The 112,501-nt window shown below is 40.2% G+C and overlaps 1 protein-coding gene across 2 annotated transcripts; it reads left to right on the top strand.

Annotated features, from left to right (window-relative positions):
* The first annotated feature begins 33,158 nt into the window (after positions 1-33,158).
* Positions 33,159-97,449, top strand: SEPTIN7 (septin 7). 2 transcript variants are annotated; one of them, XM_076330858.1, is made up of 13 exons: positions 33,159-33,261; positions 68,630-68,736; positions 75,066-75,166; positions 75,758-75,892; positions 78,913-79,030; positions 80,889-80,981; positions 82,206-82,302; positions 84,398-84,449; positions 85,366-85,491; positions 90,842-90,862; positions 93,577-93,712; positions 95,740-95,879; positions 96,426-97,449. In XM_076330858.1, the coding sequence occupies exons 1-13, from the start codon at positions 33,252-33,254 to the stop codon at positions 96,463-96,465; spliced, it is 1,176 nt and encodes a 391-aa protein (XP_076186973.1). In that variant the 5' UTR covers positions 33,159-33,251; the 3' UTR covers positions 96,466-97,449. The 2 variants fall into 2 exon arrangements, with proteins under 2 accessions (XP_076186973.1, XP_076186974.1); XM_076330859.1 differs by lacking the exon at positions 90,842-90,862.
* The last annotated feature ends 15,052 nt before the right edge of the window (positions 97,450-112,501 follow it).

Raw genomic sequence — 112,501 nt, forward strand, 5'->3', positions numbered from 1 at the left:
CCGGGGCCAGTTTCCGCCATTCTGAGGCTCCTTCTTCCCAGCAGCTTCCCCGCTGGCTGGCAACCAGGCTGTGCCCCCCGCTCAGTTCGGATCTCAACATTAAGCATGACCTGCCACAGAGGCTCATAACAACTGTACAGGGGAAAAAATTATCTTAAATTTGGACTGGGTATGCTCAAGGCAGACAAAATCATTGGGGAGGTTAGCCGCTAAAATTGTAAAGGTTTCTGTTGAACATGTGTGAGCTGCAAACTTTCAAAGGCCTCTCTGCCTGAGCTAACTGTGGCTGAATTTGCTGAAGGAGCGTAAAAGAGAGAGCCCTTTCAGAAGGACCGCTTCTCCCTCCTCCCCCCACACCTCCTGACTGCAAAGGCCAAATCCTCACTCCAAACCCCTCTGACCGGAGCAAGATACACGTTTCACTTTTATCCTGTATCTGAAAAATACAGCCACGTGTACGTAGGTGTACCTAGTACAGCCAGATGGGTCTGAATGTCTCAGTTCTAGGAGCTGAACTCAGAAGTTATAACCGGCTGGAAACAGGGCTTTGTAATGAGATGTGCAGACAACTTTAATAATACCTGGAGCCACCAGCCTCACCTACAATAACTGATTTCATTTGGAGAAATCTATACAAAAACTGTTTTGGTGAAGCCTACAGTAAACAGGCTTTTGTTTTATCCTCCTCCTCCCCATGTTAATTGTGACAGATACAGCCTGACATCATTGTAATCTGGGAACCAGATAGTTAGGAATTGCAGCCACACCTGCACCTAGCTTTCATCTGACTTCTTTTTGCTCTTTGATCTTTTTAGCTGGCTAATTAAGAAGCTTGAATCAGTACCCTGCCGAAATAGGTTGTGCCTTTTTCTGTACCTGTGACCCTCAGAAAGAGCATCCAGTGTACTCATGTTCAGTAAGAAACGTATTACTTGTGAGTCTTTCAGCTCTGTTCATTTAGGTGACCATATAAATGTGTGCTGTGTTCTACTATGGACCCTTCTCTTTTTGCGTTTCCTATTTTAAGATGAATTGAAGGGGAAAAAATACAAGCCATTTTGCAAAGGAAGCAAATGCACTCCTCCCTAAAGTCTAAATGAATGGCCTTTTAAGGTGACTGCTGAATTAAATTCCTGAATGATGACATCAACAGGCATGAGAAGGTTCTTATTTCCGAAAAAGAAAAAAGCTGCAGGGGAAAAAAAAAACACCCAGTAGTGTGATTGCAGGGCTGAGAGCTCAATAGGAGCTGTTTACACTGACTCAATAAAGATACTTTACTCAGCTTTGGTAGTAATGCAGCTTCACAGGCTGAAAGGAAACAGGGATACACATATTCTGAGCCTGCTAAGCTTCTCTAATGTAAGACATGTGCATTTAGTTGAAGTCCTGAAATACCTCACTAAGAAGAAAGATGATCGAAACCCCAAGCACATCTTTCTGTTTATCATACATTACATATTTCTGACATACTTTAAGCAGTACTGTGTGCAGCCAGCATCGGTCTTTATATGTATAAGATGCCTGTAAGGTATGCAGCTAAAACCCGGTTTCTGTGAAGACCTAAAATACCCTTAAGACAGAGTAAAAATAATCTCATTAGGGGAACGGGGCACGTCTGGACATTCTCAGGGTAGAAGCTCTACCCGAGTACAGCCTGTCACTCTACCCTTGCAGGGGGAAATCACAGTGAATCAAACCGCCATGAAACACAGAAATGAAACAATCATCTCCCTGTAATCTTGAAAAAAAGAGCCAGAGACCTCCACGAAAGCTGTAAATTCCCTAGAGCTCAGGAGGTCACTAGTGGTTGATTAACACTAGCTAAGCACTTTTCTGTCATTTTTTCACAGGGATATTGCAGAAAGACAAGAACACAATGGACATGAAATCTAGTTCCAGGTTTTTTCCTCTCCTTATACCTGCTGCCCCAGCGTAACTCCAAAATCTGTGTCTCCACCAGGCTTTCCTCCATAACGTCTTCTGTTGGGACTTCCCTTGTGGCTGGAGTGTCGATAGCAGTATGAGCTGTAGGGCAGGAGAGGTACTGTTAGGTGTTGGTATTTTTTTTATTACTACATCAACCAGACTTCCTTTAAGTAAGGTTAGACCACGCAGTGATAAGACACTGATGTCATCTTAATTGTTCTCAGTGTTGCTACAGGCAATGGTGCTACACCAGAGATAACTGAATATTAGGGGAGGGTGGCTATTTTAGACAAGCCTACATCTGCAGGAAGGAAGGGAATGCGACACCTCTGTAGGGATTTAGTTTTAAGATACATGAAGCAGAAAGCAGTGATTTTCCTTTTTTGAACGTAATTCCTCCTGCTATCACAGATTTACAGGTGGTAAATTAATTGCTTGGACAGTTCAAATAGGGAATGAAGCGGGAGCTGAATGATGGCTTGAAGATCTTCTGTAGTTTAGTCACTTCAGTGGACTAGAAGGATGCTAGGGCCAGATTATCACAACAGGCAGGGGAATACTGCAGCCAAAGCTACTTTCTGTGTCATAATCTGGAGCTAACCCTGAACTGGATGTCTCAGCAGGGGATGTGACAGCACTACACTCTTTTAAGTTCTTCTGTCTTCTTTGCTCTCTATCCACTAAAAGAGTGAATTCTGAGTTTTGGACCCTACATAAATTTTATCCATAGCAACCACAACACTTCCCTCAGATTTGCTAAAACGCGAGTCTTTAATTTAGAACAAGGAAGATGGATCTTTCCCCTGATATTCTACTTCTGAAATTTAGAAGTCAGCATCTTTGTTAGCATCAGGGCTTCCTGATGGCCCATCCCATCTTAGAGCCTCCAAACTCTGGCTTAGCAACCCATGACCTTTGCTAGGAATCACTGGGAAAGCACTGAAGTAAAATTGTTGAGTGATGACTCACTCTACCACAGTTTGGTTGCTTTATCATTTTCTAATGCTGCTGATGGGAAGATATTTTCTATTGTGAGAGGCTTGTTTTCCTGCTCCATAGGAACAATTATCCATACGGATTTCCTGAGGAGCGACTCCTTCTTAGAGGGTGTGAGATTTCTTGTGTCTTAGCTCCTGGAAAGGCTAATTTAATTACCCATCACCCAGTTACTTATTACCTTCCTGTTCCCTCTCGCCTTTTCAACACCTTCTTTAATGCAGAGGGCTCCTCATAGGACACAGGCACTGGGAAACAGGGTGTGATTAATGAAAAGCCTTGATAAATCAGCAGTGGAGGAGGAAACACATAGGACCGGGCTAGAGCCATCAGGGGCCGCGTGTGGATGACAGCGTGGTGGATTGCACGTGGAAGGGAGCAATGCTGTGGGTTCAGTCCTGGCTCTGCTGGCCTTCGGTCTGAACTCCAGCTTGGAACGGCCACGGCCGATGACGAGGGTCACAGCAGAGGACTTCTTTCTTCTCCGATGAAAAACAGCACTTGGGGCTTCTTGAGAAAGCAAAGGCAGAACAGCGGTCAAGGTTTATCTGCTTGGGCAAAAGGCCCAAAGCCACTACATTCTTCTCCTTTTATTTACAGCCCTCGGCGAGGACTCCTCTCCTCCGATAATCACAGATTGTAATGTTTCATGGCAAGCATAGCTGGCTGGTTTGGGTGGCTTACAGGCAGAGCTGTACCTGTTAGACTAGATGCTAAGAGAAAAGACGTGTTCTGACAGATACAGGGAGATCATCTAATCAGTGATGGATGGCGTGGCCAAAAGAGTTTGTTAAGACCATCCTGTGTGACCTCCTGCATTGACCATCCATTGATTCCTGGTTGGGTGACAGAAGATCTTTTAAGATGATACCAAACCTATAGAAATGACTCTGATCTGATGGTGAGTATGGGTAAATATATGTGTGTGCCTTGAGGTTGGCGGGGTCGAAGAGATGTCAGTCACACTGCATAGCTCGCTATTGTCCCTTTCTCTGCTCCCAGGAGGCCGGGAGAAGCAGCTGTATTGCAGGGATGCCAACCGTCAGCAAAATACAGCAATTGTTTTATGAGTTTAATGCTCTTTATCTCCTAATTTATTTACCAGGGGCATGTGTAATGCTCAGTGAAAGCCAGTTTGCTGAGGAGAAAAGTCTTAAAAACACCCTTCCATTTGCTAATGTGTTATGTCTTAATAAATAAAAGTGTTGTGTTTTAAAAAATTAAAGCTTTATTAAAAAAAAAAACCAACAAAAACTGAGGGTGGCGAGGGAAGGGACAGACAGGCAAACTCTAGAATAGTGAAATACCTCCTCGGCTCACGCTGAGAGAAGACAGCAGCAGGTAAATGGGAAAGCAGGTCAGCCAGGTCTCGTCTTCTTTTTCTAATTACTTGCCCCAGCAAGGATGGGGACCCCATTGCCCTGGGAGCGTACGGTCCCTGCACCAAAGGCTCACGTGCTGAAGGGCGGCGAATGGTCACTTTGTGCAACCGTATCTGAAGGAGTTCAATCTGATCTCCACGCAAATGCGAGACAAGCTGCTGGCCTGGTGTTTGCTAGCTCAGGTACTGCTATCTCCTTCGTGTTTACGTACAGATATCTGTGATGGCTGGGACCCCACAGCGAGCGCTGCCAACATCTGTACCAAGTGGAATTAATTGCAGGATAGAGGCCCGCTGTGGAGCAGATAAGAGACATCTAGAAAAGCGATGGAGGCCAGACAGCATTAGATAAATGGTGGTGAGAAAGCCCGCATTAATAGCACTAATGTAGCTGTGTTTCCTGAAAAGAGAGCAAGAAATTCCCTAGTGTAGACATACTTCTTGTTGGCCAAAAAGCATTCTGAATTCCTCAACAATCAGGCAGGAAGTGGTAAAATCCATCAGACAAAATGACCAATATGTTATTTTTTCCAATATCAAAAATATATTTTAGGTCATAACTATTAGAGAAAAACATTTTGTGGCCAATCAGATTTATTTTTTCAGCCATACTAAATTTGTCGGTGATGTACAGCAAATGGAATTTATGTACACAAAAACGTGTTTTAAGAACTTTGTTTCAGTCCAGATCAGCACTTTACCTTGTAGGTGCATTATTCATAAGCACTCACTGCTCTTTCAAAAATTTGCACAAATAGAAATTATGTTTTACTATTTTTCCAGTCAAGTAGTCAGAGAGAAAAGCAGAATTGTAATTACCGTGGGTTTTGTGCTGCCTGTAAACAGCTGGAGTTTTTATCACAAACTGACAAAAAACATATAAGGTAATTTCTGATTTAATTTTGTCACCTTGTGCGATTACTTTTCTTTAGTTTCCTCCATGACTGAAGTCAAAGCGTTGACTCTGTATCACAACAGGTCTACAGTCTCGTACCTAGCTTGCTTTTGGTTGGCCGTTCTGAGAACCTCCTACCAAGATTTCCTGTTGTCTCCATTTCAGAGGAGCTCTGTCTTTTCTCTGATGAGTGGAAGTTAGTAAGACCCACCTGGTGCTGCTGCCTGAGTTCAGTCAGCAGAGTGACACTGCGATTCCTTCCAGCTTCTTTGCTTGTAGATAAAGAGGAAGAAGGATGCTAGCTTAGTAACTTCTCTCCATTGTGCCCCAGAGGTTAGGCACCTTGCCATATTCAGATGTTATCAAAAGTGGAATAATTTTATAAATAAACTGTGAATTAACAGCAGTATGGATAAATGTATGCTTTGGTTCAAGACTGATGTATTCCATTCTTTGAGAACATTCTCTAAATAAACGGAATGTTTTCATTTTGTACTTCGTTATGATTTATCACATTGTGGTTTATTTAAGCCTTTCAATGCTCTCTCTTCCACTTGCTGAACTTCAGATATGGAATTAAAATACCCTTGACTGCACAGTCTTTTCTCTGTGTTCGAAGGAGAAGCCATGTAGCTATCACAATGGATTAAGACGTCCTACATTAAAAACCTGTGTCACTTCTGCAACTGTGTGCATGTATGCAGCAAGACATCAGTAGCTAATGGGTCCATCTAAGACACTAAGTTGAATGGACACTTTTTTCATAGCTGTGGTAATTATGAATACTCTGAAAAAGGCTTCTTTTCCAATTGTAGCCCAAGAAAATCGAATACTGTTCTCTTGCAAAAAATGCTGTGCAAGTGTTCAGCCATCTTATTCCATTACATGCCATTACAAAAACCAGCAACTTGTTTATTCTTTGGAAGTTACATGCACATACAGTAGATCTTTTGAAGGTCCGTAAATGCTGCTTTAGCCTGCTTTCTGTCAAAGGCATGGCCTCAAGCTAAGAACCTTCTCCATTTATCTGCTACGGACAGCCCATAGCACTAATAGATCCGCACTAATAGATCCATAATCATAAAAATTCGATGATCCCCAATTCTTTCCTATAGAATTACAAGAGCCACCTTTGCTCTCTGGACTCAGCCACAACAGAGTTGCGGGGTGATCCTCCCATCCACAGGGAAAGGGTTTCTTTTGGGGGACATCTCCCAAAACATCAGGACCAAAGTCTCAAATGTGCCCAAACCAACTTTTTCTAGAACTAGGGTTTTCCAGGAAAGAATATTAATGGTGTTGAGGTATATTCACAATAAACACCTTCTACTGTTACCAAACATATCAACTTCCATTTGGTATTTAGTTATGCCTTAAACCATTTATTTACTGTCTAGTTATGATTCATATAACTATATATTGCTGCCAAGTGAATTCCATTACCATGGGGGTATTTGCAGACATTTTAAATAGTTGAGATAAATACAGTAAACTAGAAAAACACCAAGAAATTAATTGATATAAAATGGGAGATCACTGGCTTGCAAACTGGAATTAAATAAACTGAATTTTTAGACCAACTAGTCAACACAACAGTAACTGCATGAGTCACGTAATAATACACTACAGGTAGAACAATACTATGATTCTTTTTGCAATAAAAGTAGTCAAAACACTTTTTAAAGAAGGACAACATAGGCAAATATTTGCTTTCTACACAACTGAACCCTCTTTCAGTAACGTTCAATTCTTCAGATAGATATTTCAAAGAAATATCTGTAACCAAGTGTCATGTCCAATAGACTATTTCTATCGCAGAGTCTTTGGTGAAGATGAGTAATATCTGAAAACGGGCATGGGCATTACAAATACTCGTGTATTCATAAAGCATGAAGTCATGCAACTAGGCTTTCCATGTATAAAAAAAAGTGGCTTTATGTAGCATATTATATAACAGAGGTGTTTCCATGCACTCTGTAGAGCACAAGATTAACTATCAAAAAGTGCTATCAATGTATAACCAAACAGTACCCGCTTCACATATATTCAACCAGAGGTTTTAAACACAGTTTTAACAGAACATTGGGCATTACATTAGACTGTTAGGAAAAAAGAGAAGAAGAAATGTTGGCAAGGAGCTTAGGAACATCCCGGGTAGGAAGAGTCCACACTGCTAGTTAGTCCAAGAAGGACATTTAATGACCCCATGATCCAGAAGTGGGAAAAAACTGTTGTTTCATAAAACATAATCATGATATTATGCAAATAACTAATTTTTCTACACTAACACAGATTATGTATTTTGCTTTAAAATGTATACACTGAAAGAACTGAGCCTGAAGTTTGGCTCTGTAACTAGCACATAATTTCTTCAAAAACTGTCTAATACTAACTTCTGTTATTACAACAATACAAGAACTTTTCTTATCTGGAAGACCAAGGATATGTCTTGGGTTATGCTAATGGATCTACTCTGAAACAAGCTCTTGAAATATTCTTGGCTTATATAGTGGATTCATCATCAAAAAGACCATTATCTTCCATTATGAATCCCAAACGTCTACGTAACAGATTCTTTCAGAACTGTGGTCTATTTCTAGTATTGCTCAGTCATCATAGCAAAATCACTAAGTACTGTTCTCCTTATGTAAAAAAGAAGTTCAGCATGATGTAATTCAGAATACAAATATGAAAAAGTAATCTGAATTAAGTTGCAGCATTTTCCTTGATCTACGTTTCAGTTTTTAATTTTTTCCACATTATGCACCTACAATTTAATTAACTGGATTGAACTCTAATGTGTTTTGTGTATTTCTATACTGTTACATTCATATTTTAGCTGTTTGTGGTTTTCTTAGAAAACATAGTTTTGAGAATTTTTTTGATAATAGACAGATTTGACTGTAGGAGATTGTATAACCCTTAAAACCAATTGCAAAATTCCCACTGTCATCAGTGGCCGTAGGTTTCAGTCAGTTCCTTGTGTAACAGACACCAATCCTTACATATGGCTTAAGAAAAAGTTGGTTTTGCTTTTTACTTATTGATAAGTGTTTAATATCACCTTTTGTTGCACGGGATGAGTAGCTCTGTTGGATTAACTGGAGCTACACACATCGGTGTGTTCAGCTTAATGGCTGCTGCTAGATAAACTATCACCAAAGCCCAAAAGACAGGTACAAATAAGCCATCCTCTGACAAAAGCAGGAGATAAAGCCAAGCAGTGAACTGTAAAGATTGTAGTCATTGATTCTAGCCCAAGGGTTCAACAACTGTTTTTAGGCTGGAACCTAAAGATCAAAAGCACACTGAATATCTGAAATTGAGAAGTGCAATTGAATAGCTGAAAAGTGACTTTCAGGAAGTGTAGGGTGGATGTTTTGGTGCCAAGGCACCAATAATTTTGTTCAAAGCAGCTGGTCAGAAGAACAGGAAGGATGGTCTGACTACCTTGGGCGAGTTACATGTGTATGCGTGGTAGATTAGACAGGTGTGGAGGTTCAAGTCCTCCTCTCTGTGAAGTGCTGAGCTCCTGATGGTCACGATAAGCAATTCATTTTGCTTGATCGATTCATTTAAGTGCCAAGTGCAGCCTCAAAGGGTGGATCTGGTCGTGTGCAGGTCAGAAGAGTAGGTGCAGTGGTGGGCTCGGGACCTGCCTACCCAGAGGGAGCAGGGTCCAGGCTGGTCTGACTTGCAGTACGAAGGGAGAGACTCATCGCTTTGGGAAGAGTTTGGAGAGTGCTCCAGATTGTAGGTAGCCCAGTAACTGTGTCAGAAGTGAGAGTCACATTTTCACAGGTAAAAGAAACAGAATAAAGTGACAAAGTGATTAAAATACCAGTAGGTAACACAATCTGCAACACTTTGCTTCAGTTGTTCAACATTTGTACCCAAGGCCTTGATGTGGCATACTGCTGCCTCAAGTCTACTGTCAACTACTAGACATAGTTTGCAAGGACAAAGCCCGATGCAGTGTTCCTAGGGTGATGTAGATGTCCTTTAATCAAAAGGGGACAACTGAAAAATACAAAGCCGGACTGCTGGGACCGCAGTGGCACAGGGTACACAGTACTTCCTTCCTATCAGAACCCATCATTGACTTTACTTTTGTAGAAACAATGTTCCGATATGAGTAAAGAGGATAAAGAGCTGACTACTGTACATACAGAATTCATCTATTTTCATCCTGTAATATTTTACTATTATTTATTCTATAATATTTTATTTCTGGAATGAAAAAAAAACCTGTCTAGCATTTACATTTTAAGCTCATTAATTTATTTTAAGAAAAATTATTTTTCTTTTGGAGGGCATAACTCCTTTCCTTAAATTAAAAAAAAAAGTAATAAAATGCCACATTGCATTACATGTCTAAGTATTTTTTTTCCTAATGTAATATGCAAAGTATGACGGCAGTGCTACGCTAGGAAGCACTTGCTAATGTAAACAGGCAGTAAGCCCAACTCTCTGAAGGCCTTGCTCTTGCAGCGGTGGCAGTATGAGCAGACCCTTTATGCCCGCCGGACTCTGCTCAGACACAATAATTCATCAGTACACGTTCGGCTGCAGCACTGGGTATTAATGATTACACATCTGGGTATACAGAAAGCCTCTTAAGGATTTACCGAGACCTGACCAACCCCAGTGGGGTTTACTTATTAACATATAAACAAACGGAGAACTGGAATTACAGGACGCACGCCGTGCATAATTGCCTTGCTCCTGGTCATCTGAGCAGTTGCTGCTGGTGCCTGCAAGCGGAGGGGTGTAAGGGCGGGAGGGGTGTTTGCTTAAGGCTCCAACTCCCTGGCGTAGGAAATACATCTTACGATCTGTCAGCTCACCAGCTTGCATCTGTGAATTTTGTACAAACAATGTATTAGATGGTGCATTTTTCAAATAGTTTAACATTACTGGAAATCTGCTGTGTTTCCCATGCCGCAAGTCCTTCACAAGGATGAAGGAAACTACCATGAAGGTTGTACCTCACCTCACTTAAGGAAGTAATCGTTATTGGTATGAGTACATGACTAAGGGTTAGGCTGCCTTCCTGCTTCTACGGATCTATATTCCCCGCTACACAACTGTAACTGCACAAAGCAACCATTTTCTACCTTAAACAATAAGTGCATGTGTGTGCCTCTCACAAGGATCACATCATTGGGTCGTAATCTATCAAAGCCTCTTTCTTTAGATAATTGAAGTAATGGATGTATACCAGGACGATACAGTAAACACACTACAAAACAAGAGATGCTGTATTTTTCCCATAGCAATTGTTCAATAGAAGCCTGTGTTCATAACTTTTACAGCATTTTATAAGCATTTGCTTATGAATATAGCTCTTTCTTATTGTTGCAGAGCATTTTTTAAACAGCAAATGGCAAGACTTGAAAGGGGGCCAAGAGGTATACATTTTATCTTGCTTATTCCTATTTACATGTTCATAGGATAATGTTGTAGGTGGCAGCCAAAGACAACAGCCATGATGGCGGTGACAACGATAGTTAGGATAGTTGGTTACCGTGCTGCTTGTGAGTTTGCAAGGGTTTTCTTTTTCGTGACAGCCCTCCTCTGAATACAGAAAAGTGACGCAAATACAGGCCTGATTCTGGAAACCTTTATTCAGAGAAGCGGCCCTACTGACTTGGTATGTCTCAAAATAGGAAAGGGTTGATGGACAAGACATCAGGGCCCAATTAGACGTGACACCAGATGCCTCATACTATTGTTAGCATTTGTATTACCATTGTGTTGGGCCGTTTCTTGTGCTAGCAAACAAAGCAAAACGGCAGCATTTACAAAAAGATCATCCAATGTAAAGGGCAACAGATGTCAAAGAGGCAACAAAGTCCAAGGACAGGAGACGTTACTGGTCAGCACGACAAGCAGCGGTCAAAGAGCGGTCAAGATGCTGGTAGGCATTACTGCAAAGCTAAGATTTAAGGATGGGTTTGAAGGAGGATACTGTGCTTATTATTCACTGCTGAGCATCCTCAGCCTCCTATCTTGCAAGAGCTAGATTGTTTACAGGAGTGGGAGTTTAGGACTTCGCCCAGTTGGTATAATGAAACTGGTTGTTTTGGCAAGCGATCGCTTGGTATGCAAAGATCTGTTACGTTTGCACTGCAGCTCAAAAGGATGCTGCATGCATTGGGCCGACTGAGCAAGTGCGATTCAGTCTGGAGATGCACCACGTGCCCTACAAACCCAGGAGGTATTGGAGTTGCCGTGCAGGAGCAAGTCAACAGGGTACAAGCGCAGTAATTCCACCACATCCCATGCTGGAGCTAATGCTATGTGCAAATTCACCTAGTGAGTCACGTCTGCTTGCATTAAAAAAAAACCAAAATAGTCTTCATATGTCTCACTGGCAAGAAGACACTGAAACTGGCTAGGCTGGTTGGGAACCAACCTGGCGGCAACCCTAGTTAGCAGATTTTGTAAATAAGGTGAGTGGGTTTTGTTTCTGTATCTGAAGACAAGAAGGACACAGATGGGTTCTGAGTTATGGCAGGTAGTGTTCTACATTTAAGTTTGCAAAGCTTTTTATTAATTTCACAAAAAGCAGTCACAAAAATGTATCTTCTTTCAAAAGAATCAAATAAATAGAATCTAAAGAGTCTTGAAATTTACTTGTCGAGTTCAGTTTTTTAAAGTTTAATGACAGATTTAGTGAAGTCTTTTCCTTTTGAAGGACGAACAGCAGATCGCTACAGGAACGGAAAAGTTTGGATTTATTATATTGTACACAGAACACAGTATTCTTCAAACCTCAGGGACCCATTTGCATTTGCTTTATTTCTTCTCAAAATGAACACAATTTTGCAGAATCTTCCTAACCCTGTAAATTACCGTATGAAAAGAGACACCCCCCCCCCCGCTATTCACAACACAGAAAAATGGGACATTAACCTCACAAAAAACCCACTGGCTTGCATCTTGCTTCCTCATTAAGCCTGTGCCAGTTTTGCAGTAGATTTCAAAGGTGCAAGCTCACTTTTGTTTTTCCAATGATCAATCCACGAAGTGATGTCTTACTTAGAAGGAAATTACTTAAAAAGCATCATGCCCTTTTTGAAGATATCCCCATCAGTTACATACTATTTTCTCAACATTGCATATCTGAAGACCAAGATAAATGGTTTTGAGCAATTTGAAGCCCTTGCTACAAGAGAGAAGACAAGTATTATTCATATTGTTTGTTTTCCCACAATGTATTTTTATGGGAGAGCTGCGGGGACCATATTTTGTATTCAGTGAGCAACTTCTGTGGTGTAAAATGTCTCTTTTTGGTATTCAAATAACCACGAAAGCAATGTAGCTATATCTCATTGCCATGGACAATACCACCTAAACCAACCAGAATGAAAAAAAAGGTTATTTCTTACCTCATCCATTGTGAAAGACACAGATTTATGAGAAAACATTTGGCAGTCCTGTGACCAACGATAATAAAAATCTCTTTCCCTTGGGCATCCGAGAACCACAGTATATTGTAACACTTCCAGTTCTTAAATAGCGCTGAACCACATTGTGCAGGGCTGCATACCTTTCTGAAGAGATGATGCGTTTTCCTTCTTGTCGTAAAAAGTATTTGTTTATCAATCAAATGCACCCAAAAAAGGAAAGTCAGACATCAGACAAGAAAGAATTAGATGGAAATCGGTGAGAAATAAGGATAATCTTAGCGTCTTCATTGTTGCTCCTGTCTGCCTTGCTACGACTCTACCTACAGAAATACTGCATTATTGAAAGTTTCCCTTTTGCTGCTGAAATGAAAATTGCTATTTTCATCCTTCTAGTACCAGGACATGCTCTTAAAATGTACTCTTAATAACAGCAGAAACAAATTATATCATAGGCACAACAAATTTATATATTTTTCCCTTTTTGCCAAGTACCTTTCCCTACTAGAGAAGTGTACTGTGCCTTGTGTGAAAGAAAAGGCAAGGAACGGACCATACAATCCGTAACACAAAATAAAGTATGTTAGGTTTCCACTCACACATCATAAATACAGGTCTCCAGTATTTCAGTTTGGGCATAAAATATCCCAGAGTTTAGAAAGCTCCAAAGATACCTGTCCCAAACATAAAAAGGAAATACAGTGTTGAGAGCTGTATTGGAAAAGGAAGGGCAAAAGACATTTTTCTGCCTCTCTTGGAGTCCATCCTTTTCCAGTGTCACTTCTTTGCTGCAGCAGGCGTTTACCCCGACTCGTAGCAGCGTTTCAGAGGAGCCAATTCAGGGTCTCGGGGATGTCCTAGACCAGCCCAAGGGGTAGGGCTTGTCAGTGTGATTCCCAGGGCGTACGAGCACCCCTTTGGCCTCCTGGAAGGATCGTACCTGGTGCCTGCCAACAGCCGTGTTCAAATTGTATTGTATATTTTAAAAAAAAGGTTCTCATTCATTTTGGGGGACCTGGGCACCAAATTACCCCTTGCTGACGGCAAGAAAGGCCAGGCTTCGGGCCCGTTTGCGGGCCTGACGGTGGAGAAACGACCGGCTCGCCAGCGCCTTCACCTCCCCGCCGCAGCGGCCGCTCGGCAGAGCCCGCACCTGCCGGAGAAGTCCGGCCACAAAGCCTCCGGGCGCCCGGCAGGGAGAAGGGCTCGGTCCCCCGCGCCCCGGCAGGGGCGGGCCGGCGTGTTGGCCGCTGGGGCCGGCAGCCGCGGCGGTAAGCGGCTCCGTGAATGAGGCGGCGGTTATGAATGGGACCCAAACGCCTCATTCGGGGGCGGGCACGTCGGAGCCGCGGCGGGGGGGAGAGCCCGGCGCCAACCCGCCGCGGCGGGGCCCCCTCAGCCGAGCGGGCGGGCGGAGTGGCTGCGGGAGGGCGTAGCGGGAAAGCGGAGGCACGGACGCCTGACCGCCCACCGCAGTGCTGCAGCCCGAGCGCTGCCCGGGGATAAGGGCGGCTGGCGGGCCAGCGCCCCCGGCCTAAAGGCGCCCCAGGGGCTGCCGCTGGGCCCCCAGCCCCCCTGCCCATCCCCGGGTCCCCCGCTCCCGCCAGCCTCTTGCACGCCAACTGCGTGAGCGGGCGGGCGGAGGGAGCGTAAGGCGCCGTAGCGCTCATTGGGCTCCGCAAGGCGCGTAAGGACTAGCGACGCTCCGAGAATAGCCCGGAGAAAGGAGGGGGCGTTGTAACCGCCTCGCCCAGCCCGTCAAAGTCGGCGGCCATCTTTATTTCGGGCAAACCCCCGCGGCCGCCGTGGAGCTTTCGCGCTCCTGAGCGTGCCCGGTTTCAAAATGGCCGCCGAGCGGTCCCTTTTTTCTCTGACAGGGAGCGGGAGGAAATAACAGTCAGCTCCCGGGCTGGGAGGGGCGGGGGTAGAGACGTGGGGGCCGCGGCGAAGCATCACGCCGAGCCGGAAGCCGCCGCTGCGTGCTCGGGGAGGCGGGCAAGGAGCGAGCGTGTGAGGAGCGGGGCGGAGGTGGCGAGGGAGGAGGAGGAGCAGCAGCAGGCGCAGGCGGCGGCGAGGGGAGCGTAGCCGCGCCGAGCCGCTAAGTCCGTCTGTCCGGCCGGCCGCCAGAGCGGGCGCGCGTGGGCGCTGTGCGGAAGGGCCGCGGCCCCTCGGCGGAATCGGCGTAGGGGGCGTTGGAGAATCGCCGCGGCGGCCGCCGGGTTGGCTGGCGGGAGGCGCGCGGGGAGGAGGGGGCGGCCCGGTTGGTGCCGCCGCGGCTGAGGGAGGGAGGGCGGGCAGCCAGCCGGAGCCCAGCGTCAGCAGCGGTAGCGACACCACCGCCACCGGCCAGCGCCATGGGTGAGTCTCCAGCCCGGGGCCGAGGCGCGGGGGGGCCGTGACAGTCCGAGGCGGGAGCCTGCGGCCGCGGGGTCTCCATGATGGGTGGGCTGGGAGGCAGCACGAGGGGGGGGGCAGCGGGCACCGCCGAGACCCCCATCCCGGCGGCGGGGACCGACTGCCGGGCGGCGCGGAGCAGCGGCCCCGCCGCAGGGCCCCCCGTCCCTCTCGCCCCCTCCCGCCTTCCTCCTCCTCAGATGCGGCTCCAGCCCCCCTCGCCGCCGCCTTCGTCCCCCCCCCCCCACCCCTCCGCAGTCACTTCCTGCCTCGCCGAAATTGTATAATGCCTGCGCGGAGCTGGGGAGCCAGGCGGCGAAAATGCCGGAGATATTTCTTCTCCCTCCCTTTCTCCCCTTCCCCCCCATCCCTCCTCCCCTTTTCTCCTTTTGCGCCCAAATTTGGGAGGGAGGAATTTGCTGCAGGAATTAAAGCAGCCTTCAAATATGCGGGAGAGGAGCGGGTGGGACTGAAATCACGGCGCCGGGAGGACGAGGAGGAGGAGGAGGAAGAAGAGGAGGAGGAAGGGGGCGCCTGTGCGCGGGTGGGTGCATGTGTGGCAGCGGGAGAGGGCCGAAGGCAGCGCGGCGTGCTTGCCCGCCAGCCGCCTATCCGCCTCTGTAGCTTTTTTTTTTTTGTTTTTCCCCCCCTCCTCCTTAGAGCTTTTTTGGAGGGCTTTATGCCGCTCGGGTCTGGCTTTTATTTGCCGCCCGCCGGTGCGTGCGCGGGGCCGGTCGCCGCCTCCGCGGGGCGCCCGGTCCGCGCCCGGCCGCGCTGCACCGCCGCCCCGGCCGGCTCCTGCCCCTGCAGCGGCGGCGGGCCAGCACCAGGGCCTCGGCCGGTCGTTTTTAAAACAAAACAAAAAAATAACAAAAATTAGAATTTACGAACAGCCCCCCCGGAAATCTGTGTGAAATGCTTTATGAGCGGTTTCTGTGTGATCCCCTCGTTGAGCCAACCAGTCCTGCAAAATAAATTGGAGGATGGTTTAGTGTTTCAGGAGGGTGACTGGGAGAAGGCGCGATTAAATATGAAAACTTTAATGGGCCAACTTAAGGGAAAGCAGCTAAACTTATTTTAGCATGAAGTTATTGACTTCACGCTGAACCAGTTATGTGCAAATGTAATTCTGTGAAAGACAACGTTCAGGAATCTTCTGCGTGCAGTTTGTGTGCCGCCTCCTGTGGATGAAAAATCAGTGAACAGAAGACTGTCAGAAGTACCCATTCACTGAATGTTTTTGCTTGGCCGTAAGAATCTCCCTCCGATTGACAGTGGCTTTAGGTTATGTTCAGTGAAAGAAATATTTCCATATGTAGAAATACTTATCTATATTAATATTGGGACCAAAAAAGTGTCAGCTTGTGTGAATATGCAGGCTCAGCTCCCTTGAAAGTTAGATGGGCCACTGCTGCATATGTCGGCTAAAAGGTAGACCATATCTTCTTATGCAAGATTTTTTTGTAGTAGTAGCTTTTCAGTGCTGAGTGAAAACTTAATTTCTGACTGGAACTTTCATTGAGATATCAAACTAGTATTACTGTAAAGTATTTCTCCTTTCTAATTCTGTCTAAATATATTTTAAAGTTCTTCCCTGTGGAAACATTAGGAAATTGGGGAGGATGTATTTTTGTGTAGTGTTTAACATCTTACACTTGATACCTGCTTAGTTTGTAATGTTTGTGTCGTGTTTGCTCTGTGAGATTACTAGCATCTTTGGCTGGTGACTTGTGAATGTAAAAGCATTATTTTGTCCTGGCTTCAGGTGACTGCATTTTTTTTTTTTTTAAGCTGATACATGAATAACAAAAAACAATAAATAGAAATTTTACTTAGGAGAGCAGGTTTCAAAAAGCCATTGCTTTAAAGGTCAATTACTGCCTTGTCTGTGTTGAAACCTGAATTGAAATGCAAGAACATCACCTGTACTGTGTTTGCTACTGTGGAAGAAAGGGTTGCTACTTAGTCATTCTGAAATTGAAGCAAGTGCACCCAGAACTGTGCATATCAGTCTGTGTGCTGATAATAACTCACAGCACTTCCTTCAGTTTACCCACAAGGACAAGCGACTAGTCTCAGTTAAAATGGTGCTTCAGATGTATACTCAGTGTGACAAACAAATGTGTTTGTGTGTATATGGATAAAAACTTGATTGTTTATCTTACGCAGAAATAAAGGACCAGATTTGTCTTCTTTTTAAGCTAAAATACTATAGACTTTGCTTTATTTTTGCATAAAAATGTCTAAATGTGCACAGTAGAACTCTTTTCTTTTTTTCTTTAACTGGCTGGTAACTTAGTGTTAATTTCATTACTCTCTTCCATGGGTCATGCACATATTTCTTGTACTTTAATTTCTTCAGTTCTAGTAGTTCAATGCTGCTGTGGTGGTGGTTTTAATACTATCTTAAAATACATACTAAGACAACAAATAGTTATAAAATACAATGGCTACAGATTCAAAACCTCATTTTAAACACAAAGTCAGTGAAGGAAAACCTGCCTCAGAGAAGGTGTAGGAGAGAGATTTCTACTCAGAACTGTAGTGTGACATACATTTTTAGCTTTAATTTACTGTCAGACTGTTCACTTAACCTGTCTAGACCAGAGATGTGTATGTATGAGTGACATTCTGTTTTCTGTAAGTTGGTGCTCTAGCTCCTGAAATAAGCTAGTTAACTGCAAATGTGTTCTCTGTAATTAGAATGGCATTTAGTCACCATTTAAGTAGTTTAGTTAAGTCTCGTTTAAATTAGTAATTCAAATTTGGGGTAGTGTTAAACTGTAGGCGGACACAAACTATTCCCTAGGAGGGTTTGAACGTCTTGAATGGATGTTTATAGAATAGATGTCTTACAGAGGTGGGGATGGTGGCATAGGTGAGGTAAAGACATTTCTCAACTGCGAGGGCCAGAAACTCGGTTCACAGAAACCAATGACTTCCTGTTCACCTTGCCAGAGTGAGTTTCACGTATGTCGGGGTGAGTCAAACTGGACTTTTTTCCAGCCCTGGTTTGATGGTAGCATCGTGATAGCTCTGTAATGTCATCAGATAGCTCTTTTCTATTTGTGTTTGGGTTTTTTTTTTTAATAGGAAAGAATCAAATCAATATTTACATAACTTGTAGTTTTGCCTCCTGCTTTAGTTTAATGCAGCTGCCCTGCAGAACCAGGTATTTGCTGCATTGCACGAGCTACTGTAAAGCTACTGTGAAGTGACAGTAGCTACTGTAAGTTATGACATTCTTTGTGTTACATTAAAAAATCGAAAAGTAACCCATAGGCTTATAAGCACTTCAGAAGACAATATGTATCCACTCTACTTTGACACAGTTTGAACTAAGAGGTATGTAAAACACACACCTGACTAAACCTTGTTGTGATGTACATCCTGGACTTCCTTCCCGCAAAAGCCACTTAATCTTACTTCTGCTTTTTGTGTATCAGCGCTGTTCCACGCTTCTAAATGTGCCTTACAGAAACCCATCAGTCGCACACCGACTTCAGTGTCTGGACTGGTAGTGCTGCTGCACAGAGCGGTGCGCTGCCCGGTAGCCCTTCTTAAAGCCACTTACGGGAAGTCTGTTCTTCAGTGGCTCTAGCTCTGTATCTTGTTTACAAATGGCTCTTTGTGTGGCCGTTTTCATGCCAGATTTCTATCATTTAACGCAATGATAGGTCAGAATGCATTTGCAAATAATTTTGGAAGCAGCATTACAGAACAATAACACTATGGGTGTTACATTCAGAAGCACTTAAGCAACTAAAATGGAACTGAATTATTTCTTAATAGCACAGAAGATTTAGAATTTTTTTTGTCAACCTTGAAAATCGCATCTCAAGATGTAGGGTGTTTAATTGCTTTTTTTCCTGTTTTACAGTTAACGGTTGTGTGCTTTTTGTTTGTTTGTTTTTTTTTAACCTGAATAGTAAAGATGTTAGGACTTACAAGCAGGGGGAGGATTGATTAAAACTTCAGGGAGATTTTTCCCTCCTTTGACCCACTGTAGCTTTAGGGGGATCAATATTAAGATACAGCACCTAGTTTTGGTGTCAGCATTTTTAAAGTAGAGCTTTTTAAATGGAAAGATTGCATCATACTCACAGAAGATGCGAGACCTGAAGAAAGAAAAAAAAAAAAAAAAAAAAAGATTGACTTTAGACTCATCTTTCATTTGATCACAAAAAAGACCAAGGGATGGCGGTGGTCTTAGAAGCATGCTTCCGAAGGAGAGAATATCACATACTAAGCTTTTTCCAGTGCTTTGGGGTAAAGCATGACAGGAACAGTGACCAGAAAGAGAGAAATGCAAACTAGATCTATAAGGCATGCTCTTTAACCTTGTTGGTGAGTGTTGAGCTACAAAGTAGCAGTTTATCAAATTCCAATCAAAATAGTCGTCTTATATGTAGAAATCAGTCTATCATGCAGTAATGTTATTACAAAGAGACCTTTCAGAAAGGCAGCTGAAGTAATTGATGGCAGAATTTCTGGTGTGACATTTGTCTGAAAAAGCATTGTAGGTCATTGCAGTCAATGCTGAGAAAAATGTAAGATGGCATGAATGTTGGTACTGGTGCCAGTGGTTGTCACTGTGTTATGGGCAGGCAGATTATTAGAAGAAGAATGTATGAAATATTACCTCTTTTTATTTCTCATACATTAAAAGACCATTCATGTAATGATTCAAGTTGAAATTTAAATAAAATGAAACTTGACCTAGTGAGATGGTCAAAATTGCCAAGAATGTTGAAGTTAACGTTAACATAAAGCTTAAATCAAACCTTTTCTAGTGTTGGCCGGTTGGAGTGTTTTAATCTCACTTACGTGTAATTCTTTTACAGTTTGCAGGAAGTTTTAGTGTGCTCAGCGGTATTTTCAAACAGTATCCTCTGCTTTCCTTTTTGTTTGTTCTTAAGCACCTTATCATGCGATTTCATAGCTTATGCTGGTATAACTGGACTGCAGCTGAAAAATACTGTCTTGATTGCATGTTCCTTTCTTCTCCTTTGTGTTACCTCTAGTGTTCGTGTACTGACTGGTATGATTAGATGAGCTTGCTGATGTAACTGAAAGTTAACCTTAAGGTAGGGTAGTTTTCAGCTGGATATGTGAGCTAATCTGGCTTGTTCTCTACCTGTATGGTTACCAGAACTGATATGAGGGAAGCCTAAGCTCACCCCCGATGGTACAGTTGCTGGGCGAATCTGTTGGCCAGCTGCTTAAAAGGAGGCGATTCTGCTGCTCCCACCACCCTTGCAGCAGTGCCTCTCTGGCCCTGCAGTGAGTCAGTTCATGGAGCTCGACTCACAGGAATTGCCTGGTTTTTCTTCCCCGCGGTTAGTTTACTATCAGTTGAGCTCCATGAACCTTTCATATCATGGGATCACAGAAGTGTTGGCATGAAAAAAGAAATGCAAGTGTGCTCTAGGCAAGAGATGGAACTTCAGCTGACCATTTCGGCAGTAGACAGGTACGCGCAATGCTGATTTAGTGCCTGTTTTAGACTGCTGTTAACATGGCACTGCTGCAAAGAGAAGCGAGCTTGATTTTCTGTTCCCACCCTAACACTGAATCTTAATGTAGGCTGAAAGTTGTGGTAGTGTGCCCAAGGCAGCAGAGATACGTGGTGGTTGATCTAGTTGTACAACTTGTTTATTTCCACTTTACCAGTGGTTAAGATAGGAAAAGAGGAAAACCCTATCCTGTTGGAGGAATTAATGCTAGTGGTTAGGAAGGTAGTACCCTCCCCTCGGTGCTGAGCTGGTGACTTAGCTGAGGATAAACACAAGTGAGCAAAGTTTAATGGCTCTTGTTTCAGCTGCTATTATTTACTCCTTGAGCACTGAATGGGTGAGGTGACTTGCTTTTTATTATCTGCTGTTGCATCATTACCTACGATGTTTATGGTAATACTAATATTAGCGTTAGGGCTTTCTTGAGTGATGTGCAAAACTAAAGCCCTGACTAATGATGGCCGCAGAAATCTGGTGGTGCAGAGGGTCTTGTAGTCCTGATCAGATCCTAACTGTGATGATATCTAAAGTAAGTTGAGATACCAGTTTTAGCTGACTTCTTGTCAAAAACAAAGCAGTTGTGAGGCATTAAAAGCTGGTCCTGGAGAAATGTAATTTTTCTGGAAGCTTTTTGACAGCAGAGATTTTTCTGGCTGTGCAATCTTACCAATGCTCACTGTAGCTTTTTAAAATGAGAATGCAAAACTCAGAGTATATGACTCAAAATCTGAGTTCCAGATGCTGGCTTAAATGTAATTGAATGCTTTCAAGTTTGGGACAGTGAAAATTTCCAAAGTATAATGAGGCCAAGAAATCCATCTTCTTATTCCCCTCCCCTGCTTCTGGAAACAAATGCTTCCTAATTGTAGTTAGTAAAGGTATACTAACAAACCAAGAGATTCAGGATTAAATTAGCTTCCTCTTGGGAGGCTTTGCCAGATGGTGTGAAGTCAAGGCCTGAGTAATCTGTTGATGATGGGTAAAGGGGAGCCATCCTGTTGCTGCCTTCTGTGGGTTTTTTTTTTTAGCAGTTAGTTGAGGGAGAACTTAGAGAGGAGTATAGTCTGCAAACTGCTGCAGTATTAGTTACAGAAGCTTGCAGTCATCTCCTACTGTTCAGCTATGCCAAGTATTGACCTTCAATGCTCTTATTTGCAATTCTGTGGGCGTCTGCAAACCTGTAAGTTTTCAGAGCAGTGGAAGGAACCTGCAGTTTGTAAGTGACAGACTGAAGCAACGGGGAACAAGACCTTAAAGAGACTGGGGCAAAAACTAGAGGATATGGTTGTTCAGTCCTTTTTCAGATGTTGTGAAGTTGTGGACTGTGAATAAAAGGAATCTCCTCTTTAATCAGTTAAAGGAAAAATGTCTTTTAATGTTACAAGTTCAAAAGAATACTGAAGACTAGATGCTTGAAAGGAGGAGAAGGTAGGGGTAATGAGCCCCCATCCTGTAAAAATTTGGCAAGGAAAGCTGGGAATTTCAGTGGGGAGTTTTTCCTTATCAGTGGTTTCAAATTTAATTAGCAAGTTAATTTTTGAGCTGGTTGGTGTTTGTTCCTCTTTAGGTGTTTAACAGGGCCTCTGTAAAAGGTCTTTAAGATTTGCTGCGTTCTGAATCCTTAAACAGTTGAAATTTTCAGCAGGTGAGTTCAAAATTATATCAGTACTCAGTATTTTATGCAGACCAAGTGAAGTTATTTGAGTGTTAATACCTTAGTAATGAAGGGACACTGACATCTTGTTTGTCCAAACATATGCAAGAGTGGATTTTGGAGAAGACTTTGAAAGTGATTAAGACACAGCTTCTCCAAAGAAATGTTCAATGGATGGCCCTTAACCTGGTCGCTGAATGAATTTCACTTGGCCCTGGCTTTGTGTCTCTGGCTTCTTGCCTAACAATACGCCTGCAAGACAGCCAGTATCCCCTTAGGTAAAGGTGACTCTCATTCGGTATGTTCAAGTCTTTGTCCCTGCGGGTAGCAAAAATGATTCTGGATTTCTTGTTCTTTTGAATTGTGTTCCCAGTTGTGAACCTTGGCCATCAAGTACTCTGCTGTGGCAGCTAGGTATGGAGAGGAGTTAACTCCCACTCTGAAATTTTGCATGGCTAATCATGCAGGATAGCTGCTCTGCTGGTACACACGTTGGACCATGTCATGCATGCTCTTCACAGCCAGCTTTGTTATTAATGCCAAAACCAAAAGTACTTGGGAAGTTGAGAAACCAACAGATTTGGTGCTGTTGATCACCGGGATGGTTTGCTATCGAGCTGTGGCTTCAGTCCTCGCAGTCTTTAGTTTTGTCATCCAAGGCAACTAGACCGCTGGTGTTCTGGATGCTCTCAAATGGGTTGCCTTCCCCTTTGAAAAATGTATGCAGTAAATGCCAAGTTAAAAATGAATTCCTTGACATGGAATAAATGAAATAAAAACTTAGGGTTTCTAACTGGCAACCTATACTACAGATGAGTGGTAATGATACCAATTATATATTGTAACGGTCTTAATATTAAACCTGGATGATACATTTTATTGTCAGTATGGACCATTCTTTTGCATCAGTTGCCATTGCAACCCGCAGGGAAACAATCTTAAGTTTTACTTGCTATCTTCCTTACACAGTAATTATAATGGGAGCTATCTTTCTGTGGTATCTCTCTAGCTTAAAAATTAAAAACAATGCAGCCAGCCAGCTGTGTTTCAAAACATCTAAGTTTAACACATGGAGAGGTTTTTATTAGTTGGCATAATTCTTTAAAATAGCACTTGCGTGTCTTTTTTTTATCTTCTTGGTCTCATTAGAGTTCTTTACATTATAAATACAGAACTCCTCAGACAGTGTGGAAATAGTTAAAAAGTAAAATCCTCTAAATATTAGTAATTTAATAATATCCTTAAGGACCTCTCCAGGCAGTGTTTGCTGAACCTTGTAGTAGAAGTATTGAAACATCAAAATAAACATGATTTCAGAGTATCCTGAAAATTCAGTTTATAGTTAAAAGTCTAACTTCTGTCCTTTAATGTCATTAAAATATGCTGTCATGAGGGGAAATGAATGCTGTGGAAAATACTTAACCTGCTTCAAGTGATTAAAAAATACAATAACTTAACTTTGAACTACCACTATGCTTTTTTCATAATAATGTGTTTTAAATGATTAGTTGGTAACAGCTTGTTAGTGATGAGAGTGTCTCAAGATATATTTTGATTTTTCCAAAGAAATTGCTCATCTGAGACAAAAGTATCGGTGCTTTCAGAAGTATTTGCATTTAACTGTTCTGGGGTGCTAGTTTGCTACAGCACAAAAATACAATAAACCTTAAAAGACAAGTGACAGGGACATGTCTCTTAAAATTTTAGCTCAAAATGTCTTTCTTGGTGAAACCTACAGGGCTTCTGAAGGCTTCTGTAAGTCAGAGCTTGAGGTGTTCAGCATAGAAACTAGTATAGGAAAATAAGAGAATAAACAGAAAAACAGATGGCTTCCATATGGGAACAAGTTGCATCCACCATACAGAAATGTATGGTAAAAGCCCTTCACCCTAGTTACTTTAAATGAGAATTCCTCGTGTTAATAGAAGCACCAGAGGTGAAATACTGTAATTTCTCTCATGATTTTAAGGGGAACACACTTCACTTAGAGTGTGTTGAACATACTTGAGTATTTCTGCATGAGTGATTCACCTCTCATTAGCATTTCTGCACCTACGTGTTCAAGAAATTTTACTAGATCCCATAGTAGCCCTTTAGGCTAGAAATGTAACAATACTGTTTCTTGTATTGCCATCCTTACAGCTGCTTGATGAGGAGAATGGCATATATTGCTGGGGAGTTCACATCTGTCGATATTCAAGGCATAAAACAGAAGGGAGTGCAGACTGCACAGCTGCAAATGCCTTTTTCTGAGTCCCTCAGTTGAAATACTGCCAGTTGGATTGCAGGAATCTACTCTTTCTGAAAAATTCACTCCTGTGCTTGGGCAGATGTGAGATGCCCTTGCTGTTGCTGCTGCTTCACCCAGAGATTTGGGGTGGCAGAGGGAGGGAGTCGGTTTGTTTTTGGTTTGATTTTGTTTTGTTTTTAAATAGATCTAAACCTATAAACCATAATTTATCACCACCTGCTGAGTCTTTGTGTTAACTGACCAATCTGTATGCAAATTTTGAAGGAAAATGCAATGTTAAGGTGAACCGGAAGGAACTGAAAAATGCTCAACAGTAACTTAGATTAAAAGGAAATGGCAAAGGAACTAAGTGATACATCACAACATGGTACTTCAATATGTTTTTTAATACTTACTATGCTTTGTTGCTCCTTTCTACTATGTTTCCAGTGCTGGGTAAGACTCTTGAAATGGTCTACAGGTTGAGGCACTAACTTACTTCGTGGAGAATTTCTATTTTCTTAAAAATGGCTCTCTTCAAACCCATGGTTTAGTTGCTTTCATGAGAGATGAAAGTAGTGTGAGATAAAACTGCCTGAAACTTCCCACCAGTTTTTTAAATTCTTTTTAAATCTTTTATTTACATCTCTTTGGGAAACTTCCACAAACTAAATAGACAAGAGGCGTGTTAGATATCAAGTGGAGTACAGATACTTTTTTGATTTTTGTTTGGGTTTGGATGTGGTGGGTTTTTTTTTTTTGCTTTCCTTTGGAGGTTTTGTATCCAGGATTCTTCCATAGCTTTTTTAAAAATATTTTTCCTTTGCATCTTTCCTCTTCAACCCTTGTCTCAGTGTTTGTATTGGAATAAACATTCAACGATAGCAAAACTGAGGAGGAGGAGGAGTTAGGAAGGAAGGTTAAAAGTGGTGATAGACACACCAAGTGATGTGTGGTTGATGCTTGATCTGCTGCTGTTCCTGACACTAGTTCCCCAGCTGCCGTTTTGGTGACCTCTTTCTGTAGGCTTCCCTGTCTTCTGTGCCATTTCTTCCATTGACCCCTACTTTATGGGGTGGAAGATAATCGGTCACTTTACTGTCAAATTTGATTTCAAGTTGGTCATTTCAGTTAGATGCAAGTTGCTATGTGATGGTGGTTTGCATGCTGCTTTCTGCAGGCAGACCAAGGCTTTCTTAAAGCCAGAATAAAGGGGAAATTGCACAAAAAGAACAAGAAGCTTTACAGTTGTATTCCTGTACTTTTAAATTGTATTTAAAATGCACAAAAAAGGCGTACTTTTTCTTCAAGGAATTAGTTGTCTAGCTAATTCTAGTGAAGGAGGAACTATTATGTAAAAACTGTCAATATGGGTGGCTGGCCTGAATGTTTTGTAGAGTCATCACAGGTAGAACTTCTTTTATTATTGTGTGCTGTAGTTATACAGGCCTGCTTTGGTAGTTTGACAGCCTTCCTCCACCCGCCCCCCATCTATCTGTAATTAGTTTTGTTTTTCTAAATAGTTAACTGACTTCATTTTCCTGTAGTTGTCTGCTTTCTTGCACTTTGGCCACTGTAAGAATTGCAGCACTGGCTGTGTTCGCTATAGCTGCTGTGGTCTGTGCACAGTTTGCTCAGACGTGCCCTTGTATACTGTACGCTGGCTCTGAAGGCTGGCAAATTTCTTTTTAACAAGCAAGCTAAGGTTTACTAGTGTGCCTGCTACATCCCCTTTGTTTTTCTTCAGAGTTTTCTGCTTTCCTTCTGGACATGCTGCCTGTAGCTCAACAGATGGACTATGCTGTCTGCTCTTTCTGATCTTTTATAGTACAGAATCCTTCTTGCAGAATCCTTTTGCTCTTAGACATCACATGTGTTTCAACACTATCTGTTAATAAACCAGATGATAGTGTCTGGCACAGGAAAAGAGAGAGAGTCTAAAGCTCATGCTTTGCTGATACTGGCTCACTATGCCCAGTGAGATTTTGAGGAAGAGTTGAATTGAAAGTGCGTTCACTGGATCGGTGATCCAAGTTATTGATTATTGACTTAATCAGCTTGCTCCTAGAGACTGAAGGAGATCCTGATATCTTAATCATGGTTACACATTGAAACTATTTTCTTTTTTGGCTCCTTTTTGAAGGATAGTTTTATTTTTTCTAATGTAGGCAAGACCCTAGGTTTGCACTTGGAAGCCAAGTTGTCTTATTATAAAAGGAGGCTTTTAATAGATTTCTGCTGTCTGCAGCTGACGCCTGTTTGAGGGAATAAAAGTGCTGATTTCCTTTCCATCAGTACTAGACTTCTACCATGCAGATTATAGCAGACGTTACTGACCTGGCAGATGTTTTTACTTTACTTTGAATAGTGAAAGGAGAAACATGTTTGTAGATGTTCAGCATAAGTTTAACTTTACAGCTAGAGCTGATGAGTTCCCCCTTTTGTATTGTTATTTCCATACTTTTTAAATTCAGGGGTTTTTTTATGTGGATTGCATATATCTTAATCTATCTTATTAACAAGTGCTCAGGGCTTGTAGAAGCACTACTACACTAAACACTGCTACCTAAAGCTCCTATTTTAAGAATGTGGTAATCAAAACTGTCAGTTGCAAGACATGTGCAGTTGCAGTCTGCCTCTGGGATGTGGCAGGACAAGATGGAGATATATATTAGCTGTATGTTTTATGTATTGCCTCCATATTGAAATATTAATATTTCCTGCTAGTTTGGCTAGGTCATAAGTCCTTGAAGAGTTTTCATAACATCATGTAGCAGGCTGCCGGTTACTACCAGTGCACAGCAGCTGCACTTACCAACGCAGAGTGTGAGCTGAGCTCTCAAGCTGCATGTAGTAGAGGTAAAAAATGGCTTTAGCTCACCTTGGATTTGCATCCCCTCTTGATAAGAGGATTAAGGTATGCTGTTTTGTCAGGCAATGGATGTTATGCCAGAGATTGTCATCTTTTGGCCCAGATGGTAGTACCTGAAGAATGACTTTAGATTTATCGGTCCTGGACACAGCACAGAATATGAAGGAGAGATGTAAGTTACGCTGTGTGGGCAGTAACAAAGATGATAGACAGACTTGATAGAAAACAAGGAAAAGAGGATTTTTTGATTGTCAGCGTTCTTCCTTAAAATTCCTTGGAAAGCCACTGATGGTGCCTCCTTTCTCTCTTCACTCATTTGCATAGTTACAGCAGCTTGCTGCTGGCTGTTAATCCATCGGTTCAGATGATGGATCTAAAAATGCCAGCTCTGCAGCTGGTTTATGTGGGCTTTGACATTTTGCTTGGGGAAGACCTACATTAAAGTAACTTTGAGTGCACAGAGTGGATGCATCAAAAGTCAGCTAAGGCCAAATTTATAATTGTGTGTATGGCTTGCCTTTATTTGTGCTGTTAGAGCAGACATGATGGACAACTACAAGGACTTAAAAATGTTAGAAGGCTTGATACAAAATGATAGCTGAAATGCAGTGTAGGTGAATGTAAAGTGATATACACGCGGACTGCTTTCATACTGTACGCTCAGTGATAAGCTGTGAACATCTGTTAAAGCTCAGGAGGAAGGTCTTGGGCCTGTATACAGTTCACAGTAACATCATCTCAGTACTCAGAAGTAGTCAAAAAAGCAAATTGCATGTTGGGAATCAGTAAGAAAGGATCAGAGAACAAGAGATACCACATGATCAGACTGTGAATCTGTGACTGTTTTGCCTCTTGAATACTGTATGTAGCTCTCACCCTGGCCTCTCCCCTCTAGAATAGTGTTACAGAAGAGTAGCAGAAGCGATCAGAGGCACGAAATTGCTTCTTCTCAATGAAGTATGCTAGATTATTAAAGTTGTTTTCCAACATAGGTAGTAATGTGCAGCAATTAAGCTAACAGGTGGTGATTTTGAAATGATAAGGTCCTCCCTTTAACAATGTACAGGTAATCAGAGGGAGTCCTTGGTACAGGGGCTTCTGTGGATGCTCCGTTTATGTGATGCTAAGAAGAGTGTACAAGTGCACGGAAGAGAAATCAATCGAATGCTATTTAAGTGGAAAAATATCCCCATCTTAACAAATACTGGAGAGGTGGATTTTTTGGAGGCTATAGAGGTGTTTAGAGAAATACTGCTGTGTGTTGACTCAGTTGTATGCGCTACCTTAGATGTGTGTTTTTGGCCACTGTTGAAGGCAGGAACTTTGGTCTGACCCATGTGGCCATTCTTGCTGGATGATGGTTTTAAAATCGCGCTGTTTAATAATACTGCTTTTGTGTAGGATACCAGGCCCTCCTGTGCACTTGGTGAACTCACGTAGAAGTCGTCTGTGCTTGACAACGCTACCTTGTTTCAAAGTTGAAAGTAGTGATGTGCAACATGATAAATGATATAGTGCTTAAGGCGGTTGATATCAAAACCGTTGGGCATTCATACTGCTGCAGGATCCGCAGTATTAGTCATATCCCAGCCTGCACAGCTTGCTCCAGTTCTGCTGCACACGCATCTATTGTCCTCCCAAAGCTACATGGAGTGTCTTGTGCCACCTCTCTGCAGGCCACAGAGAGGGACTGGAACTGATGGGCAGTGCTTTGGGGTTTTTTTGTCCTCTCAGAAGAGTGCAGCAGCGAAGTACCTAATGTGCTGAATTGTTACGGCTCTGGACACTGATGGAATATGAGGGGGACTGTAAAAACAGAAGGCTCATATCCCATTAGGTAGAAAAGGAGAAGGGGACCCCGGTGCCACTTTGAACTGTAGTCTCCATCACAGTGTAAATTTTCTAAAAATAGGCTCTGAGCCTCTGGGAGTATGGGATCGATTAAAAAATGAGATGTTAGGGTACAGAAGCATTATTGACTGCTGGCCTAAACTTGGTATTGAGATTTTTTTTTTCTTCCTCTTCTGTATTGGTGTCTTGAAATACTCAAGGATGGGAAGATGTTTAGCGAAAAACAGACATTTAAAGGGTCTTTGTGATATGGGTTTGTAGTTAAAAGTATTTTAAGTGCCACGTTGGAGAACTAGCATAGGTCTCTTGTCATCCACAGAATTAGGTGATGCTGAACAGACAATTAACTTGTGCCCCCTAATTTGTTCTGTATTTTCTGGCTGTTCAACCATGACAGTTATGCCCAAATTTGCAGCAGTGCTCTAACGCTCAGTATTGCAAATGAAGTGAATCGACACTGTTCACTGAATGTATAAAGTGACATAGAAATACAAAATCCTGAGAGACATTTACGATGATGATGGCTTTGATCTTTGTGCCTTTTCCACTCTAAAATAAAAATATTGTGCAGTAGTGTGGTGAAATGAGATTACTTGTTCTGGTGAACACCTCTGAAGAAAATAAATACCCTTGAACCTATTACAGGTTCAGATAGGATATGGTAAACAAAAAGCACACTGAATGACTAGAGTAAAAAGAACTATTGAATAACTACCTGTATTGATCATTAAATGGTGTGGAGGTCATGTAGTGTATTATCGTGAAATGAAGCTGTCATACGTATAAAACAAACTAAACGAAGGTTACATAAAACACTGTATGCTAAGCATACTAGATTAAAAGTATTGTGGGTAATGTTGTTGGTCAAATGTAAGTAACTTTTTCTTTCCTTTTCTTTCTCTCCTCACACCACCCCCGTTTCTCTTTCTGGATTGCTGCTGCACCTGCATGGACTTGTTGCTGCAATGGTTCAAATTCATCGTTTTACTGGACTACTTTTGGATGTATTCTATCGATACCTTCAACACTGGAAATGATGGAAATGTGTTGTTTACAAAGTAGCTGTAAGTATTACTTTGATAAAGATGTATTACAGCTATTGTGGAAATAGAAGAAGCATTAGGGTTTTAGTAGGTGAACTGAAACTGAGCTTAGGTAGCAGCTGGCTGAAAATCAGGAAGGGATAAAAGTTAAGGGGAAGCTATTGTAAGTATTAGAAACATGAGATCTCACCTGGCACAATGATCAATACAGTGGAAATCAATGCTTCAACAAAAAAATGGAATAAGTAACTTCTTTTAAAAGCTGTTGCAGGAATTTAAGAGACTCAATTCCTAGTTTATTTTGGTCTGTTTAGAAGTAGCAAGTTATGAACAAAGGCAACCATTTAAAAATCAGTATGTTGAAAGTTTTAATTTTAATTGGTGTTGGTATACCAGAAATCTGAATCTGGCATCCGACTTCATTTTTTTTAAAAGGCTCTTTCCTATGGAGTATAAATGCTCACATTAAATACAACATTAATGCCAAGTGTAGCACTTTATACATCTTTCTGGTTAGTAACATTTATATTTCATTATGTAAAATTGTGGGTGTAAATGCTATAGACCCACTTAACAGAGCAAACAACCCAAAAGTTGCCATCTATTCTTGTTTAGCATTTCTTACCCCAGCCTTCTTCAAGTTCTTAGTAGTAAAACTATCCTAAATGCGGAGCTATATGTGGAGAAGGCAAGAGAAATAAAATTAATTTAAAACAAGATTTACGTGTAAACTCATTCTTCTAAGCTTCTAAATACTTCTAAAAGAAGTATTTCCTAGATTTAATGGGGGGGTGAGCTGTTTCTGGTAAGCATGACATATGTTAAAAGGTATGTAGGCATTAAAAGATGCAGGTGGCTGACAAGTAGAACTATAAGGAGTGTCTGACTGTGATTAGGTATTTTACATCTGGTAGGATGAATAGCAATTGCATATCCTTAATAGTTATTAAGGACCTGCACTGTTAAGGAGCTCCTTAATATCTTAAAGAGCACCCACCTGCATGTTGTGTAATATCTCTGAAGCATTGGCTCCCTTTCAGGGTTTTAGATTGTGGTAGATTGTATTCCTCATGTGTAGGTGTAGTAATAGACTGGAAAAGTAAACAGTCTTTGGATTTTCAAATTCCTCGCTGATATTTTTTTTAACCTTTTGAAACCTTTCAGATAAGACTATTGCTGCACCAAAGGCTGAATTGAAACAAAAAGCATCTTAAAAAAAGAGTTTCTTGATGACACAAGGCAAACATTCCTACATTTAGAGAAGTAATAACATTTGTTGCATTGTGTGTATTTGAACTTGAAACTATAACACCTAGCTTTAGCTGGCTATCGTTAGATGTTCCTCTCTTATTCTGTGTGAGTCAATGAGTTCAAAGATACTGCCTTTTTTAAAACTTGAAGGAGAATTGATGCAGTGTATTAATCACTAAAAGAGAGCTGATACTTATTTGCAGTAGGATTAAATCTATGTTTTTCGAAGTAGTCCTGTTAAGTTTGGACTTTTCAGACATTTAAATTTGATGATGGCATCAGTATAATGTCTTCGTAGTGGTGTAGCATTGCTTGAAAATAATGGTTTGTTTGCCAAATGGAGAAATCAGTTATGTGACTTAAAGCTGAGGGTCAATTCATTGACTAGTGCTGTTGGATTGCAAAGAAGCTAGTTCTTCTTACATTCAGTGTTTTAAAATGGATAATGTTTTTATATCCTTGCAAGGAATGTTTGCTTTAATTAAAACAAAAAAAAAATTAAACTCTAGGAGTTATTACTATAATAAGTTTATTCTGTCGATTTTAGAAAAAACATCCAAATAAGCATGAGTCAACCACATACCAAACTTAAATTAACCATACTCTATCCCATACAGAGAAGTTCTGAGGCAATAGTGCCTGTAGTAGAACAGATTTTTTTTTTAATTATTTTTTAGGATTCCTCTATCCTCTTGAAGATAATCTTAGGGGAATTTAAATTTGTAGGCAGCGCTCCAGCTCTGTGGATGTACATAATTCTTTTAAGCTCTGAAATTGAGGTGGTATCAAATCACATCCTCTCAACTTTGGATAGACATAAAGCCTAAAGGCTGAAATCATTGCTCCATGAGAAACAGTACCTTGTGTTGCTTTAAGTAAACAGTTGTCTCCGAAAGTATTTTTAGATTCTCTGTAAAAGAACTAAACTGTCTTGTCTCATAAGACAATCCTCAGACCTGCTGTGATATCAAACACGTTTCTAGGGTTCTGCTGGAAGAGCGGTTTAAAACTAGCATGGCTGATCTCTGGAGGATCGCCAGGTCTATCACGGTGAGGGAGAGGCATTTTAAGCACCTTCAACATTTTCATGAATGTGGTGAGAAGAAGTATTGGCTAACACCCAGAATTCTCCTCTCTCTTCATAGTAGGCCACACTTCAAATAACTTCTTCACAGTACAAGGCAACTGAAGTTTTGCCTTTATGGAGGGTTTGTTGCAACGCATGCTGCATTAGTGTAGATCTAGATTTAACTGAAGGTCTCCAATTGTGTGACTCAGAAGTAGAGGGCACAAGTTAGTCCCCATCATATTGGGACAGTACGACCATGACTCTCAGGAGTATGGGAAAGCTACACTCATACTACTTGCTTGTGTTTCAAATGGGCATTGGAACAAAGTTGATTATACTTTAATCTTTGCACTTGTACACTCTGGTGCTTGCACAGTCATAATGTGGTAATTGTACTTGTTCAAAATACTGTTAGCATAGCTGACTTTCTGTGCCAGTCTTTTGGCTATCCAGTCAAAAAAAATCAATTTCTTATTTATTGTTGCAGTTCATTGCACTGTCTTTGATGTAGACAGCTTAGGTTGTTGAGAGGTTGGGTAGATAGCACCTTTCTACAAATGTGAAAATGAAGTGAACATTTAAATAACTAAAAACAACACAAGCAAAGAAAGAAGTTACAAGCTTTTCTTTTAACTTTTTTTTTTCCTGAACATCTCTTGCCTTAGCAACAGAAGAACCTTGAAGGATATGTGGGGTTTGCAAATCTTCCAAATCAAGTTTACCGGAAGTCTGTGAAGAGAGGATTTGAATTCACACTCATGGTAGTAGGTAAGTTTCTTTCTTTGTTTTGAGTGGTGATCATTATAAGTATGTTGACGTAGTTCTTAAAATCTATGTTGATGTTGTAAACATGTTTTGCATGATCTCATGAGGAAATATGGATCTTCCTCTTCTAGACTGTTAAATCTGGAGTGTTTAAAAAGAACATGCTGTTTGATATGCAAGTAGATGAGGAAGAGAATAAAGAATGAGAACCATATAGTTCATACGATCTAAGAAAAAAGTTTTGTGTGGATCTAGTCTGAAACGTGACTTGCAAGTATGACATAAAAAGTAATTTGAACTTGGATTTTCATTTGAATAAAAAAATTGAACTGCTTTTACAGTTGAGTGCAACATGGCAAAGTGGGATCCAAAAGTAAAGTTGGAATCTTTCCTTGCACATAACCAGGCAGCAGGATCCTGTATATCCTGCACTTCTGTGGCCACAAAACTGTGTTACAAAATCAAAGCTTTAATTTAAACAAACCTTTCTAGTTTGTATGGTTGCAAACAAAACCAAATATAAACAGTGTGTTCCCTATGGACTACAGAGAATGGGAAGCTCTAGTTAGTATGGATGAATAATGCCATGCAGAACAGTTCCTTTAGGCTTCAGCGATGACCCAAATTGAGATCTCTCCTGCTAGGACATTGAATTTCCCTTTTTTCCCCCCCTCTTTTGAGTACTTGTAGGATAGTAGACCATTATTAAGGTTGGCTACATTTGTGTGTAGCTGATACATATATACTGGATATGTGACTCAGTTTTGACATGCTAATGGTTATAATAATAAAAAGTGTTTTATAATAGCCAGCTGTCTCTTTGTTGATGTCTACCTTTATCTTTTGTGATTTGGCTAGCTTGATAGTGCTTTGACGTTTTGTCATCAATACAATGGATATCTTGTGCAGTCATTATGTACATGTAGCATGTTAAGTAATAGTACTATTGACGGAGTTAGAAATTGAGGTCAAATTGGTGAAAACTCATTCTAGATCACTTATAATTTTCTTTTGATTACAAAGTGAGTTAGAATTTTAAAATTTGAGGGTTGCTTTTTTTCTTTTGAAACTTGATTACAGGTTACTTTGCAATCTAGCATCCAAGTATATAATTCGTTATTTGGTACAAAACTGTTTAGTCTTAAATAAAAATTGGTTTTCTGCTATGTTCAGGAAAAAGGGAGGAGGAAGGGAGGAAGCTGTCTTCATAAAGTATTATTCCAGAATGGGGTGTAATTTGTACTTCCAAGTTTCATTCGTGCAAAAAGCAAGTCACTTAAAGCACAAGTAGTAGATGTAGTGATGTATTAGAACTGGAGAAAGTCTGTAAAATTACCTTGGTGTTCTTAACGCAATTGCACTTAGGAGAACTGTAGAAAATTGTGGCTGTTGAGAAGAAAAGTTGGTCCAAAATTAGATTGAAAATGAGATGTTGATTAGAAAATTTTGTTATTAGTTTTACTTTTAATATTTTTGTACTAACTACTAAGACTTAATTCATTTGCATGTGAATTTGTGCCATTGTCTGGAAGTTTACTGGGGGAATTGACAGTAGTTTTCTAAACTAAAAATGCATCTAATTTCTCTCCTTCCAGCCCCCAAGTATAGAAATCAGATACTTGAAAGTGAGTGTTTAAACAAAATGATGGCTGATCTTTTAGTACTCTAACATCTGGGGAGGGGCGGGGGGGAGAAATTATTTCGTTTTGAAGTGATGTATCTGCTAATAGTATGCCCTGAAAAACTGTCTGTTTTAAATATGAAGATGAAATAGCTTGTGTATTACTGATCACTTTTGTTGGTAAACATTGTAATGTAATGTGCAATTAGATTCTTAGAATTGTAATTAGTTATTGCTGCATTCATCCTTTGAGATAGTGTACTCTAACTTGGTTTGAGGTCTTTAGCTGTCATTATGATACAGTTCTGTAATAGTAAATGGAATTATCTATAAACTACTTAATAAAACTTAAAAGTTTTAGAATGTAGTGCTAATCTCTATATGGTCAGTGCCGGCTGAATAAGAATACTGTATATATCATCTCTTGGAGATGATCTAAAATATTCTCTTGCTCTTTCTACTACCAAGAATCGTGTGTGCATGGCTGCCTTTTACTGTAGATTGCACAATTACTAGTCTGCTGGCTATGCTTTATTTATAGGTACTTCAGTGTCAGTATGTTACCTGTTTGTTCTGAAATGAAAAATGAGAAAAACAATGCTTGTGGTTGCTGAACAGGTACAAGGAAGAAAACAGATCATGTTTGGGATCTGCGATCTCTGCGTCCGGCTATTTACAGGTGTCTGCGAGGCTTGATATTGCAGCTAATGCATTTGTATAGAAACTATTTTCCAGTTGTCCATTTAGTCTGGAATTATCAGTTAAACTTAATAGACGTGCATAGTGTGATATCTGGCTTCTTTGTCTTGAAACGTATAGTATAAAAAGTCGCTGGATCAGCGTTTTGGGGGGACTTGCCAATATGGTTGTACAGCTGTACTGGCTGTTGTAGAAACAATTCAGTTTTCAGTTTAAGATATTTGTCACTGAGGAAGTAGTAAGTACAGCATCCAACAGATCTGATATTGTTTGCAGTAAGAATTTTTGCAGGGAGATAAAACGGTTTTACAGAACCTTTCTTATGCATAAAGCATGAATGTATGCCATAAAATGCGTGTTCCCCAGGCCGCCGAGTTACTGTCATTGCCCTGGAGATGATGAGGCTGCCCACAGCAGTGTGCGGTGGCTTCCTGTGCTTCTGTTGTGCCAGTGAAGTTGGAGAGAGGGCCTTTTAAATTTGGGTGTGCATAAGGCTGAGTAATTGTTGGATAGCCTAGAGCATGGTTTCTGGAGCAGGTTCAGGACATTGGTGCTTGTTATCTGAGCTCATCTAAGCTGGTTGGGGGCATTACTTTGGAAGTGGCTCCATGTCAGCCGTGTGGGCAGCACTCTGCCCTGTAACTTGCTCTTTGAGTCAGGACTCAGCAAGATTACTTTCTTTGAGGTGTATAATGCTAGTGAAGTGTTTTCTGTAAATATAGCTGCTAATTTCCAGGTGTTCTGGTGTTCACATTAAATGTAACTAAAGGGTGAAGTGTTTATGAACTACACACATATAAATATAAAAAGTTGATGTTAAAGTATCCTTTTCATATCTAATGTTTTAAGAACCATTGAAAAATTAACCTTAATAGGAACTGGGGTTACTCTGTAATATTTAGCCATAATAAACATTTCAACATTTATACCTCATGAACTGTATTTATGTTTTCTCTAAATTGTATTGTTTCTTCTGGTAGTGTTTCTAAACTTTTCTTAAAGGGCTGTCTCAGTCTTCAGTGTCTTGTTTTCCTTATTAATCAGTTGTCATTGGACATTGATTTGTCTTTAAAATCTTCATAAGACAGTGAATTTCATATTAGTCATATTCTAAAAGACTGATCAGTATTTTAAATCATGCTACTTCTGAAATTACTTGGTTTTGTAGAATAAAAACTTAACAAGTGCCTCCTCTGAAGATAAGACATAAAGTAGGCAGAAATATGCATTAAACTGAGCTTCATTCTTGATGCTTTCAGAAGAAGACTTTTAAATAGTGGTTTAAAGCAAATAATTCTACATCTGAAATATTACAGCTCACCAGTAGAAAAAAAGTCAAGTTTGCCTCGGTAGGCTGCTTCCTTCATAATCCTTTGTAATCTCTTCAAGGATAAGATAGTTGTTGAAACAATTGAGAACCCGACATAAATATTTGGTCTGTCTGAAATCCAAAGTGTATTCTCTGTATTTCTCTGCTGTATAGGGTTTTTGGAGGAAAGTACATGCTTAAGTCAGATGCTTAAGAAAAGAAAACTTCCAGAAGTAATACTACCATGGTTAGTATCTCACAGTTAAAGAAAATCTTAATTGTGAAATTGTAGTTATGTCTGTTTATTAATATAATTACACTTGCTTAAGTAGTGGGCGTGTGTTTTTGTTTTAGTGTAATGAGGTGTGGAACAAAGAGTTGCTTTTCAAGTGTGTCTTTTTTTTTTCTAAACACTGAATCAGGAAATCCCTCTTTTGTTGTTCTTGTCTTGAAATTACGCTGGTAACGTGGTTTGAACCAACACCCAAGTTGATGCAAAGTCATAATTTTTAAAAATTCTTTTCTCCTATCGACTTCATGTACTTAAGAGTAATTATTTGGGGTGGCTTTTCCTAGAGCTATATACTTTAAGGTGTTCAGGCTTCATGAGCCTTATTAGAGGTTGGCCTGTTAATTTTTTTTTTTTTTTAAATCATCTGATTTGCAAAGTGCAGAACACTTACAGTCAAGTGACTTTCCAGAGGACCTTTCTACACAGTTGTTATTTCTTGAACAACTGCTTGGTAGCTCCAGCTCTGAAAGCTGTATTGAAACCTCTCCTATAGTAAATTGTCTGGTTTGTTTTCTAATTGTCACTTTAGCCTTGTAGATCACCTGTAGATTACAGCTTAAAGGAAAATGTCATGCAGTATTGTCATAGTGTTTCATTTGTAATTATATGCACACTCAAATGTTTTGGTTTAAACATGGCTTTTTGGCATGGACGCAAAGGAAAGGGCTGTGTTTTGCATGACTTGAAGTTACGTTAAAGAAAAAGCACACTGATTTTAAAATGCTTTTATTGTTCACTGAAAAAATCTTGGAGTGGTTTAATACTGGTATCTTCTGGTGATGGATCATGTTCTGATTAGAATTACCCCTTTCATTTGTTCACTTTCTGGGGCAGTTTGTTTATCAAGCCAACCAGTGGTACCAAGAGCCTCAGATGCTCACAGCTACTTGTTCATTGCTAGTCTGATATCCTGCCCCCCTAATTTTAAAGTCAGGAACAAAATCATTAAGCATATGGCAGGATAGGAAGAATAATTAAGTGAAACATAACCTGTGGATGGGCAGTACAATTCAGTAGAAATGGTTTTGGGATGTTCCCCGTTCTTGTTGATCTGCTGTGATTTGAAATCTTCTTAAGGTTTCTGTAGTGTCCGTACTACCACAGTATCTGAGTATGTGTTTGGCCATTGGTGTAACCTTCATACTTGGCTTCTTAGGATCAGTGAAATATCATTGCTGAGTATTCGTTGCCTAACTTTGCCATTATTTTAGAGGCCTCTAGGCTCTACTACCATACAAATATAGCTTAAATTAAAACATACTTTCTTTTAAACCTACTGGAGGAAAAAGAGAGTGAGTTTTGACCTTTCCAGTCAGTTCTTAGCTTCCCTGGGCCATATTGTTGCATTACTGGTTATGGAGCTTTCCCTTGTGTATACAGTCAGGGGTGTACACTGGCATACATATCTTACGAAGAAAAAGCATATTGTGGAAAAGAACTAGCAAAGCCTTTTTTATTTCTTGAATGCGTCCTGCCTCCTTTTCCCCTGTAACTTCACTTCTTCAAAATACTTCAATTCTTCTAATTCTCTCATCCTCTGAAAACTGTCACGTACTCCATGCTACGACCTTGGCTGCAGCCCATTTTGACCTACGTGCATGACAGCTGACCACCACCTGTTCTGGTACTGCTGTGCCAGTGGGCTAGGGCCAGGTTAGACAGCACTCTTTCAGTTCCCAGGGTACTCTTTCCATAAAGACAAGTAGTAGTCTGGGTTCAACTGTTGTGTGGCAGATATGGCTCCCTTAGGAAACTAGATTAAAAAAAAAAAAAGAGAGATTTTAAGTTGCAGGTATTCTGTTGACAGGATTATGAGGTTTCAGTGAAGTACATGAATAAGAAAGGTTCTTTGAAGACTTTTGTAACCTTAAAAAAAAAAAAAAAAAATTACTGCTTTTCGTGTACTGGTTCTGTGGATATGTGTTCCAGCGATGATGTCGACAGAGTATTAAAATTGATAGCTTAATACTTAACATGTACCTGATGGGGATGCCGAAGCAAAATATGTTGAAATCAGGAGAAGTAGCAGAGATAAAAATGAAAGAAATAGAAAACTGGTGGAACTCCAAATGGAGCCAGGGTATTCCTAGAGATGACACATTCCTCTGGAGTAATCTCTATTGATGGAGTAATGCCTCACCAGTAGCGTATAACTCCTTTTTGTGGAAAGAAGTTGATAAAGGTTTTTTGAGAAGGCAGAATAGATGAACTCTGAAGATCTTTCTGTGGAAAAGCAGCAAATACCTCTTCAAGATGTGAAAGGTCAGTAATCTAACAGTGAGTTTACTGACCTGCAATGCATGATTTTCTACTGAGTTACTTTCAGGTGAGAGCTTGAAGTAGATTCATGTGACTACTTGGCTTCAATTAGAAAATCTTCTCTCATACTTCTTTGTTGGTCGTCCCCCCCCCCCCTTTCTTTTGTAATGCAATGAAATACGGTTTGCAGCGTGCTTGTTCTTCTTGCCTCTTTTGTGGTATTTTCCTGTGCCTTTTTCTGATGTTGGGGAAAGAAACCTGCACAAAGTCCAAAACCTGATGGAGGAGGAGAAACTTTTTACAGTGTATTATTGTTGAAACTTAATGTTGGGGAAAGTCAGTTAATCTACCTATTTGAGCTTATCTAGAAGCCATAGCTCTTAAAATACTCTCACAAGTTGCTCATAGTGCAGTGGTTTTTAATCACTCAATATGAAAAAAGCATTTTTTGTTTTAATTTTTGTTAAGGTCATTTTAAACATTTCCCTCACTGTGCACTAGCTTAGACTTGTACTGAAGGATGCTTAAAGACTCTAATGGCCAGAACTGAAGCTGGTGTTTAAAATGATTGCTCTTCAATTCTCAATTTTTCATTGTTTGCAATGACAACATTAATTGGAATTGCAGTGCTTACTGGACAACTCTTAAAGAGCCTTTGGGTTTTTATTTTCTTTATTAACTGTTTGGATGCAAAGCTTCTTGAGTAGATTATATGAAAGCCATCTTCAGTATGGTATCTCTTACTGGATGCTTGCTGTCATACAAGTCTTGAGTTCTGACGACTAACATTAAGTACCAAGTATTATTATATTAAAATATTACTTTGAAAAATTAAGGAAAGGTTTTGTAAAGCTTTGGTGGTTGTATTTAAACTGAACTGTTTCTTGTGTGGCAGCATTTTGAGACTGCTGCTCTTTTGGAAGAGACTTCTACCTAAGTGTGTGGATGTGAACCCATAATTTGGCAAAAATCTGCCCGTAACCTAATTGGCTTTTATTTCTTTAAACAAGTGATGATTCTGTTCGAAACATTTTCTTTTTGCTATTTCATATATCATTTCCTTGTCAGTGTCGTAACAAATGGTATGAATTCTTTTACTTCTATCTGTATTTAAAACTGGATCTCTAATAGTTTTCATGAAATTCCCTGAATTCATCTAATGAGATACTGTGCTCTGCATTGTGTAGGTGTCATCTTCACTGTCTTTTTTTTTTTTTTAAGCTTTGTGGAGTTTTTCAGTACTTACCTACATAATTAATCCTGTCACGGTATTAGCTGTCTTCAGGCCAGTTGTAACTTTTGCTGTGTTTCTAACTACATAAATATTTTTGCTCTAGGTGTTTTTTCTTATCCTAGCTTACCAGTTTTTCATTTTATTTCTAAATAAAAATGTCCTTGCTGATTTTACACATCATCATATGTGTATGCTGAGATCAGCATTTGAACCTGGTCCTTGTTCCTGTTGGTGACAGGTTTGTAGGTTGCAATTTAACTGAAATGAATGAATCTGGTTTTTTGATATTAGAATAAGAATAGTCACTGCATGATGTTCTAGTTATGCTTTTGTAGATGCTCAGATGTAATGGTGTTTAATGTAATGTGTGAACTTAAACACATCTTGGAGAAGGTACCTAACTAATGGGTACGTTTTACTTCTTAAACTGGTTATCAGGTGGCCAACACTTGTTTTGATTCTACCCTCAAAAGTCAACAGATTGTCCTGAGCTGTCATGGTGCATTGGTAGGGTGTGAGCTAAAAGTTGCACATCTTGTAAGCAATGACCTGTTAGAAGTCACACTACTACCGTTTCCAGTTCCTTAGTCCTGGATAATCAGATGCCAGTTTACTGCAGGACTGTTTTTGGGGCCATCTTTGCTACAAATCCGGAGCAAGATCCCAAGCAGAAGTCAGTTTTTTGTATAAATATGCTGTATGAGTGGAAAACTGCTTCTTTCTTCCTGTTGGCTGAAAATGTTAGGCTTGCCTGCTGTATCAAGAAATGCTGACAATTTCATGAATGAATAGGTTAATATTGTAACCAAAGTGATATTCTTGGATGGAGTATTTGTGGTCTAAATATCCAATTGTAGTAAAGCCACTGTGACCCATTAAATGTGACTCTTCTGATTCAATATGCATGTTTTCCCTCTGGCTGATTTTGCAATAGTCAGTTCAGATCTTCGCTGTGAATCCATTTGAAGCTGTTAAATTTGTTCTTTTTCCATTGTTTTTCTGTATGTAGTATGGCTATTGCACGCAACTGTTTAATTTTGGTTTTTGGATGCTTTTCTGTTGAGCTTCTGAGTATATTTACTGACAAATTAGAGTTTATACCATACTCTTGTCTAGGATTTCTTTTATTAGAGAGAATGAACATCTTCTGAGAAGAATACTTACTCGCTTCTATTCTGGTGATGTAGTCTGTTTTTTCCAGTCATTTACCATAATATAATACTTAAGGCAGCATATTTAGACTTACCAGTGGTTGGAGGTGAGAAAGGCTGCTGAAGCTGACTGTTCCATCGAATTAGTTTTTCTGTTTGAGTTCTTGTCAGCCTTTACTTCCATCCCAGTTTTTCACTGTAGGTAATTTTGTTACACATACCAAGAGCACAAATGTAAGAACTCTTACACTCGTATCTTGGAATGGTGCTAAGTTTCTGTCAGTGTTAATACAAGCTGTATGAAGTGTGTAATGATGCCATTCAATGTAGTTCCTTCCCTCTATTAAGCTTGAAGTGAAAGTTTTTTGGAGGGTCCTGTCTTCCTAATTTCACAAGCAGTTCTGGCTTTGTATCACTGAAGTTTTGACTTCCGTCATTGATGAGGCTTTAAGCCAGAAATTATGCTGATGTCTTATAAACAAAACAAGTGTGTCAAAGCTAATGCAAAGCGCATCATTCTGATACTTCTGTTCATGAAAATTCTATGCTGCGAAGGCTAAACGAGTATTTTTCATGGGGCAGATGCTTCTCCAGAAGAGCAGAAACGGTCTGTGATTTAAAGGAATTAAACTCTTGGCCTTCTGCAGAATGAGAAGCAATGCAACAGAAGGACATAAATAAATGTGGGCTGGATAAAGACAGCAAGTGTTGGTTCTAACAGCATCTGGCTCTGGTATTTTACTACTTGGGATGCATGAAGTGGTGCTGCTTTCTATGTAAGGTGACAGCTTGCTTATTTGAAAAGAATCTGAAGCATTCCCAGGTGACATCTCTAACTGCAAACAGCAGTGCTTTTTACAATAACAATTTTGCAGTCTGAAGTCATTATATGTTAAGTTTTGAATTTATTGGCTAATCCTGAATCTTGGGTCCATTTTCTATTGCGAAGTCAGTTAAAAAATAGTAATTCAGTGGTCTAAAAGCAGTTGTTGGATGTCTGTGGAGCACTTTGCAGTACAGGCTAGTGAGCATTATGTTAAAATGAACAACTGTGAAACAAACCACTGCTGAAAAATGTAATTATCAGATAAACAGTTGGTGACACTTGATAAGCTTGAATGGCATGCAGCAACAAAGGGAATTCATTGCACACGTGCATCGATTATTATTACTGCCTTGATGCACATTGCCCATGTCTCCTATCTTTCAAGACTGAATACAAAGCATAGTATTTCTAAAGCATGGTAGGGAACCACGTGTTTTAGAAGCAAGTGACATCGGTCTTCAGTTTGTTCCAGTGTTTTGGAACTTGCTGTCCTTGATCTATTCTCATTAAAGACCTGCATTTTTTTTACCTTAAATGTTACTTGCCAGTGATATAACAAAATATTACGTTGTTCTACTGTGATGGAAATGCCTGTTACCAAGGCTCTGGTTGTTGCCAGTCAGACCAATAGTTCACTAAATTAAAGGATTTTGAACTATTGCGCAAAACGTAGTTAGATTTGTATCCTTTTGGAATAATCTGACCTTTGTTACAAATGACGTAATCTCAGGAATATTCTGAAGTTGTCTCATGAAAGATCTGAATGGTTCACCTGTGATATAATATTCTGGTAAAGAGCTAGTTGAGCTTTCATCTGTAAATATCTCCTCAAACCCTATGATGTAAATCTGTAAAACATTTACTTTGTATTAAACTGTGATTCATTAATTTGCCTTCACATCTAGATGATTTTTCTGATGAGGAGATATTGTTAAAGTTTCTGTCCAATGCTGCAGAGTTAAAAGGGAGCTGTAGGTTTCCTGAGAGTAAACTTTTTGTTTGTCTTGAAAGTCAGCAATTCTCTTTTACCATCTGTTCTTCCTTGGTTTAAGGTATGAGAAAGTTTATTGTCAATTTCTGGTTATTTTTGCTTCACTGTTTTCCTTATTAGCTGTCTACGTCTGCCATTGATGAAGAGCATTTGGTTTGTTTTCTTTTTTTCACCCGCAGAAAATGCTTTACATGACAAGTGGCACAGTCTGTTAAAGAAGCCTTTGAGCAATTAATGTAATACCCTGAAGTAAAAATACCATTGTCTTCATGTAGGATGGCACAAGTAAATAACAGAAGGAGCTCTCTAAAGGACCTGAAGACAAGCTTGACTCTAAACATCAGTTTTCTTGGGTTTTGGATAACATGTGATGGTGTTTTGCTTAATGACCTGTGGAGAGGTTAGCAACATAAAATAGTGTTCATGTTTAATTGCAATTATTTTTAGGGGGATTTCCCTTCTGAACTTACTACGTTTTTGTCACCAGAATTCTAATCTTTTATCTCTAGACTTCTGGTAAAAGACTCAGGGAATGTAGAAACCTTTGAGATGGTTGCACGGGTTTGTGGCTAACCATTCTTCTGTGCTCCCAGCAACAGAACTGAAGTTGTGAAAAGAAATTGTATCATCTCTTTGTAGACGTTTAGTGTATGGTACTCCTTGCTCTGAAAGTGCCAAAGGTAACCTTGTTAGTATGAGTCTTGTGATGCAGAAAGAAATAGTGTTAAACAAAATCCTAACCGCCTTGTTTTCACGTACTCTGAAGCCTGCGTGAGGGGACTAACGCAGGGGTTAGCCTGAGCAGGACGAGTGAAGCCTCTTGTCCTGCACCCCAAGTATGTTCCACAGCACTACCATTTGTGGCCCGTTTATTAACTTCAGTGAAGCCCTAGCGAAGTCAGACCTTGGAAGAGCACAACATTCCCTGCTACACCAAATCCTCTTTTGTGTGTAGATTACTGTATCAATAAAGATAGTGGTTTACATTCAGTTGTTCTGTAAAGTTGTACTGGAATTTTTCCATTTTTATTCTTTTATGGTCTGGGGTGCTTACAGTACGTAACATTTTTATTTGAACGATTATTTCAGGGGTATATTTTTATCTCCTACTTCTTCCTGAGTAACTGAGGCTAAACAACTAAGCCAATTGCCACTGTAGGGAAATGTCTTCTGTCAGTGATTTTGCAAAATCAATACCTGCTTCTGCTACAATACAGGTAGAGCTTAATCCAATAATGCATGTTACTTATCAAGTCACTTAATAGACTAACAGTCTAGTGGTTGGAAAACTAAATCCATGTATTTTTCTTATGAGGAAATACACACTGTGTTTCTGAAATACAGTTCTTGCTCTGTACATTTTGGTCCTTTTACCTGCTGCTGTTGAACTGTTTAATAGTGAGGTTACTCTATGATCAAATATTTTTAGTGACTAAATGCAAAGAAATGAGTTGAGACTTGGATGATCGGGCCAGATTTTAGCCTTAGTATTCCTTGAATTGGAACAATGTGGCTTGGAACAATTTGGCTTGAATTATTACAGCTATTTCGGTCTATACCATAAGTAAAAGGATGTGATTTTTATACACTGTTAGACTGTGGTTTGAACTGAGGGCAGTGTCCAAATTTTTATTTGACTGTGAATTTATCTGCTTGGGTCGATTTATGTCAAATGGCAAGCATTCAGATAACTGAATAAAATAAAACTGACTCAGAAGTAGTATTTTATGAACTTTGCAGATACTTGGACTGTTTGAGGTTCTACTCAAAAAACAGCTTCTGCTTTAAGTAACAACAAAAGCATTTATTCCACAACTAGTAGCGAAACATTTTTATACACCTGTCTAATTAGAAAGGAGTTGAGACCTACAAGTTCAAAACATCACCTGTACTATTGTAATCAACAGACAAACTTCTAGGCAGTGTGTGTGTATATATATCTTCTTGTCCCCCAGTTTTGGCACTCTTCTGAAGTTTTCTATCTGTCTGGTTTTTTTGCTAAAAATAACAACTTAGAAGTAATTTGCTTTTGGGGCACAGTGTAGAATGCTGTAATTGTATTTTCTAATGCCTATTAAATTGTGTTGAGTGGCTGACTGAGACCAGGCAAAGATACAGACAGCAGGATTACTAGAAAATACAGGAAATCAGAAGGAGGATCAGCATAATGACAGTAGCTGAAATCATTACATGGTACTAATTTGGAGAAAGCAGGTAACTGTAAAGATGGGTGAAGAGGTCTCCAGTTGCGTGCCTCCTGCAGTTTCTTGACTGTGCATATATAGAGTTCTTTTAAAAGGCTTCAGAATAGCCCTCCTGCTAATAAGTGTTAAGCAGCCATTTCTTGCTCAGAGTTTGTGACTAGCTGAAGTCAGTGCCTTTGGTTTTTGAGAAATAAATTTTGAGTTTAATAGCATCAGGGCCTGACTGTAGATGATGCTTGCTTTCTCATTTACTATTTGTAACTTCTCACAAACACATGTTGTTAAGAGGTCAAAATAAAGATCTTTATCAACTAGCACCATAAACTTTGGGAGATAAATGGTATTTCAAGGCAATAAGCACTGTTTGCTTGCATGCCTTTTTACAGAATCATGGAATAGTTCAGGTTGGATGGAATATCTCAAAGTCGTCTGGTCCAGCCCCTGTTCGAAGCGCTTTCATGTGCTTTTTCTTGGGCATCTGCTTTTGTCCTCTGTCAGGAGGAGGATACTGGGTTAGATAAAATAAGCTAGGTCCCATTTTGAAGTCACAGTTGATGACAGTTTGAGTGTTTCAGGAAGGTGCTGGTATGGAGCACTTGGTCAGACCAAAGGTTTTAAGTTCTGTACATAGGTAAAAGGTTTATTGAATTCTTCTAAAACGTTAGTGAGCAATTGTCTGACTTTATGTTCATGCTGAAAGAGCAGTTGTGTTTCAGGCTAGATTTTTCTTTTCTTTTTCCTTGTACTTGGGGTCACACTTGATACTAGAGTTTTCTGAAAGGTCTTTTGTATGTTACCTATGGCTATGTAATACCTGGGGAAGCAAATGTAGGTTTTAAGTGGAGAAAGGCAAGGAAAAAGCAAAATCCCGAGTTGTGCACAATGTCAGTTCATTTTTCTATAGGTTATTTTATTGCTGTACACCACTGTTAGGAAAGCCAAGGGTCAAATCCAGCAGGACTATCCTGCTGATGTTCACTGCAAAGTCATATTTTAATACTGTAGGTATGGTAGATCATATTTGGTCCAATGCATGCACATGTCTTATTCAATAAGTTAATGTATACAGTGGTCTGGTATCTGTTGCATTTTTGAACTTCTGATGAAACATAGGCTTTCCAGTCTGGTTATTAAAATTACTTGACAAATGTTTCTGTCAAATCAGTTTGTGATGTTAACTTGATGGTCCAAGCGTTTCCAGAGACAGACAACATTATGATCTAGAGATTCATCATATGGATGAGATGCTGCGTAGGGGTCTTGATCGTTCAGCTTTCTCATTTTTACCATTTAGGCGGTTTCATTTTGCCTCAAAAAAGGTTGACCTACAAAAATGCTTTTACACCATTTCAACCAGAAGTAGTGTTCAGGAAGATGGGAGACATTGTTGGTAGTTTGAAAGGACTCTGAAATCTTTGTGAATCTAATACCCTTTACAGTTTTTCTCTGGCTAAATTTGTGTCCTGACATGCTTTGCAGTTGCTAATCAGGTGAAGTTAGGCCATTTTCAGTTTCTCATTAACCAGATACTGTGAATGTTTTAATAAAAAGTAGTTTTTTAACCAAAGATTAAATAGGATTGCCTCAGATGGAAACTAGCATTCTATTAAATTGCATATAATGACAGTTCTTATTTGAATATGCAGAGTGTGAAGATCTTTGTCAATGTCTGTCTGTCTTTAACAGTTTATTAAAAAAAAAAATCATACAATTAATAAGTAAACCTGTAGTTGATTATCTTATTCCTTTAGCATTTTAAAACTGATACATTATTGCATCATTTTTTGTGCCATTGGAAAGCAGGACAAGAAAGGCTTCCCTCTTACTAGTAAGATGAGCTGATGGCAGATGAAGAGAATTTTTTCTGCTTGTTCAAATAAGGTTATGTTTGTCAACATTGTGTACTTACCAGTTTCCTTAACTGACTGCTGCTGTCAGCTTAAAAAAAAAGTAAAATCAATTTCATGAATATTGAATATGATTAATATTTAAATAGTTTATTACAATGAAAATTTAAAAAAAAAGCCCAACAGCCATGCTCTACTGAAGATGTTGTGTTCTTTACTTGTTTGCATGTTTCTAAGTGGTTTAATTAGATACATATTTCTAAGGTTAGGTTATCCTTGACTTGCAAAATGCAAAAATAAGCACTAAGGTTAGGGCCCTAGCCTCAGTAAAGATGAATCTTTACTGACTGCATTTTGTGGTTTTGGGGAAGTGTTTCATAACTTCTTCTATGTGGGGTTCATACTTACGCTTTATGGAATGCTCCTTCTTGAGAAGTTGCCCTCTCTTCCCAGGTAAGTGGTTAAAGGCTTAATTTGCATTTTCATCCATATTCTTGGCTATAAAACTTTCAGTTCTTCAGAACCACCTTCTCTATCCAATCAACAATAAATTGGTGGGATTTTTTGGTTTTGCTTTTTTCTTGTTGCTTTTTGTAGGTTTTTAATAAGGAGGAGAAAGCTGCTTGCTAATTGTCCAGCTACTGAGAACTAGACCTTTGCAGGTATACCAGAAGAGTCAGTACTTCTAGAAAAAGCGTCACATCTTAAAAGCTGTTTTTTTTTTTTTTTTGTTCAGGTAGACACATTGTTCTAACAACACCCACTGTCAGTCTACTTTAGATGAAGCTTGAGGCTGGCTCTTGCTGGAGAAGAATTTGAGAGCCTCTAGCACTTTTAACTCTACAGAAAAGATAAAAGATTAACTTTAACACAGTTAGAAATATTGCAGATTGTGGTATCTTAGAGAGGTGGGTGTATATGCCAAATTTAGGTTGGCAGTAATTGCTGTATATTTCCTCTCCTGAGAATTGTTCCCATGAAGTATCTTTCTTTTTAAAATACCTGGTTTTTCATGTAAGATATTTCTGGTGCATATACTAGTACTGATAGTATTGTCTGAGTGACATGAACACCTCAATAAATATTACCTATTTATTATGAAGAGGCATAAATACGCAGCTTCTCTTACTTGTAATGAACTGCAGTCTCAATTTGCTGTGTAATATACTACCCCCCCTCCCCCCTTTGGCTTTTTATATAAAGCCTCTTCATAGCTGAAGTTTTATGATAGGTTTTGTTACATACAGAGCAAAAGGATTTAAAAAAACTCAGCTGAGTTTTCTTGATACAGTGAGAAGCTTTTAAATGAGGTGTCTTTTAAAAAAAAAAAAGCAACTGAGAAATCTTTATTTTGCAGCTAAGAAGACTAAGGTAACCAAAAAGACTATGTTTGTTTCAGTAGATGATCACATATGACTCTTTAGTTAAATTGTGTGTTGATTATGTTTATGCTTCTGAGAATGGAAGATAAAGGGCCATATCTTACATGCCTTTCTACCTGTTTTGTTCAAGCTGCTGTGTCATAGCACTACTGTTGAGTATATTTAGCATCCTTTCACGTCCAGTAAATTGTAGAGATCTTGTTTCTGATGTTTCTGGTTGCAGCTTTTTCGCTGATGTACTTTGGACCCTTTCCGGAAGGCTTTTTATTATTTACTGTTCAAAAACATCTTTAGCTTTTTCCACATATTCTAGCAAAGTGACTGCATATGTCAAAACATATGTATAGCTTCAGAGTTACCTGCTTCTAGAAGCAAGCAAAAGCTGTGGTTCTTGAAGCTATTCTGGGAGAAAGCGAGGACTTGATATGCTGGATGTGAAGGTGGGAAAGTCCTGAAAGGGAAGGTGAAAACTGAAGATGAAGGAAACTTCTTGTATTGCTGCTTAATCTTGAAGTAAATTTTAATTTGCAAAAATTATTAGTAAGTGAATTTCCACAGATAAAAAGGTGGAAAAATATGACTGAGACAGATATTCCTGCTGTGTGGTGCCCTCTCGGTTCGAATCCCACGATTCAGATTTAGCACTGGGGTGCTGATGAAGAAGTGGAAACTGCGTGGCTGGCTGGTGGTAAGGTAGACAGGGACAGCAGAGAGCTGTGGTTCACGGAGAAGTTTCCTTGGTCAGATCTGCTAACAAAGGTGAATTTCTGTTCAGCCTCTTGCAATGTGCCATGAGAGGTTGTCAGATGGCACCCTGCTGCCCGCAAGGATTTCTCTTACCTCAAACCTGCTGAATACCACAACTTTTTGTGATTTTTCTTTGACGTGACTGAAGTTCTTGCAAATGAGGATAAGAGGACACATCGGAATCATGCAGTTGGGTGAGGTAGAGGTGGTATACAGTGTTTCCCTAAAAGGTTCGGATAAATGAGTTGCCACTTAACAGTTCTTTACAATGCAGATCTGTTAGGGGAGGCTTGTCTGGCTGCCTGAATCGGGTGGGTACCATGCCTGGGACGTTGTGCATAGACATTCTGTTCAGAATGAATGCAATTGCCGATGTTCTGCTTAAGCTTTTGGAATTGGTCTGAATATTGTATCATGGGGCCTTTTTATAAGCATAAATTCCTCTCCATACCTCTTTCATCAGGAGCTTTTTTGCCTTTTTTGTTACATGTGAGCTCACTGGGTGTTCCCTCTTGAAGGCTTAAATGTGTTTTGGTCCTGCCCTTTCTGTCATCAAAGTATCACTAAATACATTCGGTAATTCTGTGGATGACTCTTTGTTAGACATGAATCATGTAAGTCAGAAAAAAAAAAAAAGAAGGGTACCTTAAAGGTTAAGTGCAGAATTGGTTCTTGCACAGATGTGGTGGTCCATTTGTTCATGATCCGAATCATGCTATGGGTCTGTTGACTACTGCCATTCTGAAGGCTTTTCTCACTTTTTGCCTTGTAGCTTGTTGAGAAGCTGGGTCAGTTTACTGGCTTCAAAGAAGGGTGTTTGGCTTAACACTTTAATCTGAAGTCTCCATCTAAAACTATAGAACATAATAAATCAGCTGCATCCAGAACAGCAGATCATACTGGTTTTACTTTCAGAGTCCAGTATGGCTGAAAAGAATGCAAAGGAATACATGGAAGCTATTCCTAAGCTCTTTACCTTATGGTTCTGTGTTTTGGCTGTGGTTTTTTTTTTTGTGCAAAGTAGCAAAGAAAACTTTGAATGCTTTATATAAAAAAAAAAGTTCCCAATGAAGTATTAATTTTGCTAAAATGCAGTAAAATTTTACCTTTTTATTTGTGTATATAAGTTGTTGTGTAATGCTGTTTTTGGAAGGTGCTGTGGGTTTTTTGGTGTTGGGTTTTTTTTCCATGTTTGTATTCCCTGTTGGCCATGTTTGAGTTTATGCATAGTGACTATGACTTGTACTATGTTGATAATTTAACTACTCAAGCTTGTCAAAACTATTCTAGCTTGCCTTTCAGAACAGGCTTCTTCATATCTTGGTTCTAAGCCTGCTAATTAGTAGTTAGCATTGGTTATAAATCAAAACTAGGCACTGTTTGTGTATGCTATGAACAGGATGAATTAATAGAGCTTTCTGTCTTGTTACATGCATGTTTTTCTTTGCACTTTTTATTAGAGGGTATCTGAAATGTAGTAGTTGTTTAATGTTGATCCTTCTCAGTTAAATGCACAGAAGTTCTAAAGTAGTATTTTATGTGTGCTTTGGGTCCAATAGTGCTTTTGGAAAGAAGCGAGTGAAAAAGATAAGGACAGCTTTAAAGCTGCAGTGGTGTGGGGTTTTTTGATTTTGTTTTTCAGTAATACTGATTGGTTTTAGTTTTACATAAAGCTTGTATGCAAAAAGGTTCTCAAATACGTTGTTTTTTATGAACTCTTATGAGATCTGGTGCATAATAACATATTCCAGGTAGGAGTAGGTTTGCTACGTACTGTGCCATCCTTCATTTTCAGAAATGTGAGGACAGAGATTGCATTAAGTTTCCTCCCCTGTGATCCAAAGGTGCTAGATTAATTTTCTGGTAAGACATTTATATATACTTGCCAAAATACTACTCAAAATAGCATAAACATATTCTGCAGCTTGTTGCTGTCTGGGTCAATGGACTATGTTAGAATTGTAAATAAAATGTATTCAGTGGGTTATGAAATCTCTGAGAGTAGGAATGTGGTTGCAAAAATTGCATGTTTTTACATAGGCTATTTCAGGCTTGTTTTCTTGAGTGGGATTCCTGAATAGAAGGTTAAGAGAACTAATATCTAGTCCTGCTTTGATAGTGGGATCAACTGGTTGCTCCCAATAATTATATTCCACTTCCCAAGGCACCAACATTATTACAATTTTCAGCTTTGGCTCTGGAAGGGGGGAGCATCTCTGCTATACTGTGTGAATCCTGCTGCCTTGGTTAGCAAACCACCACTGTGTTTTGGTGGCGTCAGCGAAAGTGGCTCTTGACTCGGTGGGGGCTGCTTTGGGTAGTCTGAGGAGATGAGGACTAGAAAGTACTGTTCTGCTGTAGACGAAACAATGCTTCTGCACCTGAAGGGAAAAGGAGTAAACAGACCAACAGCAAGTCTCTGTGTAAGGAAGCTGGAGTCCAAAAGCATTAATACAGATGTATATGAAATATAATATAAGGAAAAAACTGTTTTGGGTGTGTTCCTCTCTTGGTTGAATAAAAGCTTCCTCACTCCCATCCCTGGGTGTGGGAAGACAGACCTTTAAGCTTTGAGGAAAAGGGGAGAAGGGTGGTTTGTTTCCTTTCTGGATTGAATAATAAATTATACCCCTATAATTAGATTATCTAGGAAAAAGTTTTTAAATAACTAAGTCCAGCAGTGATCATGCAAAAGAGCCCCTTGAAACTTGGGAAGCATTCTGTGTTCAGATTTTAAAATTAGTGCTTTTATCGCCTAACCCTAAAGTATCAGTGCTGTTTTTCCCCCATACCTTTTGTCTGGCACCAGAACACTTGTTCTTCCTTATGGGTGGAAGACACCGTGATCACGCTGCCTGTTGTCAGATTCCTTTTACTCCACCACCTCACTAGATGACACTGGGACCTCTTGAAGAATTTGAAAAGGTGCCGAAGACTAAAAGTGTCATATAATCATATAGACACTGTTTTTGCAAAATTTCTATAGGATTGTTTGACTTTCTTTCCCTGGCGGACAATATAAATAAGCTGCTTCTATTCTCCAGTTGGTGTTAGTTGGCTGATTAGTTAGCGCGTGTTACTGGCTAGGAAGTCTCACTTGTGTTTTTGGTCTGGTGAAACAGTGTGCTAGGTGGTTGCATCTACAAGGGAGTTTTAGCTCTGATCTTAATTCCATTTTTGAAGTGAATCTCCCAGTTGTTCCCATTTACTGGGCTTTCATTCATGTCATGGGGCAATCTGGCAGCATGTGAACTTGATTTCTTTCAGAAAAACTAAATCAGAAGATTTTGTCAAGGGTCCATTTGCTAACTGGCATTCAGTCTGTCTGCCTTGAGGCTTACGCTGAAGACGCATTTCCAGGAAGACAAAGAGAGAGGCAAGAGGGCTGAAAGAGGAACCTGTGCTAACTGCCTGGTAGAAAGCGATGGCCACTGGTGTCTAGAACACAAACGGTTCTGCCAGTTATGAAACAACTTGTACAATAATAATACATAAAATTCATAAACATTTTTGTAAGTACATACTTGCAATTAAGCCCATATTAACAGTTTACAAATGAAGACAATTTTTCTGAGCATGGCTGTTGTTCCAGTAAAAGTGTAAATGTGGCCTTAGGTGTCGTCAAGTCTTAGTTCCTGTAGTACAACTTCTTACGCAAATTTTGCAGTGTTTGGCTTTTCTTGTATGTAGGAAGTAGTTCATATTTTCTGTGAAGTGATGCTGATTTCTTTAAAAGGGGAAAAAGCGGCAAGGTGTCTCGTAAAAAGTTTTAGAAGTCTGGGGGCTTTTTGTGTGTAGAAATTCTGAGAATCCATAAAAGCACGTGTTTAACATGCAGGCTGTAAGCTGTAACTTAAACATTTCAAGTTAAATTGAATTAACCAGAGTAGTTCTGACCGCTTTTTACCAATAGATTGCTTTGTCAGCTGTTGCAAACTTGTCAGCGGTAAAAGCTCCAAGCTTGTTCGTCTTAATTCCATAAATGTTGAGGTGTTTAGCATAGACAGGTAGCACTTGAGGGTCTGCAGTGGGCTTGCTGTGTTTGCTTTTCCTAATGAGGAAATTAGCAGATAGTTCTGTTTCCTCTTTGATGGATGGTGGGTTTTAAATGATATTTCCTCCCCCTCCCAATTTGTTTCTATTTGTGACATTTGAAGATGGTCAGTTAAGCATGAAGAAGCACACAGGAATGCAGGTACGGTATGTCTGTAGTAGACTTGAGGGGCTTCCAAACGTTTGCTGAGTAAAGGGCAATAGTTTTAATGATCTTTAAGATTAGGAAATTGATCCTAACAGCAAAAAGAAACCAGTGAAGGTCTCTTTAAAATCTAGTTGGTAATAAAAGATGTGACCAAATTTTTTGTGCTTCTGTACAAATGCTGTGAAGTCAATGTAGCTCTGAGCAAATCTGACCTGATTTGTAATAACAAATTTAATATGAAAGACTATCTTGTATCTGCTATCAGAGGCACTATAGCTGAAAATGGCCTTTATATTTCTCCCTGTGCTTCAGACATTACTGATGTCCAATTACTTTAAAGATCTTAATGTAGCTCTTTATGGGCCATTTATATATAAATAAATAATAATTTTTAAAAAAATCTATACTTTGGGACTGGAAGAAGCTATCCAGGTCACTTTGTGGTCTCCCCCACTCATGGTAATGGGTCCTTTTAGTCATTGCAATGAAGCCTTTCAAGTTAAAAAACACCGTGCCCCCCCAAAACCAAACAAACCCAAAAAAACCTCAACCTCTGGCATATGCTTTTTGTTGGAATACCTTCAGTAGGCCTGGTACAAGGACTTCAGGAGTGGCTGGTTGAAGTATTTTATTTTTCAAGAAGTGTTTCAACTTGAATCTTCATTGCATATGCTTTAAACGGCTCCTTTCAGAATCATAGCTAGGTATGTTTTAGGAAAAATTTTGACCCAGAAATATGCTAACTTTCTGTCCAGTCCTTCAGGATTGTTTTAAGCAGCAGCAAAGACACAGCTTATGGTCGTGATGGGGAGAGGGGAAGCCCTTAAATCTAAGAAGAGACAGGAGTATGCATCTCATATTCTTTTTGCAGGGGGCTAGAGGCAGGAGGATGCTCCTTTTCCAGTAGTTAGGAAGTTAGCTAATAGAGAAGGAATTTTCTTATTTTTGAACTTACCTGTATAGTTGAAAGAAAAAGTACAGTGTCCTCAGAGATTGCAGTGCTGCATCTCTGATTGAGGGGTTGGAGGATGTTGTGAAATGTAACTCTGGTGGTAAAAGTAGCAAGTTATGTCCAATTACAAATAAGTGTGTTGGTCATTTCAGTACCTGAATTGTCTCTGGAGCAATTTAGGCCTATAATTCAAATGAAGCATTATTAGAGATGAGTGGGGAGAAAAAAAAAAAAAATCTTCATGGAAATTTGGAAGGAAAGATGATGTTTTGCAGGGGTGGTAGTGACAACCTTGATCGTTATTTTATAGTATAGATGAATTTAGACCAAACTGTAAAAAGTAGTTAACCTGAAACATACTGTAAAGAGGAAGTTTGTTGTGGTTGTTTATGGTGAGTATATTTTTGGAAGGAGTATTCTTAGGAGAGCAGAGGGCTTACTGATGTACACTGTAACACAGCTCAGTGCAGCAGAGATTTTTGCTGAAGTCTGAATCTTGCCTAAAACCATTTTCCACAGCTTTCCGATTGATTTTTCTGTAGGACTATTTCACTCCCGCATAATTGGATGCTGGGGTGAATAGTACTGCTCTCCCGCTATGATACTCGATTTAGGACTCTGTCCTTGCTTTCTCTCTGATTAGTCTGTGTGGCTTGAGTGCTTCACTGTTGAGAAGTTTTGTTCAGAAGCAGCATAGATTTGGACTGCCTACGTTTAGCTATTATTTTCAGATACAGCTAGCAGTTTATTTTTCAACTTTATTCAAGCTTCCTTATACTTTTAAAAGGCTTTCCAACTTTCTCTTCTCCCAGTTCCCCTCATCCCACCCCCAGGTTTTCTTTTGATTCTGGTGTGTGCTTGCATGCTGGTTTACCTTCTGATGAGCATTGATGTTTGAGACACCTTATAGTGCAACATAACTAATGAATCAGCTGGCTTCATCCTTCTAATTCCCTATCTTCTAGGGTACTTCATTTAGGCCTTCATTTTTGTGTTCTTGACTTGGCTGTTGTCTTGCCATTACTTTTGAGAACAGAGTTCCCAATAACAGTATGGATATTCAAGTACAAAAACTTGCCCTGTTATTTTCATCAGAGTAAGTTTGAAAAATAACTGATGTTATTGAAACGGTAAAAGTTTCCCGCCCACACCCTCTTACAAGGATGTTGTACTACACGATGACCTATTTTAGCCGTAGCATTTGGAAATGGCTAGGAAGAATCCAGACTTGCATCTTCCTTTTCAAAAATATTAGAATCAATGCAAATTCCTTGGCAGTCGCTGCCTTAGCCATGACTCTGTTTTGCAGTTCTTTACCTCATCAGGCTGCTTTTTTCTCATATTGATACCAGGGGATTTCTTTGACACGGCTCTTCTTCCACTGATCAATCTGATGTGGCAAACTGTCTTTTTCTAGTCCTCCTTCGATCATTTTAATCTTGGTAGATCTGTAACGTGACCAGCATAAAGTTACCACTGGAAAATAACTAGAGCTGCTGTCTCCAAGATTGCTGGTTCCTTTGAGAGGTTTCCCATTGGAACATGGCAAGGACGATTAGCGTCACAGATGCTAATGGATAAAACACTGTACAGAAAACCACTTTTTTAATGTGGCAATGGAGTCGGTATTAGACTTGTTTATTTCAAGGTTTGTGTTTTTTCTCATTTTTTTCTAGCTTTTCAGTAATTACACATCTTTAAAAACTGTAAAATTCAGATGAGTATTTTCATTTCAGTATTGTGCACTTGCCAGCTTCTCTTCCCAAACCAGGTTACAGTGACTTTTAGGAAAATGAGACTTGAGTACTTTTGTTGAGAGAGAGAAAAAAAAAAACAACACAACTTGAAGGGTTTTCTTGCTTAATGAAAAACAGAACAGAGTGAAGGGGAAAAAATTAAACTGTGCATTCCATATGTGGTCAGCCTCTTTTCGACTAGTTTTTCTGTAGAGCTTTTTTTTTACTGATTCTTTTTTTTTTTACAGATCCTGGAATTCCCTTTTCACACTGTTTCTTAATATAGTGGGCAACCTGGGCAACCTTTTGAAGATGCTTGAATGGGAAAGTTTGGTTGTTGAAGGGTGTTGGTTGCATAAATAAGAGTACAGAAATGAGTCTCCATCATTTTTAAGTGCTTGAAGAGGCATACTGGCCTCAGTGGCATTTATGAAGTGTTGTTCCGGTTTAATTAGGAAAAACTGTGATCCAACAATAGCAGCTGTTTCTCTAGGCTGAAGTTCAGATTTTAACCTGGCCTAAGTCTGTGCTGCTGCTGAAAGAACTAATAGCTCTTGTCCCAAATTGGATTAGTGTGTGAATCCAGCTGGAGAGTTTTCTGGGAGCTGCAAGGAAGGTTAATCTTCAGTCCATTTGCAGCATGGCAAAAGAAAAATCCTGTGTCAGCACAAAGAAGGGATGGCGTGGAGGCTGAGATTTAATTTTTTTTTTTTTTTTTTTGGTGGCAGTACTGGTTGATATGACAGTGATTAGGCATCTGTTTCAGAAACTTGTCAAAATGAGCCTCGGTTGCATTGAAATAATGCTTGCTTTTGGCTAAAAATCTTCAGCATTATAATTACTGACTATATTGTGGAGGTTGTAATGGAAGATCTATGTTTATGTCTGAGATATTTTTCCTTGAAGAATTTTTAAGATTTCTATAGTTGGAAGAGCAGCTTATCCTATGGATACTTTCATACTAAAAATACTAAATGAAGCTATGCACAAGTCAAGTCTTGTAGGATGCGATTGAAAAATATTCCTAGGTAGATGTTTAAAAATTGTATTTAGTGGATTCTGTATGTGTCTGAAATCTTTGAGAGCCCAGGGGAAGAGCACAACCTGTAGCGCTGCTCAGCTGAAGTCATGCATCAGATCAGCTGATGTTAATGGATGCATAACCCTACACTTTGGCAATGTGCTTTTGAGTTGACACTTCTTTGAAGCACTGGTTGTTGCAGCTGCCCAATGTGGTGTAGGAGGAAGGCAAGTCTTTGTTCCTTGTTTTAAAAAGAACAACTTAAAGTTTTGTAAATAACACATCATTTAGCACACATACAGTCTTAGCTCTAAATCAGTTGTTTAGGATGTGTGTTTCAAATGAAACATTTGTGGGGTATGGAAAACTTATTTGTACGTATTTTCAAATGACTCCCCAAGTTTTTATTAAATGGGGAGCTTTCACATACGTTAAACTATAAATAAATATATGTTAATCAGATGTGTCTTATTTGGACTTCCATGCATCACTGAAGCTTTTCTTAATTTTTTTGTAAAGTCCCATTAGTAGAATTACTATTTCAGTATGAACAAGTATATGACATACCACTTTCAACAACAAACTTGAATAGGAATCTGACAATTACTCAAGCAAATTCTTAAAGATGGCACATGAGGAGTGGGAAGCTTTTTGCTGTGGGAGAGCAACATGAGACTTTTTTTTCAATTCAGATTTTGAAGTTCAGGTAAAATGAAAATCCATAGTACTGCAAAGGTGGTATCCTCATATTCTAACTTACCGAATGTGGAAATTGCTAGAATATTTTATGTGCTGCTAGCCTTACAAAAGCAAGTAACTTTAAAATCCATAGTGAAACTCCAAGCCTTAGAGTAGCATAAATATTGAAATAGGAGATGAGGTGAGATTTTTGTGATATTTTGTATTAAAAAGGCTAATTTGAAGGGATATCATTACACTGTAGTAGAGGAGAAATTGCAAGATTTCTTTATTTTTTAGGTCTTGGAGGCATACACTGCTGAAAAAAATGTGGAATATATACAAAGTTGCTAATTTAGAGGAAACTGACTATTGGCAAGTATTTATTCACCACTTTTCTGCTACATCAGTGCCAGGCATAGCAGAAACCAATAGCTGACCACTCAGCAGACATTGAGAGAGAAAAGAGGATGTCATATTTTCACTAACTTACCAAGTCAGTGGTTTGTTTTTTTTTCTTTTACATTGCATTTGACTGAATGATTTAAGAATTTACGTGAGAAAATATTTTAAGAATTACGTTTTGTGTTTCTTTTGCCTAAACTTACTGCATATCATCCTCACCTTCTGTAAAGGACAGCCCTGTGACTTACCCGATTCTGTGTCCTTGGCTCTGGGCTGTGTCCTCCCTAGCTGGCAGGAATTCCAGAAGGAGTCCTGGTCCACCTCCTGTGTCTGTCCTTCACGCTCATCCGCTGCAAAACATAGCAAGCACACTAGACAGGTCTTAGGATATCACCTTATCATCAGACCTATCTGTTTTCCTTTCAGCTTTGTAAATGTATGCTTCTGTTGTTGGCTACAAAAGTGGCTCAGTTTTCCTCTAAGTAATTATTAGAAAACTAAATAGTGGTGGCAGCAATTTGGAAGCAATGGCTTAGCACTTCAGCAAAACAGTTCTTGTCACCATATTAAAAAGGGTGTAGTCTTGACAACACAAGCTGGTTCCAACCTACCTCAGCCTTTGTTAGAGATAAAATACCCAGTTTTATGACTACAGTGGAGGCTGTACATGGAAGCAAAGGCATGTAACCGCCCCCACGTAATTGAGGTATCAAATTTGTGTATTTTGCCAAGGTTGTTTAGAAGTGGCAGCAGTGTATCCAGCAGAGCCCATCTCTGTGATCCTTTTGCTCCTTGTTTAACTGACACTAGACTAAATATTGCAAAGCAGAATTATCCTAACTTGCAAATGGCATTGCCCTAACTTTTCATTCCTTATTGCCCCCAAAATAATATCACTGGGCTAAATTTGTAGAATTCTGTCAAGCTATCTGTATCTTTCTCTTTCCACTTGTGCCAGTTAAGTATCTTGTCCTAACATAGTTTCCCTTGTGCTGCTTGCAATAACAAGTGCTTCCAAAGGCTTTAAGGAGAGAAGGCATCAAGAGACAAGGTATAAGGTATTGAAAGAAATTTTGACTAGCACTAGAAAACTTCTAAGTTCAGTCCTCTGACAGATTTCTGTGGATTGGCTTAATAGCAGAATGTCCCACCTGGGATATTTTGAGAGCACTCAACACTTCCAGTAGTTTTTATTTTGTTCATGTGTAAATTTTCGAGGTAAGAGCTGATGCAATGTTGAGTAAGTCAATCTAGGTGCTCTTTGTAGAGTTCTGTAGAGACTTACTAGTTTCCACGTAAATTAAAACAAAATTTCTTTTTTGTCATTTTGAAATTTTCTGTGATATTCATGCCTTAGATGTAACAGTTGGGTGTTGTTTTTTTGAGTAACATCCTGCCTAATGTGCTTCACCTTTCTCTCCTTTTGCTCGAGTTGATCTGTAATACTTCTTGTTCTTAAGTAGAATGCGAGTAATGCAAGCTATACTGTCTTTAAGGTGTTGACCCTGTATCTGTACCAAGTATTTCAGTCTTAAAGATTAAGTAAACCCAATCACTCTTTTGTTATTTTCTCATCAGCATGTAAATAGCTGTGTGAGTTTTATTTCTGCCCGAGTAATGAAAGATCCTACTGTGACTAATTAATCTGTGATCTGTTGATTAATACACCTTTCGTTCTTGAGTCAGCAAATGTTAGAAATTTATGTACTGGAAATGCTGTACAACTAGTTGTCAATAGTAATGTATAGATTACAAATTTCATGTTCCTATCATCTTTCTCTCTCTTTTTTTAATTCATATAATTGGGGAATTTAATAAATTATATTTGTCACTGTATATGTCTCCAGAGAGTAAGTCGAGCTCTGCAGCTTTCTCTAGATGTATAATTCTTCTAGACCAAGCAGCGGTGGTCTCAGATGTATGCTTTCCTAGCCTTAAAGAAAGCATCCTTCTTTAGCATCTTTCACAACTGTTTTTGCTCCTCTTGCTTTCATTTTGAAGCAATATGGTTTTTTTCTTTTCTTGTGAAGGCTCTTTATTTTGGCTTTGTCAAAGCCTGTGAAAATTCCAGGTCTATGCTGGTTATGAGGTTTAACCATAGAAGATTTGTTGTCCTGGAGCTCTGCAGCTTCTGTCATTTCCAGTTGAATCCCTTAACCCAGTTACTTCACAGGTAGCTTGTGCATTCAGATTTTCCATGTAGGTCAGTTTTGACAACTTCTTGTTGCTTGTAACGTCTCTGAAACTGCATTGCAGTATGACTACAGCTTGATCAGGCATAGGAGTTTAATATAGAAAACAAAGCAAGGTAAGCTTTGGCAAGCCTGGGCTGCAGCTGCTAATTGTGTACTTGTAATTCCATGCAAGCTTGGATGCTGAAGCCGAGGTTGTCAATTTTCAGCTGTTGTTGGTACTAGATATGGGTGGACCAATGCTGTGGGGTGTTTTTTTCATCTGCAGTCATGTTGAAGAACTAAAAATGAAGAGAAACTTGTGATTTCAGTACCTTGCTTTTACTAGACTAGAACTTTTTTAAAGTGCTGAAAACTTGCTTCCTTTGCCTCATGTTTAATTAAGTAAAATATCCTATTTTAAATGGCTACTTTGCAGACATGCTATTTATCAGGAGCAAAGCCTATGTATTTAATTAGAGCAAGTGTGACTTTCTTCATGGAGTGCCACAAGTTCTTTGACTTGTGAATTGTTGGTGGTTGTTTTGTTGCAGAGAAAAGGTCTAGTTTTAAATGCAGATTTTTACATTTACCCTCCTCTCTTTTTGGAGACCTGCAGATTTGACTTACCTCATCTGTCTGGTGTCTTCTTTCCGTCATTTTCCCATCCTCAAGCCCCTAATGCCCTGGTTTGTTGGATCGCTTCTTCCCTCACCATGCTGCATTATGAATTCTAGTGCAAGTGATGGGTTGGGAGTAGGGGACCATTTCTTTTGGCAGCAGCCAAAATCTCACCTGTGAAGTTAAGCCATTGTTTCATGGCCATTTTAATCTGTCAGTTGTAGAAAGCTAGAACTGCTTCTGCTTTGAGGGGAAATAATAGTACTTGAAAAATACTGCAATAGATTCTAGATAGCATTCTTCTGAAGTACTTCCCTGCTTTTAATGGCTTTTTCGGAATTACTTAAATGGCATCTGTGACAAGAACGATACGCCAAGAGTAAGTCCTCAGTTATTGCACTTAAAACTTAAATTTTTCTCTAAAAGTTGACTAAATTGTCTTACTGTATCCTGAATGCTGAAATTTTGTTGCTGTTGATGCAGTTGCTGATAGGCAAAAGTGAATTTATCACTGGTAGACTTACCGGTTCCTCTGTTTTGCTAGGATCAGCTTTGTGGCTCTAACAGATGTTAATTCTGTAATTTATGCTCCAAATTCACGTTGTAAAATGGTGGAGCTTTGGCTTTCTTTCCTTTATAAATGTCTATAAAATACAAAGTTGAACTTTTTGCAAGGTTTCACATGACACTGTCCTACATGGAACTGCATATATGAAGGAGCAGCTGTGTAGCACAGTGCTGCTCCCACCCCTCCTCCTGATGGGTTTCATTTGGATGTTCTTGTATGTTTATCAAAATATTGGTTCGTATTTTGTAGAGCGCTGAAGACAGGAACTAGCTGTTACGAAAGCTTCTAAAATCAGACTTAAAATTAAAAGCATCTTGTAGTGTCCGTTTTTGTGGTCATCTATAATGACATGGCAAAGCATCATTCCCCCTCGGCGAGAGGACAGTTCTGTCATACCATCTGGTGTAGTTCAGGCTCTTTGATTATTCATGTAGCTTCCTTTCTGTACAAAAGCAAAAAAACTATGTGTTACAGTGCCATCAAAGCCATTGCACATTTGCGTAAAGCTGCAGGTGCTGTCGTGCACATAAACTGTGAATTGTACAAGGATGAAAGAAGACAAAATGCATTATTTTTTATGTCTTCTGACAAGCTTTTTACGCCTCTCTGAGTCACCAGCATCAAACTGATGGGATTATATTTTAAGCAAAAACTGTCACAATAATTAGAATTTATAAAATGGAAAAAATTCCATGAAAAAACTGGCTCACCTGCTAAAAATAAAATATGCTTTGATGTAACCATTCTGTATATGTAAGTTGTGGAGAAGTACAGCATTTTTCTGTTGAATTTGATCCCTTTGTAATAACTTTTTGGGGCTATCAAATGCACTAAAAATCGCTGCCCCCTCACATCAGAGAGGAAACACATTATTGGATATCTTCATTCTGATAAAGCAGTAAAGCAACTGCAGCTTGCATTTGACTGTATCAAGGAACTCTAAATGCAGACTTCTACTTAGAATGCAGTGGAAGCTTTGAAAAAAAAAAAAATTGTGCAATTTGTAGAAAACCCATTTACCCTGGGACATTAGGTGTTGGTGGCTTGTCTCTAATAAGCTACAAGGCCCACTGGGATGAGTTATGTTCTCTCGCCTACCAGAGTTGTTAGCAGTTAATGCACGTTCTGAATCTGCAGTTCCTGCCGTTCTCAGTTAATAGGTACACCGATGGAGACTGGGTCATCTTGGTGACAATACATGAAGCATACTTTGAGCAATTCAACTGAAGTCTCAGTTTACAATACTGCGATTGCCAAAAGCGTTTTTCTTCCAAGTGGGTGGTTCCTAGGCAGTCTTGTGGTCCCACCTGGAGCTTGGGAAAGCAACTTGAAATTCCTAAATAGAGATAGGACGTGTGGTCACATTCCCAGAGTTGCAGTTGACTGTCAAGAGGGCATGAGCATGAAATACTGTTTGACTGGTAGATAGCCAAGTAATTGTTAGTGAAGGATAGAAAAACTTCTGGTGATTTCTGCAAGAGTAATTTCTTTCTTATTTAATGAAGAGGTAGGAAATAAAACATGCAGAGGGCACACTGAGAATGTTCAGTATTGGTTAGTGACCTTGGTCACTTGATAAGTTTAATGAACTCTCACATGGGGTCATAAATCTAAGAATGTAAGTCATGCTTTTAAGTTCAGGGCTTGGATTTTAGAAAACAAGATCCTAAAAATGCAGTAGAAAACTGATCCTGGATTTTCAGAGTGATGTGGTAGCTAGAAGATGTAGTATGGTGCATTATCAGGAGATGTAATATGAATGAGAAAACAGCAGCCTCCAATAGGAGTTACATATAAAGCTGGAAGCTGGACTGGACTGCTTGTCCACTTCTGTTGTAGGTATTTGTCTAAGAATGGCGGAGGCTGAAAAGTTGGAGGAGGTTGGAAATATGCCACATTCTCAACGTGCCGCAACAATGAACGGTGAAAAAAGCAGCATCATTAAGATTTAAGGATAACAATTCACTTCTATTACCATAGGGAGGAGATGCTTGCAGTTTAAGTTTCTTTGTAGTAATAAAGTCATAACAAGAGCTGATGGATAGAAGTTGAACTGAAAAAAACCCCATGTATTGAACACTTGCAACTTAGCCGTGAGATTTTCTAACTCGTTATCACAGATTAGGATTTCTGGTTTGTTTATAGGGAGTGACTTGGAAATGAAGGTGAAAGATTTATGTAGCTCAGTTGAGAACAACGTGAGTTGCTTGCTTATTTTATTTTTCATCTCTGGAGCACTGCTTTCCCCCATTCCCATGGATTGCACTTCATTGTTCCAGTTTTTTAATTGTTAATTCTCCATGCTTATCTGCTTTAATATTATTCTGGAGACTATTTACCATGACTTGCAAACCATTCCAGTGGCTGCTGGTGGTCTCTTCTGGTCCCAAAAATGTGTTTGAGATATAAAAGAAACAACTGAATGTGTTGGGGTTTTTTTTTGTCTCCCTTCTCATGTTACAGCTAGTCTCATCTGTGTAGAGAAAAAGGGAAGTACTTCATCGGTGTTTTGTTCACAGAAGAAGAAATTTTGCTATCCAAGGTTAATTTTAAATGATGTGCCATGGGCTGTCTGTATAAAGATGCTAATTGTCAACAGCTAATTGTTAACCCAAATGTATAAGAAAAGCTCCAGTGTTTGTACAGCCATTTAGAAATTCATACACTTGAGAAGAGTTGGGACTCTTGCTAGTCCTGTAAGGGCTGACAAAAGATTCTGTCCTTTGCAAGACAGACAGGAGTATGTTAGTAAAAGTACATGCTTATTTCTGCCAACAAGAGTGGCCAGCTCCGTATAATTGAATGCGACTGTAAAGGAAAAACAGCTTGAGAAAATGTTGAAATTTTGAAACGCTAATTTGCTGATAAACATGAGACACAAAGTAATGAAGAACCACCGTGTATTTGTTCAGAAGAACTTGAAGCGTATATGAAACAGTGGGAGAGTGAGGGCAAGGTAAAAGCAGTAGCTGTGCACCAAAAATAGTTAAACTCTTGGACTCAGGATTACCCTGCAAAGTCAAAGTATTTTTTTCTTTTCTTTTTGAAACAAAACATTTCATGCTGAAAACAGATCTAGCTGCCTAATTTAGAGTGAGTGATTTTTAGAAATATCTTATGTCTTCTGACTGCATCATGATGCATTGAGTGATTGGAAGTTATTACTGCTGAAATGGTTACGGGGCTCTGAGCAACCTGACTTAGTTGAAGATGTCCCTGCCCACGGCTCAGGGTTAAACTAGATGACCTTTAGAGGTCCCTTCCAACCCAAACTATTCTATGATTCTATTATGTTGCATCCTTATGCCACTTCATTTAATGGCAAAAGGGCAAAATCTCATCAGAAATGCTTACTGAGAGTGGGAAGACGCATTTTATTATGGGATGTGTATTTTTTTTCTTTTTCAAGTTAAAGCAAAGTAAATTCCACTTGTTTTCCCTGTTCTCTTGTGTTTTGTTTGTCGTATTCATAGCCTGTTGCATCCTTGGAAGCTGCATTCCCAGCCTTTCCAGTAGGGAATCCTTTCAGGTGAATTTGGGTTGAGCAAGGTTCTACATGAGAAGAACAGAGGGGTTTGTTTGTGGGTTTGGTTTTTGGGTTTTTTTTATATTTCTAGCTAAGATCAGAATATTTTGGTGTGTCCAAAAAGGCTGCTAGAATTGTTCAAATACACTTGGTTTCTTTAATTCTGCTTCCCCTGTAGTCAGCAGAGAAATTCCTGTTTAATTCCAGTCGAAGCAGCATGACTCCCCATAGTACAATACTGAATGTTCCAGTTATGGTTTTTACCTACAGTTTCAGTGTAATTGTTTTATTTGATAGTAGAGCCTTTTACTACCATCATAGGTGTTGACTGTTACATGGTCTAAGGCACAACTGCATCCAGGATTGGTGTATTGATGTAAACTCTTACATGTAATACCTCAATTACTGGTAGCAGTTAAGCAGTCTACACTGTTATAATCTGTGCTGGCTGATTAAAGTTAGCACGGGTAGGGGCATCTAGGAGGCTGGGCACCTTTGGGAACAAAGTGGTGCGTAAATATCCTTAGCATACTTGTCTTTTCACTAATTTCAGCTCAATACTGCCTTCCCATCCTTGCTACTGTAAGGCAGGGGGGAACAAACCTCAAGTCTATCGGGGAGTAATGCTTCAGCAGTTCAGGAACTACTTGGTACGGAGTGCCATAGCTGCAAGAACCATCTAGGGCGAGCTGCTGGTTTTCCATCACATTCTTTCAAAGCTGAAAATCTTATTTCCATATTTTGACTTTCAATGGCAACTTGACCAAGCACTGTGATTTTTGGGAGAAGTGGTTGTTCTGAGTGTTTTCCACTTTAAATTCTGTAGCATGTTAAGACCAGCAATAGCGCTAATAGAAGGGAGAAGAAGGGACAACACTTTTTGTATATTGAAGTAGAATCTGATACACAAATCTTTCTTCAATAGTGCAGTAGGGAGCCTTTTGCAAGATTATGGTCAACTAAAAAAGCAATGTTTGCTGAAAGGATACGAATTGTACATTGCAAAATTGGAGCCCTCCTCTTGAGGCGTTCAGTAGGGTGGATAAAAAAACCTCTTAAGTTTAACTGGAATGATATGTACATCTTGAGCAGAGTTGTGAGATGGAGAAGGTTAAGCTTCAAACTGGCTGCAGCTATGAGGTTGGAAAGCTGTGCTTTTCAGAAGCTTCTTTCCGTTGCAAACTTGGTAGGGAAGCCTCTCAGCTGCAGCACTCTCAGCTGCAGCTGACCCTGCCCTAAAGATCTTGCAAGTGCAGAGTAGAAGATGTGCGTCCCTTACAACAAGACACTTCTAGGCACTGTATTTACCGCGTAGTTCTGAAATGTCTAATGCATCTGACCACAGGAAAAAGGCAAAATCTGCAGTGGTAGTGATGAAATGCTTGTCAGCAAGCCTGTCCCTTCTGGCTCACATGTAGCTGTCGTGTTGGGGTTAGCGTTCCCAGCACTGCTATCTTGAGGTTACAGCTTGAGTATCTCCTTGTTCCTTGGCTGCCGCAGCCCATCTTCCCAGTTGTAGCCAGACCCTGCTTTCAGCATGGGTTAGCTCATCTGTCAGACAGGGTGGGGTTTGAAGAACAAGCAGTACTAATAACGTAGCCAGCCTGCAGGAGCTCTGGTTGTAATGTTTCATGAGCTGCTAATCTATTTACAGTATAGCTAATCAGATTGCTCTGTTCGGTACTGCAGAGACTTTGTGCTACACCATTGTAATCGAGATGGCTGATGTGTGTAAGCTAGCTTGTGTATGAAATCGAGCCAGCTATTACAGTGGAGACAAGGTCTTGTCTACTGAGGTTCGTAACTACTTTCTGTTTTGTAGCTCTTGATTACTTGCATTAACCCAGGACACTTAGGACAAGTTTTGAAGCTTTCTGAGTTTAGCCTAAATCAACCCTTATTTGTTGGGGTTGGAGGGATTAGCAGGTTAGGTTTTTTTTTCTTTTCAAAGTGTGGGGGCAGTGCAGCCCATTCTCCTCCCTCAGTGACAGTATGTAGTTTGCACCCAAATTTGTTAGCTTAAGAGCAAATTTCTGTGTGACTGTTTCTGTTTAGGTCAATGTACTAACAGCACTGCATATGAAAACTTATACGAAAACAATGTTTTCTGTTTACTTTTTTTTCCTTAGTTCTCATGCCAGTGTGAACTGTCTTGTTGAAGTAGTTTCTTTACAATAGAAAACTAAGCAAAAGACTTGTCTCTTTAAATGCTGTAATCAATAGTTGATCTGAAATTCTTGCTCCTGTCTGTAGAGCTGTAAATGAGGGATAATCTTTGCTGTGGGAATTGTAACTGTATTTGCTTGGATTGTCATGTCAGTATTGTCTCCAGATTCTTTAGCAAGGCTGACTTATGTTGCTTATGAACAAATTACCAAAAACCAAACAAAATCCAATCCCCCTTCCCTGCCCCAACAACAAAAAAATTCCCAGGCAAACCACATAGTTCTGAAACTTCATTTTAGCTCTTGAGGCTTTAATAGTTAGACCAAACTAATCTCAATCTCTCCCCTCCCCGCTTCTTTTTCCCCCTCCCTGACAATAAGACTCTCAAATAATACTTGAAATAACAGAGATAGCTTAGTCTGCTTTGGCATTATGATAGGAAGTCATACCAAGAAGATAGCTTGTTTATAAAATTTAATGCAGGGTAATGTCATCTTTGTGTGTTGTGATGGGAGCAATGGGGAAGTGCTAAATGCATTCAGTACTTAATGTGATCAGAAAAATGAATGTCTATATAATCCAGCAGTGACAGTTGGATTTGCAGCGTTTTCCTTGAAATTGGAAAAGATGATAGATTCTCAAAGCCTTAGAGTGCAGTGCATGTTTTCAGGTACTACGTTTCAAGAGTATTTGACATGTAATCTAAATGTTTATATTCAGCGTGATACTCATGGTTTTACTGAAACGGTTCTGTTTTCTTCCAGGTGAATCTGGACTGGGAAAATCAACATTAATCAACTCATTATTCTTAACAGAATTGTATTCCCCAGAGTATCCAGGTCCTTCACACAGAATTAAAAAGACTGTACAGGTATGTCTGGGGGGAAAAAAACTGCAGCTTCAACAATGTAACTTTCAATTTAGTAAAGTAAGGTGATACAGTTGTCACATAAGCACCTATATTTCAAGTAAGTTCAGCCATGATGTGAACCACTAAGGAATACTCAGTGTGTCTTTTGGTGTACCTTAGCTATACAACACTTCAAGGTTCTGAAACTTGTAGCCTGTTGAAGAGTGGGAGCCCTGAACTGAAGTACTTTGTGTGCTGCCTGTACTTTAGAAACCTCACATGGATGCAGTCCTGTTTGGAAATGGAATGTTTTATTATCAATTAAAATACTGAGTATATCTGTAGAAATACATAGATGTGCACTAAACCCCCTGACTGTTTAAGGCAGGCTTTTAGTTTTAGAAACTGCGTATTAAAGGATTTGACATAAGTGTAAGGACCTGAGGTATAAAAGTATCCACCAATCTTCTGCAGCCTGTATCCTTTGTGGTACATTTTTTACCTATTATAAGTTGTTATTCTGAAACATATCAGGGACTAGGGTGAACCTGGCTGACTTTAAGCACTAGACTTATATAGGCAAAGAAGGTGTTCCTGCAAGTGCATGATAAAACTGAAAATATTTAGTCAAAGACTGGGAAACTGAAGTCAATCCATTTGTTTTGTGTAATAATATGCTATTGATCAACTATATTTTCTCTCAAGAAAAGGACCATGCATTTTGTATTATAAAAAGGTTATTAAAAAAAACCAAACCCTAACACTAAGAAATAATCAAATAATGTTGTGGCTGGTTTAGGAAATCATTATGTTTCAGTGGGGTATTTTCTGCCTCCACAGCTGAGCAGCTGAATAAGGATGCATGAGCTCTGTTTATCTCTCTTGATGCACGTCAGACACTTGTTTAAGATTTTGGTGAAGATAGCTTGTGATAATCTAACTTTGTACAGATGAGGACCGGGGGTGCTCACCATTGCTGCTGTTATTAGCAGAGTTCCTCCAGCTGCAAAATGACAGTCTCAGACCATCTCAGCTGTGGCTGAAGTGATTGTGCAATTGCAGAGTTGTCATAAAGTGATTAAGCCTTGTGTTGAGTTAGGAGGGTATGCAGGGTGCTAAACAGAAGCTGTAAAATTGAATGCTTTTTTATTCAATAGAATCGAATAACTGTGCTCCAATGCTATGATCCGCTGACCTTACTGTTTTGTGGGGCTTTTGGTTTGTTTTTGTTTGGGGTTTTGGGTAAGGCTTTTTTTTTTTAATCCAGTCTCAGAACACTGAATAATTACCACAGGGCCAGGAAAAAGTTAGTTATGCTCATACTGAGAAGGTTAAATGACACTGCTTGTCAGTTAGCTCAACATCAGTGTCTTGAATACTAATACAAAATGCATTTGTTGCAGAATATCAATTTTTTAATTTGGAAGAAAGCTTTTGAACATCCTGAGTTTGATTTAACAATGTATGTATTTTTTCTAAGCTTTGGTCATGTCCATTAGGCTATTTTATCAATTTGATGTAAAACCATAGTGACTCTGACAAAATGGACTTAAAAGCTTGTTAGCAGGGGCATTAGACCATTATTTGAATTAAAAAGGGTTGAATTTATGTACCTGTTTCAAAGAGATGTTAAGTGGGGTGGAAAAGGTGTGCAAATAGTTAAGCTCTGGCATAATATACTTATTAATGAAATAGTCAGTGACTGTTGGAAAACTAAGTAGAAGGGTGACCTCTTTTTTTATTGGAAGAGAGATGTAGTGTGATTTCATTACTGTTGATTACACATTGGTTTAGCGGGAAGCTAAACCAATTCAGGTTATATTCATTGAATTATAGTTTAAAGAATGGTGGATGGGATTCTGTGTCACTGGAAGATTTTTTGTTTTTTAAATTGGGGAAAATCATAGGAAGAATTTACACACAACCTAACAAAAAAAACCAACCAAGACATCTTTCAAAGATAACTCAGTCCCATCCTGGCTAAAGGTGGATCAGTATAAGAAAAATTAAACTAAAACTGTGTGTGGAGCTTGTGGAATCTGAGTTAAGTACTTTCATCTCTTAGGTGGCAAGATTAGATGATCTGTTCATCCTGACCTTTTGAGTTCTTCAGAGGTGGTTTGATTTTTATTAATTTACTGGTTGAAGGAAAAACCCCCTACTTTTCAGGAAGCTTCACTTAATTTTTTTTTTTTTTTGGCATGTAAAGCTGAAGGCGGGGGAAAAAAAAAGGGCTTGAACAGAGCCCTGGCTGAAAAGCCATTGCATTTTTTTTCCTAATTCCACTGTGTGGGCTAAAGCTCGAGGGTGGCCGAGGGCTAGCCAAAACTATTTTCGGTAGTGAATTGGGGTCTATCATGACTTAGCAAATAATATGATTGGAATAAAATATATTTAAAGACCACCTTCCCCCTTAGAAACTATTGCTTACTTTATCTAATGAGTATTTCTTTTGTTTGGGTATACTTGTAGTGCAACATTGCTTTCAGTTACTTCTTGTGATGAATGAAAAATCAGTAAGCATGGCATTTTAAGAAGGAAACTGAAACCGTCTTATTTCAGTGTCAATGTCTAAGTGAGGATAAAATTGTTTCCCCCTACAACCTTGAAAATTGTGTGTGCTAGCAACTATGTGTATGATGTGGAGGTGATTCCAGTCAAATATTAAGTCAAAGAATTAACAGTGTGAGCTGCTATTTGGATCCATGGGATTTGTACTCTTTGCCAGTGTAAACCTTTCTAAGTTGAGGATGTCAAGAGTTTTGCAGGGTAGAGATGAGACAGACCACCAGAGCATCCTAAAACCTTGGTGGTAATAGTTGCCTGCTCTTATATGGTGGGAAGAACTTACTGAATCAGGAATTGTGTAAAAGTCTTGCATAGATAAATACAAACTGTGGTTTGGGCTTGAAAACAATTGCAGTTTGAAGTTGGTTTGTGAGGCAGGTCCTTCGTATTAATTTCATGGAAAACACAGGAAAACAGTTAATAGTAAGTGATTTGATGTCAGATGAATTCAAAGGAAGCTTCTTCAGAAATGATGGGGTATGAAATATGTTTTCTCTGATCATTATTTGACTATCTTAAATGGGAGTATCGTAAAGGCTTGTTTAATCCATTAAAAGTAGTCAAGCTGTAACAAGCATCGTGTCATGAATGTGGTGTAGTAACTGCCAAGGAGACCTGTGTGACCCAGTTGACTGGAGTGCATGGGAAAATGGCCGTTTGGAGGAGACTTTTATTAAAAAGTTTTAAATTCCAAGACTTGAACTAATGTTTTCCATGAATCCCTTGGGAATACTTGTAAATCAGATGATAGGATGCAGTTGGATGCTTAACTATGAATGACACTAGTTTACAGTGATTTTTCTGGATCTTTTCCAGATGTTGCTGCTTTCTGTGCCTTTGACCATGTATGGACACATCCATTTAGGTTAGAAAAATGCAACTTTACAGAGGCTTTATGGCAGGTTCTTCACCTACTGTCTCTTACCAGTAGTCTCTACCGCTTACAATATATGGTGGATATTGTCTGATTGTCCACAACACAAGCACAGGCCATTTAATTTGATCAACTAATGTTTCTTGTTCTGCAGGTTTTTGAAAACCCCGCTCTGATAGCAAGATACCTACATGAATTTATGAAACATAAGAATAAATTTAAATCCTCACCACCCAGTAAGGTATTAGCACTGTCTGCAGAGATTCAGTTACTGCAGGCCATTTGTCAGAAGGTGACTTCACAAATTCAGCCACACTTACATTTTACAAGCATACAGAATCAGGAAAAATGTTTGGCGTGGCATTTCTGAGGACCTCCTGACCTTCCTTTTCCTTTGTTATAAACACACGTTCGAGATAATGTTTTATTAATTGCTTCTTTTGTAAAGGCATTCCACTGTGAGTGCTTAATAATTTAATGGTTCTTGCTGGGAATTTTTGTGCTGGAGAATAAAGCTGATACCTTGTAGCACTTGGCAAGAGTACAGCTCTTAACATTATCATCTCTAGTATTTTGAAAGTGTTACGGGTTTCTTATAACCAAGCTTTCTGCAAGTATAGGAGGGCTTTGTTGTTACTATATGCAAGATAGCGAAAAGAATGCGAGGAATCAGAAGCTAATCTCCTCTGTGCTAAAGCTTGTGAGTAGTAAACTCCTGGCTGAGTTGACTGTGTGACTGGGGATTACTGTCTTGAGTTCTGGCATCGATTGTGTGCAATAAAACTTCTCTATAGAACTCTTGAGGGGGGAAAAATACATTCACCATTTTTAAAACGTAAGTTTTTAAAGCACTGCATGTATTCCTAGGTTTTCATGGCTTTGGGCTGAACGCTTACAGAAGGATAGGAGTTGTACAGTTAATGAATGGGTAACTTGGTGGCGTCTTAGGCTGGTATGTGTGTGCTGGGGTTTTTTTATTTCTTTAAACCTTCCTAACCTTGCAGTAAGGCCTGCTCAAGTAGGAGATTGAATTGGGTAGCCTTGAAGTCCACCCCAGCCTGTATTCTTCTGTGACTAGCATCCAGGTAGCCCAGTGTTGGGGACTCTTGTTTTATGAAGCTGCCTTACTGATTTTTTTTTGTCTTTTTGTTAGGTGAGGAACCAGCTCATGACAATTGCATGCTGTAGACAGCCGTAGTGTAGCCAAGTTAATTTTTTGAGACCTAGCAGCGAAAGGGATTGATCTGGCTCAGATAGGATCCCTACTGATGAGTATATAAAAATAGCATCCTGCATACTTGGAGTTTAAATATGGAGCTTTCTTTGCAGTTAGTTACTGTTTTCTGTGTTCCTGTATTTTCTTTTCTGAATTAGAATGATTGTTTTGCTTGTGCAAGAGGTATTTAGTTTGACTTTCTGCAGTGTGTTAATTTATCTAGCAGATTTACATTGCATCACATAACCAGTGATTGCAAAGTGTTTACAACAATGTCAAGGTGCGGCTGTGAGAGAGTCTGTTTCACCTATATAACGAGGGATGTGCAAGTGCTTAAGCAGCACTGATACGATCTCTTTCAAATCTTGAGCTGGTCAAGAGATCATCCAGGTAGGATTTATTATCCAAGTTTCTACTCTCTCTGAAAGTTCATCACTGAATGTTTTTGCAGGTGTTCACCTAGTTATATTTAACTTTCTTTTCTCTTGCTGGGTAGGGTTCAGGAGGCTTAAGAAACGTTAACCAGTGAGCAACAAGGTGGCATCAATGTCTGCCAACTTGTGTGTGGCTCTGAATAAATGGCTCGCACAGTCAATTTTCTTGAATCCATATCTAGAAATTGGTGTCACTAGTGATTTAATAGAAATTGTCTCAATATCAGGGAAAAAAAAATGACTAAATGTGTGAGCAATTGGAAAGAGCCAACGTGCTAACATGAGTTTGTCATTTCTTACTGCTGTGGACCAGACTGACTGATACAACAGCGGGTGTACAGCACTTTCTCAGACAGATACACCTGACATTATCGATAATGCTAATTACTGAGATATTAGGAGAAAGAAGGGGGTAGCAGTCCATTTGCTGTTTAGCCTAAATTTTCTGTGTCATGATATGCTTAATCTGTTTGACATGCTCACTGCAAGCTGAGCGAGCGGTGCTGCAGATGGGTGGTTACAACTTGAGGCATGCGTTCCCACGCCCAGATCTTGCATCATGCCTTGCGCTGATGCAGTTGCCTTCTGAGGTTTCCATCAGTGACCTGAGCTGACAGGAACCAATCCATTATGGTCACGTGAGGTCTAGCTCAGCAGATGCAGCTAGACTGTATTACTTTCCAATATCAATTTGTTTGTAACAGGAAACCATCACTTTCTATGATTCCTTTCCCAAGCATTATACTAGCTGAAGAACAAGTGTCGTCTTAAAAATACATTAATGGGACTAGAAATGTAGTGTCTAAGGTGCTTGGGGGGAGGATTAGTTTTGAAAAATGTAATTTTCCTTGAAGTGACCAAAGTTCACAGTTTCATCAAGTATAATGCCTGGTTTATCAGAATGTCTGGATATCTTGGAACAGCTTTTCTTTTTTTTTCTTTAATACTGGCATTAGTATTGTTGGTTAGGGTTTTTCCTGTTTTGACAGGAGTTAAAATATTAAGCTATCCTGTATACTGAGATGGGTTCTTTTATCACTGACTTTATTTAAACGATGACCCTTTTTTTCTTACAAAAAAAAATGAATGATTATCAAATTATTGGGATTTTATAAGCAAAACACAGACCCAGTATTCCTCTGAAGCAGAAAAGTTAGCAATTCTTTGTCAGACTTCTTATTCATTGAATGCTTTTCCCAGTGTTTAAGATGGGTGGCTAAATTGCTAAAAATTTAATCTTGCTTTATTCATTTTACAGGTTGAGCAGTCAAAAGTTTTAATCAAAGAGGGTGGTGTTCAGTTACTACTTACAATAGTTGACACACCAGGATTTGGAGATGCTGTGGATAATAGTAATTGGTAAGAAATTCTTTGTATGTTCTCCCACAATAATTCTGAATTGTATTTTTTGTGTGTGAGAGATATAATACCTTGTGACATTTTTTTAAAATGCACACTTTGATCTTCAGTTAAAATATTAACGCTTTTAAACTTTTCAGTTAGCTGATAACTTTAACTACTGTAGTTCCAAGTACCTTTATAACTGTATTGAAATGCTATCAGCTTTTCCCTTTAAAGTAAATGGAGCATTTGGCTCTTTATCCACACGTGCAGTGTGCAGAACCGACTCTGTGCTGTCACAAGATGTGACCAGTAAAGCGTATTCCTTTGGCTACTGTTCTTAAGTGTTCTATTTAATGCTATTACAATGAAGGTAATTGTGTTTGAAAGGGTTTTTCAGTGAATTTGCAGATTGTATCTTCAGAGCTGTGTAACTCGGTTGTATGTTGAGGAGCTGGTCACTTAAAATGTGCTGTGTTGAATTCTCTTAATTGAAAAAAAAAAAAAGCAAGCCATGGGGAAATAGTGTACATCTATTTCTTAGCAAAGACAGACTTTTTTTACATAAATAATATAACTTACAGGTTTTTATTCATGTAACCTCTGCAGTTGGCAGCCAGTTATCGACTACATTGACAGTAAATTTGAGGACTACCTGAATGCAGAATCTCGAGTGAACAGACGTCAGATGCCAGATAATAGAGTGCAGTGTTGTTTATACTTCATTGCTCCTTCAGGACATGGGTTCGTATTAGTGTATTTTATGTTTCCTTTCTCTGTCTTTTATCTCGGATAAACATCCAAATTTGGCATTTTTAGTTATGTAAAGTTCCAAATAGCATTTTCTTAATGGCCTGCAGACCATGCTTAATTTCAAAGATGAGCTTACTTTGGCTTGTCAGCCATCAGCAAGCCACACAAGTAATGAGTTAGAACACCAGAAAACATGATTACACGTTAATTACATAACAAGAAAAACAGTATTAGAACAATTAAAAATACACAGGTGTTCACAAGTGCCAGGTCTATTTGTGATCTACATGTCTTCACATTAGAAGGAGAAACTGGTTCACACTTCAAGCAACAGGATTTTTCCTTTCCATTCTTTCTTCCTCCCTTTGACTCTAATGATAAATTGAAGATGGGAAGTTTCATGCATCCTTACAAGTGTGCTTTAATTCACCTGGGTTGTAATGTTTTGTCTAGTGACAATTCCAACATAGGCATTCTGGATTTTTTCAATTATTATGCAATCTTCCACCCCTGCTTAGTTTTTAACTTGATCAGACTTCTATCTAGTGGTAGAGAGAGAGAACTGCATTTCCAAGGTCTATTAGATGCAGATTGACTGTATCTGAAATTGGTTGCTTAGCATTTTGTCATTGTATTATAACTGATTAAATTTGTCAGATGCTCTTAAGTTATACCTTCAAAACCAGGAGGAGGAGAAGATAAGTAGCCTATTCTATTCTATGGGTCAAAAGTAGTAAAACTTGTTGAAGGGAGTAATGAAGGAATTCTGAGGAATATTCTTCAGGCAGTAGGAAATGCCAACTATTACACTCGGCTTCTGTAGCTAGCATTGGAATGGTTCATTTTGAACTAGACAGAGACTTCTCAAATTTGGAAATAAATATTGCGGGGTGGAGAAGAGCTTTTCTTATGTAGACTTGCCTTAATTAAACGTTTTGTTGTTGCTGTTCAACATGCATGTTTGTAATGTCAGTTTTTCTCAACATGCATGTCAATTTTAAATGCAAACACTTGAATCCTTGGCACAGTTTTACTAGTGTGCAAAATCAAAATTTCACTTAAATAAAGGGAAGATGATCCATTCCTTGTGTTAGTCAATCTCTTTCGAGCTAACTTTCAGATTCTTCAAAAAACATTTGTCTTCCCTCCACACCCCCCTTTATCCTTTAAAACTTTCTAAACCAGTGGGAGGTACAAATTGTTTGTAAGGAAAAATAAAGGTAATGCTTCAAATAAGTTTTGGTCACTAAATTTGTAAGGCTAAAAGCTGGAAAGTATGTTCCGTGTACATGTATTTCATGTTATTCTTGGGGGGGGAGGGGGGGGGGAAATGTAAAGTTGAGCTAGGTTTGCATAGCGTTTTTCAATTACTGGAGTAAATGCTTGGAATTGTCATCTAATTAAGGAAATTAATGGAGCACAGAGAAAATTGGTGCTGCTGTTAGCATTCATTTCCTCTTTTAAGATACTGTCTCCTCTGAAAGGACATTGCTCACTTCCTACCTGGTTTTTGTGGCGGTGCAGTCTTCAGTCATGTTTCCTGTGCAGGCAGCAGCACGTGTAACCTGTCCAGTAGTGTACTCTTCACTCTTAATGCATGATTGTACTTACATTGAATTAAAGCATTTGTAGGTGAATTTACTTGTTTGTCCTTGTGACTCTAATACATTTGTAAAAGTCAGCTTGTGACAATTTATAAAAGAAAAAAAATTGCAGGTTAGGTCCTTCCATTTAACACACCCCACCATTTTTAGCTGCTATCCCCATAAACATCTGAACTGATGGGTTAGTTTGTGTGGAAGTAGGGGGAGAGAGTGAAGGGGTGGGAGGAGCCTTCCAGGTAAGTGAGTGGGGTGATAATGAATTGCAGCCTCTTTCTGCAATTCTAGGATCTTTATGTAAAGGCTTCCTGCTTCAGTCTCCACTGTAAACTCGAGACCTTGAGGTGACCATTGTCATTCTGAACTATTCTGCTTTGGCAACTGCCCTTCAACCTGGTGTTGCCCTACGTAGCTTTTTGAAGCGAGGAGAGGGAAAGCATATTAAGGTGAATGGATAGCCAAACCAGTGCTCTTACTCTAGATGTGCATTAACGTTAGCTGTTTAATGGAAACATGTTGAGAAGCTGAGAAATTCAGTGGCAGGTGGAAGATGTTAAAGTGAAGTTAAGTATGTGTTCGTTAAAGTTTTCTTTATTCTTTTATATATGGTTTGGAGAAGAAACTAAATTTGAGTACCAAATGAATCTGGTTTTAATGTTCCTAATCCTAATTTTTTTTATATGAGAAATAATCTTGTTAAATCCTTTAAGCCTGACTAAACTTGCTATAATTCTGAAGCATTAATGCATCAAAATCTTCTGTGGCTTTAGTTTAGCAAGCAGGAAATATTGACCACTTTGATCCACACTGATGGTTTTATATGCCCATATGGTGGGTGTGTTAGTTTTTATGTCATTGTCATCCGCTTTCATAATGGTCTTTTTGTTATACATAGCGATTCAGAGATGAGATATTTCTACTTCATTTGTACACAGGCCACAGAGTTTACTGTCTTCAGCAATCTAATGTATAAAAAAATCTCACAGCCCACTCTCAGGAAGAAGCGTACAAATAAACATGACTTTCAGAAACTGAAACTGCGTATGTGAACAGAGCATGATTCACAACTGTAAATTCTTACCAGTCAGGCTTTAAATGGGACTATCTTCCAGCTAATGACACGAGCTTTACTACCCTTCATAGGAGAGTTCTTATTTGCTTAAATGAGTGTAATTTCAGCTAGCAGAAGTCTCATGGCTACTAGTAGTATTAACTTACAACTTATTCTTCTGGTATTCTACAATTCTAGGGGATTTACTATAGCAGTTGCAGGTAGCCTTTTGAATTTCGTTCAAGCATCTATCACTCATAAATCAGTGTCTTAAGAGTAGTTGTCAGGACAAATCTCAAATCATTTGTACATTCTTGTTTAATTAATATAAATTGCAAAGCTCTAATGCTGTCTTTCAGACTTAAGCCTTTGGATATAGAGTTTATGAAGCGCCTGCATGAAAAAGTGAATATCATTCCACTTATTGCCAAAGCAGACACACTTACACCTGAGGAATGCCAACAGTTTAAAAAACAGGTGAGTTGAAAGATTAATATTTACAACATGGAATAATTTAGTAAGTGGATCCCTATGGAAATGGTGAGATTTAACTTCTTATATGCAAAGTTTAAACCCTGAAGCAATGACTTGAGACAGCAAAGCTAAGTAATTTATATCTCTAGATTTAATTATATTTCTTGGTGAAATAATCTTGTTTCTTTCCTCAGGGGAAGAGGTTTCAAGTGTAGTATGATTCTTGGCAAGTGAAATAATTCACTGCTGAGATAAAAATCAGTAAGGGAGGAAGGGAGCTTTCAAGATTTAGGTGCCTAACAGAAGTTGTGTGTTTAAACAAAAAAAAAAAAAAAAAAAAAGAAGGTATTTAACAGTATTACAGTATTATTGATTGTATTGTGGTATTCACTTGCGTGTTGATGTGCTATATTTATTAAAGATGTCTCAGGTATTAGATGAGAATCAGTATACCTGTTGTTCAGTCTTGGGCTGTGGTAATGCATTTTAAAGATGGTGAGATAATTCTAACATTGATACAACGGATATAATTTCTTTGTATTTGTAGAATAAATTTGGTATTAATGTCTCCAAGTGGTTTATGTTTTATTTCAACTATGTGATCAGAGTAGAACGTTTAGGCTTTGTTGTATTGTATGAGGAGGATAAGGAGGACCCAGAACAGGACAATGCAAGTCATGAAGTTTGTTTTACTGAACTGTGTCCAGTCCTAGTTTAGAAGAACACGGGTTCTGAAAAGAAGTTGGTATTAAGAGATGTTGTGTGCAAAACTCTCAATTTAAGACTAAAAATTAAAGGACACTTTCTGCCTTGGAGAAACTTAAGCAAGGTGCTATATAACGGAAGTCTGTTTTGGTTGCATTTCATGTTTGGGGTTTTTTTGTGGGTGGGTTTTTTTTTTATGTAAAGGAGGAAACAACAGTAGAATGCAGAATATTTCTTAATATATAAGCAGCTTTATCAATGAGTTGATGTCAAACAGGGGAGACTTTCCCAAATCAAACTTTGAAAATAAGTCCTTGCATGAATTGGAAACTTATGTTTTTATAAGATTGCAAACCCATGAACCAGAAATATTCCTCAGGGCTCTGCAGTGTAGCTGTCAGCTAAATGGTCTAGTATTTTTTCCGTTCTAAAATTCTGGAAAACTAATCATCTTGTTTTTAAAAATACCCTTCAGACAAATCGAGCACCAAAACAGAACAGTCTCATTTTTGATGACACTGTCAGTTAGTCTTAAATTTTCATTAGTGCTTGCAAATATTTTTCAACACAACTAACTGCTAGAGTCAGTCCGTCAGTCACAAACTATTGAAATAGGCAGGTGATCCTGCTTCAAGCAGCTGATGCTCAGGTGAGCTAGAAACAGAAAAGGAGTGACGGCAGTAGCTATTGTGGGAACTCAAAGGGCTGAAGTATGCCTGCAGTTATCTATTCAATTTTTTTTTTTCTTTTTTGTGTAAGGGACTCAATTGCGAGACTAGTCTGAGAATTTAAGCTGTATTGTAATAGTTTTTGCATGTGCAGGTAGAATTCCCATTAGTGTAAACATCTGTTTGCCCCGTTGTAGAAAACTGACGTTCATTTTTGCTGCCTTGTATTGATGGATAGTATTCGGTTAGCTGTGAGGCTCTGGCTCTGATCCTGTCTTCTCCTGGCTAAGGAGAGATGGTCACGCTAATAATCCCTTGGGGTCACCTGATGGTGTTAAACATGTGCAAATTTTGTGATGTAACTTAGTCACCTTCATATGCAAGGATCTTGCATATCAAACAAAAGGAGGGAGAATCAGATTGCAGCAAGAAATAGAGTTATTACAGAGTATGAATTTCTCAAACAAATAACATATTTTTGGTTTTAGATAATGAAAGAAATCCAAGAACACAAAATTAAAATATATGAATTTCCAGAAACAGATGATGAAGAAGAAAATAAGATTGTTAAAAAGATAAAGGTAAATAATTTTCTTTTGAAAAATTGCTTACGGGGAGGGGGGTGGGGAAGGGTAGAGAGTGAAAAGCTTTTTGTCATTAGTGAAGAGCCCACCAAAATGTTTAGAAGATAAAAATCAGATTGAAAGCTGTTCTAAGAGTCACTGTTCCTCAGCAGAGGTAATGAATGGCACTCTTAGACAGATGACAACTCCTTTAATGGCTAAAATTCAGAATGAGAGCAGTAGACCACATGTTCCTTTAATAAACTCTTAAAAGATCACTTTCTTTTTATTCCATTCCTATTTGACTCTTATCCACCTACCACATTTTGTTTGATTCTGATCTTTGAAGGAGGCAAGGGTTGTGTTTCAGTCAGCTGTGCAGTGGCACAGAGTGTGTGCATTACAGTTAATAGCTGTCTGACTAATTGATATACTGAAACCTTAATGGAGACGAATGACTGAAGAAAATCAAAAGGACTGTCAGGCTGTTGAAAGGCTTTTTCTTTGTTTACTCGTGGTTTTGGTTTATTCTTTTATGTTGGAGTCCATCTTGTATATGTTTCTTGAGCCTTGCTTCTGTTTGTTCAGTAGCTTTAACAGCCTGTAAGAGCTTTTACATTTTTTTGTTACTGTGGGAATCACCTAGGATAGATAAACACAAATAGCACAAATGGAAGGTATTCTGGGATTAAGCCTAAAGAAGAAGAGCAGAACAAAGGCAAGGACAAAAGTCCAAAATACTTCGCTTTGTACACTGTTCCTTTCAGCTACTTGAAGCTGCCCTTGGCTCCTTTGTTGCTTGTTACACTGGAGCGATTTTTGGTTCAGCTGAAAATAAGAACTTGAAGTAGTTCTTTGCCAAACCTTTGAAAACTGGGTACAAGATCCAGTCAAAGTAACAGTCTGTGTAGCCAGAGGGAATATGAATTGATAAATAATTACTGTGCAATTGAGTAAATAGGAAATGGTTTGCCTGTTGCTTAGCTTACTAAGTAACAGTAATGTCTGTTTCTTAACTAGATTTACAGAATACAACAGTAAAGAATTTCAAAGGGGTGCGTGTGTATATGTATGTCATTAAACTAGGCAGAGGTCAGTAAACATAACTTCTTGCGCTTAGGGTAAGCTGCATTGCAGTGTTACAGCACCAAACTAGCTTACATCAAGTTTACACATGGGCATGCTTTCAGTATCTTTTGGCAGTAGAAAATTTGATTTTTAAAGTAATACTTTATCTTGTAGGACCGTTTACCTCTTGCTGTGGTAGGTAGTAATACGATCATTGAAGTCAATGGCAAGAGAGTTAGAGGAAGGCAGTACCCATGGGGTGTTGCAGAAGGTAAGGCTTTCTCATGATTTTTATCCATTTAAAACTTATAAGACATTAGCCTGTATTTGAAATGTTTGAAATGCTTAATTTGAATGTGCTTTGGTCTGGAGATTTATCAAATATACCATTTTGTTATTCTGATAGTCTTGGAACAAGGTAAAGGTTCAGCAACATGTAACTTCGGAAGCAGATTCCTTCTTCCAAATTCCTCACTGAGGAATTGTAAAACCTGTAGTAACTTACTGCAGGTAATGATGAGGCTTAGATTACAACTGTTTGCTAGCATTCATATTTTAATTTTCTTCATATAAAAACTATGTATTTCTTAAGTTCTTCTTTCTAGAGTGTTCACATTATAAATGTTAATTTGATCAGCTTGACTAGTGTAAATTCAATTTAAAGTTTCTGGAAGAATTTGTTTTTTCCCCAAAACATCTGAGTCTTAATTGCTGGGGTGTAGCAACAGGAAGGTACCTGGTAATGAATTGAATATTTTTGATAGTTTGGGTTTTGTGGTTTTTTTTTTTTAATTAATTTAAAACTTACTTTCTACTGTTACAGAGGCTTGAAGATAACTGCATGTTCTTCTGGCAACCACTGCTTGTGCTTTAATGCTGTTCACTTATTTAAGATGGCACATGGCATGGCTTGCATCATGCTGTATAGCGAAACAATCACTATTAAACTTGTTTTCCATGATCATTGAACTTTTTCCTTGTAGTGTGCATGTATTGAATAAAGACAAGATTTTTTTTTCTCACTATTTCTGCCTTCCGAAGGCAATGGACTATAAATTTGATGCAAAAAAAACCCCAACCACCAAGCAGCGTATGGACCAGTACTTTAAAGAGAAATGCTGTAGCACTTTGAAGTGCATGTCTGGCAGGAAATGAGGTTTGGCAGAAAGTAAAGACCAGCTGCACCAGAGAGTATTAAGCTTTATTTAAGGCTCTTGCGTTAGCATTTGGAGATGTACAAAATGGTGCTGCTTTTCTTTATTTTAAAACAAACTTCAAAAATGTTTCACACTCATGTGGTTGTACAACTTTTGGAAGGGAAGAACTAGCCTAACTAAAAGGAACCTCTTTAAGTGACTTTGAGTCTGTCAGCTAAGGATAGAATATTTGGAGATGATGCTTTTTTGGGAGTATGACTTCATGTACTATCTGAGCAGAACTTACCAGTTTGTGTAAAACCATGGAATAAAATAATGCAGGAGTAGATACAAGATGAACACAAGAAGAGGCTACATGCTTCATTTTTCTGTAGGATTCACTGAACTTACTTGGGTTATTTTAATTCCTTCATCCTGTTTTTCTTCCTCCTTCCCATGAAAATGTCCATCTCCACTTCAGGGACACATTGGAACCTGCCTCGTGCCTTTCTTCTGTGTGTGCTAAGAGCTTTGTGTGTTTCCTTCTCTGTCTGCACGCCAGAGTTCTGGGGTGTGCATTTTTCTCCAGTGTCATTTTGTTATCTGTCAGGGAAATGCCACTCACATCATCAGCCTCTTCTACAGTAATGGGATGATAGGCATGGTGGAATAGGTGGCATCTAATGACAGCTGCCAATGCTCTCTTTTGGTCCATAGGCAGGTGCATCAAATTAAATATACGATCTTCCTTTGCTTAGTTAATAAATAAATTCACATTAAAATTAAAATGAAGACGTTTGCAACTCATGTGATGGCGCAGGGAGAAATAGATTGTGTTAAGTCTGTTTTCTAAAGGTTTTGGATATGGCTGGATCTAGACTGAGGTCTTTAGTATCTGATCCTTAATTATACAGCTGTGCTGGCAGGGCCTCCAAAGTATCAAGTTAGTTAAACTGGCAAAGCTTTCTGTTGTGGTAGCTTAATCTGCTGTACTAACTGGGAGTACAGTTTGCCAGTATGGCTTAGGGGAGCATGGGAACTTTGGTAAGATATATTGATATAGTTATATTGTTAATGCTCTCCTACTGTTAACACACATACTGTTTGAGTAAGGCAAGGCTGGAAGTTACCTGTTGTTGGAATGAATGTAGGAGATAGGTAAGGCTTTTAGATGTCACCCCTGCATATATTTTGGTTGGTGTCTCAACAAAAATTTACCTCTTTCTGTAGTTGAAAACGGTGAACACTGTGACTTCACAATTCTGAGGAACATGTTGATAAGGTAAGTAACTTACAGGTAACATTAAGTTTTCTAGTATGTCTGAGAGACTGGAAAGTCACATATTGGAGAAAAAAGGATTTGAGCTAGTGAGTTCATATTAATATCCATATTTTTAATTGTAAACAATATCTTAACTTTATGATATCTTGTTTAACCACATATTTAGCAAGCAGTGGTGGTGGCGATTTTTTTAAATAGTTCTTTTTACTTTCTGATTACTTAAAAATTGTGATAAACCATAGGAACCTGAGTTGTCTGTTAGTGCTGATGTGTACTTAGTTGTAGGCATTTTTCTTTTTTTAAATTTTCAGTGCTGCAGTTGTCTAAAGCAAGACTGCCTGTGCTTTGTTGTGTTAGGCGCTGAGTCTTATACTCACAGCAGTTCAGTGACATCTGCTGTAACAACTGTTGGTTTGATTATTAAGCTTTGCTTTTCTCCAAGCTGATGATGGAAAACTATTAAAGGAAGCTAATGTTTGTGTCTTAGTCTTGAACTTTACATTTAGCTTTTGCAGACTTAAAAGATAGAAATTAGGAGGTTTTGGCTTGTTTGTTTTTTCTTGTGTGACATGCTTTGGAGCACCTACTACAGTAGTCATACAAAGTTTTCGTATCTGTTCTCCAAATACTTGCATGTTTATTTACAGAACTCAAATTTTCCAAAGATTGGTCCTGTAAGTTAATGTTTGGGATATTGCAAACTTGAGATAGTTCAGTGCAAAATAATCTGATACTTCTGTGATTTTGCTGTCTTGACAGCTGTAATTTAAATAGAAGGATGACAACATTGTGGGGAACGGGACATTAATGGAGGGATATAATTTAATTAAGTCCATTTGCAAAATGAATATGGACTGATTTTTCAGATAGTATTTTGTATTTGTGCACTAAGCTGATAAATTACACTTATTGACAGAACTCATATGCAGGACCTGAAGGATGTCACTAACAACGTACATTATGAGAACTACAGAAGCAGAAAACTGGCAGCTGTTACATACAATGGTGTTGACAACAACAAAAATAAAGGGCAGCTAACAAAGTAAGTTCTTGTTAAGGTTGTATTGCATTTTAATCTTTTTGCTCTGTGTGGTGTGGGTTTTTTTTTGTTGTTGGTTGTGTGTATGTGTGGTGGGATTTTTGGTTTGGGGTTTTTTGTGGGGGTGATGGTTTTGTTTGTATTCCAGTCAGTTGCCTCTTCACTGTGTTCTGGTCTGAACATTGTATACTTCTGGTTTACTTATGATTTTTTTTTTTCTTTCACTAAGGTTTACATTAATTTATCTGAACATGTTAAATAACTGGGTTTTAGTTAGATTCAGCTCTGAAGAGAATCCTTACATTTACTATTTCAGTTTATAAGTTTTATTTCACTGGTATTTATTGCAAAGTTGTTGTGCATTAGTGTTTCTATTTTGGTGTGTATATATAGTGTGTATATATATGGTACTTTTGGAATTGTTGGCTCTTTTGGTATGAATGCTCAATACTCAGTGTCAGGGATGTTTTTGAGAAGAACGGGTTAATGTTTGTTTAGAAACTTTGAAAATACAGATGGACTACTGTCATCTTTGAAATGCTGCCCTGACTACTTCTAGAGTTGCTTATGATGGCAGGGAAGTTATTGCAACATCTTTATCTTTTGTGAGAAGAGAGTTGCAATGCAGGGTTTTTTGGGTTTTGTTGTTGCTGGTTTTTTTTTTAACCATAGTATGTAATTTTGATTACCTCTGACAGCAAGTTGTTTGCCAACCTGATGAAATTATTGGAAGATTTAAAAGTAGGCTCTACTGTATTTTTCATTTTATAATGCTATTTGAGAATAGCTGTGCTCTTAAATTAAGTATTTTTCCTGCTGTACACGTGTCAACTGTATAAACAATAATTAGTGATTAAATAATTAGTAATTAGTGATACTCTTTATTTGTACTATATTTAAATACAAATTTCTCAACCAAAATATAGGGTAGTATTCTGTTTGGCTAATGATATACCAAATATATCGGTGTATATATAGGTGTATATATATAGGGGTGTGTGTGTGTGTGTATATATATATATAGAGGTATATTAGCGGGGCCTGTTGTGACAGGACAAGGGGGAATACCTTTAAACTAAAGGGGGGTAGATTTAGACTAGATATAAGGAAGAAATTTTTTATGCTGAGGGTGGTGAAACACTGGCACAGGTTGCCCAGAGAGGTGGTGGATGCCCCATCCCTGGAAATGTTCAAGGTTGGGTTGGACGGGGCTCTGAGCAACCTGATCTAGTTGAAGATGTCCCTGCCCACGGCAGGGGGGTTGGACTAGATGACCTTTAGAAGGTCCCTTCCAACCCAAACTATTCTATGATTCTAAATTATAGCTGCTCTTCCTGAAAAAGAGCCCTGAAATTAGATAGAAGTATCTGCTGTTACCATCCGTATGACAGCTACAAAGCTATTCTTCACTAAAGGAGTGTCTATTCTACATTATCTTAATGCTTTGAAAGTGCCTGTGAGGGAATGATTTAAGTGGACGTGATTTAGTTTCATCTAGTGTGAGCCTACATGAAGCTCACATTGACAAAAATGGCTCAGCATTGACAAAAAATATAATAGTATATGTCAGTTATATCAACTCTTCAAAAGTGTACTTAAATTTAGGTAAAGTTTGTAGTGAGGTCAAGTCTTAAAGAATGGTCTTCAAACCATTCCGAAACCAGGACAATCCATAACACAGTGGTTACTTCTTCTTGCTGTCATGTTTCTTGCCATCGTGTTATCCCTGACTCACACCTCAAGGTTTCTGAACACATATAGCAAGATGTTAGAAATATTTCTCAAGCTACACTTGTCCTCATAACAGTACGGTGTTGGTGGTAGGGAGAGGAGGAGTTTTAAGAAGTAAAATTACTAAATATGAGGTAGTCACTGTGGGAAAAATTGGGGTGGGGGGCATGTAAGGTAGTTTGCACATTTGAGGACAAAATGCTGCAGGTGGGCACATCAGAGAAGAAAGTGCGCCTGAGCGCAAAAACTTGAGCCAACTTTCTCTTTGCTGAGGTGAGAGTGTATTAACAGTAGTGCAGAATAGAAAATTCTGCATTTCCTCCAGGACTTCTAACTTGCTATTACTATACTTTTTACTGTACTATTATTTGCTATTACTGTACTGAAAAGTGAAACTTTTTCATTGCAATTTTGGATATCAGAGGAAGTTGTTTTGATTTTGTGTTGTTTATTTTTTATTGCTTATTTTTTATTCCTTTCCAAATCTTTGTATGTTTTCCTTAGATTCAGAAAAATCTGAAGTTTAGTGATAACACCTTCACCACTTTTTGTTTTGTGCCTGCTTAGATTTGTGTTAGTGTGTACCTACAGACTTAGTCTGTTACCTAATTCAAGTAAGCATTGGTTATTCTGCGTTCTTCTTAAAAAGAATAATGCAATGATTTATTTTTGTATTAATTTTTATTCCATATTGCAAACATAACAAGATGCATTTTTGCATAAATGCATCTACCAGAAGGTTTCAAAACTGTTTTCATGTCGTTCATTCCCCCCTGCCTCCGGTCAATTGTTGATAGCGTTGCTGAGATTTCCTTTTTAGCTAGAATTTACGCTAAAAGGTCCTGGAATTACTCTGCTTTCTGAAGCATACTTACTTGTGCATCTCCTGCCATGTCAGGTCACTGTGCTGTCCCACCTGAATATTTCTAGGTAAATGTGCCTATTGGAACAATCTTCTCCGTAAGAAATCTGTTGCTCAGAACACTGCAGTACTGCAGCTCGGAAGTGAATAAATACAACTGGTGCTCTTAGCTATCAAGTTTTCTTTTTTTCAAGAGAAGAAATAAATTATCACAGTTTGTTTGATTCAGCCATCTGAAAGATGGCAAAATCTATTGCAAACTTGTAAAAAATACTTTGAAACTTTCCTTAGCGTTTGTTTCTCCAAACACAGGATGACTTAGTAAGTAAATAAATAAAATTCTTGAATGCATATACTGGTTATGAAGCAGCTGATGTCTTGCCCTGCTACCTTATCCATATGTTGAGTTGTAGGGGGGTTTTTTTTAAGCTTTAACATGCTTTTTTGGCTTCAGTGTGTTTTCATAGTTTTGAATCTAGCGTAGTTGAAGCAGCATAGAAGGAATTTTCCTAATAACCACGCGTCTTCCTGGAAATTAATTAAAAGAGGGAAGAACAGATATTAACAGTTTATCTGTGCATCGCCTTAGGAATTTTATGCTTGCCTGCTTGCCTTGTGAAAGAAGTGTCTGTGTCTCAAAATGGAGCAATATTTGACTTGTCCTCTGGAAATCTGATTCTTTCATGGGAGACAGGTCCAGTATCTCTATATGAGAATGGAGACGTGCTCTGGTGCTATCTGGTGGTATTACAAGCATACCGTTAAACACAGATACAACCTCTGGCTCTGTGTCGTGGTTTAACCTCAGTCAGCAACGGAGCACCACACAGCCGCTCGCTCACTCCTCCCCCCTACCCCCCCCCGGTGGGATGGGGGAGAGAATTGGAAGAGCACAAGTTAGAAAACTTGTGGGTTGAGATAAAAACAGTTTTAATAATCGAAATATAATAATAATAATAATAATAATAATAATAATATACAAAGCAAGTGATGCACAGTGCAATTGCTCACCACCCGCTGACCGATGCCCAGCCAGTGCCCAAGCAGTGGCCCCCCTGGCCAGCTTTCCCCAGTTTATGTACTGAGCATGACGTCACATGGTATGGAATGTCCCTTTGGCCAGTTTGGGTCAGCTGTCCTGGCTGTGCCCCCTCCCAGCTTCTCGCTGGCCGGGCATGGGAAGCTGAAAAGTCCTTGGCTAGTGTAAGCATTACCTAGCAACAACTAAAACATCGGTGTGTTATCAACATTGTTCTCATCCTAAATCCAAAACACAGCACTGTACCAGCTACTAGGAAGGAAATTAACTCTATCCCTGCCGAAACCAGGACGCTCTGGAAACTCCGAAGCTGCTGTTCTTTTGTAAGCTGGGAGGGTACCTGTAAGAGGAGATGTACATGCGGTGGTTCTTGCACTTTTCCAAAAGTATCTCTTACTGGCAGCTGCTGGAGACTGGATTGACCTTTTGTACCTTTAAAACAGCTGTATTTTTGTGATCTTAGCAGACCTTTGTTTTTCATGCAACTGTTAATGTATTTCTTTGAACAAAAATGCAAACGTGACAACAAATAGAAGTATGCACTACAAGTTTTAATAATACTGTGCAGATGAATTGAAGCAGTTTCTTCTGTCCAGTTGATAATTTTCTCTCTGATTTGTCTCCTTTGATTTGGTGAAACTCTAATTGACTGTTCTACAAGTAACTCGTTGACCTAAGAGCAATCCAAAGCATGTATTTTCCCTGATTATGTAGCCTTTTTGTATTTTAGGTTTAGTTTCCTGTTTCTTCAAATTTTCAACATCATCCCAACCATTAAAAAACAAAATAAAATGTCAAGGATAATCTTCAGATATATGGATAACTTGTCTCTTCAAACTGTGTGGTAACTGTAATTTCACATGTGTACTACGTGATGTGAGGAAATTGGCATTTTAAATTTCAGAGCAATCTTTTCAGTTTGCTGTATGAAGCTGATATCTTCAGTGAGTTTAAAAGTAAAACCTTATTTTGCTGAAAGTCATATTGTACACTGTAAAGATGAGCCTTATCCATCTACTGATCTGTTCAATAACCTGTCACACAGGGTAACAAAATGCACAACGCATAGGTCCTTCTAACTGCTTAGCTTAGACTACTTCTAACTCGTTTTGCCTATATTCTTAGCGAATTCTGTAAAATGGTTCCATTGTTATTCAGCCCATCTTACTATATGGTGAGACTTAATATCAGAATCTTGTTTTCAGAGTTCTTTTTTCCCTCCTGTAGTATTAGTGAAGTGCTAACACAAGGCATGCTGGGGTTAAGCATCGTGCTCTGGGGAGGTGACATTGCAGCCAAGCCTTCTTCAGAGCTGAGCTCAGCCGCCGGTGAGACCTCTGCTGGCCATTGAAGTCAAGTGCTCTTTTTGTAGCACAAGAACGTTCACGGGTTTTTAATACAGTGTCCTTTACTAGGTGACAATTTTTAAATGAACAGATAAGCCTCGATATGGCATTGGTTTCTGAAAACTTGTTTAGAGACACATCAAACCTGCATTAATATTTACATGGTGTAGTGATTTGCTAACTGAATTTGAAATAAATATAACAAGCTTTAACTGACAGTCTTTCCTTTTACTGTGAAAAATTTGCTTTTGGGGGAGCACATAATTAGCTTTAGGAATCTATTAATAATGAATTTACTTTTTTAATTATTGCTTTTTGGTTTTGTGGTTTTATTTAAGCATGCTAAGCTAAGCCTCTGTATTTTTTGTTTTTTAGATTTGACACAGTTGAAGGCATGTAAGTGGTCATTTAAATTTTTCCAAAAAACTTAAAGACAAAAATTTTATAAACACAAAAGGGGTTTCACTGTTTAATGTTTCAAATTTAAAACAGTTTCCTATTATCCCACTCTTGGCATTGTTTTTTTTTTCCCTAGCAGGTCTTTTTTTTGTTTTGTTCTAAAGCTGTGCTAATGTAAACTTTAGGAAGTTATAAATACTTTGTGACAAATATCTCTGTAAAAACCTATCCTCTTTAGAAACTTTTTGGCTAAGCGTCAAGACAAATTTGGTCAAATTTGAACAATGAGAAGAAGTGCATTAATTATGAAATTCCCCCAGTTTCTCTCCATAGCTCCATCATCTTTATATAGATGCTTATAAAGAATTAGTGAAATTTTCATCCTTATCTGTAAATTTACAACTCTTCATTGGATTGGGGATTTAGTTACTTTAATCTTTTCTGACCATGGTTTTATCTTACTACTGGCTCGCAGAGGTTCCACTTTGCGCATATCTAGAATAGTTTTTAATTTTTGTAGATTGACTGTCATGGTTTAACCTCAGCCAAAACCAGGACGTTAACTTAGAGGGCTGTTTTAACATACATCCTGTTAAATCAGTTAAATGTTTTACATCTTTGTTTAGTGGTTCGGGTTTTTTTACCTTCAGCTTTTTTTTTGTTCAAGTCCCTTGTATAGTTTCATCCTGAAATACAGGATGATGTGTGTTTACCCATGCCACATACTTAAGACCTAACAAAACCAGTTGTGACCTGTGTTGTAAAGCTCTCAGCTGTAAATGCTTGCTTGTTTAGTTTATGAAATTTTCTGTGCAGACTGATTTTTACCACTTTCTCAAATGCAGCTCGCATGACATCCCCATTAGATTACTAGGTTGTCAATACAAGGATGGTTCTGCTCCCCTTTCAAGTCTGTAGAAACTGCAGCAATGATTCCTCAGTATTCAGATCTACTTCCTAGGTTCATTTTTGAAGAGCAGATACATTTGAGAACTTTACACTTCTAAAAGGTAACAACAAGAAAATAGTCTTGTTTTGACAGCTGGTTAGCTTCTAGAAGTACTGCTGCTCACATCTTCTTTCATTTTCTTCTTATTTTTGTGTATTATTGCACTTCACCTGTGTTTAACCATTTTTTTTTCACTGACAAAAGTTGGTAGCAGTTGGCCTTTTGAAGTGCTAAAGTAAACGTTAGACTGAGGATCAGTTTCAGTTCCATATATTATACAGCATTTTACTCATCAATCCAGGCTTTGCAACTACTAGTTCAGATTCAATTTAATTTTTTTTTTTAAGTGGAAATGCCATCTCCCCCCGCCCAGTTGTCACTTTTAAAATACTGGTATTTGAGGAAAAAGTTCATATGGCCTTGAGTTCATATGACACTGATTACTTTCACTGTATGCTTAGTTGGTGAAAATGGGCAAGCAGGAAGGATAAAATGAGCCATTAATAGTCAAACCAGATGTTTGATCTATAACCTCCATTCCTTTAAGAATGAGTGGCAAATTCTGAATCAAAATAGACATTGCTAATTATGTTTCAATCATTACTGAAAGTTAGTCAATTCTTTTCTCCTTTTAGAATGCTTTTTCTGCATGATTTGAATCAGAACAGGGGTTTTGGTTTTGTTTTTTTTTTTTAAGATTTGAAATATTATTTTTGATAGAGCTTAAGCTTGCCACCTCTTTTTTACAATTTGCTGGTCTGAGTGACTTTTGCATACATTACAGTAGATACCCTCTGCTGGTTGATTGTAACAGTTCCAAATATATTCAGTTCTTCATTTTTACCCACACGATAGTTAAAACTTTGTCATTTTAAGCTGTATGTACTCAAAACTGAAAGAAGAGGCCAGTGATTTGTTTTGATTGCTCTTTGTTGAACAGCAGAAAAGTCTTACAAGACTGTGTGTAGCAATCATCACTAGATCAAAATCATCCTCATTTATTGGGAGTTATTTAATGTGAAACTTTCTATTTAAAACCTGTATCACCATAACATGGATAGCAGGCTTATACAGCTTTAAAAGTTCAGTAAAATCCAGGAAAGTAGTTACTGTAATGTATGTTATTTTTATATATTAAGTTTATTAATAGCTTTCTAAAGGAAAATCTTCCAACTAACACTTCCATGAAATACCGATGTTCAGTTGCCTGAACGTTTTTTTGCAAAGTTGCTATCTCTTCAGAAATATGACCACAGCGTTCAACACAGTTGTAATGTTAACTTACTCTTGGGCTCACTTTGAACAGTGAAGATTTAGAGAGGAAATGGGACTTTTGTCTGCAACGCTCTTAAAATTTTTATTATGTCCATTAACTTTTGTATATATTTGAACGGGAAAGAAAAAAGATGCCTGAAGATCACTTGGAAGATGCTAATTTTTTTTTTTGTTTGTAACTTTGATTTCCTCTCTTCCCATGACCAGGTTCTACTAAAGATAGAAAGTCAAGAGTTTCTGTTAACCTAAATGTAATGTAAATCAATTGTGGGGGAGGAAAAGATATTGTATGAAATGTCTTTTTGAGGAAAGCTTAACTAAACAGTTAATATAATAATGCAAATTGAATTTAAGGTAGCAGTGCATACAGCGATGTTATTTATCTTAATGCTTCAGCATTTTTATCTTGTTTTTTACAGATGCCCTAATATAACAGACAGGGAAAAAAGTTCTTATTAGCTAACTTCTTCTTCTGGATTTATGGCAGGAGCCCATTGGCACAGATGGAGGAGGAAAGGAGGGAGCATGTAGCCAAAATGAAAAAAATGGAAATGGAAATGGAACAGGTGTTTGAGATGAAAGTCAAAGAAAAAGTTCAGAAACTGAAGGACTCTGAAGCTGAGGTAATCAAAATGTCTTAAACCCCAATATGCTTGAGGCTGAACAAGTGTAGGGATGGCTCTTTTTGCCAAGACTTTGCAATATAACCTCTGTCTAGGAGTTGATTCCATAGTTAGATTTTATGTTTAAAGACAACTCAGTTATTCTTTCTCATCTTGTTGTCTTTGCTGAGATGGTATAAGGCCAAACTTAAAAAGTAATTTTAATGTTCACATGCATTCTCTTTTTATTTTCACAGTCGCGGTATGTTAAAATACTCTTAACTTTCTTACCCTCTTTCTCTCCCTCTTCTTTGGAATATTTTATGCCCGTTCTCTTCCATGTGCTTTAAAAAGTTCTTGAGACTTTCATGGTTTACATAAGCTAATGTAGTAATGAGAATTTGCTTTGCATATTAAAGAAGCACTTCAGGAATTTGATACGATGTCTATAAGAAGTGATCTCAATGAGAATTACTAGACTAAGAAAGAGTCGGGGATATGTTGTTGTCAGTGTTTTGGTGTCATTTGAACATGCATAAATCTTATGGATATTTAACTAATTTCTGTCATCTCCAGGTGAAGTCTTAACAGTGAAACTGTTTTTTATGGGCTTCAAGCAGCTCTTGAAGTGATTTTCTTAAGAGACTATTATAAAATTACATTTAAGTAGAAAATTAATTTAAGTTTTGAGAAGGCAGCTTCTCACAAGAAACCTAATAGAGAAGTTCAAAACTGTCAAAGTTCCTAAAGAAAGTTGGCTCCAAATCTGAGGGAAGTTGAGGAAACTTGGAAGGACAGTTGAAATGCTTGGCAGCCTAGGCATTGTAAGGAGCCAAGGCATACTGGATCAGAGGGAAAAAAAATGTATCAATCTAGATTTTTTTTTTTTTTCTTTTGGAGAAGCGAATAGATAAGGATATGAATGCTAAGATACACCAGTCAGCAATTTGAGGATTTTAAAGCTAGATGTTTTAACTGGATCATGGTTTAATTAGTCACTGGATTTATCCTTCCTCAATTTCTGTCTCGAATCTTTTTGAATCCATTTATACTTCTGGCCTCCATGCTCCTTGTTATATGAAAAACAAACAAAAATCTTTCTTTTTGTTTTTCATGTACTACCTCATGACTTTTTGACTGAGTGCATCCTGCGATACCAGTTTTTAAATGTTCATGCATTTCATTCCTTTTTTTCTTCACTATTCATGACTTCATAAACTTCTGTTGTATTTCTCTAAATGTAGAAAAGTAGGCAATAGACAGTGCTGAGTATAAAGCATTTTAAAAAAATCTGTAAAAGGAAATATGTTTTGAAGGGTTTATGTAAGACAGGGACTTGCAAGAGAGTAAGGAAAGAGGGAGTTTTATTTAACTCAATTCAAAAACGTGTTACACCACACAAAAAGAATCACTTTTCCTGACAGTGTCTCCATTCTCACATATGACACATTTGATTGTCAGTCTGTCCCAGCAACTTACAGGAGAGACTTCTTATACTGTTCTGGCGGTGTAGACAATTCACTTCAATAATACTAATAATAATTCATTTAATCAGTGAATAAATTAATCCACTTAATAGTAATGTTTTCCCAAATAGATCCTTAATATAGCTAATACTATAGGATGAAATCAGTGTTAGGGATTTTTTCCCCATGCAAAGTCGGAGATGCTGCTAATTTATGCATTACTGATACTCGAATGCTCTGCAGTTTGCTTCTTAACGTTTGCATCAAATATCAAAGTATTCTTGAATTTCCTTTTGTTTGCCACGTGTAGCTGCTTACAACTCCTGTTTGTAACTCAGGCAGCATTTGGGGTGTTTTCTGTTAACTGTAAAGTGAGGCTATGGGATTAATACCCTTTTTGTTTCTGTTATTGGCAATACCTATAACCTTAGGGTTTTTGGTCTAAGAGTTACTTTCTCTGAAGAGAAAATATAATCCTCTATTCTCTTGCGTTAGTATAGTTGCTGATGTTTGTTAACCACAGCTCCAAAAGTTGCTGTGTTTTCTGCGCTTACTGACTCTGTTCGTAACTTTTTCCTGTAGCTGCAGCGACGCCACGAGCAAATGAAAAAGAATTTGGAGGCACAACACAAAGAATTAGAGGAGAAGCGTCGCCAGTTTGAGGACGAGAAAGCAAACTGGGAAGCTCAACAACGTATTTTGGAACAACAGAATTCTTCCAGGTAGATTGGAGTCTTGCCCTGCAGTTCACAGTAAATGTTCTGTAGCTTTCTGCTAAAAGGCAGTTCCTGTGGTAGTAATGGTCAATGGTGGTCGACCATTATGGAGGTGTCACTTAAAAGCCAAGAAAAATCTTGAACTGCTTTTAGTTATAAATGAGCATATATCGGAAGTATTGGGAGGATTATTAGCTTCTAAAGCAGATTTTAATCTGTGAATACACTGCCCATATGTAACTATATCTATCTAAGAACAACTACGTTTGTATTTGAAAGCTAGATTGCATCAGACTTCTGAGGGATGAAGAGTAAAAGCTTTGAGAATGCAAGTGTTTAATTCTCCTAGTCCTTGGAAGGGGAAATCTAGTACTACATGAAGTCAACCAATGCATTTATCACAAGTACTGTGTACTTAATAAGTTTCATATATTGTATTGCAACCAATAAAGCTTTATAAAATGCCTATTTTAAGATGTACATTAGTGATTTAAAAAAAAAAATTCAGAGCACGTATGCATTATTTAACAAACTTTTTTTATATCATTTTAGAACCTTGGAAAAGAATAAGAAGAAAGGGAAGATATTTTAAATGCATCATTTTGACCACCAGTTATGTATTAGTTGCCAATATGCCAGCCTGGACATCAGTGTTTGTTGGATCCGTTTGACCAATTTTGCACCAGTTGTATCCATAGTAATGGATTTAACAGCATGACAAATTTTTGTTAATTTTGATGGAGAATGAGATGCCTTGAATTGTCTAGGGTGTTGTGTACTTGGAAAAATAACAGCTCTAAGTACCGTTTTTTCCTTTTTTTTTTTTTTTAAACATGTCATTTTAATGCAAAAGAAAACATTTTACTGTTGTACAATCATGTTCTGGTGGGTTGACGGTTTACAGGACATTAAAAAATGCAAGGACTCTAGACGGTTTTTAGTGAGGATAAATTGCCATAATATGATGCAAACAATGCTTCTCTATTATCATAATACAAGAATTCCATTCAGTGCAGCATATACAATAATGTAATTTAGTCTAACACATTTGACCCTATTTTTGACACTTCCATTGTTTAAAAGTACACATGGAAAAACAAAAGTTGTAGGCTTACAGTGCACCTAAGCTTTTTATAACAACCCTTTTATGTTTTGGATTCTTTAAATATATGCTATTCTCATTTAGTAACTTCTTTAGCCAGAAGGATCTCATTACTGCTTCATTTTTTGTAATAACATTTAATTTAGATATTTTTCCATATATTGGCCCTCCTAAATAGAATATAGCTTCTTTCATATGGTAGGAACCAGTGAGTAAAACTTTCCTTTAACTCCCTTTTTACATTTTATGGTAAGTAGCAGGAAAACGCATTTATAGGTCATTTCTAGGCAAAATTGTGGAGTTAACTACCAACCTGTTTCTACCTGTGTGCAGTCTTTCTTTATTTTACTAGAAATGGGAATATGGCCTCAAGAAAAACATCACCATTTCGCATTTAGCTGTATTCATATACTGCATTTCTGTATTTTTGTTTGTATTGTAAAAAGTCACATAATAAACAATGTTGTGATGTAACACGCTGCTGTGTCAGAAATTTTAAAGGCGTTAAAACAGCCAAGTACTTCGTCGGGAAACCTTTGAACCTTCTGGCTTCCATCCAGACCGGATTGACCTGCGTCCTTGATTTGCCCAGGGATGAGTGTAAGGTACGGAAAATGCCTTTGCCGTGTGGAATTGTCAGAAAATCCAGCTTCAGTGGCTGCGCTCTGGCTCGGCAGAACAAGGGTCTGTCTTGCCCAGAAGAGGGCACTGAGTGTCCACACCGCCCTGCTGTGTCCCACTAGCTCCGGTTTCGGTAGTCACGCCTTCCGCGCTCTCTTACGCCTTCTGCAAGCTTTTATGTGTATCTATGTCAGGTTGCTGTGTAACAACACATTTGCAGCCTCTTCAGGTACTTCTGTTAGGCTCTGTTGGCAAGGGCGGGGTGTTTTGTTTTGTTTTTCATTTTAGTTAATTGAGTCAGTTTTAATCAATGTAGTGGCCAGGAACTTGATATTTAAAATACAACCTGTAAGTTGCTTAAAAAAAAAAAAATACAATGGGGATTTTTAATGTCTGTCTTTGCCTGTGAAACAATGAAGAATGGCTCGTTTTTTGCTTTTTGCGTTGTTCCTTGTATTACCCCTGCTATCACTCTGTTTCTGTTCAGTTTTCTTTTACATGCGTTACGCTTATCAGAAATATCACTTATTCAGATAGAGCTTCCCAATGAAATGAAGATGTTTTCAGTCATCTATATAAAGGCCTCCTTATAACTCATTTCAAATATTCTGCCTGTCTCGTTTCAGAGAAGGCACAGATTATCAGTTAAGCGGACATAGCTTTCCCTTTCAGGTAAACAGAATTGCAAAATCTCATCTTTTAATACATCATGGCAAATGTACGCTGCCTGCGTCTGCCCCCCACTCCCTCAGGTTTCAGTTTAATTCAATAAATTGAATAATATAAAGAACAGGCAGAAATTACCATGTAGGACAGAAGCTGCGGATTCTGAATTGCTTTTAGGACTCATCAAAACTCAGGATGGATGTACTGTCTGTGGATATGCTAGTGCTTTAGCACTCCCATCTGCTCTGAAGTAGGGATTTCATTGATCAGAAAACTTGTTTGAATCATGCTTGTCTTCTTTCTCCCCACTCCTATTCTCCATCCTCCCACACACACGCTGGGGATAAACAGAAACTGGTATAAGCTCTTGCTAGGCCTTTTGTATGAGGGCACATAGATATTCTATAACATAGCATTTGTGTTCGAATGAAAATCTAGAGCATACAGAAATCAAGTGTTCAGAGTTCTCTTCTGAAATGGAGCATTGTCCTTTTGGGGGAGACTTCTGTCACCTTAACTTGTTTTTTAAATGCTTTGGTTTTTATGGTAAGTTTGGGCTGCACCAGAAGAGTACAAGTTTGCCAAAAACTAGAATTCGTTTTCAGACTTTCTGCACTCTCTAGTTGGGGGGGGAGGGTTAATTAAAAAAAATTTGAGAATAGGAGGCGTGAACCTGTGCAGCTTGCAATATAGTAGCTGTGTAGCCAATAAAAAGTCTATAAGCTAAAGAGGTACTATGATACAGCCCAGGATTTTTTCTTATACTGAATAAATCGTAATTTAAATGTGTTATTTCTGTAAAAACTCATTTTACTTGCTAATAAATGGCACTTAAATCTACCTGTATTTGTGTCACAACTCAAAGTACGTGCAGCAGAGGTTTTGAGGTGTGGTGTGCATGCTAGTTGGTCAGAGACCTGTTGCATCCAGGTGTCAGTGGACAGTACTAGGCTTGTCTCTTGTTTCCCTTATGGCATGCTGTGAAACATTGCTCCACTGAGGCACAAAATAAGAGTATTAAAGAGCAGTTCTGTACATCTGCTGCATGTTTCTATAACGGTAGTTAGAATAATATAGTCTAGTCTTCAGGCAGTCAAGAGGCTGGAAATTTTGCTGCTCTCTTTTAGAATGAAGATCTCAATTCAGCCTAGAGCGTGTTCCGTTAAAGAGGTAGTGAGGAAGGGAAAACAGTCGTCGTCCTGTCATGCGTGGCACTGCAAACAGCCCTGTTGAATGTGCAACTACACTAGCCCATACATTTTGGAGGGGGGTATATTTACTTTTATATAGAGGCAAATATGAAAGTGCACCTATATTTTTATATATGAAAAAGTGAATAAAGACTGCAAACTTGGGACTTTCTTCTGATGTGAAACACATTCCCATATTGGGTTGCTTATCTGGCTGACCATGATTCAGGTTCAACATCCTAAGTGTCTGGATGCTAATGTTCCTGCTTCCAGCATGAAATACGAAGTGCCAAGTTCTGGTGGAGTGGCGTTGTGGTTCTTCCAGTTTTCACTGCGTTTCCCCTTGGGTGGTCGGTGACCAGCTGATGCCCTTTCTGGCTCCTCAAAAGGCCACGTGTTGGACCTCTTGAGTTCAGGTGACCTCGTATCACCAGAGTACTCCTTGTGGTCAGGCTGCTCGAGCAATACCAAAACTGTCCCTCAGTTTGGCACCCCAGGGAGTGAGGCAATCTACATTTCCACTTCATAATTTCCAGAGTAAGCATAAAGAATAGATCCTTAATTGTTTGAGAAGAGTATTGGTTTTGTCTTCGTTGATTCAAGAAACCCCTCAATCTGGTTTAAATATAAATGGCTTAAAACATCAATGCTTTTACATGTTTCAATACAAATAAATCAATATGGAAACCAAGAATTGGGCAGGGTCACCAGTTCACGCTTTGGAAATAAGCAGAAAGCGTAGCTGAACCTGTGGAGCGAACCAGTGTATGAAGGGTTCATCTTCCTCGTTTGTGCAGTATTGTCAAGCTTCCTTTGTCTTTGGGTAGCGAGGACAGGCTGTGTTAGGTGCCCAAGGTAGGGATATGCTTTTCCCCAAGGGCTAGCTGCTGAGGTTGCTTTTGCATCAGTTCTTGGGTTTCCTGCCAGCTTAACCTTAATGTTTACGAGCCTGTCTTAATGCAGTTTGCATTTTTCCACTGCCAACATCTCCGTTTCCTGACCTTATGCTGCTTAAGGCTCAGCAAAGGCAATTATTCCCTTCTCCACAACCCATGCCTGCTTCGTCCCATCTTCTGCTGAGCATCTTGCTCTGCCAGGTGGCTGGTGGGTTTGGTGGCCAGCCATCATGACAACCTGCCCCTGACACCGGGATCTGCTGTGTCGCTCTTCCTGAAATGAGCTGCTCGTACCTCCACTCCTTCAGGAATTGGAGCACTTCTGAAGCTTTGTACTGCGTTGTGGTTTTGCCCACTCCTGCCTTCCTGTTGCCACATGGTTACTTCTCCCAGGAACTACTCAGCTGCTGCTCTTGGCAGCTTCCTGTGCTTCTAACTAGTCACAAATGTTCATCTTTAGAAATATCCTGGTAAAAATGGCAGAGGTCGTCTTCAGAGAGTGCAAATGGGAATCCTCCCCCGCACCCAGATCTAACCACCTGCTGATGCTGGAACAAAGCACTGTTCTCATCACCTTGGTTCGCTGATACAGATTACTGGCTTTCTTCTGCTACCGATAGTAGTGAGGAAGCACAGTGAACGGGTCTTTCCCTTCCTATGGTTGCCAGGATATACAGCTGTGAGTCCGGAGAGTTTGATCCATTCATCAGGTATCCACAGCTGCCTGGGGCATCCCCACGTGAGCAGGAGGGGATGCAGGAGGGCATCTGCGACTGTGGGTGGGCGCCCAGCAGCTGCACTGTGCGACCTGCAAGTGGACTGGGATGCCAGGCAGTGCTGCTGCAGAGGCTGCAGGTGTGACTAATCCCTGTGTGCTGCACCCTGTTTTCTTCTAATCAGCTTTTAAAAGCGGATGACTGAGGGAACAGATTTTCGAGCAATATCATGAAAAGAAACTGCTGACTGACATAGGAAAACAAGTAGAAATATTTATCCGTTCCCCTCGTGATTGGGAAGGCAGCTCTGGTTCTCTTTCTGTAATCTCTCACCTCTGTGCTGTCCTCCAGAGAGGTCTCCGAGGCAGCTGAGATGCTTGTTTTGTGCAGCCAGAGCAATTTTTTAATGAAGGTGATCATCTTTCAGCTTGCCCTGGGACAGCTAGACCGGGTAAGTCAAGATAAAAGTTGCAGTTGTGTTTTATTAAGAGACTATTATTCCTCTGGCTTCTCTGATTTCTCCCCGCCCCATTCTGCTAGCAATAATCTTCATGGAAGCCAATGAAATGCAATGCAAAAAGCAGCCATGTCGCAATGACCAAGGCAGATTTTTATAGTTTATCAAGATTACCGAGGGGCAAGAGGAATCCCTTTTCTGCTCTCAGGAGCTATTCATTTAGATACCTTGAGAATAATTGGCTCCTCTCCCTTGGGAGCTGCTGAATCACTTCTCCCCAGACTTGACTCGTCCATATGGTTCTCACAAGGCAAGTGCCATGGTGAAGTTTTGAAATTGTTGCTGATTTTGAACTTCACTTATGCCTCAGGAAACGTTAAAATTCAGAAACAATTTGCTACTGCCGCCTTCTACCCAGCAAAAGCAGCCCTGGTCTGTGGGCTTTAGCAAAGATTAACTGGAGCAGCATGAGAGCACCAGCCCACCGCTGGTTCCTCACTAAGAGGGAGGCTTTACTTCATACGTGCCAAGTCTGCGAACTGTGCTGACAGCATTCAGGCTTTCACTTGGCCAATAAAGGCCTCTGAGAACTCGGGAAAGTCACCTAAATTGTAGTTTTCTTCAGTTTTCCATCTGGAAAACGAGATTCTGGTCTTCCCGCAGAAGCAAAAATACCTTTCTTGCAGGAGATGAAGGCAGGGGCATGGGTCTTGGCAAAATGGATGAAACAGGTTTGGCCAGCTTCGGTGGCTGAGTGTCCTGCCACCTGGTACAGCGTGAGCTCCTCGCCTTCCCCCTCTGCTGCTGCTTTGGTGGTTTTAGACCCTGCATGGAGCTGATTCAACTCCCAGAAAACTAACCAAGAAAAGAAGTAAGTAGCAGCGTAATTTCATCCTGTCCAGAGACCTTACAGAAAGTAACCAGAAAGTAGGTTCAGATTGAATCAGCATGATTCCCAAGACTTTGCGTCTCCATTCTTATGCACCAAACCCTGGTGGGGTTTCTCCCCTGGCCCCATGGATGGATGTAGCATAGTCACCATGTACTGTCCCTTCCCGGCCACAGCACTGGTGTGGCTGCTCAGCCCTGTCCCCAGTTCCAGCCTGCCGTCCCCTCCCCAGCATCACGACTGCATCTGCGGCTGAGGCTCTCTTCCAGATGGTTGTAATTAATAGATCTTTCCCCAGAGGCATTTCACCAGGGGGAATAGCAATCCAATGCTGCTGCTTCATCAGCTCTGCCTGCAGAGCAACCCGGGCTGGTTTTACTTCATCTCCCTCTGACTGCCAAGCCACTGTCTCACAGAAACGTGGGCCTTTTTATTTAATCCTGTACAAGGAGTGTATGCTCTAATCCTCAATACTACAACCTAATTCTTTGAATTGAAATAAGGGCAGCAGTTCAGCACCTGTTCCTGGTGTGTTTAGGTTGTGCACTTTTTACAGTTCCTTAAAAATAATTTTACAAGCCCCTTCTCTCTTGAATTTGCTTTTGGCTGCCCAAGGTTTGGCCACCCATGATCCTCATCGTCCCTGAAGATTTGCACCTTGTACTAAGAGGCATCAGGGAAGAAGTGGCAGCTGAGTACCTACCCGGCTCCTCTGAAGGCTTTGTAGGTGATGTTTGCTTGCTGTGGTAGCCCACCTGATTTGCAAACCTGACTACAGTGAAGAAACCGCAGAGAAGGGAGTGTTTCGTGGTCTGTTGTGTTTGCCAGCAGTACGGTGGAAGAGAAGTCGCTGACAGCTGAGTTACAAGCGCAAAAAAGCAGCTGTTAGTCTCTGGAACAAGCAGTATTCCCCCCACCTTCCAACCAGGCTTATCAGGCTGCAAAACAGTTCAAATCCTAGAAATGACCCAAACACCAGGAAACTAATGTCTGCTCATATTTAAGCAGCAGGTGGCAACATCCTCTGCTTTATGAAATTCAACTTACAGGTTCATGAAGAGTTTATTTTTCCTTCTCTTGGAGCAGGAAAAACCTCAGGCTCTGTTTGTAGCCTCTGCCTTTCTCAGGAGCACCTTGTCAGAGCCTCCAAAGGAAGGTCTTCAGAAGCGTAGTGGGGAAGCATCTTGAATTTAGTGTTATGGTTCCTGTTTAAAGAAGGTGGGTTTTTTCCCCTGTTGGTCAAATGGCTTTCACTGAGCGCAACCTGAAATGAGTCGGTGGTGTGTGAGGCTGTGCAGGAATGCCTCCACATGTACTGACAAACATTTTCCCTACATGCTGTCTTTAGTAGGTTTGGGAAAGATGCAGAAAAAAAGCTTTCCCTGAATACAAGGATGTGCACAGGTGTGCGTTTTAGTGGCTTCTCAAACGGGCAATTTAGAAAAACACCTCCACTTTCCCATTCCCAGCATTTCCCTGCAGGGCAGCTTGGTCACCTCCAGGACTTTTGTCCTCCTCATCCTGCCCTTGTTTCCCCTGTCTTCTGCTTGCCTTCCCCATGTCTGTGCCCTGCTCCTCCAGCCCTGGCCTCTCCTTCTCCTGCTCCTACAGCAACTGATGTGTCTGTGGGAAAAGACCCCATGCAGCTGCCTCCTCCCCACCCATCCTGCTCTTCTCCTCCACCTCTCCGTTGTCCCCTCCTGCCGTTCACCTCATCTCTCCTCTTCCCGCTGTGCCTGCAAAAGCTCCTTGTACTGAGGTTTTTGTTGCCCTGGTGAGCAAGGGGATAATGAGGCAAAGCCACTCGGTAATTGCCGTGCTGGGCGAGCAGCGTTCAGCCCTCATGCGCTCCTATTCACGGCTGTTCCTCGTGCACTTCAGCTCTCTGTGTGCTTTCTCCAGCTGTTGGGCACAGAGACTGCTCAGCTGCCCCATCTGAGACTGGCTCTGACTTGTAGGGAGAGGTGTCCTGATGCTGAGATGGGGCGTAGCAGAGCTGTAGTCCCATGCATTTGAGATGCATCAGATCTCAAGCTGGGTATTCATCCTGAGTGAATTTTAAAAGCATGACTCTGTGTGCCTTGCTCGTGTTGCCTTTAGTAGTGCAACGAGTTTCTGGTTTAAAGGATGTTGTTGTTGCTGTTCTTCTTTCTGGCTCCCACCACTAAATCTCAGTATCCTCCTGAAGTCTTGTGTGGGCCTTAGTGGGTTGCAAGCAAAACACTTTAAATATGAGTTCAAGCTTTACCTTGAAATATCCTGGCACCCCGTTGGTGTCGCAGCAGTTAGACCTGAGATACGCTGGCTCCATCAGGCGTGGCTCTCCAGCTTTACTGCCGTCCTTGGGACCACAAACTCATAGCTAGTCCACAGCTGATAACTCGGGCATCTTTTAACCTCAGCATCTGGAAAAGCTGCTGTAAACTCGTTGAGCCACTTCACTGTTTCTGTGCTTCATCCACTGCATTGCTCAGCCTCAGACTGGTGGGATGGGGAAGGACATTTGGGACTAATCCCAAAAGGGACAAGGCTAAAACTAATTTTTAAAAGAGACCTGCTTGAAGAAGCCTAGAATTATGGCATTCCTGGCATAGGAGTATACAGGCAAAGGGCCCACGGTCCAGACAGAGTAGTTTAATGGTATGATTTCTAATTAATCAAAGAGAACGCCAGTTAAATTCTTCTATGTGCTGCCTTCACCTTACATCTGCTGTTCTTCTGAGGCAGACTCAGTCCCTACTGTCCAGCTCTTCCATGCCTCTGGCTAGCAAAAGCAAAATGGTTGTGGGTATGAAGCATGAGGTAGCTGATGATGTCCGAAAATGCAGTGATTTTAAACAAACAAACAAACAAAAAAAGCCCCCCAAACCCCCGACCGAATCCCCTTCTGACTGTAGTGAGATTCTGCCTGGCACTTCCATATTTCAAATCTGTGAGTAGCTGCTTATGGTGAAGAAGATGAGCTGCTGTGTAGAATGATGCAAAATCTACATAGTGAGGTTGAGCTCTAAAAAAAATTGAGAAAAATATTCTGTAAAAAGTATATTCTGTAAAGTCATCTTGTTTGGGTCATTGGTGGATAATGTTGAGGGCCAGAGGTAAGGTCACGTTGTTTTAAACATAGAGAAACTAACAAAATAAGGGAGCCTATTATGGAGAAAGAAGCAGCCAGAAAATTAAGTCAGATCACAAGATTTTGGTACAACAAAAGATCATCGCTGTAGCTGTGCAGACAGTAAACGCTAGCCCAGAAATTCCTGGAAATTGTGGAAGAGACACACATGACACTGATTTAAAAGGTACGAAAATATTTCTGTCTGTAAAGACAGATGGTCAACAGTAGATGCCTGAAAGCCGGGGATTTCATTTGATACGGGTGAGGAGGCCAGTTTATTAAGTCACGAAGTGATTATAAGTAGTGGGGTTCACTATGGGCATTGGCAGTAGGCATGCTTCCACTTTCTATTTCATCTTCTGCTCTTGTCATGGTTGTCGTTCTGGCATGTGATTCATATTGCTCTTTGATCAGTTTTCCATTAGCCTCAAACTCTTCCCTTTAAAATCTGCTCTTACCATTAACATTGTTTTTCCTAAATACCAGGTTTACGTGTCTTCCGGTCTTTCCATCTACAAGGACAATCCCCATCCACATGAAGCGATGGAAATGCAGTAGCATGGAGAAAGCATGCAAACAAACAGTCCCATTTACTTAGAAATTTAATTTTCCATGACCAGAAAAGGCGTGAGCTTAACACCTGCTCCTTCCTGCTCGATGATTTCAGTGCCTCTTCCACGTGCTCTTCCTGCACCAGAATTTGTAATCCATGGTCCTGGCTGGATGTGGTGGTCCCGTTTGGCAGGAGCCTGGAGGAGCTGGATTGAGTCTGGGCTTGCGGCAGAGAACGTGACCCATGCACGTCTGCCTGAGCAGCTGGGCTGCACGTGTGCCTGAGGGTGCAGAGAGGGCTGGCCGCTGTCTTTGCAAAACCACTGTCTGTCACCTTTGGAAGGTCCTGGAGATCAGGGGAGGACCCAGTAACTGGAGAAAGGCAAACGGCACACCTGGCCTCAAAAAATGCTGAAGGGATCCTTATGCAATTCAACAAGGACAAGTGCCAAGTGCTGCAAAAGGGAAGGATCACCCCTGACAGTGATACTGGGGAGGCACTGGCTGGGGAGCAGCTCTGCAGGAAAGGCCTGGGGTGGTGGGACAGGAGCTGAGCGTGAGCCCCCAGCGTGCCCTGGCAGCGATGGAGACCAGCAGCATCTCACCCCTATGGGTGGCAGCACAGCCCGTAGGTCGAGGGAAGGGGTTATCTTCCTCTACTCGGCACTTGTTAGACCGCGTGTGGATACTGTGTCCCCCCCAGTACATGATGGATGTCAATGAACTGCAGTGAGTTCAGGGGAGGTCCCTAGGGTGGCTGTGCAGGCTCTGTCCCTGGAGGTTTTGCAGCCCAGCTGGATACAGCGCTGAGCACCCCGCTCTGAGCTTTGAGCGGGAGGTCGGACCAGAGCCCCCCCTCGTCCCTTCCCACCTGAATTACTCTGCGCCCCTCGGGCGGCTCCAGTGGCAGTGGAAAAGACAAAACCCTGAACTAAACTGGTCTGAAATCCACAGCCACATGGAGCACCCGACTGGTGAGAGCATCACAAAATGCCAAGAAGGGACCACCTGACAGTGTTGCTGCTGCCCCTGTGTGCACTGAAAAGAACAACCACACAGAAAATGTAATTGCCTTATAAAGGTATTTTGTGACTCAGAAATAAGGATTTTTAACGCTGCTTAAAGTGCTAATCGAGACCGATGTCTCCAAAACAGCAAGTTGTTCTGTATGTCTTTATTTATGTGAGCTTATGTAGAGATACTGTGTGCTTACATACGGGATATAAAAAGCTGGCCCTGGTTTGGCACAGTGAATGGGAATGTGCCTCAGCAGCTGGTGTCCCCGCTGCTGTGGCCTCGTCCCATGACTGAGCCGGGTTTCCTGAGCTCCTGGGGTAGCTCTCAGCCTTTTCAGATAATTGACTCATTACTGGTAGTTTCTCCTGGTTTCCTGGGGGAGGTTTGCTCACATTTGCTGCTGCGATTCCTCCCACGCTGCCGCAGTGCCTTGCAGGTGACCGACACAGCAGCCACCCCTGGGGAGGGCAATGAACTCTGGGGAGGCCGCGGCCACGGCCAGGAGAGGAGCGTGGGATGGGTGACTGCAGGTTCCCTCCTCTCCGAGCCCCTGGAGCAGCTCCCGAGCCCCTTGGGTGGAGGGAGAGCACAGATGTTCAGACCTGCCAGCGTCCACGAGCCGCATCTCGGGGTATTTATGTCACAGCGTCTGAGTGGTGTTTGTGCCTAATCCCTGCGGAAAGGCAGCGACGTTGCCAGATGTTACAGCTGCACTGACCTAATTCGGGGTCTGGGGGCTGGCGCCTGCCATCCCTGCCACATCTCCCAACATCCTGGAGCAGCAGCTGCCAGAGGCAGAAGCATCCACCTCAGCTTCAGGCCCCTGCAGAGCACCTTGTCCCCAGGCACCGCTGTGCTGGTTGTGTCTGCACGGGGCAGCGGTGCCCAAATTTGCAGCCGGCAGCATCCTGCCTGTGGTGTCAGCTGTGCTCTGGCCCTGGCTGAGCACCAGAGGACGGGCACACAACTCGGTTTTTGGCGTGCTGAGCCGATTTGCTGCACACCGTGAAGGGACGGCATGCTGGGTTTTCACTGAGGGCTGCTTTCCCAGAGGAGGGATTTCTGTCAGGGATATTAACTCCCTGCTGGTTCAAGCTGAGTGCTTCGAGTGGCTCCCACTGAGGTCTTAAAAATAGAGATATCCTTACGAATATATCCTGAAGGCTGAAAAGGTCTTTGCTCTCCAGCAAAATACGTTGTTACATACACACCAAACACCATCCTTCCTACCATGGCCTTGTATGGCTTTGTCCAAAGGACAGTCAGGAGGTTGCATCCTTTTCCTCAGATGACCATCACTTTGTCACAGAAGAGTTTGGGCTCATTGAAACCCCAGGAGATTTCACGCACCTTGGATTTATTTTGATGCTTCGCAAGAAAGTTGATGAGTTATGCGGCACCCACCGAGGAGTAGGTGTGCAGGTGGACCTTCAGACCTGGGCTACTTGGAGATGGCAAGCAGTTGATGAATAAGCTGTGCATAAAACACTACCTGCCTTCTTTGCCCGGATTGCATCCGGGATCAGCTCAAGCTCCGAGCGCTGCCAGGGATGGGGTGGTGTGGGGGCTCAGGGGAAATGTCACCGGTGCCGAAGGGGCAGAAGTGCCAGTGACTTTCAGGTTGCTCCAGACCTTCAGATGTCTCCTCTGACTCCGAGCTGAACCAATGCATGGAAATTAAGTCTCTGTCACATGCAAAATCACCTGTTGAGTGAAAAGCTAAAGGCTCTGCTTGTTCTTGGCTCCTACCAACTGCAATTTATTTAATTTTCTCAGGAGGAAAGGAGTGACCTATTGCCTTGGCCCAATCCCAGTCTCAACGATGTCTCTTCTGCCTGTGTGGGGAGTCAGCTGAAGGTATTTTTTCCTTCTGTACTAAGGCAGGGTACTCCTGCCACGTGTCCCACCTGCTGTGACGGGTCTGCTGGGGAGAGCAGTGGCTCTCAAGTCCACAGGAAAGATCCCCGGGCCCAACCTGGACCATGGGACACTTCTGTTTCCAATTCCCTCCTTTTCTATGTCACCAGAGAAAGTTACTTCAGACCAGGTTTTCCAGGTCCAGAAAAGCCGATGGATGAAAAAGCTCGGTGCGATTTTCATCAAAGGCTTGGCCAAATCGGGTCATGGATTGTCACTGGAAGATGTAGCAACATCCAGACGTGCCCGCCTGCCTCTTCCAGACACGCAAAACCCTGCGCACCCCTGCATATTGATGCCGACATGCCAGGGATGCCCATGGAGATTTTTCTGCATGAAAACCGACTCAGACAAGGGAAATGCATGTGAGGGTCCCAGTGGCTGTCTGGCAGGGATCGGTCCCCCAGCGACCCCCTCAAGGCATGGTTTTCTCTGTCACCCGAGGGAGGTCAGCGGCGTGGGGATGGGGAGGCTGGGCTTGGGGTGCTGAGCGCTGCTGGAGGTACATCCCCCTGTCTCTCACTTGCTGTTTTTTGGCCAGCTCTGCATCTGGCTGGGTCCTCAAGAGCCTGACTCTGGGTTTAGGGGCTCAGGCATGCACGGGAAAGGGCTCTGCACAGCAGAATGGCTGCGGCCAGCCTTCACGTATCGTTTATCTGAGAAAAGCCCCATGATCTTGCCTTATTTTTGTCCTCAATCCACATTGCTGTCCCTCCTAATCTTCTCTGCTGCTGTTTACAGAAGCAGTGCGGGGGGGGATTTCAAGCACCCAGCTGTGGCTCCGACTCCGAAGACTAAACCCTGTGGAGAAATGCCGCCGTTGGGTCAGCTGCGGGCTCCCTGGGCATTGGGACCTGGAAATCGACAATCTTGGCAGTGGGCCCGGCTGCTGTTCCCGGCTCACGGCAGCCCCCGGTGACCAGCTCACGCTGTGGATGTACCAGCTATCCCGCCTGGAATGCCGAGGGAGGAAGGTAAAAATACCTCCTCAGTCACACGCTTGCGAGATTCCTGGATGGAAGATGCTAAAAACGGCACGACCATTTTGGACAGGTCGGGTTTCTCGGCAATGCTGTCAGCAATTAGTCTTCCTCCTGGCTTTGCACCAAAATGGAGGCGTGGGGTTAGGGCTGGGGGAAAGCAGCGCTGCCCTGGGGCTGCGTGCCGGGATCTGCACCGGGAGACATGCCTTTTTCCAGCTTTCTTCCTGCCTTAACGCATCCCGTCAGGAGATCTTCGTGGCCAAAAAGGGTGCCCTGAAATCATGAGGCTGGCTGGGAGCAGAGCAGAGGCATGGCTGGCCCAGCCCCCGCTGGTCTAGGACACTAATGCTTTACATGAGAAAGGGTATTTTAATGGTCAGAAATGGTCTGAACAGACTCGTCCCACACATATAACAAAAGGAAACTTCCAAGGAAATAATATAGTGGGGAAAAAGCTGGGATTTTTCCCCACGGGGTGGGGGAGAGGGGGGAGTCTCTGCCCTCCCAGAGCTGCTGGTGCTTTGCACTTTCCTGAAGCAGCACATCAGTTTGGGACTCCCCAGGAGATGCCTGGGGGTGAGGGGGAGATTGCCCTCCTCGGGAGGAAAGATGCTCAGCAAACAGAGAGGCTGCACATTTCTGGGATGCTCCCTAAAATGAGGAAAAATGAGGGATGGTACGCCCACCACAGGCAAACCCAGAGTAAAAGTTTGGGAAAATCTTTTGCATGGGAAACTGAGAGAGCTGTGGGATTTCCTTCCTGTTGTATAAATAGTTTTTCGTAAACCACGAGCTTCATCCATGTTTATTTTGGTTGTAACTACTTTCTAACAATACTAAAATGAAAATGGCAGGAGAAGGAAAGCCAGTCTCCAAAATAAACGGTGGGTGAGAGCAGGCAGAAAGACTTGTGTGATCCCACTCCGATGAGTTGCAGGAGCCGTCGTAGGCGAACGGGCCATCCCGCAGCGCCCGTCCCCAGCTGCAGCTCCTCGGCTCCCCCCACGCATGCCTGTGCTGGAGGGCTTGCAGGAGCCTGGCTGTGGCTAGCGCCTTTGGACAGCTACCTTCAGGCCGGGGTCTGGACGTGGTGGGGAGGCCGGGCACCTGCATTGAGTAGGATGAGTCCTGTAAATAGAGCAGAAACCCTGGCGTGGCCTTGGCTTCGCTTAACCTCGGCTACCCGCAAACGCTTCCTCTGGCTGCTCAGAGCCCCGCCGCAGCTGTATTCCTCCCCAGTATAAATGCAAACGGATTTGGTAGGTGCTCAGCCAAATAAGCGCTGAAACAGTTGGGTTGTGCTGAGACCTCAGAGGCTTGGCCATCGGCAAGGGGCACTGTCTCTCACCAGTGCTGCCCAAAACCAGTAGTGGCTGTTGAACCGCATCAGTGATGCTGGTGCATTTTCCGTGGTCACTTCCCCAGGCCCAACATGGAGCAATGAGAAGCGTTTGGAGGCTGATTTATTAGTAGTCAGCTTCTTGTCAACTTCTGGAAGAGGAGCTTGGCCCCTTCCCCAGCCAGGGAAGGCAGCAGGGCTGCAGCCAAGGAAACAAGACGATGAACGCCATGTCCTTGGCAGCTCTGGATTTTGAGTTACTATCTTAGGGAGGCATCAGCCTGTGAAAAACACCTTTGAAATCCAGTCACCAGATAACCATCAGGCCAAGAAAGACATAGCTTGGGTCACCTGGGGTTGAATATCAGGGCTGCTCTCCACCGCTGACCCTCACCCAGCAGGCGTGCAGCTCCCCTTCAGCAAGCCGGTGGTATAGCCGGTGTTGCTGCGGGGTGCTTGGCTCCCAGTGGTGCTGCTGCTCTCCTGCCTCCACCACCTCCTCGTGAGCCAAGCTGGCTGCTCCTCATGTGGGGAAAAAGGTCTCTTCTCCCAGCCGAGGTGGCTGAGATACCCATAACAGGGCAGCGGGGGAGACAGCACCCCGACCCCACTCTGCGCTTAGATGTGAGGTCTCTCGGCAGCGCTCAGCTGTGTTATCTTAGCTAATGTGCAAGGACGGGGGAAGCCAAATAACTTTAAAAATATCTATCCACATGCCGTGCAATGTCAGCTCGCCGCTTTCCGGGAACAGCTGCTGCAGAAAGCCGTCCATCCCAGGGAGCCGCTCTCACAGCACAGGCATGAGCCCAGCGGATGGGAAATCGCAGGAAGGAATAGTAAATTAGGAACCAGCACCCTTCCCATTTAATTTTAGCAGCAGCCAGTGGTGTTTACGGGAATTTCTTCTTCTTCTTCCTCCATGTTCCTGTTGACTTCCTTCTTGGTGATGTTACGGCTTCGGTCAGTGTGACCTGCAGGCAGATGAAAAGCAGTGAACAAGCCCTTGCCTTGCCACAGGGAGGTGTGGGACGAGGGGCTCTGGCGTGGTTACTGATGTGGGATGCTTCGGTCCTTTGGGTGCCCACGCTTAGCCTGAAGGTCTTAATCCTCAGTGGGGCTGATCACAGCTTTCCTCAAATCAGACCTTGCTAAGAGTTCAAATCATCCC

Source organism: Aptenodytes patagonicus, chromosome 2 (assembly GCF_965638725.1).
Source record: "Aptenodytes patagonicus chromosome 2, bAptPat1.pri.cur, whole genome shotgun sequence".
NCBI lineage: Eukaryota > Metazoa > Chordata > Aves > Sphenisciformes > Spheniscidae > Aptenodytes > Aptenodytes patagonicus.

Coding starts and splice junctions, on each gene's coding strand:
- SEPTIN7 (XM_076330858.1), top strand. Junction 75,893..78,912: donor ATTGCTCCTTCAGGACATGG/GTTCGTATTAGT, acceptor GCTGTCTTTCAG/ACTTAAGCCTTTGGATATAG. Junction 93,713..95,739: donor TGAAGGACTCTGAAGCTGAG/GTAATCAAAATG, acceptor TTTTTCCTGTAG/CTGCAGCGACGCCACGAGCA.